Source organism: Centrocercus urophasianus, unplaced genomic scaffold (genome assembly GCF_019232065.1).
Source record: "Centrocercus urophasianus isolate 14NV4802_14NV808 unplaced genomic scaffold, USGS_Curo_1.0 seq_5, whole genome shotgun sequence".
NCBI classification, from domain to species: domain Eukaryota; kingdom Metazoa; phylum Chordata; class Aves; order Galliformes; family Phasianidae; genus Centrocercus; species Centrocercus urophasianus.
In genome coordinates, this window is record NW_024885088.1 from 7,595,858 (window position 1) to 7,740,036 (window position 144,179).

Consider the following 144,179-nt stretch of genomic DNA (forward strand, 5'->3'; position numbering starts at 1 on the left):
GGTTACAGTTGTATCAGATAAAAAGGTCTGCTTCATATTCATGGTAGATTTTTATTAATAATGAACTTTCCAGAACTGAATTAAAGTCAACAGCATAATTGTATCTGGAAAAAATATACAGTGCATCTTCCTTCTATTTTTAATTTAATTAATTTGTAATGCGGACAAAACCTCAAGTGTGAATAATCCTCCTTCCTTCATTTTGCATGACTAACAGACAAAGTGTCACTCTACAAAAGTAGCAAGAAAACAAATCACTTTGCTTGTATTCAACTGTGAGAGTGCTGTATAGACATCTACATCTTTACAGTGGTGATGTGACTTTCCTGTCCTGTGTGATAACTGGAAAAAAAGCACTAGACTTAAGACGAGATAAGGTAACAATGTAGAAGCCAGGACATTTTAAATCACTTTTTTATCACGTTGCAAATACAGGAAGAGATATGTGAAAACAAATCAGTCAAAGAAACAAGTGTACTGATAAGTAACTCTCAGATCTTCATCGTGCGTTACATTTAAAGAGTATTTTGCAGTTCAAGTGGAAAGTATTCCACACTGTGAAAACACCTGTGATCATTATGCTTTAAAAGTGATTTACTTGTTCACAGAACAGTTCTCTCCTTAAACTTTTGCAAGGAAACATATTTTCAGAGTTGGAGCTGCACAGAAATGTATTATATGCACTCATGGGTCAACTATCTAAAAGCCAGACATTATTCTTCACAACAGAAAAAGCCTAGATTTTAAAATCCATATTCATAAATAAAATGCTCATCGTTGTCTGCTTGTAGAAGCTGTTTTCTTTCTTGAAAGGCTGAGCAGGCTGTAGTTAAAACTGTCATTTTAAAAGCTCTGATCTTCTACGTTTAGCAACCTTGACAGAAAAATAGAAAGCTAACTTTAGGTAACCACCTTGAAAAATGTTGATGGCCTGTAGATATGATTACATGGCAGACAGTGCAATTAAAGTTCCAAGGAAATAATTGGTATGTCATACATAGATCTAACTATCTTGCTATGCACTCACACCCATACATCCCTGACTACTCCCTGTAACCATGAAATTAGCACAAGGACCATGAAATACATCTGCCTTCACTTAACTATGGCCCATTCTTTCAGAATGAAGTTAGATACCTAAGCATACTTCTTGCCTTGAAATTGGAAAATGAATGATATGTGATGCTATTTATCCCATCCCTAGTTACCTCATTGAGAAGCTCCCCATATATCTTGGCACCATCTTTTCAAGACAGGAAGCACAAAATTGGACCACATAGGGTAAAGGTGGTGCCCCAACAAAGCCACAAGGAATCTAAATTTAAGTCTGCCGTAAAAGCTTTGAAAATGATGACACACAAAGGAGAAACTATGGGGAATGAAATACCTTAATTTTGAAAAACCACAATGATCCACCCAGCACTTTAAAAGCTTTGAGCTCTGAGGCATGAATTAACCACAGCCAGAGTTTAGCCTACCAAACACAAGCACTCATTCTTTGCAGCTGCCTAAAATGGGGTGAATATGTCTTACAAATATAAAGCAGACTCTCAACATGTCTATGTCTGTTAAAAAAAAAAAACAACACACTCACAGTCCAATAGGCTGGGCACCTGCTTCAACATATGCCTGGGATTCCCAAAGGTGAATAGGTGAATCTCAATCTCAAATGCAAAATTCAGGATAGCTGACTTAGCCCAGAGCACCCTTATTCTGCAAAAGATTGCTCTGCATTACTTCATCTTCTGCTTAGATCCTCCAAAAAATGGCATCTGAAATAAGCAGCAAGTGTAAAAATTTTGGCCTGGAGTTTGTGATTTCAAAACTTTTGTGGGTTGGTTTTGTTCCATAAAAAGGTGCTGACATTGTATTTAACTGCAACAGTAATTAAATCAATTTATTGCATCATATGTTATTCATTTGTATTCATTAGTCAATTATTGTTATTAATTAAGTGTTCTTTGGTCTTTCGCTTGAATAATACTCTTTAAAGGACAAGCAAATGTTATTGTGTGCTTTCTGAAACATTATGCTGTCCAGAGCCAGCAGTGAGTAGAAAACTGTTATTTACATTAAGCTAAGTTCTTCCTTAACTTGCAGAAATGCTGACTTGTGTTTTCTCTGAAGGTATGTTTCTCGGGAAACACTGTATACCAGTGTATGTGAATATCAAATGAAATTGAAAATAAATCCATGCTCTCTGGATTCTACTTCCCCTCCGTCAGTCACAGTTTAATTGCTGCTTTCCATAGGAGCAACACCGTTTTTCAGGTTTGGAGTTTTTTTGTATTTGTTTTTCCTTCTTCTTCTTTTTTTTTTTTTTAATAATTCTTTTTTGTTTTTTAAAGTGTTCGAAAGGGTGAAGTTGTAGGAGATGAAATCCAGGGACAGAGGAAGTTCAAATAGAAATAAAAGACGTGGTATAACCAATGGACAGTCTACAGCCATTTGCAGGTTACTATACTTGCTTTTACAGTCAGAATTTTCCAAGGAGACTGGGGTATTTTTTTGTGAAAAACACTGCCAGGTGCTGTAAGAAGTAGAGAATATAGTCTGCAGCTTATTTGCTGCATCTGGTGAACTTCACCTTCTGTTGGGCGTATCTGAGCTCCTACAGCTTCACACTAGCTCCTCACTTGGGCCTTCCTTTCCCTACACTGGCCCTGGCCCCAGCTTGGAGGTATACCAGCGCCCATCCTGCAGCAGAGGCCCCTAGCTTGACATGTGAGTGTGGTTCTGCCGAATGAGAACAGACTGTAGCGCTGTGTGGCACGGGTACAAGTTGTAGTTCTGTGGCTTTGTGCAACCATATGCATGAAGCAGGAGCCAGGCATGCAAATGTGGCCTTGCTTGCTATCAAACATGACTGGCTAGGCAGAAGAGAAATTCTTCTACATACTAAGCAAGTGCACCAAGTGCCTTAAAACAAAATTACAATTATTGAAAGTTATTATTATTTTTTTTTCCAGCGGCAATCAGTTTTATTTCTCTTGGGATGGCCAACTGTTATCGACACTATATGCTTCATAGAGACACTGTATCAACTAGCAGACTGAAAACCCTAACCTTAGAGCAGACAAAACTAATCGAAGTTTGAAGATTTCACTCCAACTCTCTATATCTACTCACAACATTTTTCTGTAAGAGTTGTCACCTTTGTACTAAAACAAGCAGCAAAAACTCTAGTCCAAATGTCCGAATGAGATTTTTGTGTGCTTGCTTGTATATGTGCGTCTGCAACCAAACAATTTAAAACTAATGACTTCCAGAAACTAGGTTTATTATGTTACTCCATCTGTCACACTGACAACAGAAGCAGATATTCTAATACACTGCAATCAGAAGACATCACCAACTCACTCAAACTACTTAAAAATGTACTGTAAAAGACTATTCTCCATAGAACTGAAAGCGGGGGGGCGCCGGGGCTCGCGGGCAGGGAGTACCTTTCAGTAGTCAAGAATATGAAAAGAGTCTTGTGGTTGCAATCACTCCACTACGTTTGTGGGACTTGTCAAACTGTGCAAGAAAAATGGTGCCAAACTCTACAGGAGCCAGAGATGAGCTTTTGGGGAAACGAAATGGAGCACGGGATCCCGTTGCGAAGACATAGGTAATAGAGATGACGGTGGCTTATTTTGTGCACAGTCTAAAAGGCAGTTCTTTCTCTTGGTTCTTGAAGTCATTTTGGTTCCCCAGGGCAGGCTTGTGACAGGCGCAGGTTTGCACCTCACAGGGGATGTCACAGAGTAGTGGTATGCTTCCCTTGGCCCTGCAGGCCTTCCAAGGGACTGACTGCTTATTATGCCTTGAAGCCTGACTTCACAGGATAAAGCAAGAAGGAGGTGCAGGTGTCAGAGGGCAGATTGCCCAGCTTTAAAAGGAGATTTTGCAGTGCAGAAATGTTGTTCAGAGCCTAACTTTATTGGTTGCTAAACAAAGAGGAATTTCCAAACAGGCAGTCATGCTCACACAGATGTTCTTTAGGAAACCTTTACATAACCCTCTTCTTCTAAAAACGTGTTTCCACTCTTTATCTTCCAGTTACAGAAAAGTTCTCATTCTGTGACCTCAATAGAGAATTATATTCTGAGACCAAGATGCTGACCCCTATGCAGTGGCCAGGGGGTAGCTTAGCTTACATCATTCTTGAGATAGTCTGTTTTTACTCTGTGACATCTCTAAAGGCAGTGTATACTACTAAGAGGCACGTCTGCAGGCATAAGGGCAATAATCTGCCTGGAGCCAGTCAGTCCATGACCTTAAGTGCACCATTTCAAAACCACACCTCAAGCCTTGCCCTCATTCTTACTCCACCCTCTGCAGAACAAATCACACCACTCCTGTTTCATAACTCTGGGAGGCTACTGTCCCGCCTTGGCTATGGTGCTGTCAGCAGCTTTCTGGAGAATGGAGTTAACCACTGTGGGATAGCTTTAAGGCAAAAATCCTTCTTCTGTTCTTTTTTGTTCAACATTACCTCGACTGACTGTCCTTGCTGTTTACATTTCCATTTCACAGTTTGATGGTATGTCTGACAGAGTTTGGATGAAGTTTATTAAGAACAACATTGTGTTTAACATATTTTCATGTGTCACAGAACAACTTTTATCAATACAGTTAATTAGTTCATTTCTCTGGTACTTTTTTTTACATGAAATATTCCATATTCTTATTGATTGGAATTCGTTATGTACAGACGAAAAATGATGTACCTCAAAGAGATACATCTTGAAATCCACACATCACTGGCACTTATTTGTTCACTAAAACATTCCGAATTATCATCTCTGAGGGATAAAAGAGGCAGAGAGAGAAAACTGGAAGAAGATGATGAGGCAGAACAACACTATGCCCAATATCTGGGACTGGTACCTCACTCTACAGATGCATCCGTCTGAATTCTTGGTTACGTTACTGGCATCTTAGACTAACTCTTGTCAATTTCTGGTAGTGCTGATAAGCTACAGGCTGTCTGCTGACACATGTTCACCTGCCAAACAAATCCCTGTCAGCCCTTAAAGTGCTGGGCAAGTGCTGGAACTGCACTGTGCCACCTATCAGCCCCTCCAGGCTGCTGGCAGTGGTTGAAGAGCCACAGCCACACTGTGCATCAGAAGCTGGGACCTAGAATGTCACAAGTCAGGTCAGCTACATCTCTGTTCTCCCTGGTAAATATTTATTAAGTCTATTCTTAAAGATCTCTACAGCCTTCCAGGTAATCTAGTGCAAACCTTCATTTTCTCTGTTGTTAGAAAGTGAACTCTATTTAAGCTGCACATTACTTAGTCCATTTTATCTTAACTAGCATGTATATAGAAAACAGGAATCCTTTTGAGTATCTTTTATCACAGAATCTCAGAATCATAAGAATTGAAAGAGACTCTGGAGATTATCTAATCCAATCCTCCTGCTAAAGCAGGTTCCCTAGAGTAGTTTACACCAGACAGCATCCAGGTGAGTTTTTAATATCTCCAGAGAAGGTGAGTCCTCTCTGGCAGCTTGTTCCAGTACTCTGAAACCCTCAAAGATTTTTTTTCTCAGGTTCAGATGGAACTTCCTATATTCTAATTTGTGCCCATTGCCCCTGGACTTGTCACTGGGCACAACTAAAAAGAGCCTGGCTCCATCCACTCAGCTCTTGCCTGTTAGATATTTATAAGCGCTCATAAGATCCCCTTTCAGTCTTCTCTAGGCTGAACAGTCCCAGATCTCTCAGCCATTTCTCATACAGGACATGCTTCAGGCCCCTAGTAGTCTCTGTGGTCCTCTGCTGGACTCTCTCCAGTAGTTATCTGTCTTTCTTGAACTAAGGACCCCAGTACTCTAGATGAGGTTCCACAAGCACAGAGTAGGGAGGGAGGAGAACTTCACTCAACCTGCTGGCCATGCCCCTTTTAAGGCACCCCAAGATACCACTGGCCTTGGACACAAAGACACACTGTTGGCTCATGGTCAACCTGTGGTCCATAGGACACTCAGGTCCTTCTCTGCAGAACTGACATAATTGTGTAATCATGCTCCTCTCTCAGTCTTTTTTTTTATTTGATGGGGGAAGAGGATGTACTTCTGAGTGACAGGGAAGAAACAGGGAACACCATCACTTTAGGAAGCAGCAGGGGAAAAACTCAGATTGGTCCCAGAAGATTCTGGGACCTGTCCTCCAAAAAGAAGAAGTCTAATAGTCCAGCCGAGGTTCCTTTATATGAATGCATACAGCATGGGAAACAAGTAGGAGGAGATGGAAATTATGGTGTAATTAGGAAACTATGACTAAATTACTGTCACAGAAATGTGGTGGGACAACTCATAAAACTATAATACTATGGTTGAGGGCTATGAAGTTTTTAGAAGGGATAGGCAAGGTAGGAGAGGTGGGGGAATTGCCCTCTATGTTAAAAAGGAGAGAGACTTCCTGTGAGAAACAGACACGAACAAGTTGAAAACTTGTGGGTTAAAATCACAGACTAGACTGAATAAAGAACATCTGGTGGCTGGGGACTACTACAGGCTGCCTGATGTAGGGGAACCTATTGACGAAGCCTTTCTTCATCAATAACAGGTCTGATGAACACAGACTCTCGTCATGATGGGGGATTTTGATCAACTGGATATCTGCTGGGAAAACAGCATGAGAGCTGCAAGTGATTCAGGAGACTCCTGGAGTAGATTGATGATAACTTCTTGGTCCAGATATTGGACAGATTAGGGACAAAGAAGCAGAATAGAGCTGAAAGCAATTTAAGGATGCCTTTCTGAGAGCAGGAGAGCTCTCCATTCCTCTGCAGAAGAATTCAAGCAGAGGAGGCAGGAAACCCGAATGGCTGAGCAAGAACCTGCTGTTCAAACTGAGGAAAAGGAAGGAAAAGGGAAGAGTATAAGCAGTGGAAGCAGGGTGGGGTGTTCTTGGAAGAATACAGAGATGTTGCCCGTACATGCAGAGATAGGATCCAGAAAGCTATTGGCAGAGATGGAACTAAACTTGATGAGGGATGTGAAAAATAACTGGAAGGGATTCTTTAGATACACTGATCATAAGAGGGAGAGCAGAGGAAGGTGTACCCCCTCTGATAAATGACAAAGGACAGCTGGCTTCCTTAGACATGGAGAATACTGAAGTACTTATGGAGTTTTTGTCTTGGTCTTTTCTGGCAGCCAGGCTTCCCATGCCTTTTATGTCCTTGAACTTCTAGTCAGGAGTTAGGGGAACAAAATCCCTCTTGGGGATGAAAAAAATACAAGATCACCTCATGAGGCTGAATGCGTGCAAGCTTATGGGACCAGGTGACATACATCCCAGGGTTGTGAAGAAAACTGGATGGTGTGGTGGCCAAACCAACCTTCATCGTATTTGTAAAGTTGTGGCTGACAGGCAAGGTCTCTGGTGATTGAAAAAAAGGAAACATCACTCCCATATTCAAGAAAAAGAGAAAGGAAGACCCAGGGAGCTACAGATCAGTGAGCCTCACCTCTATGTTGAGAAGATCATGGAGCAGATCATCCTGGATGAGATGTTAAACCACATGAGAGACGAGCAGGTGATTTGAGACACATCTTTACCAGGGCAGTTTGTACCTGATCAGTCTTGTGGCCTTCTTCAATGGAGTGACGGTTTTGGTGGATAAAGGAAGGGCAAACGATGTCATCTATCTGGACTTCTGACAGGCCTTTCATGTGGTCCTACACCACATCCTTACTTCTAAGTTGGAGAGATATGGATTTTGAAAGCTGGACTATTAGGTGGATAAAGAACTGTGGGATGATTATACCAGAGGATTATGGTCAACATCTCTATGTCCAGGTTGGAGGCCAGTGATGAGTAGTATCCCTCAGGGGTCCATCTTGGGACCAGTGCTCTTTGACATCTTTGTCAATGGTATAGGCTATGGAACTGAGTGCATCCTCAGCAAGACTGTAGATGATATTAGGCTGAATGGTACAGCTGACACAGTAGAAAAGAGGGATGCCATCTAAAGAGACTTGGACAGGCTTGAAAAGTGGGCTCATGTGAACCTAATGAGGTTCAACAAGGCCAAGTGTAAGGTGTTGCACTTGTCCTGCAGCAATTCCAGATATGTCTAAAGACTGGAAGAAGAACTCATTGAGAGCAGCCCTATGGAGAGACTCAGGAATCTTGGTAGATGAAAAGCTGGACATAAGCCAGTAATATGAGCTTGCAGCCTGGAAGGTCAACTGTATCCTGGGCTGCATCAAAAGAGGGGTGGCCAGCAGAGCAAGGAGGTGATTCTTCCTCTACTCTGCCCTCATTGAGGCCTCCTCTGGAGTACTCTGTCCAGGCCTGGGGCCCCAAGTAAAAGAAAGAGGTGGAGCTGTTGGATTGGGTGCAGAGGAGTGCTATGGATATGATCAAAGGGCTGGAGCACCTCTACTATGAGGGAGTTGGCCTTGTATGAATAAAGGTTGAGCAAGTTGGCCTAGGTTAGGTTCTTCACTCAGAGGTTTATGAAGCACTGGGACAGGTAGCCCAGAGAAGTTGTGGATGCCCCGTCCCTAAAGGCATTCAAAGCCAGGTTGGATGGAGCGCTGGGCAGCCTGGTCAGTGATCTTTCAAGCCCTTCCAACTTAAGCCATTCTATGAATCTATGATTCTTTTCAGACAAAATTATTCTGGATTAGTCCATCTTCTTTTGTAGGCCATTTATCTAAGACCCTTGATTATCTCCATTCCTCTTTTCTGCTTTCTCCAATCCTTCAAACTACAATATTATAACAACAATCAAATTGTGACCTAAGGATTTAGAAAGCTACAAGAAATAGAGTGGAAGTGAAAACCACAATATTGATGAGTTTTTTCAGCCTGAATCCAGTATGCCCCTTGCAACAATTTCTGTGCAAATTTTTCTTTTTAATGCATCCCCATTTCTCATGTCTGTAGCTGATTGCTGTTTTCTAAATGTAGTTACTAGTATTTGTTGTTGAAAATCATGCTATTTTTCCAGGTCATTTTTCTAATTTATCAAGATCAATTTGAATTTCATTCCTGTCCTTTGGAACATGTGCAGTCCCTTCGAGTCATTTAGAAATTCACTAAGAACACTGATGTAAATATTGCATGGTACAAGACATCTTTGGAGCTCCACAAATCAAATGATTTTCCCCTTACACCTTAGATATCTCCAGGTCACATTTCCTTGTCCAAATTAACGAGAACAAACTGCAAGACAGAGGCAAAAGACTTTCTTATCTCCTATGTATTTTTCAGGCACTCAGTGTTGCAGCTGGTATCAGGATGGATGACTTAAGGCACAGGAATGAAAAACACTGCTGCTGCTATCATTCCCTTTGGATGCTGCTCTTTGAGGAGCTCAGCCAAAACAGAAGAGCAGAGCCTTTGTATTCCAGCACATTGCAGAGCAAAAGTAAGAAGGAACATATGAAACCAAAGCAGTTTCTTCCTTTATGCTGGTTTTGGATTGCAAGAAAGAGGCCAAAATTCAGCCCTCAGTGGACAGTGGTGTGCATTCCCCACTGTTACTGGTGGAGGAAACATGCAAGTATTTCAGGGATAGTACTGGGGCATTTTCCTTAGGCACATGCTTTCTTTCTCCTGATCTTTATGATGCATATCTTTATAGATATTATCCTGAAAATCTCATTATCCAGCACCTGAGTCCGTTGAGCTCTCTTTGCCGTGGAACAACAGTGCTTCTTGTGGTTGTCTTATATGGTCCTCATTTATTAAAGCTGCAATTTGAAATTGTGTTACAAAAATGAAAAAAATATACCGTTCTGAAAATGCTTTCTGCATTTTAAATACTATAGGTGTTCTACTAGTCCCAGATTTTACTTTTCAGTACAGCCAAGACTTCCACTGATTTTAAAAGATGTCTTGACAGGGGAAGGATTGATGATGTGTTATTGATGCTTGCAAATTAAACCCTATTATTTTGCTTTGCCTCTGGTTTGCCATTATCTCAGTGGAATTCTCACCTGCTTCTTCCAGATGCTGCCAACACAGATTCACAGGAGCTCTACTTACTTCTAAAGTCTCAGTTAACATCATTCTATGAAGCTGCTTGTTTTCATCTTACTGCCATCAGTTGAAGAGAAACAACAACAACAACAGAAAACAGCACTCCTCTTTTCAACAGCTCATTAAATCTTATTAAAATACATGCGTGCAAAATAGGTAAATTAACTCCACAAATCCTCTGTGACAGCGTCCAGCTTGACAGACTTTCTTTTTTCTATTTTCTTTACTTTTAGTAGCAAGCTACCAGACTGGTGAGAAAGGATACTTAAGTGCCTCTTTCTTTTCTGCCAGCTTCGTTTAATTTGAGACTTTACTAATTCATGCAAAAGGATTCAATTCTTTACTCTGTAAATCAGTGACTCCACAAATGTTTTCCCTTACAATAGCTAAAAGAAAGCAAAATCAAAGCCCTGAACTTGCCTGGTTTTAGGAAAAGTATTTCTGTTAAACTCAACAAATACATTTTAAGTGTTTCTAGGTAATTTTTTTCCCCCAGTTTTCCTACATATAGATTAGTATTCTATATGTGTCAGCTACCAGAACCTTCACAAAAGAGCAGCTTGTGTTTCTCTAGTTTACAAAGAACAAATAAGAATGACTGATTCCCAAAGCAGCAGTTCTGATAAGAGTAGCTGTTTAAGTGAAATATAGATGGAATAAAAGACTGCCATCTGCCTTCCTGTTTTAATTTTTGTGTTCAATTCTGAGGGCCTGTGTCTATCATTTATGCATATACACACATATGAATCATAGCTGCAGGGAAAATGGGGTGTACAGGAGCATTATCAATTTAATAAAACACAGTAAAGCATGAGAAGAAAAATAACTGCTGTTATTTTTAAAGGGACTTTTATCTTTTGTTTGAACTTCAAACAGAGCTATTGCTAAGAAACCCAGACTTAATTTACTTAATTGCAATTCCTTCACAAAATCACCCACAATCAGCACTCCCTGCAGGATCTCTGACACAATCAGCTGAGATTTTTTGTTGCTGTTTGCTACTTGGGCATGTGTTATAAAGTTATTCATTCTTTGCCATCCACCTCCTTTCCTCATTATCTCTGAAGAGGAAATCAAGATGAGAAACATAATTGCTGCAAATTGGTTAATTTATAGCTGTCATTTTCTTCTGTGACTCCTTTGAGCAAAAGAGCACAATTCATCACCGCATTGCTCAGAACATTCACAGCTTCTCAGTATTATTACTTCCTAGCGCTTACTCAGTTAATATTTGGGCTTACCAGAGCTGAAAAGAAAAACTTGAAAGCCTTTGGAATTAGTCCTGGCATAAATGCCAACATCATGGCACAAAATCTTCCAGAACATGTGATTTGGTTGTGCTGCTGTCCAGCATCGCTTAACACTGACACTGCATCCAGCTCCTCCACCACCTCCTGCCTGGACTCAGGGGAGATACTTTATAGCTATAGACAAGGGGTTGCCTGGTTGTGAAACATGTCATTTTCATTCTGAACACAGTAGCACAGAATACCATGAAGAATATTGGACACAATATTTCACTTATGGAGTCTAGATTTTATTTTTTTTTATGCCTGGAGCATTAGGTCACTAGAACATTTTAGCGAGAACCCAACATTTGTCTTCAGTTATGAGTATATGTACACATACTTATCAACGAACAAACAAACAAACAACAAAAAACAACAAAAAGACCAATAATAACAACAACAACAAAACATCAGAAAAACACGTTTTTCTGTCTTTTTTTTTTTTTTTTTTTCCCCTGTAATTTAAGATCTAAGAAGAAATTTGGCAAAACTAATGAGTCCTTGTCAGTTTTGCCAATTCCCTGACTTAGAGGAGAAAAAGGCTACAAGTAGTAACTGTGAATGACTAATAAATCTGAAGCTGGATAAAATAGCAAGCACTTGTTGGATAAGCCTTGAGCTCAGGTGAAGGGAATGAATATCTCTCTCACTACAAGAATGTAATAGTCCCTTACTGCTTTTCATCATTAGCAAGATCTTATAATCTTGAGCAAGATTATAGACCAGTCCTCACAATATTTCCTTAAATGGCAAATTGAACAACTAATGTTTCAAGCTATTCTCTAAACTGTGTCCAGTGCACAAAGACATTTCCTGGTAGCTGTTGTGGGTGGATGTAACTGTGAGCAGGATGAAAAAAAGAGGCTCAGGCTTGCCATGCTCTTTAAACTTCAAATTTAATTGTATCTTGCTGCTGAGATGCATGCAGCTTCTTAAAACTGTAAATAGAGACTTGCTGCTCAAACAGTAGCTGAAGCATGCTGATGATTTCATCTGGTGACAGCAGCTAGTATCAAAGATTAGTCACTGCTATTGAGAGTATTTGTTGAGAACCCCCTTTTTATACTTGCAGATTAGAAAGGTTTACCAGCTGTCAAACTAACCTAAACAAACCATCCAGTTGCAACAGTTTCCAAAAATGTTCTAGACCCAGTTTATCACAAGCTTCTTTCAGGTGCAACAAGATGTAGAAAGGCAAACAACTCCTTTAAGACTGTTTTTATCAAAGCAAACTAAGCTGATGAGGAACCGTGAACATTAGTAGCGATTTCTGTTCAATTCTAACTAGGCTGCATTAAAATGTCTCCAAATGTATTTACATTATATGCAGTATCATAATGTTCAAGGCTTAAAATTTTAACTTACGGGTTTGGGTGTCTGACAATTTTCATGTTTAATGAATCTGTCCAACTTGGCAATTTCCCATTGATGATCACAGAGTTTGTGCATGCCCTTAGGTATTTATATCCATAAAATTGATAGTGTGTGAAATGCCTTATATTTGACAAAGCATGTCTGTTTTATTTTCTTCTGAAATGACATGATTATTCCTGCAGGATCCATGATCAGTTGAAGATTTCAGATTCTTCATGTTGAGGAATCCTATATGTTATTTCTGACAACCAGTGTTTTATTTTTCTGGAGGATTTGGAGTCTGGTGGCAGTATTTTCTTTAAGTCTCGCACTGGAAACCACCTGAAACAGGGATTATTTTTGTGTTGTGTCACAATTGAAACAATAACTTAGAAAAATTGCTGCAAAAATGGGATTTTCCTTTAATTGTACACAATGTAGTGGTTTGCTAAAAATGCATAGAGAAATTAAAGCAAAAACTAGTAAGAGTAAACATGACAGAAAATTGTTTGCTATGTCCAAAAAGAAAGGAACAAGAGACAACAAAATTAAAAAGTTAATTAAAAAAAAAAAGGGGGGGGAGGGGGGGATACTTTTGTTGTTCAAGCACATCTTTTAAAATATCATTCTTTTTAAAAATTCTCTTTTGTTTCAAATACCATTAACAATGTATTTAAGTAAAATTGTCATTCATTCATTTGTCAATAACTACTTAAAAACCTGAGTGCTAAAAAGACAGGAGAGCAAAATATGGAAGGCATGCATATGTGAAAGTAAAACCAATTCAAATTATTTTGGATATAATCTGAGGGTTCACTGATGGGACAAAAAATCTTGTGAAGGCCTCTCAGTCCAGCCACAGTTAGGAAGAACAATGGTATTGTCAACCTCTCTGAACTGCTCTGTCATTTATGAAATGGGCTACAGTAAAAATTCAATGCATCTACACTATCTGTATCTGCTCAAATTCACCAAGCTGTTGAAGGAAAATTGCTTGTGTCCTTTCTAAGATGACTTTATTGTCAAACGTAGCAAACCCAGGAGTTTTTCTCAGGCTTCCTTTTAAACAGTTCCCCTCAGCATTTAAAAATAAACTGTATTCAACTTTGGGGCTTCAGCATAAGAAGTGCTTGGACCTCTTGGAACAAGTCCAGAGAAACCCATGAGTATGCTCAGAGAGCTTGAGCTCCTCTTCTATGAGGAAAAGCTGAGGTAGCTGGACTCGTTTAGTCTGAAGAAGAGATGGCTCTCAGGAGACCTCATTGTAGCATTTCAGTACTGATGGCCTGCAAAAAAGATGAGGAGGGGCACGCAGTGAAAAGACAGGGGTAATGGCATTCACCTAGAAGAGGATAATAGGTAGATGGTTGTGAGCAGATGGTAGTGAGGCACTGGCACGGGCTGCCTAGAGAAGCTGTGAATGCCCCGTCCCTGAAGGTATCCAAGGATCGATTGGGCTGGGACACTGGGTAACCTGGTCTAATGGGTGGCAACCCTGCCCAAGATATGGATTTGGAATCAGGTGTTCTTCAATGTCCCTTCTATCTTAAAATGTTCCAGGATTCTATTAAAACAACGTTTTTTTAAAGTGGATGCCATTTTGAGATGGCAACTACCAAGCCGTCTTATTGCATTGTGGTTTCTAACACAGAGGATTAGTCTGGACTTGCTTGTGAATACTTTTTTAGCAGGTGAAAGGGATAATTTGTTCTCCTGTTAATGTGCAGCAATAGTTACACTACAGCAGGTACTAGTTCTCAATATTTTTCTGCTGTTTCTTACTATCTTTTCTGCCCATTATTTTTTTCTGCTGTGTCAAAACTCTCTAAAACAGAATGGAAATAGCAAGTACTGCTCATCGCTTGTCTTTGGAGTATAAGAAAAAATCCTAATCTCAAAGGTTCAGAGTTGCTTTTTGTAGCAAATCTGTTAGCCTTTTTCTCTAATACTCTGTTCCCCAATTGTGTTAGAGACTTGTATATTTTAAACATTTTTTCTCCTGCATATTGTCCTGCTATCATTCTCTAGGGATCGGCCATCTTTTTGGCTGAAGGATGCTCAATAGCCTAGCAGTCCTTTTAGAGGCAGACTGAGGGAGGACTACTGCCCAATGTAAAGTTCTGGCTACGTGGATTATGCTTATCGCAAAGGTCTTAGGACAAGTGCTGGAGGCACCTGGACCAAGCATCAGCAGTGTAAGAAATAAGATGTAGATTGTTCACTGTCCTTTGTTTCAGTGATTGTTACTGCTGCCTGTGTGCTCCAGAATGCACTTTTGCCTCCTTTCAGCCAAATTGGTCTTTTTTTTTTTGAAAATTCTAGCCTGAAGAAAAATAAAACAAGCAACAACAGCAAAGAATATTACAGAGTTCTACATAGACAAAAAAATATGATACCTTTCACACTGACTGGTTTGGAATTCCTTCACAAAACATTTCGAATTACCTGAAATCTCAAGCAACATTTGTCAGATGTTGCTGATGACTCATTTTCCAATGGAAAGGGTTTTTTATAGAAGAAGTTTCATTTGACAAGACGTAGATAGTTTGCAGGGGCATTGTGGCTTCAGATACACTTTTTAAAAGCCTACATAGGATTTTTTAATCAGTTTGCTTACCTACTGTCTTGACATCCTGTCTGGGGCACCTCTCTACTGCTACCCTCATCCTGGCTAAATCTTTTGCATCATTCTTTGCCTTTCTTATTGGATGTTGTTTCTAAAATTCTATTCAAGAAAAAAAATGACATTTTAAAAATTTTTGTTATGACATACAGTAAATTTTCCTCCCCAAAAGGTGTTTTCTTTTTCCATTACAGAAACCGATAGCATCTTCATCACTGCTTTTAACCTTGTTTGAAAGTTTCTTTGTACCACTTTTAATGTGCTTGTGGTCCCACATCTCTGTTCATCCTTGGAGCTTTCCAGCTTCACTTTTGTCCCAAAGTTCTCTGTCCTCAGGATACTTCATTCTTAAATCAGCTTTAATATTTAGAAAAGATGAAGATTCTCCCTGAATCTAAGGTCCAGAAAAACTGAAATTACGTGTGTAAATTTGACAACGTAGAATCATAGAATCATAGAATTGCTTAAGTTGGAAAAGACCTTCAAAATCATCAAGTCCAACCACAACCTGATCATACTACCCTAACTCTAACAACCCTCCGCTAAATCATGTTCCTGAGCACAACATTCAAAAGGTTTTTAAACACATCCAGGGATGGTGACTCAACAATCTCCCTGGAGAACCTATTCTAGTGCTTAATGACCTTTTTTCTGTAAATAAGTTTCTCCTGATAACCAATTTAAACCTCTCCTGGAGCATCATCATCATTGCTTTCCACTGAGGTCACTATTCACAGAAGTGATGGTGATCATTTTGTCTAGCAGGTATCAGATATTTATTCAGCCCACTGTCTCAGTTTGGGTATCTTAGTGACACATTTTGACAAGTGGGAACAGTCTGTGGAAGTTGTTATATAACATTTCCAGACTCAGAGACAGTTTGGCTGTTAAAGCGGGGCTCAGAGTTATTGATAACAGACAAAGTGAAAATAGCTAGTGATTATAGACTGCTTAGGAAAAAAAGAATTAAAAATATCAAGGCTTTTTGTCTGACCGAATTTTCACCTAAGTTACATAATAATGTGCAGGATGAACATAGGCAAAAGAACATATCATGCATGCTTGAAATCAGGACTTAAAGGATATGCTTGCACATGCTTCCTCAGGCTCCAAGTCACACATGTTTTCATAGATTTTATAGATGAAAATTTTACAAAATCAAATGAGAATACAATGAAAGTATTCCAGGTTGGTTTGTTGTTATTGTTGTTGGTTTTTTTTCTTTTCTTTTTTTCTTCATATATTGTTTTCCCAAGGAGACATTCAGTTTCTGATCAACATACTTTCTATCCCAAGTACCTATGGAGTGGTGAAGTGACAAAAACAGTAATAGAGAGAAGGCAGAGAAGATGCTGGTACTAACTTTTTTACTTCAAAACTGAGTGATAATAGAATTCTGATGTTCATACATATTTCTGTACAAATTAGCCTAAAATGAAAAAAGTAAACGACACTGCATTCAGGATTACTTGTTAAATTCTATTGTAAAGAGTGGCTGCATGTTTGTTTATCTCATAAACTTCTCTGACATAAAACTAGTGTTCCTGGAAGATTTCAGTTTAGAAAAGAGGCTTCACTGCTGAGAGCAGCTTTTTTTTCTTCCCTCCTTTTATTTTATTTTTTCTCTTCCCTCCCCCCTCTTTTCTTTTCAGTCTAAGGATAGGATAAATCCTCAGTGATTAGCTTCATTGCCAGCAACAAGCCTGATTCTTTAATGTAGCTGCTCTGCTCTTTAGCTTTGTTTTCATTATTATTTGCATTGTGCAGCAGATGACTAAGAGATAGTCAAAAGATCAAAGGTTTCCTTTGATGGTTTATATCACGGATCCCTGCTGTATTAAAAAGGATCTCAGGTCAGGACATTCTTGTTCACAAGCAAATCTGAACAAGGGGCTGCACAGGGTGATCAAACTGGATGAAGGCTAAACACATCCATCAAAGGGTTGACCATGCTGGCCCAAACATAAGAGGAGGTTCTACCTCCATAGCCATGACATTAACTAGGGACAGATGTCTCCCTGTGGCTTCTGCTTTGATGTGTCAGGAATAAGAGAACAGAGAACGTGGAGGGTTTACACATTCCACATTACTCTAGAAGTGTTTTATAAATATACTGTATTTGCAACAAGTAATTTCTAAAATAAAGAAGTCTAGAAGAACACTGATTTGCCAATCTTGCATAACCAAGCCAGGCCAAGTCAAGATAACTATCTCTTACAGAGTGCATTTAATGCTGTAAACACATAGTAAACAGTAATGAACTAGTTGTCAAAGAACGTCTGTGAATAATATACTGGAGAGATATTGGAGCAGGAAGTAAGGCCTGGCATACTGATGACAGGCAGATTTAGCTTGTCCACTTCCATTTTTTAATCTCCTGGCAGTAAGCTAAAACAATTTTGTATGCTCCTTTGTGCTTGTGAGACAAAGCAATGACATTTTCATACCAGCTCAAGTCTATCAGCCAGGTTGTTTCTGCAGCAGGCCTGACAAAGCCCCTGCACCAAGCATGACACTTGCTGAGCGGCGCTCATGCTGTGGAACACGCATGTGGAAGGCCCCTCTTCTCCCTGACTCATTTGCCAGGCATAGCAACCTGCCCCAGCCACAAACCGCTGTGCAGCTGCAATTTTGTTGCAGTTTCATGAAGAAGGGAACTAAGACAGCCTAAGCAGTCTGGAAGAGATGGAAGAAATCCTGTGCAGAACGGATAAATACCCAGTGCTAGCAATAGTCATTTCTCTGCCCTGCAGCCTGGACCAACGTGCTTTCCAGTACATGATCAGCATGCTGCTGAGTTTCCTATGCCATCAGTGAAGATGCCACTTTCTCTTGCACTGCAGACATACTTATCTGGAGGGGCTGCCTGAACAACCAGCACATACTGATTAAAAGATAAAAAGCAACAAACCTATCCCCTACTTTGAATGCCAGTAATTTTCATTTATGGTAGGGTTTCTGCCAGGTTAAATGCCAACAGAAATAGTCACATGCATCTAAAGAACTTTAATCTGTCATTGAAAGCTTGTCCTAAATTTTACAGACCATTTCCAACTGATATTACTTGCAACAGCAGTGTGACTGATAAACATCTCAGGTAAGATTAAAGTGAATGGTAAAGCCACCTCATTCATGTCATTAAGTCCAAAGCAGTGGGGATTAATAGCTCTCCCAAAGAGCATTTCGTTTTGCCTAGTCTTACATCTGTGTTGTAATGCTATAGAAGAAGCTCCATGGACAAATTTAGCTTGGAGATTTAGAAACCAAAAGTTAAGCAAGCTGAATCCAACCGTAATGTGCTATGACTTTCCACTGTACTGTTGACGTCAGAGCTGGGATTTTAGAATTAACCTTGGCTTGCAGTTTTGTTTTCCATCAGCCATTCTCATCAGATCATCCTAAACTGGTCTCCTTGATCAAAATTCACTAGGTTGATTTCATGTTTCTGGTACTTCGTTTCTGACAGTATCTTTGAGATGACTTTTTCAACCATGTCTCATTCATTTCTGTGACTTTAAAAAACCAATAGCTCTCCTCATGGCTGCAGCAGTCAGCAAATTCAAAACTAGAAGGTTCTGAGAACCGGAGAGGAAGTTTAAATGAAAACTTGCTGCTGAGTAGCTTTGTAGGAATATAAAGGCATACATTCTTAAAAATCTGTAACAGAACCATCTTTATCTAATGTCTGATCCAGCTTCTCATGTTCAACAACCAAGTAGCAGATACTTAATCTGAGTGTGCTTATAAAGTAATGGGAAAATTTCAACTCAGTCTACAGAACACTTAAGTTAGCCCTTGCACTTGTATTAATATCACCTACATTAGTTGCATAGTTATTTAACTTAAATTACAAAATCTTGAAAGGCTTACAGATCAGATTTTAGCTGTTCATCTCTTCCCTCCTGGAGAAATTATCTGGCATCATATTTCTTTTTCCCACTTTTTTGAACATCAGATATCCAGTTCAAGTAATTGAGTTGTTTCTTTGTTGGCTCCAATTTGTGACTGCTGGGAAAAGGAAAGAGGAATCCGTTTTGTTAGCAGTGGACTTCTGTATGTAGAGCCTTACTTTCCACAGTGATCACTTTTAAATGCCAATTCGGAATAATGTCTGCATGATTCACAGTACTGAACATTCATGTAGCAGTTTTGGTGAATTTAGTGTGGCTATTTGTAGAAAAGAATCATGATTTATCCTTGAAGATCTATTGCTTTTAAAGAACTGTTATGTGCTTCCTATTCTATTTCTCATCTAAAACAGAAGCATGCATTTGACTGCTGAATCTGCTAGAACTTTTCAGATGAATATTCTGTATTTCCTGACTACATATCTTGAGAAATAATAAGACTTGTAAACAATATTGTAGTGCACAGTATTCTGGTGAGCTTATTTTTTTGTTGGACATAGGCACCAGAATTACACTGCTGCTTACATAGAGAATTCTTGGCAAAAACGTGAGGGCAAAAAGCACATTTGTGTATGCACAGGATATATCCCAGCCTGTCAACAACTTGAAACAACATGCAAATAGGTGTCAGTACATCTATCATTCTGTTTATTGCCTTTACTCACTTTCAGTTTGACTTCTCATACAATTCTGCCTCTAACCAGTTGATAAACACCACTGGACTACTGGATTTTGTTTCCCACCATCACATCTTTATCTTTTGGAAAGGTTGATGAAATACAAACAGTATTAAAAAAATGTTACTGGCAAAGGCCTCTGTGTCTTTCTACACCACAGCTATGTACTAAGGTTGCTTTGTATCTACTGCATAAAGTTTGTTTGAGTGACAGTCTGACAAATGGTCTTTTTAGCATTGAAACTTAAACAAGGAGTTGATTGAGTAAATTCACAATCTGGACTGACTCAAAATGACATAACAGGACCATTTTTCAATGGTCAGTTTCCTGATGGTTGAATTAACTGCAGTTTTATCTTGCTCTGTATTAGCTGTTTTACCTCACTTTCACCAAATTGCTTTCTTATCGTCATAAACACTACTGAATTACTGTAAACTGCCAAAGTAGCAGAACTCTGCTATCCAGCTCAGGGACTCCATCACTGGATTTTCCTCATTCAGTTATCCATTATATCTGAAATCTCTTTAAGAGAGATAAGTCGTGAGAGACAATAGCTGTCTTATGTGGAATCACACAAATTTTACATGATATATCAACTTCATTTTAATATGCCTGGGCATGAATTTAATGGACAAATATATGACAGAAAATAGATTTTCTCAGAATGTGGAAAGGTTTAGGTGAATTATAAAATCAAATACATTTCTGTGTGGGCTTCTCTTTTCATTGTGTAATTGCCAAGATGACATTTGGAGGAGACTGAAGTTCACATTTTGACATGGACTGGTTGGAGGGTGCTGCATCTCACTGATGCAAGATAAGAGAAGACATGATTGTTGAGGATAAACTTCATGGCTTAATCGTGTTCTATTTCAAATGAGGTACAAGGCTTCTAGTCAAGAAACACCAGATTATTTCACTGGTCAGCAACATGTGGTGGAGAAAAAGCCCTGAAGAACAGAGTGAGAAATATAAAGTCAGTCCCATAGCTTCTAAGAAATATAAAATAATATCTGATTTTTGAAAGGCCTGACACTGATTTTCATCCTTAACTTCACAGGAAAAAGCAGAGCTCTTCTGCTCAGGAAACTGAAATCTAATATCTAAAATGAATCCTTATCATTGAAATATATCATATACTAAGAAATAGCTGTTCGTATTCCAAACTTCAATTCATATCACTTGTCTGTAACTAAAACACTTCTGTCTTTTGCTGCAGAAATTCAGAGGTAAGAGAAAAGCATGTGTCCACATGAAAAGATAGATTTTGCTTTAGCAACTAATGAGAGCTTGCATGAATAAATAAACAGGTGTGTGTGGATCTGACTTATAAGCAGCTTACAAGAAGATATCAATATGTAACAATAGCACATAGCACATTCTGGACAAAATGAAACAACTAGATCAGCAAAGGATGCAGGATTTATAGGCTAGTAAATGTTTTGAAGTAGGTGAACTGTGCTTTTCACATTTGCTCTCCAACAATCTCATGTTTGTACTGGCAGATTGGTCATATGGTCCCCACATTATTCTTGGATTTGAAAATACAAAGTCAAAATAAAAGCTCAAGTAGGTTATGGGACAGGATGTTCTACACCCACCATTTGATAGTTATCAGTGATCACTTGGGCCAGAAAGGAAGTGGTTACTGGAAATAGGGCTGCCCAGCTGATGGTCTCCACTTGAGTTACAGCAAAAGTGATGGGCAAAGTCTTTTTCAACAGGTTTGTGAGTTATCAGCAAACAAAAGAATTAGAATAAAGTCTGGTTCTTCAGAAGGAGAGATAGGAAAAACTCAACATTGATTCTTCTTGTGCTTTTTTAAACAATACCTATTTTGTGCAACAGAAACTAAAATCCAGCTGGTATGGGACAATGGTGTGTTAGTAAACTATGACCTCAATAGACATTAAGACACGTTCTTAGTAAAAGTTTTAAGTTTGTCTCCTTAGACTGGTAAAAGTTGACACTGTGCTTAAAAATGAGTCAAGGAAACTATCTAGAAGTACTCTGTTTATCTGCTCTGGTTCAAATAAGAAAAGTTTTGTATAATTTGTGTTGACTCTTTTATTTCTAAATATGAGGCTTTCTTAACTGTCCCTTACGTACTTTTGAAATAAAGCAAAAAATTAGCATTTTCTCATTATACTTATTTTAGAAAGAAGGCACTTCACAGAACTTCCTTGCTTTAGATGCATTTCTTTCAACACCTTATACTCTGCAATTCCTTCCATTGCCTCTTCCTTATTCCCTGGCCACGGTGAATAACTAATAATCCAATAAAATCATCATAGTTTTGTGTCTACTTCTTTCCATGCAAACCTGCTGCGTTGGAGAAGCTTGTGCATCTCTTTGGTGAGGCTTGCCTTAGCACCTAGGACAATACTATTTTCTAAGATGACTTCAAATGAAAAATTAATTATCACACTTTGAGAGTTAAAAAAAAAGAAAAAAGAAGAAGAAAAGAAAGCATGACTAGTCCACCCAACCGTCAATTATGCCAGCAAAGTGGGGACAATATCCTCAGAAAACTTCTGACATACTCAACGAGAATTGACCATATGGTGGGAGTCAAACCACTGTAGACTCACCTGAATCTATTCTCATATTTAACAAGACAGAATTTGGACATGGTGCAGAACAAGTGAAAGTGCTTGGTCCTTGGTTTAGGTCATTTCTGAATTTGTAATATGCTATACACATTTCTCATAGTAAGATGAAGTAACTTGATAAATTACATGGGAAGGAAAATTATGGAAACAGTGGATTTTTTTCATTCTTCTCTTATTCTTTCCCATTCTAGAAATTTGCATGCCTGAGTGGTTTGCATAGGGAAGAACACTAAATACAATGAATACACCAGTTAATCTGCCCGATGGAAAGACCCTGTGGCTGAAGCCAAACATCTGGGCCTGTGCTAGACAGTTGGGATTTGTGTCAGCTGTCTGGTTTAAAGTTGCAGCAGGACCACAAACAATTGTCTGCAGTGCAGATTTTACACACTGAAAGCTCCTCGCACTAATACAGACAGAGCTGCAGGGGTTGCAAACAGTGGCTCAAGGCAGACTTGAAACTGAGACAGAACATGAAACATCTGAAACATGAAAATCTGCGTAAACTGTTGCAGAGAATAACATAGCTGGAAGGCTCTTAAGGATTTACATGATTTTTGTGGATGAGCAAATATTTTATAGCCCAAGAAAAGGCAGGAAAGAAAACCAAATCACATCTAATATGGGAATATCCATCTTAGGTTTCAGTAGGATTCTTCTCAGAGTAAGGAGGCATTGTAACACATCCACTGCAGCAAGTGCATTGCCCTCTGTCAGCAGAATCTCTAGAACTTCTTTGAAGAATCCATGGTTCTTGGGTGAATTTCCTTTAAAAAAGGCTTCTGTTGAAGAAAAGGGAGCATGTCCTTTAGAATCGAAAAGGAAAGCTATCTTTTTGCCAGAAGTTGTAAGTATCAGAAAAGTATATTTTCTCATTTATGCCTGTGTAGTGACCTCCAGCTTAACCATATCTTTGGCAGCCCTAACTAACCTACAAGACCATACACACCCCTTGAATATGATAGCTAGGATGATCAGATAAGGCTATAGTGGTAATTCAACTGTTTGACATCTGTAATAAATGTCTTTATGCACTATTAGATGAATTATCAGCCCACTCAATCATTTCTTCATTGCTCTGGCAGTTGGAAGTTACTTTTCTTCTCCTTTAGTACCCGAACATCCAAAATCTGGAAAACTTAATATGTCTCCTACATTCTCTTGTGCTCTCTGTACACTCCCACTTTGCTTCAAACGTTGAAGGCAAGCTCTCCTCTAATCTAAAAGTAACAAACTCTGAAAGCGTATTGTAACTTACGAGGTATGTAACAAAGGAACAAAGCCCAGCCTAGATCTTCAAATGCATCTTGTGTCCTGCTGAACAGATTGTATATCTGATGTACATCTGAAAATGAACGCTGTAGGATAGACGTAGAATGGCTGCATCAATAGAAGACAGTATCTAGAGGTTAGTTGTCATTAAAGCTTATCTAGGTCCCCAGCACAATGTCGTGTGACTGATAGGGTTCTGTACTCCCAGAGTTCTGAGAGAGATAGCTCATGTGGTTGCTGAGCCACCCTCCATCATATTTGAAAAATCATGGCTGCTGGATGAAATCACAGGTGACTAGAGAAAGGGAAACATTACTCCCATTACTAAGAAAGGGAGAAAGGGGAACTACGGGCCAGTGAGCCTCACCTCTGTGCCTGGGAAGACCATAGAGAAGGTCCTCCTTCTTATCATGTTAAGGCAAGTAAAAATTGAAGAGGTAATCTGAGACATCCAGCATGGCTTCACCAAGGGCACATCTTGCCTGACCAATCTGGTGGCCTTCTGTGATGAAGCGACAGCATTGGTGGGCAGGGGGGTGACAGGTGTCATCTACCTGAACTTCTGCAATGCCTTTGACACAGTCCCTCAGCACATCTTTGTAAATTGGAGAGGCATGTATTTGAAGGATGGACTGTTTGATGGATTAAGAACTGGTTGGCTGGTCGCAGCCAAAGGGTTGTGATCACTGGCTCTATGTCTGGGTGAAGGGCATTCACAAGTGGTGTTCCCTAACAGTAGGTCTTGGGACCAGTGGTCTTTGACATCTTTGTCAATGAATTGGATGATAGATTTGAATACACCCTAAGCAAGTCTGCAGATGATAGCAATCTGGGCTGTGCCATTGGTACATTAAAGGGAAGGGAAGGCATCCAGAGGGACCTGGACAGCGTGGAGAGGTAGGCCAATGTGAATCTAATGAGATTCAGCAAGACCAAGTGCAAGGTGTTGCAATTGGACCAGGGAAATCCCTGGGTTGTTTATACTGGCTGGGGGAAGAACTCCTTGAGAGCAGGACACTTGGGAGTCCTGGTGGATGAGAAGCTGGACATGAACCAGCCAACAATATCCCGGTCTGCATTAAAAAAGGGGTGGCCAGCAGGGAGAGGGAGGTGATTGTGCCTCTCTACTCAGCTCTTTTGAAGTCCCCATGTGGAGTACTCCCTCTAGGCTTGGGGACCCCAGCACAAATAGGGTGCAGAGGAGTGCCACTAAGATGTTCAGAGGGCTGGAGCACCTCTCCTATGAAGAAAGTTTGAGGGAACTGGGTTTGTTTAGCTTGGAAAAGAGAAGTCTCTGGGGAGACCTCATTGCGGCTTTCCAGTGCTTGAAGGGAGCATATAAACAGGAGGGGGAATGACTGTTTACATGGGTAGGTAGTGATAGGACAAGAGAGAATGGTTTTCAACTGAGGCAAGGGAGGTTCAGGTTAGATATTAGGAAATTTTTCATTCAGAGGATGGTATTGCACTGGAACAGATTGCTCAGAGAGGGCCCTGCCCCTGGAGGCATTCAAGACAAAGCTTGATGTGGCTCTGGGCAGCCTGGTCTAGTGGTTGGCAATGCTACCCACAGCAGGGGTTTGAAACTAGATGATCTTTAAGGTCCCTTTCAACCCAGGCTATTCTGTGATTCTATATGATTCTATTATAACAGTGTTTGCTGAGTTCTGCTTTATTTCAATAATATTTTGGTGTTTTTTCTTTCATATATGTTTCAAAATCACTGCCTTGAAAATTCCTAACTTCTGTAGTTTCAAAATATACATTTTTGAAGATAGTTCTTCAGAATGAGAGCTATTATTTTCCCCTCATCTCATGAGTGCAACTATCCCTGATTTATCTGTGCTTTCAGGAAGAGGCAGGGAATAAATTTGCAGAAACAAATTAAAAAATGATACAGCAATAGTATTACTTCTTTTAATCCAACTAGAACATCTGGAGAGGATGACAGTAGGTCTTGGGATGCCCATTAATTCAGAGCACTGTACTATTGACTTTCTCAGTGCAAATGTATGTACGAATACAGGAAAAAAAAAGAAAAAAAAGAGAAAAAGATGAGTGAATCACTTATTTATCTATCTTAAATGTTTGCAAGCTTTTGTGCACCATTTCATCTGCTTGTGAGAATCCAGTGAGAAACAAAAAATGTACCCAGAGGGAGATAGCTGGTAAGCTCAGACACAGCTGCATAGCGTGGTGTATTTTGAGCATATATGGTTCAGAAATAAACAAGGAAAAAAGACTGGGACTCCTTATCCTTACTGTAGACTGTAAACTGAATTCAACACAAAATGAATGTGAGGGTTTCAGAAGATTCTGCTCAGAGCATTTTAAAACACTGTGAATAATTTCAGAATTGTACGGGTTTGTGGGCAATGGCCTGGTGACTTTCTGGTTCAACAAATTATGCCATATAACTAATTCAATTTAAAATTAAAACCTAATGCCACATGATCAACTTAATTTAAAAGTTCATTTGTAATTACTCTGTAATCAAATGAATCAAATACTTGTTTGTTTAAATTAAGAAATTGATTGAAATTTGATTACCGATTTATAAACATTTATCTCTAAGTCAACATATTTTTATTTGATTTTCCTGAATTTACTCTAGAGGTCAATTAATTCTGATGAAATTAAAATCAGTGTAATTTTGAGCGACAACATCTATATGGGATAAAGCAGGTAATCTTTATTGCATTTTAATCCACTTTCATATTTCTTATTAATGTGCATTATTTTTCCTCAGGGTCCATGCAGTAAAATTCTAAATACAATTCCAAAGGCATTAGTGCAGGTTTTAAGATTTATCTCAGTTTTCCCTAAGGGAGAGGGGTGACATGGCATCAGAACTCATGCTCTCAAGCCAGAGAAAGGGAGACAAGCGAGATCTCCGTGTCTGGTTTTGGCACAGAAGTGGAGTCTTTTATTTGCAGCTAGCATTTTTTTTCTCTTTGCTGCTGAAGCTCCCAACAAAAGGGAAAGAATGAAGTGAGACAAAAAAGCATCTGCTCTGCATGGAATTAGGCCAGTCCAGTCAAGTTTAAAGACTCTGAATCATCAGAGGGGTATGAGACTGGCAATTTACTAATGACTACAACTTATTAAAAAAGCATGACAAGCTTCCTAATTACATATTTGGATGCTAAGTAGCCATTCTCTGTTCCACAGGCAGCATGACTTTCTGTTCTAGTCTTGTTCCTGACCACACATTTAAAGAGAACAGGCAGTATAAAAGGTCAGATGTTTTTAGACACTAGGAACTATAGTACTGTAAAAGAGTTAACCAAACTCTTACTTACGGCTTTAAGCTACACTCTGGTTTAGTCTCTCTGAAGATTAAAAAATTTTGGTCATCTTACAACGTATCCATTTAAGAATATGTAGAAAATTGACCTGAAAATACCATGTATCCCAAATCTTTCAAAAGTAATACAGAACATTAATCCCAGTCATCTTTTCTACCTATAAGGCTAAGATCACCGGACCATCAGTATTAAACACTTATTACACTAAAAGCTCAAACCAGCCCTGAAAATCTTAAGGACACAAAGCCAAGCATCCAAACACTCAGAAGTGCCAGAACTATTACTGGCCATGGCCTTAGTTCAGATTTTTTATGGGCATTAATTATGATAGAGTCATTAATTACATGATCACACACTCTTTTTTTCCACAGGAATCCTGCCTTATTTAGTGCAAAGTTCACTGGATTCAGTGCAGAGATATCTATTTACAACTCCTGTTATACCAGCTACTCTGTCTTTATTGTATATCATCTAAAGCCAGCACTAAATAAAAAATTACTCATTTCTTTATAATGTGTTTTTCTTATATAATGCATTGACCTGGTATTCAACTGCTCCACTAACATTCTTGAATTTTTCTGCAAAACCCATCCCTGACAGATGACATTAGTGCTATAATAGGTTTCAGTTTTCCAGGACTTATTCCTTTTATCCCCTCTATTTGTAAAGTACAGCCAATATGCTCTGGAAGGGATGAATTGATTGTGCATGAGCCATGACGCTAAACTGCACACAATTATACACTCTGCAAAGACCACTGTGACTTATACATGTTGTGTTTTCTGTTTGTTAGCAAACCATCTGCCTAATACACAGGCACAAACAAGCTTTTTTCAGCCACTTTCAGTCTTCGGCAGAACAAGAGCCTTCCATGTACTACTCTTTTTTTCACTGTTCTGCAGGAAAGGAAATGATATTCAGATAGTAATACTGCTGTCAGAAAGAGTATCTACTCAGTGCATTGCTGCTGGTTACAAAATTTAAAATCCAAAAAGTCACCATCAAGCAAGTGAATGATGAGAATCATTGGAGTCTTGTGTAGCAAGTATTTAAGTACAAAGTAAGTTTAAAATTTAGTCAGAAAGCACCCTGATACTGTATGTTGATAACAGCAATTCTACATGTACGTGGGTACTATACACTTATGTCTTTTGCTAAAGCAACAGTCAGATAACAGTAAATCATTATTAAAACCACTAAACCTGTGTGTAAAGTTCTCATAATTATGTTTTTGTTCTTTGGATGGTTACGTGAAGAAAGTCAGTGCACTTTAAAGAAAAAGGGAGAGGCAAGATTTGCCACTAAATAGAAGCTTTCTTGTGCCAGTCACTTATATGAGAAGCACCCACAGCAAAAATAATGTTTCACCACAGTTGAAAACAGTATGCTTGGGACCCATCTCCTGTAGCCTCCGTCATCCAGAAGCTAAATATTTACTTGAATTTATCTTTCTGGATTCTCTTCATGATCATTGGAAATGGTAGCTTACAAGGAATGCTTCATCACACCAATTCTAGCAACAGCCAGCCAACTATGTGAAGCATTTTTTATGCAAGTTGACCAGTTACCCAAATTAAGACATCATAATTCTGAAACGTATTTGTTGGCTCTTTTTTTAACTGCGAACTAGTGAATGTCCAAATTTCTTATAATCCAGAATAGCTCACTTCTCCTGTCGTTGCAATTCCTTTCACAAAGAAGATGGTCAAAAGTTGACCCACCCAGGCTATTTGCTGCAACATTACTTACCTTTAAAGTCTCCTATCAGATGGAATGAGACACTCTTAAATACTGATAAAGGTTGCAAGTGCAGTTTGAAGTGCAGTGTCTGTGCTACTACCTTATTTCATTTAAAGGATCTGACAAGGGCTGTCTTTCTAGTATTGAAGTGCTAGGAAGGTTAAACAAAGGACTGGCAAGGGCTTTCTGATTTACTGAAAGCTCCTGGCTTGACACAGGAGTGGCCACATTCTGTAAACTCAGCAAATCTAACACAATATTGAGAATGAATTACTCTACACAGGAATAAAATCCCGTAATACCATAATCCTCTCCTCCAATGCTTATGCCTTTAAGGATTCATACAAGATTTTTCTTTTTCCACAGAGATGACCTAGGAGCTGGGAAAGGAAGAGTAAATGAGTAACTTGTAGGCAGTGATCCTAAATTTATCAGTAAAACTATAACTGAAGTTTAGGGGTTTTTTGCACACCATCTTCAGACATTTTCATTTCCCCCTAAAATTCTAAGCTTTGCCAGTCACAGAGTCATATAACACGGAGGTAGAACAATGAGATGCGGCTGAGTTCCAACTTTCAGTGCCTCCATGTAAAAGGACTCACAAAAGTCTGAAGTTACTCACGCACGGTCAGGTACAATCTGAAGACCACACTCATTTTCTGAAGAATGCTCCAATAAACTTGAACCAAAGCCATACACTATTAAACATCAAGTTCTGCTTCAGCTGATAGAAGAACAATGAAGAAATAATAGTACAACTCACAAGTGTTGTAGGGGAAAAGAATGAAGATTATAAAGGTATTTTTATTCTTGGCTGACACTTATATCAACCTAAGCCAAAAATCACAAGGAAAAGAATAGCTGCTTTCCTTTATCCACATAAAAGGATTCTTTGCTGAGCAGCACTTAAGAAAAATGATCAGATTGTGATTATATAACCCTAGCATGAACTTGGTGACCAGTATTGTCATGTCAAATTAGGATGCATTATTCAAGCAGGAGGGAAGGATGAAAGTGTTTACTACCAGATTAAAAAAACTCTGCATTTCCCATTCTTCTAACCTGTTCTTGTCTTTTTTCCTTTGCTGGCTATGTTGGTGGGCTGGCTCACTTACTGTATCAACTCTCCTTCAAAAACAGAGTACTTATCAGTAACAGATGGTGATAGTAACTGAAAAAAAAGAAGACAGGCATCCAGTCATTATTTCATCTATCTGCCTTTGGCTGAAGCTACCACCTTCCCCTCCTGGCAGGAAGCTGGTCTATGTCTTGCTCCTCTCATCCACTGACCTCTGTGCTTTTTCTGCCATACCAGGGTTCCCTGTCCTAATTTTTTTTACATTCACATGGCACCAATCTCACTGTCTTAACCATCTTTCTTTTTTTTCGCTTCTTTCACTAAACCCATTGTGCTTATCAACGGTCTAGTGGGAGGTATCCCTGCCTATAGCAAGAGGGTTGGAGCTAGATGATCTTAAAGGTCCCTTCCAACCCAAACGATTCTATGACTCTATGCTTCTATGATTCTATGATCACTGTGTTACTAGTGATTTAAAGCCGTAGACCTGTTAAGAGTATTGCAACATGATCATAGCTTCCCACTGCACTATTTCATGCAGTCACTCTAACAGTCTGGTTTCTTCATATGTAGTCATATGGGAAAGAAACTGGTTTATCCAGGGAACAATTTAGAGCATTCAGTTTATGTTTCCAATTAAAATGTCTCTGTAAGGGCACCCTTCTTTCTCCTTGAAGTCTTGCAAGGGGCTTGGTTCCTAAGGCCTTCACCCTCTGTATACACAACATCCTTTTTTCAAGAACAGCTGTGATGCACACTATTAAGAACGTGAAGCGCACAGTCCATCTCACATCTTTTTGAAAAACAGCAGATACGTGGATGTAAACTCATTACCTCTCAACATTGAATATGAAATTGTTTCTTTGAGGAAACCTACCTACCTCTGTGTCAATAGAAATATGGCCATCAGGTTGAGGGAGGTGATCCTGCCACTTTACTCTGTGCTGATGAGAACTCACCTGGAGTACTGCTTCCAGATGTGGAGTTCTAGTACACAAAAGACGTGGACCTGTTAGAGTGTGTCAAGAGGAGGGACACAGAAATGATGCAAGGGATGGAATGCCTCCCAATGAGGGCAGGTTGAGAGAATTGGAGCTGTTCAGTTTGGAGAAGTGTCTGGGGAGACCAGATAGCAGTCTTCCAATATCTAAAGAGAGATTATCTAAAGAATATCTAAAGAAGACTCTTTCACAGGGTCTGTTGAGATAGGACAAGGGAAAATAGTTTCAAACTAAAAGAAGAGAGATTTAGACTCAATTTAAAGAAAAGATTTTTACAATAATTGTTCTGAAGCACTGGAACTGGTTGCCCAGAGAAGCAGTGGAAGTCCCATCTCTTGATACATTCAAGGTTATGATGAACAAGGCTCTGAGCAACCTGATCTAGCTGTAGATGTCCGTTCATTACAGGCGAGATAGACTGGATGGCTTTTAAGGGCCCTTTCCAACTAAACGATTCTATGATTCTCAATTACTCAGAAGACTTTCCTTAATATTACGTGGCAACCTCAATCTTTTCAGGACCTACTTCTCTTTATAACAACAGTGGAAACTCTCAATTATTTCTTAATGTAGAAGTCAGTAATCTCTTTGGAAAGCATTTATCTTTTATGCATATTTTTGTTTTATTTATTATTTATACTAATAACTCTTTCTGCTATCAGCATCACATAGTTCATATCCCATCAGTGACAAAAGGCAGCACAATGTAATTCCAAAGAAAAAACTCAAGCATTTCTAGCTAGAGAGGTAGTCCCATACTGGTCAGTTCTAAAGAAACTCTGATCCACCATCTCACCTTTCTCCCTCCCACCTCTTTTTATTTTGTACTTGCAATGTTTTTCTTGGCACCTCCTGACATTCCAACAGACTGACAGCTGAGCAGTACCTCACTAATGTATTACCTGATTATATTAAGTACTTTCACATGTGAAATTTTCACATGTCCAGTATTCAGTTGTTTCAGACACTAAAAAATAGAGTATTAATTAGTAACACAGTGATTAAGGACTTAGCATTCTGACATCTGTAATAAACGTTCCAAAGACAATGCCCTCGCCACTAGGGCAAAATGAGAGCAAAATAAGTTCTGTTCTTTCTCAGTTCCTTGCCATTTGCTGAGTACTAATGAGGTTAACAAAGCGGAGCTAAAGCATTTGAATCAATCTTTACTTTTTCAGAAGACTTAATGAATTACAAGCAGACCATTCATATCAAGTGTTTTACAGCAAGCAATAGGGGGAAGTTGGTTGAATAGTTTATTTACTGCACTGTATATGAAAGTCATCATATATAAGAGGAAATCCAATCACTTATATAATAAATGTTTTTATTTCCTCCCAACATCCAATTTGATTATCTCATTATAGTTCACCAAAATTAAAAAAATTTACTTCTAGATCATTTAATTCTTTCTTTTTTTTCCCACTATTAAAAATAGCAATAAGTCAGACAGAACTATCTGGTCTGTTTCTTCAACAGACCATCAGTTCAGACAAGAAGTTGATTAAAATGTTGTACTTGTAATAAGAAAGTTGGCATTCAGTCAAAATCTGACAAATCTGTTATGGCTTGTCTAATCCTCATTCAACTATAAAACATGATTTACCATATACATTCACCTCAAAAAGGATATTAGATTTCTTACTGAATTCCCTCTGTCTGATACTCTTATAATATGCAAACATATATGGATTTCATTTTTTCATTTCCTTTATGATAGAATATATGGAAGGTTTTCAGATTTAACAATTGAACTTGGAACAAGCAATAGATTTGCTAAGGAAGTTGACTACAGTTTAAAGTAACTCCTTCTCCAAATGGCTCTTTGATGGCAGATGTTGGTGAACGGAAAATTCTTAGATGGAAAATAACCAAGCAGGAAGCTGTGAGTGAGGGACAAAAAGGGGCAAGAAGCACAAGGGTCTTCTTCAAGAAGGGCAGGGAGTCTTGGATTATGTGAGGTATCTGCCAAAGTTAAGCTTAGCCAGAACATATCTGCGGTTGAGAAGTCAAGAGAGCACTGCAGAATAAAGATCATTGGCAACCTTTATCCAAATAATGCTGTCAAGCAGTGAGAAAAATGAAGTGAGCATCCTCTATAGTTTTTTTTTTTTATGCCACAGTGAGAGAACAATGATATTTATGACTCCTGGGCATAGCCTGTCTGCTCATCATCATCTAGGGCCAGTGAGGTTTCCTTGAAGAAGAATATTAGCCAGAGCATCTCTGCACCTGCACTTCTGGAAAAGGACTTCCTAAAGATTTTGGACATACAAAGAGTCTAGATTAGTCTGGGAATCTAGAACAATTTGTTGTTGGCTGCAAGTGCCCATTTTCAGGAAACAATAGTATAGAGAAGATGCATTGTCAGAAAAAGGTTCTGAAAAAATAATAATAATATGCTTCGTAGGAATCAATGGCGCAGTTCTGTTCTTGCAACCACTGAGACAAGGATTTTGAGTTGTAAGAAGCAAGGCCAAGGAGCTATGAACTGTGACACCTAAGGAGTTGGATTTGGGTGAAGCAGCAGTTCTCATCTTATTGCTTTTGATGCCAGCTGACCTGACATTCTCTTACCTATCAGAAGGGCAAGAATTGGCTTTGTAGTACCAGATAATTTGTTCCCTGAGAGGCATCAGCCGCCTGCAGGTCTTGCTGAGTTCTTGCCTACAGAAACAATCTCTAGTCTATGATTGAAAAACACAGGCTAACATAGCTATATTTTACAGGTCAGTCCCTCCAGTTAGGATATGCAGGCTTGAGACCCAGCAGCTTGGTGAGGGGACAAGAACGGAATTTCTGTCAGCTCTGCATTATTTTTCTTACTCTTACGCAAAAATACAACTGCCACTGCCTTCCCTTCTCTTAAGCCACACGTTCAAAATGATTTCCTTCCTGTATCTTTTCTCCTCTTTAACAGCAATGCTAATATGTTCTTCAGTGCTTCTGCTCCATTTGATTCTTCCTTTTTTGTATTCTCAAGTGCTTTCCTTTTATGTTACTATCCACCATTCAGTCTCCCAGTTGCTGATCACTTGTTGCATTCTGCTGTTCCTGATTCAACTTGTCTCTTGTTGCTGCTGGCTCTGTGGATCTCTTATCTCTTTGTCAGAAAACATCCAAAATACACACATTCATCTTTTAAATGTTATGTTCTATTTCCATCATCCTTTCTATTTAAATTTATTTCTGATATTTATCTATTTTTCTTATTTTTTCTTGCTAGGTGTTATGTCTAATCAATGGAAAATGACTGCAATGTTAAAAAAAAACTTCCTCATCTCATGATAAAAATTAAATAAGGAAGAAAACAGTTTGAGAGCCCAGGAATCAAGGCCAAGAGCTTCAGCTGAGACCTCCTTTTTATGCTGTGTGCTCTTTGTTCCTCCTTAAACTCCACGGGGCAGGATTTCTGAGTTCGATGAAGCCAAACATCCCATGAATGTCAGCTCAGGACATAGTCTCCAAGACTGCATCACAGCTACAGAAGTGAACCTCTGTCAAGCCATCTCGGGAAGAAGCCCAACTAATGTCTTAGATTAGGTCAGTGACTTCCAGCTGTAGGTCATGGCCTCATATGGACTGGGATCAAGATGGTGTTCACAGAGGGTCATAGTGTATTAAAAAAAGCTATATTTAAAATAAATATTTAATCTAAAGGATTTCTACTCAATTTTCTCCCATTTGGTGAGAGGGAAGGGAAGGACTGGAGCTACATACAAACAGATGATTCAAGTAGGCTGATTGTTTCAGAAATTGTGACTTGGAAAATTGGGAATTCCACACTTGAGAGAAAATAAATGGTTCTGTGGATTGAGTAGAGGGGACCACTTTGTCTATACTTTTTTTTTTTTTCTTTTCTTTTTTTAAAGTATTAGTTTGAAACTAGCCAGAAGTCTGGAAAGGTTTCAGTAACCTTAGAAAGGAGACTATTAAACAAATGCAAGAGACATCAGCATGAGCATCCTTGCAATTGTACCTGGGTTTTATCAGGATATTCTGAAAGGACTCTTAGCAGTGAAAGCAAATGTTTTCCTTCCTTCCACTAATATAAGGAGGTTTTTGTTAGTCACATTTTACTGAGGAGAACCTGGCTTGATGACTCGCTTAATGTCATGCAAAAGTTCTGTGGCAAGAGTTCTGTGGCAAAGTGGAAAGCAGAATCCAAAACAGAGTCCTTAATTAAATTAATGCCCACACATCAGGTTTATTCTGTGTTCAAAGGGTCCTGAAAAAAAACCAGCACATTTTCAATCATACAGATATCACCAGCACCTATGTAATTAGAATTGTGCAATTGCAGGAGCATTGCAACAGACCTCGGGGTCATGGAAGGTGTGAGAAGGATTAATCCAATGACTGAATTTTTTTGATCTTACACAAATAGTAGAGATACAGCCATAGACAGAGATTTGCCAATATGATTTCATCTATAAGAGAATACTTGTAAAATCTTGCCTGCACATGTTTAAAAAGATCAAATTCTGTGGCTTTTTTTCTTTTTTTTTTTTTTTGTCCTTAAGGAGTACAACAGTACAACAGCAGTCAGTAAAAGAATATCACCTTGGACATTGTGTTTACTGCTTAATAGTGAATTATCAAGTAGTAATTGTATGTGAATTATCAAAGGTCTTCCTTACGTAGAACACCCTGCAGGCTGTTAACTGATTCCTATAGCTTTTGCTATCATGAGATAGATTGAAATGTGGAAAATGAAGTGATGTGGGACAACAGGCCATGCTTAGAGAGCCATGTTATAGCATGCAAGCCAAGAGCATTTTGTAAAGAGCATTTTGTAAGCAGTTTCACCATAGCTTTTGTCTGTGCTTAACCAAGAACATGATACGAAGCATGGAATTTGTCTAAGAGGACCGCCAAGAATGTCCTGGGAGTTCCAAACCTGATTAATCTGCAGCAGCAGCAAGATCTAACAGCTCACCTTGATCAAAACTCCTGGAAAAGGGACTAAATAGCACCAGAATGAGCTTGCATTGATTATATTTTAGAAACAAAGATACTTTAAATTAGCTGATATCTGGCACAATTTCATCAACCCAGCTGCTGGCACAATTGTGTTTTCTTTTGTAGATAAGAACTTGGACTCACCCATTCCAGTCTTATTTGTAAGCTGGGAAAAGATCACTTATTGTTTTCACATTGTTAATTTAGCTATATTGGCTAAATATATACTGGCTATAAACAGGCAACACAGTTTAATAACAATTTTCTATCTTCCATATTTTCTTGATATCTTCATTCTATATACTTCCCTATTTCCTTTTAATATTTCCTTATTTTGTTTTAAGAAGAAACAACTCATAGCAATTTTCTTCAGTGATGTAATGGACCCTGCAAACACCTATGAGTGTAAGAATGAGCCTGTCACAAACAGCCCATTTTCCCCTTGAGTTTGGGAATTTTATCTGTTTACAATCATCACCTCTGTTCTGTCACAGGAAGATTGGGAAGCCTGGGACTTTGAAAAACAAAAAACTGTACATGTGCTGAATGTGGTGGAGTAGGAATAGGTAAAGACTGGGAACATTTTTATTCCAGTGCTCTTAGAAAACTGTTAATAGGATGATGAAAGCCTGATCTCACAGATCTGTTACACTCTACTATGCTTTTTTGTAAGGTTTCTTTCTGCATGACAATTACTAAGGAATGTGAAAATAACTGAAAAATTTTCACCTCACAGAAGAAAAATCAACTTTCTCTGCCTCACAAATTACCTTTCTAGAGATTAAAATACCTTAAAAATACCTTTGTAGAGACATACTCCATCATTGCCTGAGATCTCTTATCTTGGTAGACATGACAGATATCAAATCTATGATTATTACTCTTCTGGAATAGAAGCTAGAGACCAGATTAGACATCTTAAATGGTACTACAAACCTTTGTTTCCTTGCTGAATCCCACATATATATTTTTCTTACTTTATAATTTTTTTAATAGCAGAATGAAAAATATTATGGCACTTCATTTTGTTTTGTAGGTACTTGTGCATGTGTACATTTATAAACAACATTAGGGCACTGCACATCTGGAGCAGCTTAAATAATAATGATGACTTGCCCAGGAATAATAAACTCACTGGTCCTCTTACCTATTCATTTTAAAATATCTGGATTTTTTTAAACCTGAAAGTTTGTTTAGAATGTGTAATATCAAGAGCTTGGTGTTTTAAAAAGACTTAATGGTAACTTGGAGCTAACTGTTCGTTCAAGAAAGCACTAGTAATATGTATATGTATATAACTATATAATTTGATATATTTATATATATACATTACATATATTTAAATATGGCAGCTTTTCATCAGGCTCAGCTGAGTTGAATTCAGGGAGAACAGTAAACACAAGCTCAAAGCTTCTGTTAAATATCATGCTCCTGTAGTCAAGACAGGGAAAAACACAGTGCAGAAATACAGAGATGGAAGGGATGAAAAGTAAAGCTTTCAGCTCACACAACTCTCTCCTCTGCAACTATATGTCAATTCTCCTACACTATTCAGCTACACACTACTGTGTTTCATAAGTTTATAGACAGAGCAAAAGGAGACTCCAAAGGTGCATATCATTACCTTCTGAGATACAGAAGCAACTCAAAGATCCCTCTTAATGATATATCACAACAACAACCATGTGGTTGTATGGAGCAGTGAACTGGATAAAATATCTAAGACCTCAATATTTCTGCACTGAGTAATGAGTGCAATTACTTCAAGTTTCTAAATAAAATCATACTTGAGGAGAAGTCTTGAATTGGCACCTCTTTATTTTCCTGAATCTGAAAGGAAAGCACAGCTCAGTTGTCTTTGCTGGAAACTTACCAGGATATAAAGTGCCATGTTTTGCAGATGAGCTAGTGTTCTATATCTACCCAATACATTCATAGAAACTGGGACTATAGAAAAAGTAAGGTCCCAATGAAATCCTGGCCCCAGTGAAATCAAGGCAGAATTTATTACAAGGTAAATATATCAGCAATAATCTCAAATTCTTCAAACAATGAAAGGATCTCCAATTTCAGGAAGGTTGTGAAGTCTGTAAATCAAAGAAATATAGAAAAGGTGCCCTGACTTGACAGAAGATGAGGGTTTTTTGTACAATCTACCAGACTCCTTTCTACAGAGAGCAGAGCTAGCACAAATGTAAATGTGGAAAAATAAGGTCTCTCAAACTGTACTGGCCAAAGCCACAGTTTTAAAATGCACTGCAGTGGGTATAATATTCATACAGCAATTAATTGGAGCCAGGTGATAAATATACAACAATAATTAAAATCATGGAAAAAATAGAAAAATTATATCTGGAACTGATTAATACTCAAAACTTAGATAAAAGATAAACAGAATGAGATCATCTTCTAGTACTCTGAGAAGATAAGCTATGGTGCATTCCTTAGGCATAGTTGAAAACAGTGACAAACCTAAATCACACACTTTTTTTTTTTTTTTTTTAAGGGAAAATGAAACTGATATTGTATAAATATCTAATTCCAAAGAGTTCAATACCAGGCATGGCTGTCTTCTTGCACCACCAGAATTCTCATAAACATAAGCATGCCCAATATGTTGACTGTTTGATTTCATATAAAAACTTGATTATCTTTGTTCTCCAACTCTCTAAACAACAGTTACGCAAATGGTGCAATTTCATGCAATGGTTTATCTGAAGCAGCTGGCAGTTGTGAACTTACATCAGCAACTTTATGACTTTTCAAATACCAAATTTACTTTTCAGAAAACACAAGAATTTGAAACCTGGAATTCTCTTTGTCTTCTCAACCATGTCCTTGAATTGATCTCAAAAAGTGCTTGTACGTTGTGTACTGTACAGCATACTAGAAGGCATAATCCCAAAAGCATAACTATCAAAAGGGATTAGCCAGCTCAGGTAGCACTTGTTGACAGTGAATCTCCCTGTCTCAGCAATGAACATGGCTCTACTGAGACATGTTCTATTGACACCTAGCCTCTATTTATCTGTAGAACAGGTAAAGAGATAGAGGTAACATTCATCTACAGTCTAATCTGTACCATCTCTGAAAATGACAATGTCCAGTGCCCACCAAAGTCTTGGGAAAGTCTGCCCCTGAATTCAGTGAATCTTGGTTTTGTCTGAAGACACTCAGTTGAATCCCACTGCTGGAAATGACAACAGGAAGACCAGTTATGAAGGTGGTTTTCATATTGTCTGGCAGATGCTAGTTCAACAGGATCTAGAGTGAGGTGGTGACTACTTTACTTCAGACAGGCAACTCTAGAACATTAATTTTTCAAAAGCTTAATGTAAAAATTGAAAAGCATAGGTGGTTTTTCCATTCATTGTCAAATACTCTAAGTATGTATTTCTTTATTCCCCTTGTTCTTCTTATTACCCATGGTTACAGTTCATTTCTCAGCTTAGACAAGCCTAAATACTGCAGATTGCTGTAATGTTAAAACTGGCTCCAATGTGAATGCTTGAGTAACTAATAAAAATTTATAAGTCAAGTAATAAAATGTTGTGGAGCTTTTGGAGAGGGTCCAGAGAAGGGCCATGAAGATGATCCAAGGGCTGGAGCACCTCTCCTATGAAGAGAGGCTGGAGAAACTGGGTTTGTTCAGCCTAGAAAAGAGAAGGTTGCGGGGAGACCTCATTGTGGCCTTCCAATATTTTAAATGAATTTTATAAACATGAGGGAAATCGACTTTTAGAACGGTAGAGAGTGATAGGACAAGAGGGAATGGGAAACTAAAGGAGGGGGAATATAGATTCGATGCCAGAGGAAATTTTTTACTGAGAGAGCAGTGAGGTACTGGAACAGGCAGGCTGGAGAGGTTGTAGATACCCTGTCCCTGGAGGTGTTTAAAGCCAAGTTGGATGGGGACCTGGTAACCTGGTCTAGTACTTGATCTAGGGGTTTGTAGCCCTGCCTTGAGGCATGGGGGTTGAAACTTGGTGATCCTTGAGGTCCCTTCCAAACCAAGCCATTCTATGATTCTCCAATTCTATCATTCTATGATTCTATGTTTTTTAATTTGTGTAACCTAAAACTAAGCTCAAAACACAGAGAAGGGAGATTCTCTCCTCCACAATACTCTTCCACTGTTGCACTATCAAGACAAATAAGGGGAACATATTTCATTCCTTATGTCCCTACTCCAGCAAGTCTTTTTTTTCTTTATGGAGAAAGTGCAACTACATCTTTAATACCAGACAAGTTCAGCCATGAGACAGCACAAGAAACTGCTTCACACTGCTGTCTCAGCAGGATTTTTATCTGTTTAAGAAAACATTCAGTAATGTTTGTGGTTGGACAAGCTTTTTTTTTTTTTTTTTTTTTTTTTAATATGAAAATAAGAAAAAAAGATCCGCTTTTAATTAAAAAATTTGAACACATTTCCCACCAGTCAGCTTCCCAGCTGTCAGATTCATTGGTGACAAAGCCAGAAGTATGGTTTTCCACAAAATTCTGACAAACATCAGCAACAGACAATGCAAAAATCTCTTGTTATATAGAAAAGGTAATGAAACATGGAAGAGCCTGTTGTTTCTAAAATTATTTTAAAAGCTGTTTTTTTGATCTTTTTTTTGTGTCCTGTTTCCATGTCTGAGAGAACTTATAGAGGACTAAGGAATAAAGCACTTTATAGTTTCAGAGAATTAAGGCACAGAAGCAAGAGTGACAGCCGTGTGATGACTGCAGATATAGCACCTGGTCTGCCATGGCTTTTCCAAGACAGAACAACAGTTAACAGAAGAGGAAACTGGAGCATCACTAGAGTAAGTCACTACAGAACATGAGAGTTTCCCTGAATTTCATTATTTTTTCTTGTATGGCTAAACACCTATCTGGTGCAAGTCATCTCCCAGGGGAAGAACAACATCACAGTATACTTTAACCTCACGAGTCAAGCTCTTGTAGCACAGCACAGCCAAATTTGTATAAAGCTAGTTTTACAACTCACAGATTCCCGGTTTTCTAAGTAAACTGATTTTTCTTTAGCTAGGTTTTCTTCTGATATATCCAAAGCAAAGCTTTAGCTCAGAGAGGTATCATCAGGAAAAGCGTATCTGTAAAATTTCTGATGCAATCTTGTTCGGGACAAAAGATGAGGGTTAGATTTTTGCAAATCATCAGTAGGAAGGCTGACAAGAAATGGGCCTTGCAGGAGATTTTCTTCCTCAGGCAGAACTGCCAATTGCACAGCACAGTTTTTACTTGATTGTCTTTCTTTGGGGCTTCACATTTCACATCGCATTTCTAGTCCTGGCTCTCTTCCATAGAAGAAATAGGTGACTGTGCATACTTTGCAAAAGTACATTGTGGTTTAGTCTTCCTGTCTATGACGGACGGTGTTTGGAAAGTGAAAAGATCTGTAGGAGAGGATCTCTGGATTGTGTGAATGTGCACAAATGCCCTGAAAACAGAAGAGACTTCAGAAAATATCAGCTCCTGGGAGTAACTTCTGGAAAGATTTCTTGGACTTGGAATCTGTCATGATTAAAACCAGTTGTTCTCTTCCTTATCTTCTGTCAAAATTGAAAAGTGTAATGACAGCTCTTAAAGATCGCACTCTCCAAGGATTTGGAATGTTCAGAGTGGCACGTGAGCCAAAGAGAGTGTGGGAGATAAAAAAAAAAAAGCAGGGGTGAAAGTTCTCTTCTGTGTAACACAGAAATGTGGGCCTGCTTTTCTTTGTTTTCCAACTAATGATATAAAAATCTTCAAATGTGTTTGGCTTCAGAGTGAAAATCTAGAAGACATTTATTCATATTAATTTCACATACATTGCACTGTGCTACAAAATGAACTATTTTGGCTCATACTGTGAAATGTCATCTGAGAAAATAAGAGCACTCTGTTGTGGTAGCCTTTGATTGTCATATGTGTATATGCATCACACACACACATAAATCTGTTTAGCGACAACCTCTAGAACAGGGTCTTTGGCAAGGTTACCACCCTACCATATGTAGGAAGTTGATTTATAGTTATATTTTTCACAGCATGACACACATTGTTGGTGAACTGAGGCTGTGATAAAATTGTAGAGGTGTAAAGTTTCACTGGCTGGATGGTAAAGAGCCAAGTCAGAGAGAGTGTAATGCGAGTCAAGAGCTGCACTCCAAATGAATGAACTTGTATTGTGGATCTGGTTACAGCCGGCACACTGCCCTAATCCATCAACAGCAAGTTCACTTACAAACCAGCCTTTGTTTTTAATCCATGAGCCTTTTGGGATTCACTCTAACCAAATGACCAATCAGAGGAAAACATAAGAGGAAAAAAATTGCTACAGTCAAGTTTACTTTCAGCCACAAACTCTCCCTCTAGCCCCCTTAGGTAGCGCAGATAACAGTATAATGCACAGCATTAAGATTGCAGTCATTAAAAATTTCAAGAGTTTAAAGTTAATGCATGGAAAACCAGATCCTCTTTCTTTCTGGGAGTGCTTCTCCCAGTGCTTGAGAAATCTTTGCTTTCAAACCACGTGTGTTTATGGCACAGACATAGATTAGCAATGGAAGAGAGCCATGGGGATTATGGTGGCTACAGTGCACTTGGAATTTTCTCTTGTTTAGAAGGAATGAAAAGAACATAAAGGATTTTGCAGTTAAAATGTATCAAGCTGAAATAACATATGTTCCTTGGCAAGGAAATGATATTAATCCTTGGGGTGTGTCTGTATGTACATAAACAATTTTATTTAAAAATGTATATGGTCTGTGTTATATGCTTTTTCAGTTTGTTATGAAGTACAAGAAAATACTAACAGTTTGACTACTTTTCTTTCAGAAGACAGGGCCAAATATCTGTGACTGCCCAACAGCCTGCCTACATTAGGATGACAGAAATATCCATAAAGACAGAGTTGGGGCAGATTGCAGTTCCCTTGTTAGTATGATAATCCTACATTTTCTACTCTTATATCCTACTTTGGGCTACCAGAGACACCCTATCTGGCTACTGTCTCCTGCAGTCCCTCAAGATGAGCCCAAAAGAGGAAGACGTGGATGGAGCAGAGCTTACTCACCACCATCTGTCTAAGCAACTTAACGTGTTGTGTGTGGGGGAGCTGGGAGAAGGTGGCAAGACGTGCACACCCTGCCATTAAAGGAGTGACAGATGGTGATGAAAGTGCCATAAAACCATAAGCACTGACAGCTCACTGCCACAACCAAAGCAGCTGCTGAGGTATCATGTTGTGAATAGTCCCTGCGCTGGGTCACCCCCCTGGCAGAGTCTATCACAGAAACTGTCATCTCTAATGAATGCTTCCCTGTCCTGCCACAAACTCACCTCATTGGCCACTTCCTTTGGCCACAGGCTTTCCTGGTGAAAGGTGGGTGAAGGAGAAGGACTGTAAGTGTCTCATTGTAGGAGAGGAAGAAACTCATTTATACATTGGTCCAGACAACCTTAGGCATGAAAACAGGGAGACTGCCACAAAAGTCCCTATCAGGACAGGTAGGACATTGGTGCAACCAGTCAGTCACTACACACATTTCTTTAATTTTTCCACGTTGTACAGTTTGACTCAATGCATAGGTCTTCTATCTGCATGCAAAGCCAGGCAGTTCTTCTGAAGAGCTCCTTTACAGTGAAAGCCTCAACCTCTGGATTCAAACCTGCTGTGCTAGCTGATGTGCATCCAACCTTAAAGAGATTTCTATTAGATCCACTACAGAAACTCTCTTCACATTTACCTCTTACCATGCTGAAGAGAGCAAAATAGCATACGCTGAATATCAAGATCACCAGAATGTTGTAAACAAGCTCTCTGCACTTAAGAAGATCTTCTTTTTAGCCCTTAAGGAGACTGTGATACAACAATCTTCTCTCCGGAACAGAAGTATTGGATGTCAATGTTCCTGTTAGCTGACCTCAAATACCTACACTATAGTTGAAGTTTCTGAGTCCTGCTCCACTCACTCACTCACTCACTCACTCAGCTTTGGTGGAAATGGTGAGCACTGATATGCACAGGGATTTAGGCAGTGAGCAGATTGGTTAGGCCTCATGTTTGATCTTTTGATACTGCTGATAGGGCAGCCCTCAGGGTAGGGAACTGGAAGAGCCCTCTAAAAGCATTTCTAATCACTTAGAGCAGTCCCAGAGAATGATGGAGGTGTGTTCAAAGAATCATTTCATATCACTGTGAGCTTCCCACATGAGAAGCTGTTTGGGGTGGGTGTTAATTTAAGGACTTTGAGCATATCCCAGTGCTGATTAATACAGTGTGGGATAAAACAATTAGGTACCTAGCTTGTCTTCTTGTTAGTGAGAAGAGAAAGCAGAATGACATCTATTCTATGCAGCCTGAACTGCTTTCAGCATATGTCTCTTACTAATTCAGATTTAGCTCTGCTGAAGATCCATATTGAATGCACCAGGAAAGGACCAGGAGCTTTTTCACTGGGGAAATACTGTGGAAATAAGCTCTACTGGAAAAATTTAGCTGGGCCAGTTGTCGTACAAAAAATGCTATTCTCACTCAAATAAAACTTAAAATTTGCTGAGTTCAAAAGAAATGGTAAGATATTATATACACTTTTTTTTTTTTTTTTTTTTAAGTCAGGAAGTGATTTTTATATAGCTGGCATTGATTCTTCATACTTTTTACTTTCTCATGAAATAGAAATAAAGTGCTAATAGTACGTCATTAAAATAGTTCAACAAGTTTATTTTAAGGTGTTTTTTTTTCTTGTTAATTTTAGTGCTATATATTATATATTATAATGCTGCAGGAAACAATTTGTCTCCTTTTCTTGATTCATTTGATGTTATAAACAGCAATTTTGAAATTAATGTTCATTCACAACAAAAGAGGTTTAGCCATAGCAGAACCTGCCGAAGGCATAGTCCTTTTTAGCAGCACCAGTGAGCCCATGCGTATCAAAATGTTACAATTCCTGAGAAAGCATCTCATATTTGGACTTGCTCATTTAAAACCACCTGCACAGTATGTCAACCTGCCAAGAGACATATCCATGTTCTCTTCATCACTGAGTCTATACAATCTGCCTCTTTTCTATCACTAAAGTCTTTTCCTGGGTAAGGATTTTCAAACTTTGCCAGCATATGGACAACTACTTAGTATTTCATTTATTTATTTATTTATTTTATATGGGTGTGGACTTCCAAGTGAAGGAGTTAAGCTTCCTGACTACATACTTACAATTCACTACTAGTTTCTGTGGCCACCCTGGAAGTAATCTATGAAGCCTTAGATCATAGCTGAAAAACACTGTCTTGTGGTACTTAGATACTTCTGTTAATACTTAGTTAGAAAATGGTACTTATCTACAAACATGCACATAATCAGGCTTCAATGTCATAAATACTGGAGATTTTTGGAATCACTGCACCTGAACTATGTTGTCAGTATATGAATTTTGTTTTCTCCAAAATAAGCATAAAGAAAGCTCTCGTGAGTGCTTTGAAGTTTCCAGTGTGAACTATGTGGACAGAAGATTTCATAGAAAGCAGAGTAACTGCTCTTCCTTTACCTTCCCCAATCTGGCCTCCATTAAGTGTAATCATTCTTTGAATCTCATGTTTTTGAAATGGTTGGACTTCACAACCTGAAATAACAAAGGAGAAAGGAGGAAAATGCTCCAGTGTCACCATCAGGATATAGCAAATTATCTGTCATCTTCCGGAAAAGGGACAGGAACCACATGGTGGCAAATGAAAAAACTCAGTACTGGTGATAATGCAGACAGACATCAAATCTTCAAGAGCCTTCTGTCATGAATCCACATGTATGTGGCAGAAAACCTGTGCAGACTGAACCTTAAGGAACATACGAACATGTTACTAGAGACTTGGACTAAGAAACAGGTTTCTAAACTCCATCTGCAGTTGCGTTGGTGTGTTGGCTTTTTTTTTTTTTTTGCTGAATTAGTTTCTTATTTCTTTAGTTGTACCATATTGTACTGTATACTCATTCACTAACTAACACAGATATGCTGCTAGATTAAGAAAAAGCACAGTATGGTTAAGTATAGCCGTCAACCCTAATGGACAGCTAGAAAATAGACAGACTTTTGTTTCCATGTGTACAGTAACTGGCCCCTAGTTTGGCAAAGAACTGACATTTTATGAAGGTAAGAAAGCTGAAATTGGATAATGTTATTTTATTACCTCTATTATTGATAAACTTGGACTGCTAGAATGTTTAACGGTGATCCTGGACAGCAATCCTTTTCACACACAGACTCCGTGTGTAAGCTTAGGCCCTTAAATGGTTGAACTATTCTTAGTCTTATGTGGTGAATACCCAGGAATGTTCATGGGTAGAATATTAAGGACAGAAGATGACCCTAGCAGTACTTGGCAAATGCAAATTGGAATTAACAGAAAATTTGCTTTGATACTGTTGACTTCTAATAACTGCCTTCTGATGCTGTCCCAACATACAAAATTAGCTTTAAATTTGCATTCCAGATGAATGACAGGGACTGAAAAGCAAATGGGATCTGAGTTAAAACCTATAGAATGAGATTTATGCACATGATCCTGCCTGGCTGGATTGCTTCATCTGGGAATTCCTTGATTTCGAGACACTCTCTGGCCACTTGCTAAGCAATATCCTGCCTCTGTAACTGCTTTATAGAAGGCCTATCTATTCCAAGTGCTATTTGTGGCTAGCACAATTACCACAAAGTGCCACAAAGATGATTTCAAAGTGCAGCCTTGCTACACAGACATCTGATTTTGAGGATTCTCCTTTAAAACATGCTCAGTGAATACAGAACTTCTCTACAAATCTTTCCTTAAAGTTGTGCTTGCTTGTTATCCTTGAGGTAGAGAGATTACCCAAGCAAAATGAATATGCTATTTAAGGAAACAGAAAGAAAAAGGAAAAAAAAAAATTCAACAGTTATCCTACAAAATGAATCCACTGTTACACTATAGTGTAAAGTGAAGCCATGTGCAACTAATTATTAAAACCAGTTATTAATTCATGTTTAATTGTTCAAAAATGAAGAGAAGTGACAGAATTCCAATTGCAGTTGATCATATTTTGTTAAAGGATGGCTATCTGTGCACTGTTGCAGAAACCTTGAGGCTACCACGCTGTATAATTATAAGATAATATTTTTTATTTCACAGACAGAATAAGCTTTGTTGTTCTTGTTGTAATTATCACAGCACTGGGTTATACAATGCCTTTTGCAAGCTAGAGATGAAGAATTGTTCAGTCTTTGTACTAGGGAGACACTTGACCTCTCATTTTGCAGCATTTCTGCATTGGAACAGAGCAGCTACTAAAACAGCACCACATAAATACGTGAGCAAATACTTATTTGAGGGCAGAATATCGGGACTCCCCTCCAAAACAAAGCCAACCAACCAAGCACAAACACCTCATCCATTTAAACATAGAGGGAAGGTAGGTTGTGTTTTTGTCTTGTGATCGGAATGTAGGAGACTGTGCTTTTCACTGCTGGGAGAAGCAGTGAATGGTTTTCAACAATCGCAAACATCAGGCTCTGCTTTCGAAGTCCTGAGCCCCAGAAGACCACATAAGTGAGTTGATTTAGGATGGACACAGAGGGAATAGTGCCACCTACTGAAGTAATTATTTTTAGCACTCTAATACTTCTACCTAGGTCCTTTACAACTTAGGTTTAATAATACTGCGGCATCAATATTGTATTTGTCATATGAAACAGTTAATCTTCCTCTCTAATTTATTCAGGAACTGAAAATAACGTTACAAGAAAAAAAAAAAAAAGCCAAAAAGTTAGCAAACTACATTGTTACAGAGCTACTACTTCTAGAAATGAAATTATGGTATAAGGGTGTCTCCAAGTAGCTGGAGACTTAGAGCTATGCTGACTCTATTTACACAAATTAAAAAATGCAAAATAATTTTGATGGGGGTAAATTCAGTTTTTTGTGATTTTTTTTTTCAGACAAATTTATTTACTGCAAGACTTAGAGGCTTGAGCTACAAATTTGAAATTGTTTAATATTGGGAATGCACATGGGGAGAGGGCTTTAAAAATCGTAACGTGAGAATTGGTTGTTAATTTTTAAACCTATTTTAAAATTTATTTATTTTTTAGTTAGATGAGCAGAGCTTTTTCTAAAGCATGATGGTAAAAAAATTCCCTGCCCTGAATGTGTATAATATCTCCAGAGCAAAGAACAGCACATTTGATTTTCAGCAGTTGGATGAAAAACACTGATGTCCTATCTTCAGATATTGATTAGTGCTGCTATGTGCTGCCAAACAGCTGTGTAGAGTCACTTCACTGACTGCCAAATACCAGCATTGTATGAACTGGTTCCTTCAGCTTCCATTGACTACTAGAAAGACTTACATAGGTAATGCCTGTGAGCCTTGTTAAAATGCTATAGGAACACAGTGACATAAAAGCCACGCCATACACTCCAAACTAAATTTATCAGAAAATTATAAATTAACAGCCATAAAAAACAGTCATAAATAACAGATACAATTGCAATTCAAATGCTGTCTTAAGTATCACAGAGGATTCAACCGTATCTGGATGCAGTTTCTGTTGACCCAACAGTAATTTTATTGCTGCAAAGGCAGTGCAGAATGTCATAACCATGGCAGATTTGGGCTTTTCTGATATCCAGCTGCTTACTGTTATTGCTGGCTGTCACTGAAGCACTGGAAATAATACAGGTGTTCTGTGCCTGACTGTGCTGAAGAGAAATCTGGAAAAGGCTAGAGTGAGGATACGTCTGCTTTGGGGGGATGAGAGCAAAGAGTTGGATGATGCAGACAAAATTGTCAGATAGGATTCTCTTTAGTCCACTTCCAAATTAATGGAGGACTTTCCTACCAGATTCCTGGTTATGTAGAGAGTATGATCTACAAATACAGATCTCTTATAGCCAGGCTGATTCCTTCCTATCTTATTTTTGCAGACAGGCTGAATATCTCAAACATACTCAGTTTGGTTACAGATGCCAAAATTATCAGTATGTATTTAGTTACATGTTTTTATAAATTTAAATCTAGCACCTACATCTGGCTGGTATCTAAAAGTCATCTTCATGAACAGGCTAACTGACATGTCGATCAATTGCCCATTGCTTCATCTTTGGATAAAGCAATTTGTCCAAGGCTAAATAAGTCTGAGAAAGAGGCTTAGTCAGTACACAAGTGCTTCTCAATCTTAGAACAACTTTTAAATAGGGAGAACAGACAGGATAGCTCACACTGAACACAAACACAGGTGAGTGGTATCTCTTTCCAGTATCAAGGAAGCAATTGAAAGCTAATCCTATGCCTCTGTTTTTACAAAAAATACTTGACAAATATAATGAGTAAATAAACAGCTGCCTCTGAGTTATTTACAGTGCTGTTAACTGGTATTTAGGCTTCAAAATTATCACCAGAGTCAACAAAGAGTTGAGCAAACATATCCCTGGCTGAGTATTTGTATTTAAGATTAAGTCCACATATATGACTTTGTACATATGTTCAGTCAAGCTATACAGGCTAGTTTTGAAGAGATATTAGACAGTGTGAATAATATAGCAATGTGGTAAAAAATCAAAAAGTTATTAATGCCACCAATGATAATTGCCTTCATTTGTCTTCATTTCCTTGCTTCTAAGCTAAACACTTACTTGTAACTCCTGTCAATAATTTATGTCGAGCTTTGATAAACAGCTTTTTTTTTTTTTGCCCCTTTTAAACTGTTACTGATGATACTTTGTCTAAAGCTTTGGTATCATTTGACAGAAGTAGTTCAGTGTCAAAGGCTTCCTCTTCACGCATGTTCTCCCACAGGAAAACAAGGAAATAGACAATACACATCCTTGATGGAACATCACTTGAGCTTAGAAGAGTCACATCAGGAAAAAAATAAATTGGTGAGAGCTTTTTCTATTTCAGTCTTCCCGTTTTCATACTGCAAATAAATTTAACAACACAACTACTTCAAGGGCTGGGTTTGCTCCTCTGAAATACTGTGCAATTGAGCAAGTACTCACATGGGTGGAGACTGCAACTTTTCACTAGAGTCTTGAATAAACAACAGAACCAGAAATAACCCAGCTGTAAATTCAAATAAAAGCAAACAGCTTGGCCTCTGCACTCATGCTTACCTTTTTAAACTTTTTTTTAACCTTTTTTTAAAAATCTTCAGGGAGCCATAGCAACCTGATGTCTATCAGATCTTTTCACAAAAAATCCACCATCTGGAAACTGAAATATCAGTAGAAAATTAATTCTTGGAGCATTTAGCTTTGCAAACTACTTGCATTAGAAATTTTAAAAGCACTGCATAAATAAATCAGTCTAAATGGGAGAGAATTTGTGCATCTCTTAGCATATAAAGATCTTACATAAATCACTATCTTGGTTGGAAAAAAATGCGTTCTACACATTCAGAGAACTTGGACCCACATTAGACTAGAAAATGTTTTTGTGGCTTTCCATCTGTCCTCAGAAATAGAGATGACTCAGATCAAGTAGCGGTTAGCAGGGCTGACACTCAGCTAGGATGATCTAGGTTTCCATACTCCAGTGACTTTGCAGTAAAGGCAGACATAGAATGAAAGAGAAATATCTGTATGTGCTCTCATCTCTTCTGTGGTATCCTGATATCATTTTGGGTTGAGTCTTTGTTGTTAACAACCAATGTTTACTTTGTTCTGTAAGTAGACCACCTTTTTAGATGGCCAACTTGAAAACTTCCATTATGCACTCTGACTCTGGACTTAGCATCAAAACTTTCTTCGTACTACTAATTATGGCTTTGGACTATGGTGAAAGCTGCTTAAGAGAAGATGACTCTCCCTTGCCACAGGCCATCAAGGTAGTGGGTACAGGTTCAGTCCTATTGACACTTCCTACTCTACAGCCATCTCCATCACCACTGGCACTAATACAATACACATGATGATGCTTCACCGCTGAGGGTGGGTGCTTGGTCACCTCCTGTCCAGCCTGCCCAGAGAGAAGAGCACATTGGGAAGCTCACAGTGTTGCTGCCTCTGTCAGTGTTATTTCTGGAAACAAAAAAGTTCTTATTATCTGGGGCTGCTAGTCTAGTACTTCGTCAGCACTAAACTTTCACAGGATGAAAAAAGAGATTAAAAAAATAATTCTTCCATTCCATTTAAGAGATTTTGGGTGCAAGAGTTTGTGTCCTGAATAACAAGTTACTTGACTAGGGACTATTTTTAACAATGCCATGTTCTTACATTCAAAAAAGCCCCTTAACTGCATGCACTGTAGCTGCACACCCTGTTTCACTCCGGATCTATTTTAACAGAGTTTTAAAGCTATTTCACCTGAGTGCCTGCTGGTTAGCATGCTGAGTTTTTTAAACCAATCCATTGAATTCACTTCCTATCTGCGTCTCTAGTGCCCATTCACCTATAGAAATATATAGACAAACAAGGCCACAGGTGCAGAAAATTGGGCCTTTCCTGCTGTTTATTACAATGTCGACCTCAGGGATTTATTAGGAGGAGGGGAGAAGTAAAGAAAAAGAAGATATACATACATGTTTTCAATAGGATTCTGCTAAAATACTACTTAACTTTTCTTTCCTTTTTTTTTTTTTTTTTTTTTTTTTTTTCCCTGAAGTTAAAAAACAAAACGAAAGACTCCTAACTGCCAAGAAACACAGACACTGAATTATTACGGGACAGAGTGGGAGCAGGGCTGTTTCTTTTGCATCTACGAAGGGATTTGGGATGAATTGCTTCTGCTCAGAAAGCCCACTCTTTCCTCAGCACTCCCCATCCACCTCACCCCCTTTTCCTCCCATTTTTGCCTTCTGGTTATTCAAGTGCACATGAAGTGTCTATGCCTCGTAGCCATGGGACCTGCTGGCTACTTTCACTCAAATCACCACAAGAAAAGCAGCCACCTGCGTGCCTTAAAGGCAAAGTCCCCTCTCAAAACAGGACTACCCAGTGCCAGGGACTGGCCTAGAACATAACCAAAAAGCTCATAATCTATATAAAACTTGCTCTTCCCTAAAACAAAGTGTTTGTCTTACAAGCTCACATAGGTTTAGAGTGGGAGTCTCAGGTCGATTTTAAGACACTTAGCCCTTGGAAACTGGTGTTCATTGGATCTAGCTGACCCAGATGAAAAGGCTATTAATCAAGTTAGAGGAGATGTGCTCTGTCATTTTCTGTACATGAAGCTGACCTCCAGTGCCTGGTCTGAAATTCAACTGTCTTGCCTTCCCAGGAACTTTAGAATTCGGATGCAGGAGCATTCTCCTGCAGAAGTGGCAACTCATGGCTTGAACAGGTACATTCTTTGCTGGGCAAAGAGCTGGCAGGAGGGCTGGACTCAGAAAGCAGTGGCAAATGGAGCTAAATCCATCTGGCGACAGGCCATGATTTGTGTTCCTCAGGAATTGGTACTGGGGCCTGTCCTGTTTGATATCTTTATTGGTGATGTGGATGAGGGGCTCTGAGTATGTCCAGAATAATGAGTATCCTTTCTTTCATTTTTTTTCCTGCATTCAGAGAATACATTACTTCTTGAAGCTTATTATTCTGTTTTGCCATAAATCACAAATAAATAGGAAAAATTCTGGTTGTCTAAAATGTATTTGAGTAAATAAGCTACGAAAGGAAAGTTAATAGAGCATATTTTCACTTATTACATGGGAGGTGAAGGAAAGAAATGCTTCTCAGCAACATTTAAGCTTTGTTGATAGGTGTGTATACACAGAATATAGGTAACGGAGAAATCTACTCTGCCATCAGGTATACACTGAATATGATATACAGTGTTGTGTATTATTTGTAATGCTAACATTTCAGAACTAGGAAAAGTACAAAACAGAAAATGGTTGAAACAGTCTGAAGTAGGAAGCGGGGAAATGAGTTATCAAGAAAGATTAGCCAGAATTAGGCAGCTTCGATAATAGGTGGATCTCATGAGATACATTGAAGACAACAGTGGCAGAAACAAAGGGAATGAACCATGCTGATCTCTTTGAGAAAGCCTCCAATTTGAAGAGTCTGTTATCTAGGATAGTAAGGGTGACTCAGAAATGGTAAGCGTTTCTGACACATTTATTTGGTGCTGTTGAAAGACTGAACAAATAACTGAAGTCAAGAGTGACAAGTCAGGGGTTTAAAAGGAGATAGATTGCTTTCTTTTTTTTAAAAGGTGTTTTTTTTTTTTCTTGTGATTACAACATCAGCTACATATTTGACATTAAAATGATAAGTGCTTTTATTTATTGGAGTTACAAGAGCAGGCCTCGGTGAACCATGATATTTTTACAGAACTGTTTTCATAAAAAAAATTGCAAGAACTTGCGTTAACTTTTCACAGATTGACAGCCAAACAGATGGTCTAAATAGACATGTTTGTTTACAGAGCAGTGAAAGAGGAGTTGATAAGGGAAGAGGATCAATGAGTGTTTTCTAATCAGATGTTTATCTACAGGTTTGAAGTTTCCATTTCCATTCTCATAAGAACTGGCTGGAAAAAGAGGCAGTAGGAGTAAAAAAAATAAAAATAAAAAAAAAAATACAAGGATCAAGATGAGAGAATAATGAATGTGAAACAACTTAGATACTCACAAAAACCAAACCAAAATATAGTAAAACCAAGGAAAGAAATTAAAAGAAGAAAGTTAAGAGAAAAAATTGTAACACTCGAGTAGTTTGCATAGCAGAGAAACAAGTTTGCTCATTCTCTCACCTGAATAGGCAAAGTCATGTTTTCGGTGAAAGATTCTTCCCAAGCTGTAAAACTCCTCCTTTTTCCTGGGCACTGTAACTCAAATAGAAGTATTTCCAATTTAGTTCTTTGGAGAGACATAAAGATACACAGTTTGCCTTTAAAGAAAAAAATTTTAAAAACTGGGTACCATGATAAAATCAGATTGAGTGACTTTATGTCAACAAATGGCAACTTAATTTTGATTTACTGGAAGCATTACATTTCTGTTGTTACAATACAACATTCTGGGCCTGAGAACCCCTATTAGAAGTTGGAAGTTTACAATAGGGGAAAAAGATTATTTTTTATCTTCTTTTACACTTTCTCCTATTAATCAAGGCAACAGACAAGGTAGTGCGTTATGTGGAGCATGTGTTTGGCCCACAGTGGCCAGTTTCATGATGCATAGTTTTCTGAAGTACTGAATACTAGGGTGGAAGTTCCAATGTGTTTATCTGTAATAACTGTTGTGTGTGCTGTTATTTTAATAATTCATTTGCAATTACAGTAATGATTCTAATTTGGAAAATTTAACAAATCAAAAAGAAATAGATTTGGTTTTACATGAAAAAGGACTGAATTTCAGGCTGGGAGTTAACAGTATGTCCTGCTTACAGTACAGAAAGTATTTGCTTAGTTGCAATGACCTGATGTTTGTTAAAATTTGACTAAACTGATAATCCATATGAAGAAAGCTTCGGTTTTTGATTATCATCAAGGCGGAGGAAGCAGAAAAACTTAAACACATCACTTAAAAAGTGAGCATTCCCAAACCAGGGGAGTAATTATTAATACTAGAGATTGCATATGGATATTTGTGACTGCAAAAATCATTAGTCTTAAACTTCAGGATCTGCATTCTAAGATGTAATTGAGAAAAATAAACAAAAATAAAAGGAAATACCTTGCAGATTTTTGCCTATAACTGTAGAGTACCTTGAAAGGGGTCTTCTAGACCTATACCTGCAATGCCTCCAAGAGTTCCAGGTGTCCTAGTCCTAGCCCTAACTATCACCAGAGGGAAGCATTTTCCAACAAATTAAGGACAACCTGAATAGAAAACACCCATAAACCTTATCTGTCTTTTTGATAGGCCTCAGCAGGACTGAGGGCACCCAATGCCAGCTCATTGACCTCCTAGCTTCACTATACCACAGAGCTTATGCTATGGCTGAGCTTCATCACCAGCTTGTGCCCTCAGTTAAAGCTGGAGTCCAGTATAGGTAGAGCTCTGTCCTTGATAAATGATATTCATGTCAGTCTTCACAGGCAGTATGGCAGGAGTCTCTGTACTTTGAATGGGAGATTACTTCCCTCATCCATCCATCATGAGTATTGTTTAAGAAGGGTGCCTCCGCATTATGGAATTATATAAGCGAGTGTATGCTTTTTGAAATCTTCTCTCATGCCAGCTGTCCTTGACTGATAGTGCATTCACCAAGCATGTTACCTAGAGATTTCAGTTGCAGTTATTGAAGTCAAAAGTTTCTGCTGAATGAATATACTGTATGCTGCAGGCAAGATAGTAAGCATTATGCACAAGGCCCTGTGACTAATTCAGCTGCAGAAATATAGTGCTTAAAGAGGAAAGAAGTAATAAAAATACAGGGTCATGGCTCTGAATATTTTGCAATTGTTACCCATAAATTGTAATATCAGTAGCAGCCAGCAAGAATGCTCTGTTTAAGTCTCAGAAGCTGAGGTCTCTGTAGTCATGATATAGTCATCTCTTCTCACCAAATACCAGCTTTATGCAAGGCTTGCAAAAGTTGCTGTATCCACCTTTTTGTCAGATTTTGCAATGTGCTTCACAATATTTTGAATTAGGACCTCCAGTCAAGGATTTGAGAGAATTTTTGGCATCAACTTATCATCAAAATAAATGAGCCCAATTGATATTCCTAAATAGGCACATAAAACATTTATCTGTTATCACAGACCTATCACCATTGTTGGAAAAGACCTCCAAGATCATCTAGTCCAATCACTCGCCTACCACAACCATGTCCCACTAAACCATATAATTTAGAACAACATTTAAATGATTCTTGAACACCTCCAGGGATGATGACTCAACCAGCTCTGTGGGCAGCCTGTTCCAGTGCTGCACCACTCTATCAAAGAATAAATTTTTCCTAATATCCAAACTGAACCTCCCCTGATGAAACTTGAGGCCATTCCCTCTAGTCCTATCTCTACTTTTGCAGGAGAAGACGCTGACCCCCTTACCTCACCACAACCTCCTTTCAGGAAGTTATGGAGAGCAATAAGGTATCTCCTGAGTCTCCTCTTCTCCAGACTAAACAATCCCAACTCACTCAGATGTTTCTCGTAAGATTTGTGTTTCAGTCCACTCCCAAGCTTTGTTGCCCTTCTCTGGACACTCCCCAGGGCATCAGTGCCCTCTATGTGGTAAGGGGCCCAAAACTGAACACAGTACTCGAGCTGCAGCCTCACCAGAGCAGGCAGGGAGAAGATCACCTCCCTACTCCTGCTGGCAACACTATCTCTGATACAAGCCAGGATGCCAGTGCCTTTCTTGGCCACCTGGGCACACTGCTGACCAAGCACTGACTGTCCAGGCATACAATGACCAACATCCCCAGGGCCATTTCTTCCACAGTCTTCCAACCATTCTGCCCCAAGCCTTTCATGTTGCCTAGGGTCATTGTGGCCAATGTTCAGGACCCAGAACTTGATATTGTTGAACTTCATCCCATCAGCCTCAGCCCAGCAATCCAGTCTGACCAGGTCCTTATGAAGGGCCTACCTACCTCCAAGCAGTTCAACACTTCCTCCCAACTCAAAATCATCTGCAAGCTTACAGAGGATGCACTCAAGCCCCTCATCCACATTATCAATAAAGATATTAAACAGGACAGGTCTCAATACCAATCCCTGAGGAACAGAACTCATGACTGATCACCAGCTGAATTTAGCTCCATTCACCACTGCTCTCTGGACCCAGCCCTCCTGCCAGTTCTTTACCCAGCAAAGAACGTACCTGTCCAAGCCACGGGCTGCCAGCTTCTGCAGGAGAATACTGAGGGAGATAGTATCAAAGGCTTTGCTGAAATCTATGGAGACTACATCAATATCCTTTCCCTCATCCACCAGGCGGATCACCCAGTCATAGATCAAGTTGGTTCAGCAGGACCTGCCTTTCATGAACTCACACTGGCTGGGCCTAATCCCTCATTGGTCCTGCACATGCCATGTGATCTCAAGACAATTTGTTCTGTGGATGCTCCTATTCTCACTCAGCTAGGAAATGAAAATTGTGCCATGTGATTCAACTAATGAAAACAAAACATAACCTATTTGGCATCAACTCACATGTCAAACAGTTTTGAAAGAGAATTGTAATTTAAATCAATACAAATACATCACTGTTTACGCAGAGATACTGCACAAACACAGAAAGATCAGAGAAATTCGTTGTTGTGCTATAAAAGATCTAAAGCCTTTCCCTCATCCACCAGGTGGATCAGCCATCCACAGATCAGGTTGGTTTAAGCAGGATCTGCCTTTCACAAACTCACACTGCAAGATGCAATCTTCAGAGGGTTTTGGGAAAAATCCCATGATAGACCTAATGTCACACAATTGCCTCTGTACTTTTTAACTTAGTAGACATTACTTATGCAAAAGTTACACCCACACCGTTATTCAGTGCAAAAAACGTCGGTGCTGATAATTGCCTAAGTGCTGAGGGAAGGGTTGCTTAATACTACTTTCATCTCTGTTCTTGGAGCTGTCCTGAGTAGAGCTCCTTAAGTATGATGCAGCCCAGACTCCTAACCTTACTGAGTTAAATAAATTGTCCACTTGTTCCACTAAATGCTTTGTATTTTTCCCTAAGAAGAATTAAAATTACAGCAATTTTGCCTGAGAGGCTAAGAATTTTGCAGTATTTTGAAGAACAATCAAATTGCTCTTAGTTTACCTACACAGTGTTTTAATTGTCTTTACAGGTTCATTGAAAGTCAACTCAGTACACTGAGAAATGTAGTAAGTTACACTGATACCTGCAGTCAGTTCTTTCATTAAGAATGACTATAAGGGAAAACTAAGGTACAGTGAATAAATTTATCAGTAAGAGAAATTTATGATAATAAATAGAACTAAATTATAAAAAGGAATGACAAGTCAAGAACAATTAAAAACAGCACAAAAGAAAAACAAAACATCCCTCACACCCTTTTGTACGCCTTCATACAGAAAAAGATTTTTAAGGTGACATATCATCACATATTCAATACAATAAATAAGAACAATAAATGTGCAGACTTTCTGCAAAGTAGCTGCAGACATCTCTAATTATCAAAACCTGATATGTGCCCAATTACATCCCTGGAAGTTTCTCAAGTAGTAGTTTAAGAAACAATCCCTGCATTTGCCTCACTTTTCAATTCAAGAATAGCTGCCTAGGTGTAAAGATGTTCTGGGCAGAGGAAAAAATAAGTAAATATAAGAAAATAATTTGTACAGAGAACAAAATAGTAATGTGCTTCTTAAGCATATAACTTGTAAAAGCATGAAAGAAATTTTCTCAGTTCATACTCAAATTTCTGTACATTTAATTTCTATTCTAGTGCAAAAGATAAAGATCTTAACCATACATCTACTCAAATATCTGTTTTAAGAAATAGAAAATATAAGCAACTCATATTTACCAATAGCATCTCTGAGACAAAGTTGATAATATCTTTTTAGAAACATTACAGGCTGCTTCCTCTACTAGTTCCTCTTACCATATTGCCCCTACAACCAGAAAGTAAATATACTTTGAAAAGTTTTCTGGAGCACAAGAGCATGAGCAAGTTTACTCCTTAGTTAAAAAGTACTGCAAAACTTCAGTCAGTACTGAGGTGCCTTGTGTTATTTAGTGTAGCTCTTGGCCTATTCTTTTCACTATAAGCATTTATTTGCTTGCATCCTTATTTGCACTAGTTCTGTTGAATTAGAAACAGTTTCCCTGAAACTAGTGCTATAAAGCAGCGTGCCTATATCTGGCAACAAATACACTAGAGACCCTACTATTTGAAAGTTTATTTTAATATTACAGTCTGCAGTAGATCACAGAATCAGATGCAGCATAAAATTACTGTTAAGTATTTAATGAAAAGCACATCTAGAAAACATCAAATTGTTAATTCGGGGGAAAAAAAAAATGCTTTGTTAAATCAAATCCCCCTGTAACAGGTACAAGAATCCTGTTAGAATCAGTTTAAGGATATTCATAACACTGAGCAAGACCCTAAATATTTTCATACCTGTGTGCATTTGCATTTCCAACGTATTCTTGGTTCTCTGCAGACTACTCCCCAGATATTTTTTTTTTTTTTTTTCCTGAGAACTGAATTGGTAAGTAATCATGAATTTAAGAGCAGAGTTTTTCCCTTATATTTCTGGAAATTGTAATTTTAGTGCTTATAATCAATGAACATACAAACGTTATAATAAAGAAATACACAAGAAAGCTAGGCTAAGCAGGTTATCACACTAAACAAGAATGGATTGAAAGCTTACCCTTGTCCCAGGCTCACTAAGAAGGCTCCAAGAAGAGCAAACTCCAAAAGAAATCCTTCCCTAGTGGTAGTCAGCTCTTAAATGGGCCTAGGAGAGGTGGAGCAAGGCTCACCCCTTCTGGTAGCACAGGTGAATTGCCTTCACCTGTGCTCCCAGGGCTGGCTCATTGCTCACCTCAGGTGGTCAATCAGAGGTTCAGGCTGTGATTCAGCAGTTCCCATACAAGCGTCCATCTATATGTGGGCTCATATGTATGTGAGCCAGAACTGAGCCTGTGAATTAGCTAGAGAAAGTGTAATTTGGTCTGCCAGAGAAAGTACAATACACCAGCACAGCTTGGACAGAAAACTGTCACAGAGTGAATACAAAGATTTTTATGCTGAATGTCTTAAGAAACTATGATTAAGTATTATTTTGTTCTGTAAGCTTACTGAGTTTTGCGTGTTTTTAAAAACTGAATCTTCATTTAAATCACTTATTTGTTAAAAGAAAATTCCCTATTACGTGGTTGTAATGTGAGTATACAAAGAGAAGGTTTCTACCCCAACCCAGTTTCTCTTTATAACTTTTCTTGGTTAACATCTCCCAGTCTCCGATTTCCTCTATGTCACTCTCTGAAAAACTCCTCTGCCTCTTTCTCACACTTCACATAAGCAATGGCTAATCTACCATACTGTGATGATTTTCATAGCTGATTACCTACGTAACTTCATCCTTTGCTTATCACATCTGAGAGTGCTGAGTCTGTAGAGAGTGCTTACCAGGGATGAAATCAGGAGGTAATTTCTGAGGAAGTTACCCCAGTATGCACTTTAAGCAGGAAAGACAAATTCTGACCCCACAATCCTTCCTGTGTCAAATGCCCCCAAAAGCATGTGAGAACAGGACATGTAAATAGATTGCAGGGCTGCGCTCACCTTCAGGGTTTGAGTTAATAGAATTTATAGACCATCCTGGAGTGCTTAGCAGGCATGATGTCAAGCAGCTCTATTTTGAGGCACTTATTGAAACATCTCAAACATTCTTATCATAGAATCATAGAATGGCCTGTGTTGAGAAGGACCTCAAAAATCATCTAGTTTCAACCCCCCTGCTATGTGCAGGATCACCAACCACTTGACCAGGCTGTCCAGAGCCACATCCGGCCTGGCCTTGAATGCCTCCAGGGATGGGGCATCCACAATCTCCTTGGGCAACCTGTTCCAGTGTGTCACCACCCTTTGTGTAAAAAACTTCCTCATAATATCTAACCTAAAAACTCCCCTGTCCTAGTTTAAAACCACTCCCCCTTTTCCTATCACTATCAACCCATAATAAAAAGTCCTTCCCTCTCCTGTTTAAATACTCCCTTCAAGTACTGGAAGGCCACAATGAGGTCTCCCTGTATGTTTGTGTCCATGTTTACAGGCTGGTGGAAGTATATCTGTTCATATCAGCATGCTACTGAAGAAAACTTCCTTAGCACTTCTCACATCTCTCATCACTCTCTCTGCTCCTGGGCATCGCTTGCTTGTTATTAACAGACTAGGTCTGTGGCTAAGAGTGCCAGCTGTGTTCCTCTCCTGCTGGGTGCCCTATTTCTAATCTCTAAATCAAGAGTTTATTGTTCAATATTTGCAAATTCCTGGATATAAATATGTATACTATAAATTTGTATAAATATGAATACTATAAATACTATAAATATTCCCTTGAATATTTATAATACAATGCCACAGTAAAGTTACAGCTGAATCTGTGACATTACAACATATCGAGATAGGATAGAAGAGTGCCACAGTATTCTCTCATTCCCAGATGAGAGAATTACATAGAATAGAATCCTTACAAATGATATTGCAATTCTTGGCTTGTCAACAAAAAAGTAAAAATGAAAAGATGATTAAGTTTTACTAACCAGGACTGAGCTTCAGGTAAAATGCCTTCCTTCTCTGCTATCTGGAAGGAGAATGTTATTCAGAGGTAAGATAGAGAATTGATAATCTGCTGATTGTATGTGATCCATGGGAACCACTACTTTAACAAAGAAAAAGCCCACAGATGAATAACATTCCCCCGACTAATGATTCCATATACTGTAATTATTTGTTGGTTTTCTTTTTCTTTTTCTTTTTCTTTTTCTTTTTCTTTTTCTTTTTCTTTTTCTTTTTCTTTTTCTTTTTCTTTTTCTTTTTCTTTTTCTTTTTCTTTTCACAATTCCCTTCTTTGCTCCTTGTGCTGTGCTGTAAATGCCACCAGTAATGAGATAATATCAATGTGTTTGAGAGCAGACTGACCCTGTTGTTTTTAAGCAGTTTCAACTTCTCGACAGTCAGGAGCCTGTCTAATGTTTTGTGGCTGCCTCTGGTCATTGACATGGTACAAACTCCCTTATCTTCCTGTGGGAGGAAGGTCACTGCCAAACCCATTGCTACTTGACTGGAGAATGAGGCAGTTTGTAGCTATCCAAACACACAGCTTGAGCCAAGCAAAGGGTATATAAATAATTGCCTAAAATAGTTCCCATCTGAATGTGTTTCAATTTTTCTCTTGTGTCAACAGATGACATGCACTGTCATGGTAATATATATGATTCAAGGCTCACTTAAGTATTTTACAACAACAACAAAAAACATTGTTTAGGATTTCTACAACGTGGACACTTTCTCAAATATCTTCCTTTATTTTTTTACAGAGACTTTTCAGTGAATCTTTGTGTCAGTGAAAAGCTTACCTCACAAAACTATTATTCTATTTTTGTTTCCAGTATTACATGTCCTACAAAAGAGCTTGCAGGATGATGCCATGCATTTTGCCACCAACTTCTTGCAAATTCTCCATGTGCTCCCTCATTGGGCCTAAGAATAGCAGGAAAGTGTGAGAGTAACAGGAGTTAAAGCATTCTTAGTCCTCTGCCCTCTCACATAAGAATTACTTGTATAGACCATTTATCTGGGAGATCAGATACTCACTTGAAAGGAGTAGTGACTGTGCAGCTGAGCATCTGGGAAGTCATAAAAATGGCTCCAGAAAAATTTGTGACTTATGGGTATAGGGAGCAGTAAGCCTAAAACATATGTGAACTTGAGCTGCTCTGAGTTGCACAAGCTGTCAAGGTTCAGTTCGCTTTGAGTACCTCCAGCTCTCTCTACACACAACCAGGTTCATCCATTTGTGACTTCCCAACCTCACAACTCACCATACATAATTCTAGTGTCGAATTTCTTTCCAGGATCTCCCACTTACAGGAGTTTCTAGAGCACAGGGAAAGTCTCAGATTCATCTTCATCATCCCCTCACCCAGAGGCATCTAATGCTCCTCAGCTTCACAAGATGAGGTCAGTGCCCTAGAAAAAAGGTGTAGGAGAGCACAGGCCCATGACCTTGCTTCCCTGCCATACCCGTTATCCTGTGAGCCAGACACCTAGGCCAGTAGAAAGCAGGGCTGACAGGAATCCAGTACTTCACTAACTCTCATGAAAGTACTTAGAGCTAAAGATTGCACGTATGCAATCAGATCACAGTCTTGGCTATCTCTGGTGGTGTTTCCTGGCACACCCATTCCTGAGGACAAGGCACATTATTGCATGGCAGGGCACCTACAAGGTGGAACTTTGGGTGGAAGCCCAGGGCTGAGTGTTTTCTGCTGGGAAAGAACAGCAAAACTGCTTTGTTTGAAGGAAGCTGTCATTATTCTCTCTTTGAGGCACCAGTAGTTCTTCTGCTCACTGCACTCATGGTCTTCCTGGAGGAACACTACAGGCAACCTCAATCCATCATGGCACAGAGACACTTGCTGCTCTCCACAGTGAGAGAGCTCCACGCTCCTTATGACATTTTTTATCAAGCTGAGCACAGCTTGTTTCTTTGGCTAAGGAGTGCTTTGCACTTCTCTTTGATGTTCTTGAATCTCAAAATCTTGGGCCAGAGTTAGCATAGGTAACTGCTTGTCTGTAACAGTGTTAAAATCTAAGCCACGAAAAAATGCCGAGTCAGGAGGCTTCCATGCTGAAATTTATTGAGCTCCTCCTTGCCTCTTGTTCTACAGCAGATAATCAGTCATTAAACTGTCATTAACGAAGAAAAAAAACCAGTATGTTTTACCCATATTTTTCAGGTTTTCAGCTGACAAGTACTTCTCAGCATGAAAGGAAGATACATGATAGGCATAGTATCCCCAAGACAAGTGTATTGCTTTTTTTGGATCCCTAGTAGAAGAATGCACAAGTAAGTACAAATACATTTAGATTGCAGTGGCCGGAAGTCTTGCTATCTAATAGCTCTTTCAGTCACTCAGAACATCTCCAATGGATCCTGCTATCTGACCTGGTCTAACCACTGCACAGAGTTTTGGAACACGTCCTGTGCCTACCTTCTCTTGAGATGCAAATACATTTTCATGTTGGCTGTGGAAATACAGTGGGCTGTTAACAAAACATAATTATTATTGTTCAAATATTCTCCATTCAGAATCCTGTGTAGAAAGCCTGCTGAAGGTACACTGATTTCTAAGAAGTCAAAAATTAATTTTCAAGGTCTTTTTTTTTTTTGCATCATCTTTATACAAAACGTAACTGGTTTCTCTATACAAAAGTTAGCAGAGAATGCCACAAGGAGTGATAAAGTAAGATAACCTGTTCAGTATGGCTGGCAAAGAGTAATCTTTGCTAATTTTCAAAGGCACAGTAGTATCAACTGTTGACTTCAGACTATAGGAAAACAACAGCAATGCCACACCTGGAGTACCACGTTCAGTTTTGGGCCCTTCATTACATGAAAGGCATTGAGGCCCTGGAGTATGTCCAGAGAAGGGCAATGAGGCTGATGAGTGCTCTGGAGCACAAGTCTTTAGAGGAGCATCTGAGGGAACTGGGATTATTTAGTCTGGAGAATAGGCTCAGGGGTGTTTTTATCACTCCCTACAACTACCAGAAAGGAAGTTGTAGGGAGTTGGTTTCTTTTCCAACATAACAGTGACTGGGTGAGAGGTAATGGCCTTGAGTTTTGTCTGGGGAGGTTCAGTTTGGATATTAGGAAAAATTTATTCTCTGAAAGAGTGGTGAGGCACTGGAACAGGCTGCCCAGGGAACTGGTTAAGTCACTGTCTCTGGAGGTGCTTAGGAATCATTTAGATGTTGTTGTAAAAGGACACAGTTTAGCCGAGAAATGTTGGTGGTAGGTGGATGGTTGGACTAGATGATCTTGAAGGTTTTTTCCAACATTGGTCATTCCATGATTATAGATTCTATTACTCTATAATTAAAGACTCATTGCCATTAAAAAGAAACTGCCCTCCCCCCACCACTTCAGAAAAAACAGTGTTTAACTTGCATTGCTTTACATCAGCAAACATTCCTAAGTCAAATGTAAGGAGATATATTTGGAAACGTATTATTCTCAGGAAACTGAGTAGGCTTTGGTGAAACCAAAACAGTCCTAGGCCTTAGTCTGTCACCTCTGAGACAACTGAACTCAAGGGGAGATCCAGTCTCCCTGATGAGCAAAAAGTTAGACCAAGGAAGTGCAATGTCTCTGACTCATGCAATGGACGTAAATCCTTCCTTATAGGCTGCACATACAGGAGAACATAAAAAACCATGTGAATCTAAACACACTGTTTAAAAAGGAACAGCATTATTGAAAAAAAATGTTGTAAAAGCAGTGGTAAACCTCAGCGGTCTGGGTTTCAGACTACAGAAAATCCCTTTGAAAAGTAGTAAACACTCTAAAAATAGGACTTGGTTTATTTTAAATCATCTTAAAATAATTCTCTTTGCTTTTTGTATCCTGTTTTGCAGCTCCACATTAGAAATTGCCAGCAATCTTCTACAGTAGTAAAAAGGCCATCTTAATATTTCACAGACTGCTGTAGAGTTTAGAGCCAATACAGAAGAACATACTAAGCGAGGAACATGTATTCAGGACAAAATTCGAGCTTGTAAGGAATGTATACTTCTCAGTGTGAGATACTGATGCACAAAATACATCTGGTAATTGAGCAATGCTAACCTTAGTGTACTGAGCAATCGAAAGACAAGACAGAAAGGATATAATCTAACTGGAGAGCAACTTTATTTAATTCATCTCAGCAATAATTCATCCAGAATAGTATTGTGACCATATCTGGAATGATTTCAATCTGAATAAAGAGTATCATTCCCCATGCACCCCTTCCCATCAGGACTCAGCTGCAACTATGAAGCCTCTGCCCTCTGCTAACAAGAAAAAGAAAGTGCATCTCTTACTGCAGCAGGCAGGAACAGGGCTAACTTCACGGCCTTTACATGTGAGCTCAACATCTACACTATTTTTGCAGTCAGTGGGGAGAAGCAAGTACCCCCAGAGAATTCGTCTGACTCTTTAGGATTAATTAGGTAATGAGCTTTTTTCCTACGCCGATAAATAGAGATGGAAGGAATGGCACAGTTTAGTTAGATAAATTCTAACATAGGATGGCCAACTTTCTGCCTTGCTTCAATAACTGACATCATTTGCAAAATCACTGTAGTCTGGATTTATTATGTGTCCAGAGCACCTAACACTACTTCTGTCTTGAGACAGCTAAATATTCACAATAGCTCTCAAATCTGATTTCTTGTCAGGTATAATAGAAAAGCTGGGTGGAAGAGACATTGTTCCTATATCTACCCTCTGGTACCAGAGGCTTAAATGAGTGCTATGCAGTCTTTAAAATATTCCTTTCTCTGCATCCTGTTACCCCGATTTCAATCCACCATGGTAATAGCTCAGAAGACTGAAAAGTTTTTGTTTTTTTTTTCTTTCTTCTTCTTCTTCTTCTTTTTTTTTTTTTTTCCTAACCCATCTGTGTATCTGCAGGAGTTTTTGAGACTCAGAGAATTACAATCCAAGTACAGGTTAATGTATACTTTCAAAAAATTCTACTGCTTTGGAACATACGTTAGTAAGTGCATTTAGTAAAAAATCCCACATGTTTCAAATATTTTCCATTAGTTTTTCTCATTTTCCTCTCACTCTGAAGTTGTTTTCTTGCTTTCTTTCTGCCCTTCTCTCCATTTATTTATTTATTTATCTCCCTATCTATCTCTCTATTTATTTGTTTATTTATTTTAAGTCTGCAATTTTGACAAAAGTTTCCTTTTCATTCTGACTCAATAAGCATTCCCACCCAAGATGGAACTCTATGATCTTCTATTTTAGTTGCTGTGTATCTGCAAAGTATACTCGTTCTTCATTGCTGCATCTCCAGTACAGCCACAGTTAAGCTTAGTTATTCCCATGCCTGCTGCCTTTTGTGCTCTTTAATTTTCAGTTCAGTAAGGTTCTCTTCAGCTTTCACAGACACATTTCCACAGTTATAGAAGTAGTAGCCGGGGAATGCAAAGCCTTTGAACATTTGACACCACAGCTTTTTGTTTTGTTTTGTTTTGTTTTTAATATTCTCCTTCTGCTTGAATATAAAAGAAAAATATATTTTTTTAGAAGCCTTCAACGTAGAAAGTAGGCAAGTGCTTGCTTAAGTATAGCTCCTCAGTCAAATGTAACTCAGATTACAAAACAAGGATGGGATTGCACTAACATACTTACTGTGCATTGTACAACATTTGAGTAAGCAGTAGAGTTACCATAGAAGCCAAGATTAGGTGCCTTTATAGGATGCCAGGTGATGTGGTCCGTAACTTAGACTTTTTCTGAATGATGAAAATGCTTTGTAAATAACACTGCACACTGTAATCATAAAATACAAAATGACCATTTTTATTAAAATTCACCCCAAAACAGAAAACCTGAAGAAATCTTATTAGAAACAGTTCCCCTTAGCCAAGGCTGCTCAGTTCTAATGAAATTCTTGCCCTGCCAAATCTTCACCAAATTTTCATGTACATTTTACATACACAGGCTTGTTTCCCATGACACTAAACGTAGCACAGAAATGTAAGAATTGAAGAGGAATACATCATGGAAACAGTTGCAATGGACTTTAGATTTCTGATAGAAAAATTTAGAATGAATACTAGATATGCTCTTTAGGAGGGTGTCTGATATTTTACTAAATAGTACTTTATTAATTAACCAGATGTCACAATGTATCTGCTAGAAATGTGCTTTGTAATGCATTTTTATTAGCATGGAAAGAAAAAGTGATACAGAGAGCTGACCTCTGTCTCAGACCTTTTTCCACTACAAAACCAGAGTGTCAGTCCTTCTCACTTTGCCTCTATGGAGCCCACTGCTCATGCATCCCTCCATACTTTCTGAGATACTAGGATGTCACAGAGCTTCATGTTTTTGCTCCTAGATCAGAATCTAGGAGTCTCCCAGAGTACTCCCATGAGTACTCTGGAACTTGAAATTACCTACAAAAAATCCGAGCTGCTCCCCCAACTTGAAAGAAAATGGCCCTGGCTTTACCTCATTTTGTTTGGCATTGTTGCTGCATGAGAGATATCCACCAGGGACCTAACCAGTATTTATCACATCAGGGCTTGAGGGGTGGGGAACCCAAAAACATTTTAAGCAATGAAATGATGCCTAGACGTTCAGCTTGGCCTAAGCAGTGCTGCTGCCAACCATATGCACTAGAAGAATTTAGAACATTTGAATAAATTTTCATTATCCAAGATAAGTATGCTTGACAATGAAATATTTTGTCTGCCTTACTGGGCTAACTGCTTACCTCTGCAGAACTCATGGTCTGTATGAGTTAAATTCACTGTTTAGCCTAGACCGTTGTAATTTTTCAGATGAGAGTGTTGAATGATTTGCCCACAGATGAGAAATGAGGAATAAAAGCAGTGGAAGGAATCACCAACTCCTGCTGCCAGCTTTTTGAATGACTAATGGTGAATCACTTTTGTCATGTAATCTCCTTTATAAGGAAATAAGGAAGGGCCCATGCTGAGACATTTTAATATGTATCTTTTCGTAGAGCAAGGTATTAGCCCTGAACTTATTTTAACATTCTTATTTCAACATTCCTCCTCAACTAGCTGTTACTAAAACACAAACATGTACTCATGGGAAATGCTATAATTAACCATAAATCTCTGCTTTAAACTGAAAAGGCACTGAGACTATTTTTGTGTAACTGGAAGACTGGAACAACTATTAGAGAACTTCCCTTTGAATCACTTTCTCAGTGTGCTTTTTTTGGTTGAAACCACAGGTTTGTACCTGTATGGTTTCTCCAGAAATGAATATTATTTACCAACATCAGCATTAAAACGCAAGGATCTGGCAGTGTTCCACCTTGGAAGTAAAGAGCAGATATTGTATGTTTCCTTCAAGAAAATGAAAACTATGTCTGAAAATACTGTCCCTTGTATAAGACCACATGGAGCAAATAGAAATTTCTTCAAGTTCTTTAGTCTTTTGTTCATGAAATTGTTTTGGACTCATAGGAATTTAAAGTATATGTTTTCTCAAACACAAGGATCGACTTTGCAAGGCATGTTGCACCTCTGTTCCAACTGAGGTATCTAGTGAAGCTATTTTAAAGCCCTCCTTCACCACAGTATATAAACAATTTAATATTTTGAAGCAAAGCTAACAGAACCCTTTTTGCTTCGTGTTTGAACACAGGCTGACTGCAGAAGAAACACTGAGTGTAGCAGAGCTCAGGATTTTCTATGATTAAAGGTGGAAAGTTCTGAAATGTGGACTGAAACTGGTCCAACTTTTAAGTCTTTAAAAAACCTCAAGATTTACATAGCTTACAATGCTTTTTGCTGGCATCATGGGCAAGGAATGCCCATATGAGAATGCTTAGTAGAAGACTGCTGGGACTGGGGACTGTCTATGTGAGCACCCAGGGATGCTAAGAGAAATTTCGCACTGTGTGTACATCAGGCAAGAAAGCTGATGGCAAGAAAAGTGCAAGTCTGGCTAAAATATTTTCTCTAAATTGTATCAAAATACTCCTCTGACCTTGTTTAAAACACAGGAATTTTACTGATTAAGAAAAACAAAACAAAACAAAACAGAAAGAAAGCAGATTCAAGCTTGCCTGCTAACAGCCCATGCAGTTCTGGAGCACCAGGCTCATGTCAGCAACTTCCAGGGGCTGTGACAGCCTCTATTTGTATATGTCAGGACTCCTCAATTTCTGTTTTATTTGTTGTTGTTTTGTCTGTTTGTTTAATAATTTTTTTTTCCATTTCTGTTTTGAATTCTGTTGATGAAGACATTTTTGACAAGCATGAGGAATCACTGTTCAATTTTAACACTGTTAACAAGCATAATTTTTTTTTGTCATCAAGCATGAGGAATCACTGTTCAATTTTAGCACAGCTAACAAGCGTAATTTTTTTTTTTGTCATTTAATTAGCATAAAGAGAATTTACTTTAACTTCATCAGAAAGTGCTGGAGAGGAGTTTCAGAGGGGAAACGATGCTAATCTAAGTGAAATTCTCTCTGATCAAAGTGCTGTAGAATATTAGAGATTGAACAGTGTGGACAAAAAAGCCTATATCCAGGAGAGTTTGAGGTGTGTGAGCGTAGTTAAGTTTCTATGCCTATCATCTGTCCCTCTTGAGGAAGAAAAATGTGTAGAGACAAACTGAACACTGGATCTATTTTATACATAGAGACTTTTGATACTCACCATGAACTCAGGACAGCTGTGCATTTTCTGAGCAGTGTATTATATTTAGTTTATATTACAGTGCATTATATTTTCCTTTTTCCCATAAGTTGCACATGATAAAATAATCTCATTCAATCAGAGGTTAAATATGTACTGCTACCTGGTTAATGAATTTATTAAAATGGCTTAAAGTGAGTTATCTTTTTGGTTAAGGATTGCCATCTCAAGCAAGACGACAAAGCCAGTAGCAGCTTTTTTTAAAGAGAATCTCTTTTTTCATATTATTATTTCAGACAGTCTTCTGAATTACAAGAAACACAAAAGGTTGTTTTGATTATGCTGGTCTGGTTTTACTTTTCAGTGTTCTTCTAGCTGCTGGGTTACATACGGGTTTGACTGGAGTTCCCCCACATTTTTTTTTTTTGTTCATTGTTTTTTTGTTTTTTTGTTCATTGTTGTGTTTTCCAGGGATGCTTACAGTTATAGTTATTGAAGTTTGGGTACTTTGACAGTTTATCGTGAACTTTAGAGAGCTCTTAGAGTCTTTATAGAGTACTTGTCTCATGGGGTAATTTTTTTCAAAGGAAAACAGGGTCTAGCATCTGGGTCTGATAAAGAGAAGATGTCTCACAATGTGGTTACTGCATTATTAGCTGATTGCTGTGGGCAATTTTTCTAAATCAATCACGCAGGGGCTAGGCTGATACTCTGAAGCATGAAGAGGCATGAAATATGTGTCTCATTGAGAAAATGCTAAATAATGTGCACTCTCTACCCCACAAAGTACAAAATCCTGCAAAACTCTCACATTTGGCAGTCTATTTGGCACTGACTTCCACAGATATGAATATGCTTATCTGAAAAAAAATGAATATCCCTAACCTGCCTTTAACTTTCTTTCTTATTTCGTTGCATTGCGTGGTTCCTTAGATCTAGAAAAGTATACAATTAACTACCTAAATGATGTCTAACTTATTTTATCTATTTTAAAGAATATTTAATTATAGACTTTGACTTATTACAAAAAATGTATACTTTATGTCTGTATGTACACACATAGAACATACATTTGGCAAACTTGTGTCTTACCAGAAGAAACTGCTGACAGTTATCTCAACTTGAGATGATTAAAAACTCAGAGGGAGAAAAAGAAAGCACTGTTCTGATGTAGTTTAGAAATGTTCTGTTCATTACTACATTTGCCACACTGTCCTTGAGGTTAGATCTTGGGATAATAAATATTTGGTGTTGGTTTACTATCATGAAAAACGCTACATTTCTCTGGGTGAATCAGGGCATTTGTTACTTCTATTAGCAACCTGTATTGAAAAAATAGATAGAGCAGGGCAGAGCAGGACAAGGCAGGGAGGGCAGAGAGGTCTGCGAAGGGCAGGGAAGGACAGGGAGGGAAGGGGAAGGAAAAAGGGGATTTAGAAGTGAAATTAGAATATCACAAAATATTCCTTTACGCTAGCAATAAATGAAAGAAACAAAACTAAAATACTCCAGCTATACTGAGCACTTATAGAGTTTTATGTTCTCTCCTGCATGCCTAGAAGATAGAAATCAACAGCTGGGAGGCATGCTTCCTTCCCACAAGGCTCTCCATCTTACAGAAGAACAGAAAGGAAGGGGACTAAAGTGGTGGTGTGGCAAAGCCCATATACAGCCTGTAAAATGTTGCTGGAAAGTATTTCTGATTTTTGCGCTGTTTATGGTCCCTGTCTCCTCCAACCTTGGAGAGTAAAAACATTCAGCAGCAAAACCATCCTAAAAGTTATATTATTTAAGGTATTGAAATATTTCTACTTTGGAGACACTTCCTTATCCTATACACTTACTGACACTATTGGACCCAAAGGCCATCCTTTGCCATCTGTATGTGTGCAGTTGAAAATAAACTCATGTTCCTTCTTCTACGGCCTTTTAAATCAGACATTTACTTTGACTGACCAGTGTAACCTCCTCTTTTGCCTTTTGATGTCATCGTCATTTCTCATTGGGCATCAAGTCTGATGTTCAGGGTCTGTCTATCTGTGGACATAGCCTAAACCAACCAGGAACCTCAGGACAAATGGCTCTGGGAAGGAAATGAAAGAAACCATCACTCAAAGGATCAAATAATGTTTTCTAGAAGACAAAAAATAAAATAGCTCATGCTATTTTAGGGTAAAGACTATGAGTGGAAGGGAAGTCCATCTACTAGCATAAACACTATAACCAAGAAATCCAAGTCAGATGAGTTATCCGCATCTCCCAATCTCTTTAAATGATAGAATCACGTGCAAGTCAATTTCTGCAGGAGAGTATATCTGTGTTGTCATAAAATTTTTAGTAAGTGGAGAGAATTTCCTGCTTTGCTCATAGAAATCCTGTCGTTTGTCATCTAAAGAGCAAATGGGACAGTAGTTTTCCTTCCCTCTATTCTTATGTGGGATTTGGTTGATGTATGAACAAAATTTTCCAGGCTCACTACAACAGAAGTCTCTGACCAAACTCCAGCTGTCTCCCTTTCTTTAAAATGCTTCCACTCCCGTATCTGCTTGGAATTTGTTGAGGTTTTTCTCTACCTTTTCCCACAGTACCTGAGAGAGCCTGGTCATGGTTTGTCATCTGGCGGAGATTGTTATTGGGTTCTTTTTGGTTAAAGAGGTATCAGTCACCTTTAGAACTCCTGAGCCTGTCATTTTTAAACAGGATTATTTTTCAAAATCACTGAAAATTTTGACTGGACCTCTTTTTTTTCCTTCTTTTTTCTTTTTTTTTTCCCGTTTCTTTTTCTCCCTTTTAATCATTTATTTATTTATTTTCCTGCCTGGATTATTGCAATATGGTATCTTCCCACACATGCTCAAAAGAAATCATTATTCACATCTTACACAAGAATATTGCGGCACTAAAAACCAAATTGGCACTTTTGCTGTGCTGTCAAACAAATGCATACAAACAAACTGAACAATAGCAACAAATCAAACAAGCAAGAAAGCATTGTCTTTTGTCCAAATGCAAACAATTGTCTATTGTACTCATTGTTCATGAGCTGTGTTTTTACAAAAGATATGTACAGTGTCTGTTCAGCATTTGCCACAAATACTGAATACGATTAAAAGGATCCTAGAAAATCCTTTATCCATTCTGATCTCTATCTCCTTATCAACTGTTGAAAATCCAATTGAATCTCAACATTTTTAAACAGACAGTAAGAAAAATAATAATGATAAATCTAAAAAACTACAAATATGTAAATAAAAATGAAGAAATGAATTAACATTATCACAGCTAGAAGATACAGATTAGTATTGAAATTAGAGGCAACCTGCTCAGACACTATTTCACTGTATGCAGCTATAAAAGAGAAAAGAAGAGGGAATCATATGCTAACTGAGATGTTAAATAAAACACATTAAACAAACACTGTAACTAGCATCACACATAAACATGCAACTGGCAAGAGGACCCACTTAAGCAAGAAAATGTAGAAAAAATATCGAAAGACCTGCTGCATACTTTTTCCAGTTTATTTTCTTCTTTTTACCATTCTGTACTAACAGTATTCTAGAGGCTGAAGATACTCAAAATGATGTCACCATTCTTACAAGCTTAAATAAACTACATGTTAAAGGTAGACAGGAAGACTACCTGTTAAAAGTACTCAGGAAAAAAATCATTTACTCTGGCAATAATATTTATAAATGGTAAAGAAGTATTGTGACGTTGTATTAGTAGCATTGCAGTTTTCCTGTGAGGTTTTCTTCCAACCAACAAGTGCACTTCAGGGGGGAATTTTTTTTGTGTGTGGCCAGCTAGAAGTCCACAGGCAACACTCAGAAGACGGAAAGGCCCTAAGCAAAATCTTCTATTTGACCCTGCCAGTAAATGAATCCAAATGCAATAAATAAATAAATCATTCAGCTCACAAAAAAAAAAAAAAAAAAAAAAAAAAAAAAAAAAGCTTTTAATGGTTCCTATGAAACTCTGCTGTTCGTAGCTGAGAGGTCTAAATACATACTGCCTGCTTCAGCCAGTCTATGGAGTAACTCAGCCACAGTACCATGAGGGCTGCAGGACAAATAATTGCAGAACATAGGTTCCTATTAAATGTGGAGGCACACTTGCCTTGCATTTGTTTTGTTGTTTTTGTTTTTTTTTTAACCAACATACCATGGCAGTAATGACAGCAGAAAACCAGCAATTAGGTATTCCATGCACAACTGCTATTTTAAGAGAAGCAAACTTCATTAATGGTTTGGGGAATGAGGAGGGCTTAGAAATAAAGAGCATGTGTAAACACTTAAAACTAGTATTATTTAAATGATAATAGACCACACTTGAATACTTCTAAATAATGTAGAAGCCAAAAATCTATTTTGTTGTAATCTATTAATCTGTTTTATAAGATGGCCCACATTGGCTTCTAGGTGTTTGTCCTCCACTACTGGACAGTTAAAAACTTAGTAAAAGGTAGAAAACAATAAATTTGATTTATTCTAAAACTAGACACTACTTTTTCTGTTCCTGATGGCAGTTTTCATCATGGGAATAAATAAGAAATAGGTTAAAAGAGAAAACTGTGGCACAAGCAGTTTGGATTTAAGCACAAAAATGGTCATTTATAAGATCTAGAGATGTCACGTAGAATGTATATTTCCATATACCATCTCACAGAAACTACAAATACAAGTTTGCTTAGTTAATGCTTGAATTGACATATGTATAATTTCTTAGCTCATTTCCTGCACTGTGCTATTCCATATTACACTATTATCCTACAAAATCTGCATTACTGTGTATAACTGCTGTTTCACAGAGCTAGCTTAGTAATTATGGTGAATTTTTCTGCATTCCTCCTCAGTTTTCATAGTAGGTATCTCATGCACTAATGCTGTACAGATTGAAAATCTGAATTTTTAGATCAGTAGTAACTTTTGAAGTTACTTTCAATGAAATTATAGTTAGAATTAAGAGAGTAAAACAGGTGAATGAGAAAACAAAAGAAAACATCTTGAATGGCATTTGAATGAAGTGTAAAAGCCAGATTTGCTATGTGTACAATCCCTAATAACATACACCTAAAAGACTTTAAAGTATTTAAAGAAAATTGGATGAGAAGGAAAGTATTCATGAAATGGGCTCTTAATTCTTTCTATTTTGCAACATATTTTCTTTAGTCTTTCTATTTTGCTTTACCATATTGAATAATAGTGTAAAGACGTAAAGATGGACTTCAAATATCACATTTTTAAGTTTTTATTATGCTTCATTTTTGATGTGGATATTACTGACCCCTAGTTATTACTGCATAAGATTTTAAAATAATAGAAATCTCTGCTGTGATGTGGTTAGGAGCAGGTCCCAGCAATGCACAAATCATGGGGTGTGTTGCGATTTTCATCTTGACAAGTACATCAAGCCTTGGTTCCTCAAGGTTGTGGCCCTGGGCGTGAACCTCTACAGACTTGGCCCGGGTTTCCTGTTTATAACAGAATAAGGTGTCTTTCATCTCAGTTGCAAAACAAGCACAGAACTACTTGGTGTTGAGGTTTAATATGTTCTTAGTCCTGCTTCTCACATGGTACAGCTATCTGCACTGTTGCATTTATGTCTCATCCCCATGTCAATGTAATGATGTGTGTACAGAAAAATTCTTCTAATTTCCTCACCAGAAATAACAGCCAGTGAGTATGCATTAATTCAACATTCTTAGAGTATAAGACCACAATGGCAAGGGCAGCAAAACAGACATTCAGAATCATGGGATTGCCTAAATATTTTCACTGGAATTCTTTTCACTTTACTTTGTAAGACCTTGTGTTAAACCCTTGTGAGCACATGCTATTTTCTCCACGTTCTCTGGTCAAAATACTGTCACACAACCACAAATCAACCTACCAGAGAATCCTATAAGTTGGGTTTGCAGGAAAGTCACAGATTAGGAAGAGATGTGGAATGAACCAGTAAGCTGTTATGTGGCATATACCTGAAGATACAGGGTGGAAGGCTCTGCAGCAAAGTTACTATCTGAGGTAGGGAGAACATGCTGCCTGATAGGGCCTCATTCAGCAGCACACCCACAGCTGCACTGCCGGACTGTGGCCTTCCACTGCTGCTTGATAATTTGGAAACCAGACTAACAGCTAAAGCCAGCACTGCGAGTTTTGTGGGAGATTCAGCCCAGTCCCATAAATTAAAAAAGTTCAGTCCAGGCTAGATGGGAGTGTGAATCCACGTTTGAAGAGTCTAGCTCTGCCAGTGCAGAGACATCTCTCCGTGCCCACGTGAAAGGGACAATCAACAGAGGAACATGTTTTCCTATTTCTTACTTCCTATTTTAGGCTTTTGCCTGAATATACTTCAGTAGATCAATAGCAATCCTCTCTTGGCTTTATATTTGAGAGAGAAACTTGTATTCCTCAGATTATTTTCTTTTTCTACATTTCTCCTCCCCTTGTTAATCATATCTTGCTTCCAAACATCTTTCTTCAAGTCTTTATATGCAGATAGGATGTGCCTGTTTGTATGCCACTAAGATGAAGAAATGAAAAGATTCATAAATGCAAACTAATATATTAAAATGTGCAAGACTATATATTTCGATCATAGCTGAATACTCCCTGGTCTATTCTGCCTGCTTATTCTAGTAAAATGTGCACGCCAACATATAAAAAGTTATTTCAGACTGCAGAATTTCTTTACCCAAGCCAAGCCAAACGAACACAGGAATAGTAGAAGTACACAAGCCAAGGAAAATGAACTTTTTTCCCTCCTTCTGTGACAGTTTTGGAGGCAGCCAATTATACATTAAAAAAAAATCATGAATGAGCAGAGTAATTTTGGAACTATAACTTAAAGTGAAGTATTCCTCTAAATGTTAAATTATTATAATCATGACATCTTAACAGTTTTTTGTGGTTCTGCATTCTTCTACAAGGACTAATTCTAAGTAAACCTATATACTTTATAAAAAGACCATAATCTTTTACTACTAGTAAGACTGCTACTCTTATGAGTGTTACATATAAAGGAGTTTTTACATACAAAAACAGAATGTGGTCATTTGTGGGATCTATAGGTTACATTGGGGGCATATTAAGGGAGTGATGCATGTGCCAAATCTATTAGCATATTTTACAGTGTCTAGATTTCTCTATTTTGTGCTATTTTACACTTTTTCTACTTTGACATAAATGACCTCATTAAAAAGAAATTGTAATAATTATACATAGTTTTTTCAGTGTTTCAAAATAGGAACATTTCTGGCTACAGCTTAGTTCTGTTTTTTGACCTCCATCTGTATGTGTCTCCTTAAAAAAGAAGAAAAAATTAAATCAAATAAATGAAAATTCTGCTCACACAAGGGAGTTAGTTCTCTGCTGAATGACATAACCATTACTACAGTCAGTCTGAGCTATAGTCATCCTGCCCAACCATTCAGTGAAACTAAAAGAGGAAAAGGATATTCTGAGAACTGAAAATTACCTTTCCAATTCGAGCAAATTATTTTTGCTTTCCAAGCCAGTGGAGGAAATCACTCAGCATCATATTGAGTACTTTCTTCCCTACATATTTATGCTGTGCTAGATTTGTAGCAGTTGCTGTCACCATTCAATATCTTACATAAAAAATTACGTTTTTGTTACAAGAGTGAAAGTCTATTTTTGCAATCACAACTTGTGACTTTGGGATCTAGTACATTGCAGTGAACCTTACAGTGATCATTACTCTGTAGCTGGGGCTAGAAATATTGTTTTCAACATCTGGAAAATGAGTGGTTTTTCCTCTGTGGATAGTGAGTTGAGAATGTGCTACTGGGAGCTGAGCATATTTACCAAAAAACTCCAGTCAAAAATTATAACAATACTGAGTATTCATAGAGCTCTGAAAATACTCTAAAAAACAAAGGCATAATATGTAAAAGATATCCAGAAAAAAAACATGTAAATGCAAGAATGTAAAAGTTAAACCAAAACTGTACCACTGCACTCAATTTACATACAGTGATCACACACACAAATAAGGGCTGAATAAGTCAAGCAAGGCTACAGGACCAGGCTCAAACTAAATATGGCTTGAAGCATAATTTGGAAGTCAGGCTATGAAATTTTTCAAGAAAATCTGATTTGCAGTTTCTACAATCAGCAAGAGTCCATATTTCACCTCCATCCTCCTCCCCAATGCTCTTGTGCAGATCATATCCTCCAGCCTTCCCTGAGACGGCACACATGATGTCATCACAGGGCAGCTCCCCACTATACTGATTCAATGATGAGAGTGAATGGACAGGTCAGACTTAAAGGGGTCCTAGAATTACATTTCCTTAGGGCATTACTATGTTATTGACTATCAAGGTATACGTTTCTTAAGTCAGGTATTCCAGTTCTAAGGTAATCAAAAATTCATAGTGAATATACTCTTCGAATACAAACTTTCTGCCCTTCAAAACTGCTTTCTAAGTGACTTGTCCAGATTAATTTCAGAAGTATATTGGCACTGGCATGTATCAGTTTCACCAAGGACCATCATCCTCCTTCAGTTTTTTTATAAGTTTTTGAAAGGGAGACCCAGTTACATGGAGACAACAGCTATTTCGCCTAATTGATTACAAACACTGAGGCAAACTGAGCACTCTTTGTGTGGGAATCTGTTAGTCTCGCTATAGAATATAAATTTAGTCCTTCACAGGTTACTAGTTTGTCCACTGGCAAGCAAGGTAACTTGCTGATTGCAGCTTTATAATCTCTCTAGATACATATGCTGACAAGTTCCAGAAAGCATGTAAAAGCTGCAGCCACTAAAGACCTCAAACATCAATAACAAAACAAACATTAATGCAGTGCACAGAAAAGCAGAATAGGAAATTCACACGTACATGCGTTTTGAGTTTCTAACAGAGAACACATGCTTCTTCTCCCTCTTAGGATATGTCCTTACATCAGTGCCTGCTTTCTGGGAGATTTCTGAACCCACACTGAACTTCATAATTGCAAAGAAGCTGTCACTGCACTTACAGTTGTGAAAAGTGCTTTAACTTTGAGCATTTACTAGGCTTTTTAGATGACTTTTCTGTGCCCCCTGCGCAGTCTGCAGTAATACTTATCGGTATCTGGTAGCTGTCATTAAAACCTTAGATTTTAATAAACCCTACATATTTGGCATTTGTCCTATTGCTGTTTTGATTTTTGAAACTGCAGGTTTCTTGATTTTGTATGTACCTACACAGTGAAAATTGGCAATTTTAAGAACATGCACGTAATTACGTGCCTCAGATACCAGCTTGAAAAAACACAGAGCAGAAGGAGACTTGAGATACCACTACAGATCCAGAAGTCTACAGTTTTCAACACTGAGAAGACATGGAAGCTGTACAAGACAGATCTTAAATTCAGATGGAAACCTAAGGAGACATCTAACTTGACCTGTGTATAATCGATGAATGTACAGATGTTATAATTATGAAATATACCAGAGAGCTTGGCTAAGCAGGTTATTACACAAAAGAAAATAGATAGAATACTTACCTATATCCTGGGCTTGCTGTAGAACTCCAAAGGAGGGATCTCCAGAAGAGATTCTTTCCCACTGGCAGTCAGCTCTTAAAATGGGTCTAGGAGAGGTTGAGCCAGGCTCCACCCCTTCCGGCAGCACTGTATAAATCTACCCTATTCCAGTTTAAAGCCATTACCCTTTGTCCTGTCTCTGCATGTCCTTTTAAAAATTCCTGTAGGCCATCTTTCCTGTAGGCCCCCTTCAGGAGCTGGAAGGCCGATGTAAGGTTCCCCCTATTCCTTTATTCAGCATCTTCATCAATGAGGTGAATGGAGGGATACAGTGCACCCTCAGTAAGTTTGCTGATAATATAAAGTTGAGAGGGGTGGCTGACACACCAGAATGGTGCTACCATTCAGGAAGACCTGGACAGGCTGACGAGTTGGGCAGAGAGGAACCTGATGAGATTCCCCAAGGGAAATTATAGAGTTCTACACCTGGTAAGGAATAACTGTACATACAAATACAGGTTAGGGGGTGACATGGTGGAAAGGAGCTAAGAGGACTTAAGTGTTCTGGTGGACAGCAGGTTGACCACAAGCCAGCAGTATATTTGTGGCCAAGAAGGTCAATAAAAAGAGTGTGGCCAGCAGATAGCAGGAGGTGATTTTCCTGCTCTTTTCTGCTGTGTTGAGGCCCCATCTGGAGTATTGTGTCTACTTTTGGGCTCCCCAGTTCAAGAAAATTGACTACTGGAAAGATTCCAGTGGAAGGTCACAAAGATGATTAAGGACCTGGAGCATCTGCCTGATGAGGAAGGGCTGAGTGACCTGGCACTTCTCAATTTGGAGAAGACTGAGAGGGAATTATATCAACACATACAAATATCTAAAGGACAGATGTCAACTGGATAGAGTTAGGCTCTCTTCAGTGGTTCCCAGTGCTGAAAAGGGGTAATAGGTGAAAACTAGAACACAGAAAGTTGTACTTGAACATTAAAAAAATAATGATAATAAAAATAAAAAAAATCACAGTGAATTCAGATTCAGCAGTGGAACATACTTCCCAGAGCAGTTGTGGAGTCTCCTTCTCTGGGTGTGTTCAAGAACCACATTGACACATTCCTGTGCATCCTACTGTAGGGAACCTGCTTTAGCAGGAGATCATTTCCAGAGGTTTCTTCCATCTCCTATGATTCTGTGATTCTGTGGCTATAAGCAGCACAGGCAGTCAGGTTTCCTGCAGGTTACAAAGGCCAGGCACATCAACATAGATTAGAGTTCCAGTGTCATACTAACCTTTGAAAGACTCTATTCCCCAGGGGCTTCATTATGTACCAACAACACCAAATCACTTTTATGTTTCTATCTTCCTCGGTCATTCACAGAGAAACTGCAGGCTCTCTTTGTATAGGGTCTATCTTATGTGAGAAATTTTCCTTGTTTCTTTTTAAATGTAAGGTAGCTGCAAACTGGCTTTGGTCTTCTATGCAGCATATGGCCTGAGCCCCTTCTCCACTCCACTAAAGCATATTCCAAAGTGTCCTGGGCAGAGTATGCAGTTTTGGTTCCATCAAAGTAATTCCAGCAAAGAGAGCAAAAAAGCAACAAGTCAGTACCAATTGCCTAATCACAGCAATCCTTGAGACTGCTGTAAATGGGATCAAACTATTCAAGCTAGATCCTAATCAACAGTCAGTGCAATCAATGGGGAGCAGACACTGTCATCTACACACTCATTTTTGGGGTTTGTAATATTTAACATTTGATTTATGATGGTGAATTTTGTCCTGGAAAACACTCACTATGTGATACTCTTCATTCCGTCACCCGTTAAAAATCAAAACCTTACCCATGTGAAAGCCTCCTGCTGAGTTCACTATTTTGGATCAGGACTCTGGATCTAAAGTCTGGAAGATAATATTCCATTTCTGTCCAATTTTGTTGCTCAGATTTTGAAGAGGCTCAAATGTTTTTCATCAAAACTTTTATGTTTAATTCTGAGAGAATCTTCACAGTGCATCAGGTTACTGTGAGATATGACCCACATTCATATGTAAATTTTCCAAAAAATCTCAGGCTGAAGCAGACCTCTGCCTCAGCAAATTTCAGCCCAGATGGCTAAAGTTTGGCAAAGATGCGAGCAGCTAAAATAGTTTTACAAAGGAAAGCGTGTATGACTTCAATAATAGGAGAGCATTACCATGTACCATGTATGATAAGATTTTACAACACAAACCATAAGGGGAGAATTCAGGCAGGATTAATTCATCCATGCTTTGGAATATATGATCTATCTCTGTTCTTCTCTTTTTTCAAAAGTTGTTTCAGAATTCAGTCTTATTTTTTTATGATCCCTCAGACATTGCCGTTGCAACTAGGCAGCTCAAAACTGGCCTTTCTCTCCCCTACTTTATTAAATAAAGGTTATCTCAGAAGTGTAAAACCATGCCAAGTGGATAAAAGAGGCCCAAACTGCCATAGTTACTCTCATTAAGAAGTCATATAGCAAAGGAGAAAAGCTGTGCAGATGAACTCTAAGCTGTTCAACAAGCATTGCTTCATTTTCAAAATAAAAGCCTGACTTGAGGTGTCAATACAAGAACATGTGCACAGCTTCAGATCTATGGTTCCTTAAATCCCCCATATGTCACAAAGACCCTCTTAGACATAACACATATGATTTAATACAGATTAATTGTAAGTTTTTGAGTTACATTTCTGCCTTCATCTCATCTCTGTCAATTCACTCCTATTGAGCAGGTTGTGAGGACATGAGCTGGAATTTTGTTTAGGGCCATGTAAGAAGTTTGCTGTAATCTACACCTGTGTAAATTCCAAGTACCTTCATTAGCATCAATGAAAGCACAGTTTGGCTTGAAACACCAACTGCAACAAGATTAGAAGATGTTTTGTTTTTTTTTATAATTAGGTGATAGCTTCATAATAAAATGACTTCATAGGCAAAGTGCAGATCTGACGGATTTGTGCTACTCTGCTATAGAATAAGTGAGATTGGGCTTTGTGTTTACTGGAATCCCATCCCAGGTATATATTCACAACATCTCTCATTGTGAACCTCTTGTTCTTCTCCTTGAAAAGAGCATGTTCCAAGAATAAGTACAATGCTTCTTCACAAGAGATCTGCAAATAACTGCAAATCATATTAGCTTTGATAAGTATTGACCCTCCCACATCGGTGCTGAGAAGATACACTACACAAATCAGCACTACTCAGGCATATTACCAAATAATAAAGGACCAGGGTGAAACATGTTTCCTATATACAAGGAGCAGCGCTGCCTCTCAGAGAATTTCAAGAACTATCACCCTGCTTTAATATTTAAAAATACTACAAAATTTCCACTTGCAAAATGCCTTCTGAAAAGTACTATATTACAGAATGATTCAACCTTTAAGTAACTGGGGGCAAGTAACCCCCAAACACCTTGATTCCAAAGTGTTTTTATTAGTGAACGCATTATGTTAGGTTTATATCATACATATCCTTGAAACCCAAAAAATGTAGGAAGCTCATTTTGTGACTGACTCGTTATGCACTGATTTTCAGTCCTTTCCCTTTTTTTTTCTTTCAGTCTGTCCAACTATGTCCATCACCCCACCCATAAATCAGGGTTTTATGATGGAAATTCTAAATGGGCCTTTGCTACAGTGGTGCTTGCAGGCATTGTCATAATAAATAATTTCCTATTTCATGAATCCTGATGCAATCACAGTAGAATCGGATTCACTAGCATCCCTCTCTCTGTTTTATACAGGAGGAAGAAGGTAACAGGGAAATATCCCTCTTCTCTGAGCTCATCCTTTTAGCTCCCAACCTTAAAACAAGTTTTTAAATTAGCTAAGAGAGAATTTACCACCACAATCCAAACTCTATATTTGTTTTTGTTGGATGGCACCTTGTTCTGATTCATGTTATTCAGATGGATAAAGCTCAGAAGGGTTCTGCTTTACTGCCCTGTTTTTTCTTAATGTTTCTGCATTTTTAAATGCTACCAAATGGTTGCTTTTGGCTCTCAAAATTATCACATGTTGTCTGTAAGTATGGAAATAGTTATGGTAATACAGACATAAATCATAACTGCAAATACCGCATAAATAAGACTGACATATAATTATAAAAATACCTAATAGATTTCAAAGACAACACAGCTGTCCCTTCTAACCTTTCATTTGTAGATTCTTTTCTCTTCTGTTTTTGTTTATAGATTGCTGTGCAGTTGGACACAGAACAACAAGATTTTTTTTTCTAATTTTGAAAAGACAAGGAAAGAAAGAATACTCATTTCATCATAGAGAAACATTAGTATACAATTTTTAAGAGAAACTCACACCAACTCTAGAACATAATCTTGGAATCAATCTTCCACTTAACACGTTTTAAAAGAATCTGTCAATGGCTACATACCACAGTTTAAAATATAATCCTGCCATCAGTCTAAAGAAAGGGTCGGCCAAATGGCACATGTTGGGAAAGAAGCCTCATTCTTTCTCGAAACATCTCAACGTTTTTATGAAAAGAACCACAATAGATTATGATGATACTGTCCACAACCAAATAAGTTTTTTATGCCCTATTCAAGGAAAAACAGGTTGAAAAGTGTTTCAGGTAAATTTACTGTGCCTTGTTAATGAGATGAGTAGAACCTTGCCCAGAACTGACATTGCCAAAAAGGGTTTAACATATTGCCTGACAACTCCCACCTTGCACTTTATCCCTGTCAGGTCAGCTTTGGAGCACTTTAGAGTGAAGTAATTCAAGTGTATTCCAACTCTGTGAGCTTGCATGCTGCTTCATCCTACACAATCATGTGCCTACCTCTCCACTGTTACCTTAAACTCATACATAGAGTCCCAACAATCACAAAAGAGAGGCTACAGACAACATTGCTCAAGCAAAAATTAAGGGAAGGCTGTTATCACTGAAACTTTTGGACATTTTTTGCATAAATAGGCAACCACTTCCTTCAGAAACCTGTACCTACGCCTCCTGCATAACAAATTCAACCCAAACCCAGTTTAACCCAAATTGTGGCAAACATCTAAAAGGAGCGAAATTCATCCTAACAATCAAAAAATTCACAATTCTCTCTCCCCCCCTCTCAAAACTTGCCAAAACATAAATATAGCTTTAAATAGGGCTATGTACAGCTATGATTGTGTGAAATACTTTTCCGAGCCTTTCCAAAGAAACAGCTAAATGAGATGGAAAATACTGGAAAGAAAAAAGCAGTTTGAGCTAGACTTGTCCTAATAGCTTATTGATACAAATTATTAAGCAGATGCAACGTTCAAATCTGCACTGCCTTTTCATCAAATTACACCAGCTGGCCTTTGTCCATAAGTGTGTCATGCTCTCAGATATGTCACTTGGCTAGGGGGCTGCCATGGCTGTGCTGGGTGACTGAATGCTAAAATAATTTCTCCAGGGGGATGAGGCTAATCTCAAAGGTTTTCCAGTTCCAAGGGGAAAATAATTTTTCACCACTAGTTGGAGCCTGATGTCAAACATGCACATACTTCATGTATTCTCCTCAGAAGTTCAAACCCAGCTTGCCCTTCCTGACTCCAATATTGTCCCACATTTGGGCACAAAGCAGCTACTATGCACTGAACAGTTAAAGCAGGAGAGCCCAGTAGACATGGGAAAATAGTTTAGGGGAAACAGTTTGACAGCAGGATGCAGTTGTTTCTATTGTTCTATTACAATAGAGATATCTGGGAAGCTTAACTTTGTTTTCACTATGTAAACACATGTATCTTAGCATTAAGATATAGAGCCAAAAAGTTACAAACACTTAAAACAAAACAAAAGCACAAAAATCAATCAAAACCTAAAAAAAAAAAAAAAAAAAAAAAGAAGTTTGCCCTTTTTGAGCTCTGCATCTACTTATTTGGCAAAAAAGTAGAAGTTCAGTACACCTACCAGAAGGCTAATTTGTACTGAAAGAAACAAATGCCCTGGATTCTATCACACTGTCATTTTTCTTTTTACATTTGTGTCTTGGTTTGAGAATTAAAAAGAAGCTGCAATGATTGAATACTTTTTGTAGCATCATCTTATGAAAACATCTTGACATATTTTTATTGCCTTCTACTTGCTTTCTATAGACATTAAGATCATATTAAATAGACATTTAATATGTTTAAGATAAACGGTATTTCTTCATCATCTCTCTAAGCATTTACAATCAATACAGTATTGATGAGGATAGTAGTCTTTGGAATGAGCTAGAATTTGTTCTATGGGTTTAATCTGTAAAGGCAGAGCATAGGAAGATACCTGCTATGGAGATCCTTCACTGCAGTGCTTACTGTGTGTGCAGACATTTCCTGTAACATTCCTCTTCTTACAAGAAGATATCTGTGCAGTACTAAAATTAAGACTTTGAAATCGAAAGTTATCAAATCCACAGCATATTATGTGAAAGCTGAACCACTGTCAAACACTTTCATAACATTCTGACCTCTTTTCTTCATAAATACAGAACAGTCAGGAGACCATGAACATCTTCTTCCACAAGTATTTACAATGTTAGCAATGTTTGTCACGCAAAACAATTTAACTTTTATAACAAACAATTTTATTGCTAAATTTTTAAATACATATTGTGGATGTTTCTACAAGCATATTCAAGAAATCTGAATGAACTTGCTTCTCATTTCTTTCTCTCTTGAAAACAGGAAAAGAAAATTTGCATGACAAATTTGAGTATTAAAAGGACACAAATAAGCTGTGCATGTGCTAAATTTAACTGGGCTTTTGACTGAAACATTGCACCATATTATACACAAAAGCTACTGTGCCACTGCTGTTCATGGGAAGCATACTGTTTTAGAATCACCACTGTTTTAGGGATAGGCATACTGATTATTAGAAAAATAGACTCCTTCTCTAAGCAAACTCATACTTTTGTTATCATTCAACAATGAAAAACTTTTGAGGATATTTGGAACCAGGAGAAAAAATACGGTCTCACTGGGCTTTGGACTTTAGGCATACTTCTGTGCAATTAATAGCACAGCTGAACATGTTCTTAAAGAGAAGACAAGGGAGGGGCAGAAATGATGCAAAGATAACTGCAGAGGAGCAGAGGAGAAAATAAAATAAACATTACAAATCATCAAGACTGTAACTGAGATATCAATTTCTATTTTCAAAGGCTCTTAATACTGGCTTGTCTGTTTAACTCACAATTTTTGGTAAGACAAACACCTTCTCTGGTCACAGTTCCTGTCTACAAGATGTGTGATTTGGTATCAACATGACAGTGATCACTTTTAAAATCAAGAACTAAATCTGAATGGCAGGTAAAGTGCTGAATGACATGCGCAAGATTCTTCATCAACTCTCTTTCAAAAATTAGGATACTATTCTTTACTATGGCGCTCTGTAATTCTAAAGTAAATAATCCTAAGATACTATTTTGCATGTCTGCAGATAAGGTATGATTACTTAGAAAAAAAGAAAGCTTTCATACACATATCATCTACCAGAATTAATGTCTCCTGTAATATAATGTCCTTTGTCTACCCTTTTTTCTGAATAAAAATGGGACATCCATTAGACAGAGAATAAACTCAGACAAATTAGCTATTGGTTTTGGTACTGGTATTTCTATCAAAAGAGAGATTGGTAAAAGAGAGGGTAGTATAAACAACAGCAACATAAGAGAGAATTTCATAGTGTACAGAGGTGCAAGAAGATAGTGGAAAAGATAGGAGGAGTTAATTTGTCTAACTGACTGGGTTACGTTAGTTCTAAAGGGCAACCTAGACCTTGGTGAAATCTGTGAACATGAAGGTCTACAGAGAGAGTTCCAAGTTGATCTGATTCCTTCTTTAATTATCTCAATCAGCTGCACATAATTAGATGGAATAGGTATGATCCATAAGTGTAAACTCTTTTTTGAGTATAACTGAGTTGTGCAATGTACATTAGTTTTATTTAAAGGAATATAGGAATATAGATAGGTTTAAATTTATTTTGTTGGTGGAAGAGACAGGCCCCTTGGACTTGGGACTGGGAGTTGAAGAGATCTACCCTACTGCGAAGGAGTGGTGCTAGGAAAAGACTTCACATATTCATCCACATTTTCCTTTCTGGCTTTAATGATTCCTGCTTATCTAAAACCAGTCATTCAATTTGCTTCACTTGTATGCTGCAAATAGTGGGATGGGGAGTCAAGAATGAAAGCAGTGTAGAGTAGAGGATATTCTTTGTATTTACATGGCTGATAGCAAAGGAATGTCATACTTTGGGGGTGTTATTCCATGGGGAATGAGGCATAAGAATGCATATATTTTGAGCTGGGAAAAAAACATTCACAAGAAAACAAAACAAACAAGCAAAAAAAATACCCCTCAGAACATAAAACAACACCAAAAATTTTAAAGTAACCTAGAATCCCTTATCAAAGGAAGTTGGATACATTTTTAATCTAAACTTTTTCCAATACACAGCTTTAGTAATTTTTCCTCATTTCTTCCATAAATTATCAAATTTATGACTGTTTGAGTCTTGCACTTTTAGGGCAATTTCAGCTCATTCTGCCTAGGGCATGAACACAATGTAAAGGGCTTTTGGGCAGGCAGGGTGAGGTGTAAATTTACAGTGCATCATCCTACAACCTCACTGCCTTATGAGTGCTCATCCTGCAGGAAACTTACATGCTTGCATTCCTCAGTGATTAGTCATGCCTTCCTACTAGCAGAGTATACATTTGCCAATGTGATATGTTCAGTTATACATTAGTAACTAAAGTTCATCTCCAGATAACTTGTATTCACACAGGACTTTGGGTGAAGACTTCTTTGGAAAGCAAATCTGCCTAGTTTCTTTCTCCTCTTCTAGAACATTAAAAATGTAGTCTCTTGACAGCTTTGACCAGGCTATTGCAAAATGTTGCATCAGAAAATTTGAGGTGTTATTGAGAGAAAATTCAAAGAGTATTCAAGGACAGTACTAGGGCAGAGAAAATAAGTATTGCAACTTGGCCAATACATATGTTCTCTTCATCATTCATCAGTCCACAATCGCAGACTCCTCTTAAAAGATAAGGAAATGAAGCTCAAATTTATCTATATATTCATTTCTGTCTAACATGAAACAATTGATTCTGCGGTCTAGTTACCTTAGTAACTGTCACAGTAACTGTCACAGACAGTTACATCTTTCAAAGAACGTATGTGAGTAAACATGCGTAGTTTTTTGATCAAATCTTTTTTTGTTAAGGATAATTTCCTCACCAGCTCTAAATAGGTCCTTCTTCTAATTACTAGGACATGAACAGACAAGTAAACTAAGTTAATAACTTTTCTTATTTTATCTATTCTTGAATGTGGTGTGGAACAGAAAACAAGAAAATAGGAATCAGATAAGCAGTAAGAAATTATTTTGTGGCATGTAGCATACCTGTCAGCTGAAGAGAAAAGCATGATATACCCACACCTAGCTATGTCCTCTCCATCCTTTTATTGACATTCGTACTGTGTAAGTCAAAGAAGACCGCACTCTTTCCCATTTCTTATAAGCCTCTATTTAAATCAGCATTCAGCTCTAATTTGCAACCATTTCACTCTAATAAAGACCATCTTTATCTAAATGAGGTGTTTATGCAGTGTGCAGAACAATGAGGCAAGAAGGGCGGACAGAAGTTCAGATATCATTGCACATATACATTTAATTTTTTTCTCACGTTTATGTTTTCTCTTTTGTATCTTTCTAATGAATATGACTTTAGACTTTCTATGTTGGATTGATTGCCTTTATGTAATTTAAAATATAACTGCAAAACTGAAATATTTTAGTTTTTACATTATTTTCTTTGTAGTCTTTCTTTCACTATTGAGTTTTATTTGATCAGCAATAAAGGATACAGATAATCTAACACATTCTACTAACAATGCATTTATATGTTAAAAGCAGAGATGGAAAGGAAACATGCATGATCATTAAGAAAGGAGACAAACATGTATCACATAGCAGATATGATATAAAACCATTGTTTAGCATATTTAGACTTCCATCATGTAATACGGTACTATAATCAATAGATACTATACACTCCCCTGAAGAAAAGTGAATAGTTGCTGGGTCATCTACATAATACATCACCTTTGCTAATATATATACACACTGTGCAGCTTTCAAAACATCATGGCTATTCATTTACTTCCTAAATTTTCACAATAGTGCCATATCCATTTTTCTAGTGATCAACATAAGATGCCTCTTGTAAAAAACAAAGAAAAAAAAAACAAAAAACCTAAAAAACTTAAAACGTTAAAATATTCCCCACGGTAGCTGAGAAAACAAGCAAGACTAACCTCAAATCTTTCTCCAAGTGGTAGAACATGGTACAAACGATACTTTGCTGTTTATTAATTTTTTTTTTTACTTTTACAAAAAAAAAAAAACCAAAACAAACAAACAAACAAAAAAAAACCAAAAAAAAACAAAAAACACCCACACAATTCCATTTGAAATGAAGAAAAGAGCAAACCAAATGATGGAGAGTACCATGATCTTAATTGTTTACTCAACTATTTTATTTCATCTCATTAGAATATATCAAATGTTTAAGAAAACAAGTTTGTATTTTGGTTAGAAAAAATATTTACAGAGAGCATTAGGACAGAAATTAAATTGCAACAGGATGGTCTGAAAATGATAAAAGCTGGAAATGACCACTCTACTTCTAAAAATTAGCTGGTCTTCCTCCATTTTCACTTCTACATTGAATACCAATGTAAGTGAGCTAACTCAAAAAATTTTTCTCTGAAATTCATTCTTTTTTCAAACAGAAAAGTAAGGATTTGAAGCTGTGCTACACCTATGTTATTCCAAATTGCTAAAGACATATCAAAACCTCAGGAAATTATATCAAAATTAAACACCAGGACTACAGAAAGTGAGGAATAAAGCAGTGGAACTGCCAATATTTGCAATATAGCCTTTTTCTGCAGGGTTTCTCATCTCTTCTTGTGGACACAAAAGGTTTGGAAGAAGTACAGATAAATGTTAGTACTTTACCTAATTTTATGAACCCAGACATTGGGTCTTTGTTTTACTTTGACATTTTTCTTGACTTTTGCCCCTGAAATGCTACTGTAAGTCTCAAAAATTGCATTCAAAACCAATTAGCTTCATCATGTACAGTGAAGATTAAGCATTACACTCTTATTTACATTGTTAAGTTTATGTCTTCTTTGTTAATTCAATGAAATTTATTGACGTATGCTTTGCCTCTATAGCAACACTTTGAAATTACTAGGAAGTTTGCCAATTATTACCGGAATCTTTGTTTCATCTTACAGAGTAATTTGTGTTATCTGGAACAGAGAGATGGACTTTCAGTAAAGTTAGAACTTTCTTCTGAGCAAATTCATAAAAATAGAATTTATTGGAATATGCATTTATTACCTTAATATTTTTAAATCTGTTCCTGATACTGGAAGTTTCAAAGAAAGCTGGAAGAAGTCAGGATCAAAACAAGCAGAAAGGGAGGAATCCTGACAATACGTGTAAGAAGTAAGTTAACTCCCGAACCTTTGGTCACGGGATATCACAGATGTTCATATTTTACATAGGGTTCAGGAGAAACCACACAAGCTCGTTCAGTGCAAACCAATTGGACTACAAAATAGACAGAAACAACATTGGGAAATCTCTGATCAGCAAATGGCTGGAAGCTTACAGGAAGGTTAGAGGCATTTGCATGCCCTTTTCTTATACATTTCCCAAAGGACTTTTTTTTTTGGCTCCATCACAGACAGGACCACCCTGACCCAGCTTGGCTGTTTTTCCATTATTTAATCTTTATCTTGTTCTAACACAGATTTTAATACTTTTTATCTTTGAGAAAATAACTTTAAACAACAGCAAAAATTTCTTCCAGTGAATTCAGATTCTAGATCTTTTATGACATCATTCACTTTTGAAAAAGGAGTAATACTATAGGCACACTAAAATTACTCCATGTAATATTATCAGTGTTGACAACAGGGTTTCAGTAACAGCCCAATCCAAAACCCACTGAGGTCACTGGAAAGACTCCCACTCATTTCAACAGGCTTAGAATCAGATCCTAAGATTCTTTGAATAGGAGTCAAATAAAAAGAGGAAAATAGAATAAGATTGATTGAAAATTACTCGCATGTTTTTCTTGTTGGCTTCATTTTCCTTCCATTGTAATTTCTCTTTTGCTTACCATCAATACAAAAATAACATATACTGGAGGAAACAGACTCCTTTACTGTTTTTAGATTATGTTTTTAGTAATTTCTTTGAATTGGAAAGATATATCAGACCGAAAATGTATTTTTGATGTATAATTGCCTATTCATTTTAAAAAAAACTCAAGCCGAGCTCTATTTTCCAGAGGAGGAAGATAGTGCAAAAGTGTGTTTCCGCTCAAACAAGACTAATACTATAACCATCCATCACCATTTGTCACATGATTATTGGTGAGTTGGATAATACTGAGACTAATAATAAATCAACCTTAGTTTTAGTTCTACAAACTATTTATCTTGAACTACTTATTTTTGGATTTGTGGAGGGTTTAGATAAAATAACTACTAGATCAGAAAACTTCAGGTTTTGGTATTGCGAAACCGTAACTGATCTTGCCCAGTTTCATAGCCCTAATGACTATTACTTCTCTCACTGAGTATTCATTCAGTTCTCTCACTAAATATTCATTCAGTCCATATGTCTATTCAAGAGGTATAACACTGTACAGTTGGCAGGTTGTGCAGGTAGACATCACAAAGTCACTTTGGTTCTCCACCTCAGAGAGGTGTATCAAAGCAGTTTATCAGCAGTATAATCGTGTTGTAAGAGAAGACTAAAAAGGGAAAATAACTGAAAGACAGAGATGTCACAATCTTCTCCAGAGCACAGATTATGGTTTACCCACATTTCTATGAAGTCGTGTAGGGCTCTCTCCAGTAAGACATATTTATGTCTTTAAATATGATATCTTTAAATATGATATTTATAATATCATATTAAAAAAATAATTAGAGACAAACCTATAAAAATTTATCTAGCCTCAGTAGAAACTGGCGATATTTTTTTCCAAATATGAAGTAAAAGCAATAATTTTTTTAATTAAAAAAAAAAGATAACAAAAGATAAAAACCCTGTAGCAGACTTGTCTCAAAGTCAATCAGCTGGTAATTTCTAATCAGCTGGTATTATATTTGAAGGATCTTTCTGCAGGATGTGCTGGGAACAATAAGTTCTGCTGTATTACCTCAGGTCTACTTTTATTGTTCTACATGTTGGTTTTCCATATGACTTGTTTGGGACTGAACCAATGATAGTTCACAGACATAACCGCAAGGCTATTTCTCAGTAGTTCTGAACTCCCAGTCAAATCCAAAGAGCCATCTAAGATCTACCCTCCCCGTGGTTGCTGTGACCTTTTCAAACAATTTGGTGACTAAATTTGGCACTACTCAAACTACTCAGAAAGCTATTTCACAGTTAACTCATTTGCAGTCAATGCTTCTAATTATTCCGTACCACTGAAGCAAGACGCTGTTTCATAAAAAGGTCTTCATTTATTATTTTTTTAGTAGAAATTACAGTTCTTATTTTGTAATATTAAATCTGAAATAAAACAATGCATTTTTCATGCTTTGGAATGAATTTCCAAGCATAAGTATTCAAAGATGTACTCAAGCTGACTGATTATTTTCTTGTGGTCTTAAACCATATCATCTACACAAAAGAGGACTGCATTTCTGAGCCTTCTGCAATAATCAGATGTCAAAAATGTGTTGTGTTTTGAGAGGCACTCCTCATTCTGATATAACAAACAATTTTAACCTCTGGTAGTATGAAGGCATTTTTTAAAGGCTCTGAAATAACTTTGGCACTCCTTGATTCTCATTTACGTTTACATCCATGTGTGCTCAAAGTCACTTGAGAATATGGAACATGAGTTCCTAAGTACTTTTTGAGCTTATAGGGACAAAGAATGAGACAAGACTTCTGGAAATTTGAAGACAATTTCTTGTTATAACAAATAGTCACTTCTTTCAGTTCCTTAAATACTCAGATTTCTGATATCCACGGTTCCCACCAGAAGTCTCTAACAGAATGTCGCTGCTTTGCATGGCCAGAGAATTTCCTCCAGTTTTCAGCCTGAAAGTATTTATGATTAGTTTACAAACGTTTGTTCTTTTGCTCATACTGTCTTTTATCATATGTAATTCTTTTACCCCACTGGTAATTATTCCCCTTGCAAAATGACCAGGCTAATATCTCCAGTGCTTTGTCTTACTGGGTAAAAAATGCTAATAGAACAAGTTCTCATTTTGAACTGACCATCCTAACATTTCTTCTCTGTTTCTTGCTGTTAGCAAATCTTAAAAATATGGAATCAGAACTTCACACAGTACTCCATATAAGGTTTTACCTGGATCTTGTGCAATGATATACATACATTCTTGTATGTCTTGAAACTCTGTCTCTTCATCCTGGAGTCAGAATAATTTTTTCATAGCTACATAAGAACATTTTCTTACATTCAATGGGTATTTTCTCAAAATTAATTAGCATAAGAACTCTTACTCTCAAATATGCCAGACTGATCACTACTACTAGCAAGTAGGGTTGTTGGTTTTTTTTAATACTAGTTTCCTATGCCTGATCTTGCATTTTTCATGACTGAATTTCATAACATTTCTACCATTCTAGCTCTCAAGCTATCCCAGTTCTGCGAGAATTGTACCTTTGATCTACCTTTGAGCTTTCCAAAACTAAAATCTATAGGTTGTCTAGAAAGGAAGAAATCTTTTTAATCAACACATATTCTAGCTCATGCACAAAAGATCTAGAAAGAATAAATTTTGTGGAAAAATTTTCCAGGCAGACATTTCCAACTTGTCATGCACTGATACACATTTCTAACATTTATTCTTAATTTCCACAGTCTTTTCAGAGCCTAATAACAGGATTATATTAATTCATATTCAACTAGGTTATAAATCCATATTATTACAACCACAGGTATTTTCAAGAAATTATTAAGGTAAATACTTAAAATATAGTCAAGATACCTGGGAGAAAAAGGCCTAGCTTTCCCAAGGAATGGTCCAATCTGAAAAGCAAACAAAGAATTACTGGCAGTGGAATTACCAAGCAACTTAAACTTTGATGCTAAGAAAAGCATAAGAAAATAATTAACATGAGAATTTATAGTAGTTTTAAACTAAAACCACAATACTAACTTAATTTGCTGCACATAAATTCAATCAGCACTTCAGTTCCTTAGAGGGCTTTTGTACAGAATCAAACCATATCATTATTTGTATTTTTTGTGAGTATTAACATTTTGTATCTTAGGCTTTCATATTGTAAACAAATCATGGTATTCCTTCCTCAAATGTTATCTAACAAGAAAGATAACAAAGATAATAAAAACTACACAGTCAGAATGGCTTATTATTATTATTCCCAATGTTTCCTTGAATTTCATGTAGGTAGATTTTGTATCTGTGTATGTTGGCAAGGAAAACTCAATAGGGTTTTTTTCTGTGTGTGTGGGGGAGGAGGGGGGGGGAGGGGGGGGGGGGGGGGGAGAGTTGTTTGTTTGTTTTTTCATTCCATTTAAGAGCCAAAGGAGTTCAGTCTGATTATTTGTACAGAAAAGTACACTTTGTGCTGAAACTAAATGTAAGAGTTTTGTGGCAAAATGCTTCAGCTGCAACTCCAAAACTCAGACAAAGTCTATGTAAGAAGGAATATGGGCAGGAAAAAGCTCCAGAAAGAGAGAACAGTGAAAGTTATCAAAATTTCTCCCAACTATGGAGAAACAGAGAGAGACAGAAAGGTAAATCACTATTTGAAAACCTTTTCTCTTCTAAAAGAAGTGAGCAGAAAGGCTCACATGGTACTATAAACTTCACAGCATGTCTCCTAGCATTTTGAAATTTTCATTTGAAGGAAGGGGGAAGAATAAATGAGAATTGTACACTTGGTCATAGAAAGGGTTAAAAATAACTCTAAGTTAAATACTCTAGATATTGTGCTCCCTGTTGTGCTTGCAATTTCGGACATTTACAGTTCATTAAGAACACATCTCCCCTAAAGCCAGCTGGCACCAGAGAAATCAAATACTTCATGAGTAACAGGACATAAATTCTTTGAAGTTCCTTTATCCGAACAATCATATTGAGGTGTCCTTATAAGTACTGTTCAATCACATCATGTACATCATACGGTTTCTGAGCTTGCTGTGAAAGTCATGAGATTGAATGGTAAGCGTACTAATCTTGATTTTTATTTCAGACAGATCTCCATTCTATTCTTCTATCTTTCAGATGTTTTTGTCTTCCATTTTGCAAAGGCTGTTGCAGTGAATAAAAAACATGTAAGCATTGCAGAAATGTATGTTTACTGTGGAGATGGAGACAAATGATTCTGGTTAGTGTCATTTACAGTCATGTCATCATGTTAATTCTAACTGTGCAAAATAGTAGACCTTCATAGTGTATTTGAAAACACAAAACCAAAGTACATGAAGATCACTTTGAAAGTAAAGCTTCCTATTTATTTCCATGGAAACTACAACAAACACAAGGAGCACAATAATATGATTTGATTGAGCAAATTCTCAGCTACTAAAAACTATTTTTCAACATAGTCGTCACCTTTAGTTATGTATTGTCATCAGTGCAGAACAGGAGCCTGCATGCTGTCCTTGTAGAAATTTGCATTAATGGAAGATAACCTACTGTTATCTACTTACTAATGGAAGAAACCTACAGTTTCACAGGTGTAATGACTGGCATCGCTAAGAAAATGTTGCTCAGGTGGCCCAACTTTAACTGTCCTAACATCCATTGTTTGGTCTCCATAAACATTCAGCAAGCATTGATGAATGTTAATGGGTGCAATTTTTTCCACATGGAGGAATTCAATGACACACCTTTGCTTCATATGCACCTCCATGTCAGACATCATTTTGTCAGACTGCCCCTCCGCTGTCATCTGTTACATTGCAACAAAGCGGAATGGAATATCGGTTCAACCTGCCATACCATGAGCATCTGCCCCCGATGCTGTAGGAGAACTTGATAAAATAGGACACAATACTTTCAGAGCAGCCCTCGTATAACTTAACTAAAACTACCATGTGTTATCTCTCAGCTAATTCCAAAATCATACATTAATCATAATGACAGAGAACTGAACCACAGAGACAGGCTCAGTTCATAGCACTTGGATGCAGAATTAAATGCCTCTGAAGATTGAAGATGACTGGTGACAGAAATGTTATTTTTTAAATAACTGGGAGGACAGATTCATAAGTATGAGGACAGCTGCATGTAGACTTTTTGGTTCTTTGTCTCTAATGTTGCTTACTAGATCAGACAAAAAAGTTCAAACTAAAAAGAAAAAGGATGGACAAAAACTGCAAAAGAGCTTAAAAAATTTGCCATCTGACCAGTTTTATTCCCATTCTAATGGGTATCCAGTCGCTTCTGCCAAGCTGTGGTTTATTCTTGTAAATAAGAAGGCAGAATTTTGAAGGAAGTCTTGAGAACTTGAGTAAAGTGATGTGATTGTAATAAGTGTACAGGATAAAATTTCATCAAATAAAAATGCTGTGTGTAGGAAGTGGAATTAGTATAAATTATATTCCTTTTGGAAATCTATCTAACCCTTTTGGGAAATGTGAGGCAAGATGTCTCCTTTTTGGCTCTGATTCAAGAAGAGAATTAAAAAAGAAAGGTAAACTGCAAATCTGGTAATAGGAAATTACTGAAAACAGCTCATTAGTCATCTTGTTGTCTGTTTCCACTCTGTCACAGCTTCAGCCAGAGCCATTAGCATGCACCAGTGCACTCATGCATTGAACACCTACAGTATGTGCTGGAGTCATGTTTGGAAGGCAGCCACAGGATCCTAGAAATTTCAAATGAAAGCATGGAACTGGAATGGAAACAAATTCTGTGAAGTGAATGAAGAAACAAAAGCTCTTCATGACAAAATGCCTCTCTTGAGCTCAGCTACCAGCCTTTACCTTCATTACTACTTTCAGAAGATTTCATGGATTTGAAAGCACGCACATACATTTTTGTGCATTTCTCAGAAGAGATACTTTTGCAGGAGGAACACTTCAGCTTTCAGTTTATCACCTTTTTTGCTTTTTTTTTTCCTTTTCCCAGCTTCATTTCTTGCAGACGCTGACACATCACTATTTCTGGCCAGAAAAGCAGTCTATTGTCTTCTTCCAGAGAAACAGTGCCAGTATTACACTTTAGATTGACTAGTGGGGGTGCTCTGAAAGCATGTTGGCTAAATTTTCTGTCTTTTCCTTTGGACACTCTATTTAAACATGATGCATGGCGCAGTGCCTAGATGTGCTTGGGATTTTTCCTTACCTCCTCCCTTCTCCTCCATGGGCAACTATGTGCATAATTAATTCTACTCATTACCAATGAAATTTCCTTTCTTTCTCAGTAGAAGTCCTCTATCTGTTATCCCTTTCACTAAATCATTAACTCAGAATTTTTCAGTAGTGAAGTACTGAGCACTCTGCTTGAGCCCTCTAAAGCATAGTAAAATATCCTTCCAACTTTCACCATTTCTATTTCCTCCTTTTCCATAAAGCCTAGTTCTTTAGCATTTTATGTACTGCCAAAATTTGCAGGCATGAATCCCTTGTCATGTTTTTAATAAGATATACTAGGATATACAATGCAACTTAGGGAGGAGTGTAATGTGCTTTCATCATATTGGAAAAGTCATGTCAGCCTGCTGAAGTTCCCACTGACTGGAACATAGCACCCATTTTCAAGAAAGGAAAAAAGGAAGATCCAAGGAACTACGGGTCAGTCAGTCTCATCTCTGTGCCCGGCAAGATCAAAGAGCAGATCCTCTTGAAGACCTAATAAGGCACATGGAAAATAAAGACAAGGTGATTAGTGGGAGCCAATATGGCTTCACTAAGTGCAAATAGTTCTTGACAAACTTTGTAGTCACTCATTATGGTGTTACAACGTCAGTAGAAAAAGAAAGAGTAACTGACACCATATATCTGGATATGTGCAAAGCATCTGACACTGCATGACATTCTGGTCTCTAAATTGGAGAAAAATGGATTTGATGGAAGGACTACTTGCTGGATAAGGAATTGGCTGGATGGTCGCAATCAGAGAGTTGCAGTCTACAGCTCAGTGTCCAAGTGGAGATCAGTGATTAGTATAATTCCTCAGGAATAAGTGCTGGGACTAGTGTTATTTAACATTGTAGCAACATGGACACTGGGATCTCGTACACCCTCAGCAGGTTTGCAGATAATATCAAGATGAGTGGTGCAGTTCACACTCTAGTAGAAAGTGATGCTATCCAGAGGGACCTGGACAGGCTTGAGAGGTGGGCCCATGCCAACCTCATGAAGTTCAACAAGGCCAAGTGCAAGGTCCTGCACTTGGATCGGAGCAATCTCAGGTACAGATAGAAGTTGGATAGAGAATGACAGGAGAGCAGCCCCGAGGAGAAGAACTTGGGGGTTCTTGATGAAAGACTGAATGTGAGCTGACAGTGTGCGTTTGCAGCCCAGAAGGCTGACTGTATCCTGGGTTGCATCAGGAGAAGCATGATCAGCAGGTCAAGGATGGTGATTTTGCCCTCCACTCTTGTGAGACCTGACTTGAAATACTGTGCCCAATTCCTGGTCCTTCAGCACATGAATGACATCAAGTCATTGAAGTGGGTCCAGAGAAGGGCCAAGAAGTTAATCAAAGGGCTGGACCACCTCCTCTACAGGGGCAAGCTGAGAGAGCTGGGGCTCTTCAGCCTAGAAAAGAGAAGGCTCTGGCCAGAGCAATTTCTCTAATGTGTTTCCAGTACAGTTGTGTTAGCCTCTTGTTTGCTGAGTTGAACAAACCATCTTTTCCCAATCTTCTTTCATAAGATAAGGCCATCTGAAGATATATTTTTGCATGATCTTGGCAACTGTATGTGCTAGTCTGTCACCCCAAATAGAGGGCTCTGAGCAGTGCAAGTTTATCCAAGATTTCTACACCAGGAAACTAAGTGCTTAGCTCTAATCAAACTTGCTGGAAATTCAGACTTTTCCTTTATCTTTTTAAAATGTGTTCAAAAGGAGTATGAAAGCTGACTAACTCACTGTGGAGCCTCTTGGACAAAAAGTCCTGCACTTCGGCCACAACAACCCCAGGCGACGCTACAGGCTTGGGGCGGTGTGGCTGGAGGACTGCATAGAGGAAATGGACCTGGGGGTATTGATTGATGCTCGGCTGAATATGAGCCGACAGTGTGCCCAGGTGGCCAAGAAGGCCAATGGCATCCTGGCTTGCATCAGAAACAGCGTTGCAAGCAGGAGCAGAGAGGTGATTGTTCCCTTGTATTCAGCACTGGTGAGGCCGCACCTCGAGTGCTGTGTCCAGTTTTGGGCCCCTCACTGCAAGAAAGATATTGAGGCCCTGGAACGTGTTCAAAGGAGGGCAACAAAGCTGGTGAGGGGTCTGGAACACAGGCCATATGAGGAGAGGCTGAAGGAGCTGGGAATGTTCAGCCTGGAGAAGAGGAGGCTCAGGGGAGACCTCATTGCTCTCTATAACTTCCTGAAGGGAGGTTGTAGTGAGCTGGGGGTCGGCCTCTTCTCTCGTGTCATTAGCGATAGGACCAGAGGGAATGGCTTCAAGCTACGGCAGGGGAGATTCAGGCTGGACATGAGGAAGTATTACTTTTCAGAAAGGGTGGTCAGGCACTGGAATGGACTGCCCAGGGAGGTGGTGGAGTCACCGAGCCTGGGGGTGTTCAAGGAAAGGCTGGATGTTGTGTTGAGGGACATGGTTTAGTGGGAGCTATTGGGAATAGGTGAACGGTTGGACTGGGTGATCTTTTAGGTCTTTTCCAACCTTGGTGATTCTATGATTCTATGATTCTAAGTATGAATCTTCAGATGGAAGTAACGGGCTTTGAAAATCAGGCTAGAATTAAGTTACTTATTTCCATGGCAACACTGGTACATAGGTTATTAAAAGGATGACACCAGATTAAAGTTCCAAACAATTTCTATCATACCAGGCCTTTGAAAACAGGCAAAATATGCCAGATTTTATTTTTCCTGCAGCAACACATGTATTTTGATCACTCTGCAAACTCAATGTGAAATATAACAAGGCTACATAAAGACAAGAAATTTCCAGAAGATCCAGAATTTCATAAAATAAAGCCTCTCTATGATGTCTCATTCCAGGAAAGAGTTTTGGAAAGAAAATTTACACAGCGTAATATTCATATCCATTGATATCATTCATATCCATTGATACCATGTGTAGCATACAATTAGCTGAGCATCATCTAATCATCTGTTAGACGTTTCAAGTAGACTATAATGGCATTTGAGAGCACAACCTAACAGAGTTGTGTTTTCATTTCTACTAGTGGATGAGTAGCAGTTTATATGTTGGTCAGTATAGTAAAAAAACAAAGTTAAGCGAAGTGCTGTAAAAATGAGAATTGAAAGATAACTATGCAGACTCCACAAATTCAGGACCTTTGCATATCACACCTTACCTATAGATGGTAGTTTTGCACACATCATGAAAAGCATCTCATAGGGTAAATATGAGGCTGAGAACCTAAAGAGTATCTTTGACTTATTAAATCCATGCGCATAAAGACAAATAAACTCCAAGAGCATTTTCAATATCATGTAGTTAAGACTACAAAAAGTCCTATTATTCAGCAGTGCTGCTTACCTGAAACTTCTTCTACCTTCTTCTGACTACAAAATATTGCATTTTCCTGATGCCTTTTACAGCTGTGCATTGTGCTTCGGTTAACCTGCCAAGGAAAACAGACACAGACATGCACCAGTGGGAGGGGAAAGAAAAAAAAAAACATACAGAAGGAGAACTATATTAACGTTATCTTGATGATATCTTAAGATGTTGACTTTATGAACCAAATCTACAAATAAATTTTGAGATCATAATGCAGTATTGTAGCATAGAACACTGTGTGTGCATGTGCATTTTGTTCTGATTCTTTACTCTCTTGCATATTGTGGTTATAAGAATATAGACCTGGTATGTGAGACAATGAAAGTAGGTGTACAAAGATAATACGTGTGGAGGGGATTAGACAGGATTACTGTCAGTGCATACAACTGGCATCAGTCTGAAGAATGTGAAATGTTTATAGAACCATGACTGCATTCCTCATTTTGCTTTTATTGAGTGGTTGCCCATGAGATCTGCACAGAAAACAAGTCCTTTAATAAGTACTATTTAAATAGAATTTTAGAAAGAATTTTAAAAGAATTCTCTAGGAAGTAGAAAAGATAAAGTATAGTATCAGGAAAACAGAAAATTTACATGCCATTTGGACTTACGTGTGTGCATGTGGCTGTCTGTATTGGTACTCAAACACAGAACTTGTAACTTAGCCATAGGATTTCACCCGGAGGATATTGTATTTGTGCAACATCAGCTATGCCACGTTACTGGAGGTGAGTGTACCACCCAATTAACCATCTCACCCCCTTACCTATGGAAAATTCTGGCAGGGTATTGAGGAAGAACTAATTTGGCAATTAGAGGAAAAAGTATTTTATTTAATGACTGATTCCTTCTTCATGGGATTTTTCATTCATTTAAAGTGAGTGAAGTAAGAAAAACAAAATCTGACTTCCAAGGAAACAGCATTGATAAGAAGCCTGTGTTTTATGCAGACATCGTCTCTGACATGTGATGATAGCCCCAGAAAACTTGCCAGCAAGTTTCAGTCTCCTGAAAATACAGCCTGCTACCTCCTACCAGTGCACCTAACTGGGAAAAAAAGAAGCACTGACTCAGTCACATATTTGGATGTCAAATTTTGTAGACAAAGCCTTTAAAGTGTGGAAAAAGCACAGTGAATTATTTCAAAGTGACGTAATTAAGATATGAAGACGGCTTTTATTTAAGAATGAACTACTGTTTCATTTTTTATACTTTCTCTTCAATAAAATCAGCACTTCTGATTGGAGTGAGGTGCAACAATCACATAATGTGTGTTTGTCTAAATAAGCTTTAAGCAGCATTTTGTTGCTGTTTCTATTTGATGTCCCTGTTTAATATTACATACATGTGCAAATATGGCTGAAAATTAAGTGCTTGCATTACATAAATCCTTACATTTCACATACTTATGTATAATCAGACACATACTCATATATGTACACTCAGACACACAGGGTGAGCACGATTCAAAAACTTCTTGTATACCATCAACAGCATTGTTAAGTACCAATCTTTCCATTTGTGTAAGCCCATCAAAGGCATTTCAGAGTGTCACTGAAGGCTCACCAGTAGTTTAGCCTGCAGGACCTTTATTATGGAGAAAGAAAAGCTCTCAGCTTGACAACAAGGCCCCAGCAGAGCTCCTGGGGCTGGTGACTAGAAAGAATGGAGACAGCATTCTGCTTGTAAATGGTACGTATTTGATAGAGAAATCTTAGTCAGTCAACCCATATAAGGATATTTTATACATATTTAAAATCAAGAATTCATACATAAAAATACAAGTTTAAGGTTTAGCCTATTTGCTTTGCGTGCCAGTAAAAACAAAAACTTGAAACTATTCTTTAGATACAACTGATGTGAAATTTCACATATGTACTTAAAGGGTTTTCTTTGTTTCTTGTTTTTTCTTTGTTTAATTTTTCTTTTTAAATGTATTCTGCATAAATGGTTAATGGATTGTTTAAACAGCCTCAGATAGATAAGCTGATCGATGTCAGAGATGGAAATGAACCAAGGCAATCATTTGCTCCTAATTCCATCTTTCAGCAGAAACTGGGCTGCAGTACTTGGTCTCCAATGTTTCTTTAAGTTTGCCTTGCAAGCAGACACACAATTGAACAAACTTTTAAGACACAAATGCCAATTATTTGTGAAGTACAACAAAAAGAAAACTAGATCTAACTAAAGGAAAAAAAATCACAAAAAACCCCTACAGATTTTAATTCAAATTTTGTACTGATATATGTGGATGTGCTACCTTAATTGCAACTTTAAATCCATTAGAACCATGATGTCAGCTTGCAACTTGCAGACAAGTTACTTTCCTGCTCAGTGTAAAAGACAGGGCTATCCTCCTAACAGAGGTTTAGTGGCAGTGTGGCTGACTACAGCTCTAAATAATTTCAGATATTTTAGTTGATTTTTTGTTTCCTAGCTCTGATGACTAGAATGGATAAATGCATCTATTATTGTCCAGGTTACACTTGTCCAATAAATGTGGTCCAGTAGATTTATCCCAATATATTTATCCCAATATATTTATTCTGCTGATCTTTACATCTTAGCTCAGCACATTGTATAAAGCAAAATCCTTTGAAGATATCAGTCTATAATACGTTAGAACCGTGCAAAAGGCTAGAACAAGGGTCAGAGGTACTTTAGGTCATGTTTCCGTAATGCTCAAGAGAAGTATTACAATGCTTGCAGTGAATCTCCTGGATATTTTGGGATATGCAATTCCTGAAACAACAATCTAGGAGGACTGTGGTGAGCATCACAGTTGCTTATCCTTCTGCACGATATTTTGTTCTGACAGCCGATAGAAATGGCCAGATGCTTGCAGGTATTATGCCACAGATGTGAAGATTTAACTCCTTACATAGCTCTGGCTCTGAAATGAAATCAGTAGGACCTGACTCTAGCTCTAAACAGGAATAAAGATGAGTCACCACACCTCTGCCCTATGGGAGGAGCCATGCTCTCCTGCATCTTTGCAGCAGAGGGCACACACACACAAAGAAGCGTGTGTACATCAAACTGATTTTAATTGTTCAAAAGCTTTACCCACAAAATCAAGCATAAACTCTGCACCTCCTTACGGATGTTACTATTGGGTGGGGCAGTTTTGTGTATGCTTTTGTGTAGGTTCAGTTACAAAGAATACAATTAGAATTGTGTCAGCAGACAACAGCATGTTTTCCCATATATTAAGCTTAGCAATATGAAGGACCTTGTAAAAAAAATCCCCCAACTGACTGTAGAGGGAAACAAAATGAAAAATCAGCAAGTCAAGTGATCAGGACTTTTTAAAATTATTAGAAAAGAAAGAAAAAATAATGGTGGAAGCCTATAACCATCTGTAATACTGAAGCGGCACATCACGGAATCACAGAATTGTAGGGGTTGGAAGGGACCTCCAGAGATCATCGAGTCCAACCCCCCTGCCAAAGCAGGTTCCCTACAGTAGGTCGCAAAGGTAGGCATCCAGGCAGGTCTTGAACATCTCCAGAGAAGAAGACTCCACCACCTCCCTGGGCAGCCTGTTCCAGTGCTCCGTCACCTCACTGTAAAGAAGATCTTGCGCATGTTTGTGCAGAACTTCCTATGCTGCAGTTTCCGGCCATTTCCCCTTGTCCTGTCACCATTCACCACTGAAAACAGTCTGGCCTTGCCACTCTGCCCCCACACTTTAGATATTTATAGACCTGGATCAGGTCCCCTCTCAGTCTTCTTTTCTCAAGGCTGAACAGACCCAGTTCACTCAGCCTTTCTTCATAGAAGAGATGCTCCAGGCCCTTCACCATCTTTGTGGCCCTCTGCTGGACTTTTTCCAAGAGATCCTTGTCTTTTTTGTACTGGGGAGCCCAGAACTGGACACATATTTGGATTCATAAACAACACTGATATCATCTTAAACTACGTCTACTAAGAGGACCAAATCCTTGAGCCATTTTGCCAAAAGCATGTGTTCCTTGCCTTTCCGCTAATCAGTTGCTCAGCAGGCTATTCAATTTTAAGAACAGTCAAATCTGTTCTTAGCTACGATGAGTCTTTCCTGATTTGGCTTATGAATACCTGGCCTATCATATCACTGTGGTAAGGCTGGGAAAAGAAGATAGGGAGTGGGTGGAGGACCTGGAACCTATGTGCTATAAGCAATCCCCACCCTGCCTCAATGTTGAGTAACTATCCAGAAACCGTGCTAGTGGGTGAGGGGGAATGGGGCCCCTCTTGCTTGGCTGGCTCAGCTTTCAGTTCTGCAAATGCTGAGCATGACTTTGAGGTTGCAGAGCCTGGTGGGACTGCAGCATGCCAAGGAGGCTCTACAGCCCCAGGTCTGATTCTCTGCTTCTGTCTCACTATGAAAAGTCACTGCTTCTAGCTTAAAAACTTGGATGTGTTTAAGATTTTTCCCCTCAGTTGTAGCAAGGCAGTAGCCTAAGCCAAAGAAGTCATACATGTTCAGTTCAAAATAATTGAACCAGAGAAGGAAAGAGGAATGACTAAATGCAAACCGACTCTGGAAACTAATCTCAGGGATTTTTATTTCTTCTGTTTTTATATACCATTCTGTTTTTTGAAAGTTAGTGTTGGTTTCAAAGCTTGTATTTTTCTTCTTATTTTGTATGGAGTCTGATAACTTTCAGATTAACTTGCTTTGGAACAGACAGAGAATGTTTCAAGAGAAAAACAGATATGGATCTGAAGCAGTGGAAAGATTCCAGATCGCACTGAAGCACAGTGCAAGTCCCCTAACAAACCTGTTATCAACCTGATTCAGCTCTCAATGCAGAATCAGTTTTTAATTATTATAGTTCACTTAGCTATGGAGGCAAGGGGAACAGCTTTATTCAAATGTGACACAGAATGGCTGCAGACTGTGGGATGTGCATTCCAAGCTGCTTTTAGTGTCGTTTATTCAGATGTCATTAATTACAAGAGTTATTTAATGTAACATAACTGCTTTGATCATGAACTGTGGAAAATAAAGGCCACTTCAGCAAGATCAATTACAGCTCCCTGTTCTTATTGCAATACTAGTTTGAGGATACACATTTAAAGTAAAAGAGAAAGCATGTAAATTCACACTAACTGTATTTTAGTACCGGTCATTGGATAATGTTGTAACTCTTGCTCAAAGTAACATTCAGTATCATCTATTATGGAGCTGTTAAGTTGACACAGGTTGCAAAGCCAGCACAAACACCGACTGGGTCCGTGACGGCAACTGAAATATAAATAAGTTATTTGAAAAGCTCAGCCCACAATCTTCCTTTTTGTTTTCCCATTGCATTTAAAGAACTCACTTGTATCCTCCATTTCTGGGAAATAGCTTTGATTCTCAGTTATAGCTTTAGTTTTCCTCATGTATAATTATCTCAACTGAGTTTGTTAAAAAGATATAACAAAGCCTTATTTTCCTTGAAAGAATTGTTGCCATCAAATACCCATAAACATTTGGTATTCTCTCCAGGTACACATAACACAGGATTCTCTCTTTCATGGGGAGACTTCTCGTTAGGCTTCAACTTCCAACTGTTTCTAAAGAGTAATATGTAGTTGAGATGGATATATGGATGTATGGACAGAGTGTACCAATAAGTGAGTGAGGCAGGACATGAGTGAAAAAACAAAAAGCAGAAAATACATAAATTAGAGTGTTTATTACAGATGGGCACATCATTCAGTACACATGTAGTCACACGGTCTATCTGGACCTTCTATTGAGGGATAGAGGTGCTGGAGAGAGATGAAGAGAACTGAAAATTATCCTATTTGATGTATTTTAAATATTGAGAGAAATTACAATGCCCCAAAATAAAAAAATATTCTTCTTCCCAATAAAAGAAAATTAGATTAGTATTGCTTTCAGCTAAGCAGAGCCAGAAAAAATGTCTCAAAGTCTTTCAAACAGTTCAGGCTAAGAAATTGTTGCAGTTTGAATTTGGTATGCAAACATCTGGAAAGAGCAGACAATGATTCTGATTCCAGAGCCCATCCCAAGCCAGGACCAGTACAAAATAAATATTACAAGAGAGGTTTCCAGTCTTGTAACATTTCATCAAAGCCTTTTGAAGAACAGCTGAAAGTTTTGTGGCATTTATCATCTCCATCCATTACTGTTGTACACTGCTGCCCCTCTGAATTAAATCCAGAATGCTATTTGGGTTTCTATTTTCCTCTCTAACTTGGCCATCCCTGAAGTGAGAGAGAAAGTGGATTTCCTACAGCAGGGCTGTCACGGGTTCGGGTGGGGAAGATTGGTTGTGTAGGAACAGAAAAAGGAGAGCTCTGAGAAGAAATGTCACTAGAAGAGGAAGAAGTAAGACATCATTAATAGGGAGGAATTGGCAAGACAGTATTGGCAGAGGAAATGCCGGTAGGAGAAGTAGTGGAGTAGGGTATTTTCCTGAAGATGATCATCAATAGAATAAAACAACCTAGAAAGTTTCTGAAAATAATCGGAGGTAGATGTAACCTGTCTGCCAAATGTGATTTAATGAGAAAGAAATCTCCTAATACTTTGTGTTGTATTTCTAAGCTCTGGACAGCTGCAGTTTTCAGTTACAAGTTTGCTCTGTAATGTTACAAGGTGGGTTTATTGAGAAAGTGGAAGAAAAACTCTGTGCTAGTCTCCTTTTAATTAAATTGCGTGAGTAATTAAGCTTACTACGTAACATTCTCAGTCTGGGAGCCCAGCTGCCCTTGAACAATTCATTTGTGAAATTGTATCTGAGAATTAAAGTAACCTCTGAGTATTTTGGTTACATCTTTCCTCTATGTTTTGTTGGCAGCAAAATGGAAGTGTCTGGTCTCTTTTCTGCCATTTTATTTCTTCCATTCTTCCTGCCATGCCAGAACAAATCAGATGATGTGATAGGACTGTCCTTTCGGTGTGGAAATACAAATACAGAAAGATAGGTATGTGTATTTTCTGAGCAAATTGCTTCTAGAAATTTCCACAATAGCTTCCTGAATTTGCACTGTGCCATGACTACTTCTGGTACTAAGACAGCTGAAATGCCTTTGTCCCCATGCCAGTTCTCATTTGCTTAGAAAACAGAGAAATGCTGACAATGACATGGCTTTGTCCCACCTATTAAAACTGCCACTATTAGAAAAGAATATATTTTCATTTCTACCTCATTATGACTTGATCCTTCACTGAATCACTTTTTTTTTTTTTTTTTTAAATACAAGCAGAACTGATTATCTCACTGGTAAACTACATCAGAGAGACAACCTTCACCAAGCCCAGGCAGCCTCCCAGCAGAAAAGATGCCTTTCTGGAACCCAAACAGTGTTTGCAGAGACACAGACAAACAAAAGCAATGCTGCCTGGTTTATTCACTTCAAAAAATGCCACAATTTAAATTTATGAACATTAAGGCTCCATTTTCCTCATTACTATATTCAGCATTTATGGGAGCAACATGGTGTCATTAATATACAGCAATGACCGAGCACTGCATTTATGCCTCAGTTATTTTCTGTCTTGAGAATATAATGGGTGGCAAGGATTGATTTTCTGAAATACCAAATTGTTTGAGTCCATTAATCTTAATTCCTATCTTGCCTGAATAGCAACTGGATAATAGTCAAGTCAGGGGATAGTTCTGAGAATTAAAACTTCAATGGCCTTCAGTCTGCTTATTTTTTAGAAAATAATTTAGTTAATAATCTGCACCAACTACAAGAGAGGGACCCCATGGAATTGAGCAAAATGCTTCTTGTGGTTTTAAAAAACAAAAACTACTGGCTTTTGGGTATATCTTACTCTTGTAGCTCTTCTGATTTAGTAGTTAGAGCAGAGACTATGGAAACACAACCCTGGACTCTCAAATTGATTAACTTAACTGGCCTCTATCTCTCAGGGAGATCTTGTGCGAGTCCTTCAACCTGGCTATGCTCTCATTTCTCTCTATGAACTAAGCATAAAACTTAAGGCATGGAAGTGTCATGAAGCTTTAAATGAGGATTTTAAGATAGCTAGAGATCAAAAGCAAAGAGGTATTTTATTTATTGCATGGATTACAAAAAAAAATACCTCTAAAAAAAAAAAAAAAGTAGTAACGATATGCTTTTTTCTTAATGCCTTAATGAAGACAAAAAAAGAGACTGCTCTACAGGCTCGATGTAAACAGCCACTGCATTGCACCCCAGGTAGAGGTCATTTTCTAAAGCTTTCTTCTCTGTCCATTTGCTAAGCTCTTTCTTCTTCTCCTGAGTGCCTGAGCAACCTGTCTTGGAATTACTCTGTTTTCCCAGATACTCAGCACTGTAAGACATTACCAGCATCTCAAGTCAAACAAGACCATTAGGTCATGAAGATAACACTCAACAGTATAGGAGGTTGCATTTCAGTTGCCCTTTTCCTGAGCTGAAAACCTTACTTAGGACTAAAGTAACTTTCCAGAAAGGCATCTGGCCTTTATATAAAGACTTTTATATGCTGTATCAAAGTGTCTTATCTTACTTTAAGTTTGGCAGTAATCGGCTTTTAGCCTCCTCTCTCCATCCAGAGCAGAAACAATCATTTGCCTTTTCCAGGTCCTTTTCCTGCGGACCCTCAGCAGAGCCAAGTGCGCTGCCTCTGACCCAGCAGGGAGGCCAGGCTGTGGTGTAGGGAAGAGAGTGTATTGCTCCCTGGGGAAGCACAAGAAGAGTCTGAAAGCATAAAATGTTTTTACAATTTTTACTCTGCCTGTGGTAAGTCATGCACACAATAATTATAGAGAATCATAGTGGAAATGCTTAGATGGGCAGGAATGGAAAATAAATGGGAAGGTCTGTCAGAGAGGGAAAAACAGCAGAAAAAGCTCTAAGAGTATTGTGGGTGCTTGTAGGACGCTGTTCATCAATATCGTAGAACATTTATGTGTAGTTTCTTAGGACGCTAATTCAGAAACTAAGAGGACAACCTATAGTAAGGAATGCCTCCATCCAGAATGAAAAAACCACGCCAGTCACCAAAAGACAATGGAGAACATTAGAGAATAGGGCATGGTTCTTAAAACACTCTGATAAGGTAACAGAGGGCAGAGAATAAATTCTAATGATTCACAAAACTGGGATAGTACAAAGAGGTAAAATATCCTGATCACTGTCAGCTCCCAGAAGTATAAAAGGTTAACTGGCATCTGGTTGCCAGCCTGAAAAGATTCCAGGAGACACAATGAATGGTCGGTAGAGCATTGCATCATGTTACACATCAGTGCATGATATCCTGAGCAGCCCATGCAGACATGTGCAGATGATGGCATACATACGTGTTGAACGGACTGGGTACATGCATCTTCATGTTTATAAATACACATTTATAACTGTGAATCCCTGAAGCTAACTGTTCTATAATAAAATGAATTTGTCCTTCCCTAATGTCTTGCATTGAGTTCTAGTACACAAAAAACACTTTATGCCAGCAGAAATGTTTGTTGAAAGCTAACTTTAAAATTAGCTTACTATTAGTTCACTTTCAAACTCGCCCTTCAAAGGCCTTGTCAACAACACATATGTTCTCACAGTTGCCTAATGATCCCCTATCACCAAAGTCACAGCCCCTTTCGGAGCTCCAGCATCAGTTTTTAATACCCATTGTAACAAGAAAATCACAGACTCACAGAGTGGTTGAATCAATTCAACGTTATGGGAACTGACATTTCAACAACCCATAAATACAATGATCTTCTTTTTCTTAAATATTTCTGCACCCATAAACCATTTTACAGACAACAGTGATTGTACATAAAGAAGCCCACAGAACCCTTTAAACAGCCACAATTATTATTTTTTCAGGCTGTATTTCACATAAGATCGTGCATAAAAATCTTCTTTTTTTTATGACTCATTTGCCCATTTGTGTTGCTTATCAATAGTTAACCACAGAAATTCATTTCTTCCTAAAAGCTGCAAGCAAGACTTATGCAAAATTTTCAGTGAAAATGGTTTTTCTTAGCTATTAAGAGATTTCATTCATTTTGCTTATTGAGAATCTGCTTTTGTTAAAAAATTGTGAATTTTTACTTTACCTTCAGGGAAATGATGCCATTTATTTGCAATTTTTTCTTGCAGACCTTTAGGTTAGCCAGTGAACGTACAGAAGGAAAATGTTAATATACCAGCTAATGATGACTTACTATTAAAGAACAGGAAAAATTATGTGTTTAAAGTGGGTGCGAAAATCTGTGCTTTCATCCTCTGGGGAATTCTAATTTTCCTGTCTTTGTTCCTGTCCTAACTCACAAGGAAAATACTTTTAAAGTTCTTATGAAACAAAACATTCTGAAAGTATTGAAGTCTGAAACGGCAATGTTTGTCATTTTGTCCCACTTTAGCAGCCATCTTTCAAAGGGGAAACGTTTTCCTATCTTATAAAATTAATGCATTTTCTCTTCACAGTGACGGAGATTCTACCTGAAGATGTGCTCTACCCCGTGCTGCCTGAGACAGAATGATAACCACATGCCTTAGAGAAGATGCAGTCTCCTTTATAGGATACTATTATAAAGGATGATATATACAAGCTGTGAAACCTATGAAACAGCAGATTAGGCTGGGCAGATCCAGTTCAAATATCGGTATGGCCTTAACTACAACAATTGTCAGCTAATCAGTAATGTTCTGAACTATGCTTGCATCATTTTTTTTTTTTTAACAAATTCTGCTATAACATCAAATGAATTCAAAAAACGCCCCTCGAAGTTTTGTCATGGGCAAAGTCCATTCTGAAGACTTTTTTTTTTCCCACTTATGTTCACTAAAAGATATTAGCAATTGAAAATCTGACAGAAGAAATATATATTCATATGGAAGTAATTGCACATTCATATGAGGCTGCCTAATTAATAGGATAATTACAAGGGGAGGTTTAGATTGGATATCAGGAAAAATCTCTTTATAGAAAGGGTTGTTATGCACTGGAATAGGATCTCCAGGAAAGTGGTTGAGTCACTACCCTTGGATGTGTTTAAAAACCATTTGAATTTGGTGTTCAGGGACATGATATAGTGGTGGGGGTAGTATGGTTAGGTTGGGTTGGATTTGGTAATCTTGAAGGTCTTTTCCAACCTGAGCAATTCTTTGATTCTGTGATTCTAGGATCCATGCATCAAAGTCTGGAGCTTTTAGGTTTGGGTTTTGTTTTTCATTTTCAAAGTAGGCTTTGAGGATGCCAGTATTGCAATCAAGTGTTTCTAAATAATTATGCACTCATTTAGGTGGCTAACCACTTGAATTGCTGTAATAAGAAAGCTTATTACATGCAATTATTTTGGCAATCCCGGAGGCCATTTAGAAGATCTAGATTCAGAAATATGTCTGAACAAAAAAGAGAGGAAGAGGAGGTCTTTATTTCATTTTATGCATTTCCACTGATTGTTTCTCTGGCAACTTTCAAGCTTCTCTTGCAAGATTTATGTGAGTACAAAATAAAAAGAGAATGATGCTATCCAGACTAACTGGATATAGAATAACTGAAATGTTATTCCTTTCCTTTTTACCCATGGAACAGGCATATAGATGTTGCTGCAAATTATCTTCATCTTGTTTCTGAGCAATTGGCTTCATATTGGATCTGGAGGAACTTGCTGTAGAGATGAGGTGTCAGCTTGAGTATTCACAATGTGAAATGTGTAATTATCACCTGACCATTTGAAGACAAAATAAGAACACATTCTCTTCCAACAGACTTCAATGTATAGAACTTCCCTATGATCCTCCTAACCTCCAGCAAGTCACAATATTGAATATGTTTGATAATGAATGACACACTTAGTATTCTAAAGGTTCACAAATCTATAAGCTTCAAACTCATTCCAAATAAGTCTGAGACAATTTATCTTTCTCCCTGGAAATTATGCAAAATGAAATTATGCAAAATCTGAGGTTTAGCATGCATTGGAAAGAAAAACCACTTGAAACACTGTAACTCAAAGTGAGTTTTCTTTGATAATTTTGTTTTACCCAAACAAAAAGCAAACCTCAGGGCAGAAGTGTAAATCAGAACAGAGGAAATCATCAAAAGCTTATGCAACACTCCATGAATCAAAGGTACTTAAATTCACTGACAGAAGCACTTCTTGAACAGAATGTGCATAATCTGTATTGAACACAAAAATTTTATCTCTCATGTTACCAACCTGTGTTACCAAAAAAGCCCAATACTCTCAGCTACAAAATTCTCAGCTACAAAACACTTTTTTGATATAGTCATCACCTTTAGCTATGCATTTTCACCTTTGGTGAACAGAAGTCTGAATGTTGCACACATAAAAATCTGTATGGTCATCCAGAATATGGCTTGTCTTTCATAGAATCGTAGAATCATGGAATCATAAAATCGTAGAATGGCTTGGGTTGGAAGAAACCTCATGTATCATCAAGTTCCAACCTGCTTGCCACAGGCAACATTGTCAGCTGCTAAAACAAGTATTCTATCAGCCAGAACCCCATCCAAACTTTCCTTTAAGTGTTTAATAGATTGTCATCACTGCTAAAAAACCACCCAGAAATTCACTGTGTGGACATCCACAGTTTGGTCTCCATACACTTTTGGCAAGCACTGATGAATGACAATGGTTAGATTATGTTATGCATAGTGGCATTCAGCGACATAACTTTGCTTCATATTTGCTTCCATGACAGATGCCATCTTGTCTCACTGCCTCTCTGCTGCTGATCCATTACAGTGTAATAACATAGGAGACATTACCTTAAGAGCAGCCCTTGTATAAACTCAAAATAATCTCAACAGCGTCTTAGCTGTAGTTTTAATTGCATTTGAATGCTTAGTTTAAGGTCAAAAGTAATTTAGTTTAGACTGACTTGGTAATCTTTCATTCTCCAGGTCATGTAAACGCTGAGTAAATTATGAACCTTCAATTCTGTCCTGAGGTCAAGGGAATTCAGAATTGATTTCATATATTGGTCTCCTGTCATGCTTTTCCAAAGACTCAAAACTGTGTTTATGAGTTGCCTCCATTAATACCTAATAGAGTTTTAGGATATTAGCAGTGGAAAATTTAACCCATTCAAAAAAGAATATGCTGAAATTTCAGGATTTCAGAAAAAGGGATGTAAAAACTAAATTTATCTACGAACAGCTCATAAATGCAGGCTTTGCTCTGTCTTATAATGTTTGCCACTGAAAAACAGAGATAGCAAGTAAACTGAGATGTTTTGCATGCAAGATTAAAGAGGTCATTATGGCAACATTTCTAACTTTGAATCTCTTTATGTTTCCAAATGCAAATCATCACAAAACAAAGAAATACACAGTAAAGGACAGACACATGGTCTGGATTACTCTCTCATCACTAGGCAAATGTTAAAGTTAATGGTCCTCACACTGTTCAGGTTTATTTCTTTTGCCCAAAGTTGTCAGTGTCCTGAACTCATTACCAAGAGGTACATTCAGATTAGTCTATTCGGTTCTGATTTAGAATAAAGTCGAGAGTATTCATATAATCTGAAATCTTGGAATCATTAGGAATTATCTAGGGAATTACACTCAAGCAGTCCTGTGAAAAATTATAAGTAAGTTTCCCCAAACTCAAAGAATGTAAACTCCATGTGAGTACTAGATATTTGTCCTGGACAGTCCTTGGCTATTTCTTTCCGATGCCTTCAAATTCCAGACAAAAGCACTAACATTATAGCATGCTTTCACATTTACAGTAACTCTTCCATAGTTTCAAAATCCATGAGGTGGTTATATTAATGATCAATAAGCACACTAAGATTAAAAAAATATCAGCATTAGAATTAGAACAGTAACAGCTCCTACCAAAATGGAAGACAACATCTGACCTACTCCCACAGTAGAAACCAGTTTGCAAAAAATGAATCATAGTATGTACAAGGTAAATAACGTAACACAAAGCAGGTGCGTATCCAGAGACTACTGAATGCCACAGAATACATTAATGTAGCTTTTCTCTTGCAGCACTAAAGGGCATTTGTACAGACAGTGACAGCAGTGAGTAGCTGGAGAGAGAGACAGGGAGGAGGAAGAGTTGGTTTGCAGTAGTTTAACTGTCGTGAAACAAACAAGGCATGTACACACTGTCCTAGCAAACTGAGTTTCAACTGGAAGTTTGGTGACAAAGGTTTTCTATGTCCGGATATCTATTCATAGACAGTTATTAAACAAAAGGAATTTGAATCCACAGCAAAAACCTCCCAAGTAAGTAGCCCTAACCAGCCTCACTTTACAAAGGTTGCCGAAGGGTCAGGCTCTGGGGACATTCAGAGGCCTTAGTGACCCTAACATGACTCATTTTGCCCTTTCCACACCATGCCCGTAGGCCCAGGAGCCCCGTTTAAACTCAGGCCGGGCACCCAGACCCTGCCAGAGGGATGCTGTAGTGCAGACATGTCCAACCCATGGCCTGTGCTCTGCATGAGGGTCAGTCCAGCCTGCTCTGCAGCTGCCCGCTGCCCCACGCCATCACGGCAGTGATTCTGTCATGCTGAGTGGCCTGATCTGGCCTCGGTGCACATCTATCACTCAACAACAACCAAACTCTAGTGTGTGATTGGCACTGTCTGTCCTGAAACAAAGGCATAGAGAAGGCATAGTGCAGAGCAGACCCAAATTATGAGGAAAAATATATGCATTTTATTACATTAAATGAACTCAGTCCTGAGAACAGTGAAAAAAGTGCAGCTTTTGTTAAAGGAATCTGAGAAGAAGTTTCAATGTTGGTAAAAAAAATCATCATTTTGGGGGGTATATTTGTGACTCTATTTTCTGTTGACATAAATACATTACTTGTGAATTTTCAAACTGAATGTATAAGAGCTGCAATCAGATATTCAACTGAAAAATTTGATCATGTCTCTTTACCAGGCTTTTATAAGACTTATCTTACCAGAGAAAAACATCCCTCACTTCACAATCATTCCTTATTCATGTCATTGCTTTTTGGCAGTATGTACATTTGTGATGAACAGCTTGAGAACTCAGTAAGAATTTCAGCCACTTCTATCAAACCAGTATGATATATTAGTTTAACAAAAACATGGTCAAACATTCCACTAGTTTTATGAGTTTCTTTGCTCTTTTTTTAGAGTTTTAGTAAAAAATATAAAAATATAAAATAAATTTTATTACTTATATACATTAACAATATTAGATACATTTTACAAGCGGCTGTAGACCATTCCTCTTCACTCACTGTGGCTCAGAATATCCAAAAGGTTGGACACTCATGCTGTAGTGTATTTGTCTCTGTGCCTGTCTCCAGAATGAACCTAGTACATACACTGACACACACTGTGGCCTTGTCTTTCCTTATGCTTCTTCCTTCATCTCCTGACCAAGCCTTGGACCTGGCTCTTGCCTTGACTATGGTTATTTGTGGAATATAAACAGCCCTCAGTTCTGCCTTGCTTGGATTCATGCTGATGGTCTGCACCTCATCACTGGGGTACTGCAAAGCTAGAGTCACCCATGCATCTCAGCTTGCCCACCTTTTTTGGGAGCAGCCAGATCTTGCATCTCTATGATACACTGTACTAATTGCACTGCCTAAGTGGGGCAGAAATTTTTTATGCTTATCTTTGTTAACTCATTTTTCTTACTGTTCTTTTCATATAACAGTGTCCTGCTCATTCTCACTTGTCTACTAGCTCTTATGTTAAAACTCAAGCAAAACTTCCTACTCCTCCCTGTCCCCTCCTACTCCTTCCTTTAAGAAAGGCATGCACCACAGGTCACCTCAAGCTCTTTGACTACTTTGGGGCCATATGGGTGCTAAAATCAAAGTAAATAACACAGAAGGAACTGTGGGTTAATTTTGGATAAGATGAATTGATGATAATACAGCTGGAGAAAGTAGATGAAGTGTGGGGCAAAGAACTTCACTGAGTCAGAAGCAGAATTAATATTTAAGTTAAACAGTGGTAAAAAACAACTTCTTGGAAGGCAACTTTAAAATTTTCAGCTTAATCAAACTGTCATTTAATTACTAATATAGAAAGGAACAGTACATTTTCAGTTTGTTTCCCCTTCCCACCATCCTTGACCATTAGTTGCAGCTCACCTCGTCAGGCTCACTGATCTGGCAGAAGGAGTATATGAGTTTTGTCAGACTGCTCTTGGGCTGACAGTTATCTGTGATGTGAACTGGCTCAGAACAGTATTGCACTACTGTGGATAGAGGAGAGAGGAAAGCAGTATGCAGCTGAAGTAGGTCCTGCCCCTGCTGGCAGGGGTGATCTGTCATATTGGGTTGGACCCAGACTGAGCTCATTGTTTCAACTGGGTGTGCTAGAACAAGCCTGAGACAGCTCGTGAAAAAAATAGGTGAAGCTTGGCAAATCTGAGTGCCAAGTATTGTCTTGTAACTTCATACAGCAGGGAAGGAGGAGAAGTTAGTAATGAAAACAGGCTATTCTAATTTGAACTGGCTGTACTTATTTATATAAGTACATATATGTTAAGTATAAATGTAAGGTAGGGCTCATCTTCTTGTACTGAGCACAGGGCTGCTGGCAATTTCCTGGATGAGGGTCAGAGATGCTTGAACTCAGGTTTAATTTTTAATGATGTGAACAGTAGATGGGACAATGCTTGAATAAAAGATTCAGAGATGAGATGAACCTACACTGCAAACCTCCTCTCAAACACCTAAGGAGTAGCAACCTGTGCCTGTTTACTGTGGAAAGCAATAGTGTAGAACTACTGGGGGTACAGAAAATTTAGTCAGTAAAGGCAAAGGCTGTATTCTGTAACACACAGATTTCCTACAGTTGCGTTCTTTGTGACGTTATCTCACCTCCATCAACAGCATCTCCTTAGTGATATGATTCTCTAAATCTTTACCAAAAGGCCTACCATGAATAACTACCAGCTCAAACTCAGTTTTACCACATGCTCAGCACACCTACAGACAGCTCTTCAGCAAACGTCTCCCCTAACTAGTACATTTTGTTCTGCTTAGCCACATTCTATCTTCCTCAAGAGCGTGTACTTCACCACACTTCTGTAGCTCTCTCTCTTAGCCTGTTCTCATTCACTGACCTCTTCTACCTTCAAATGCCAGCTACCAAAGCTTGGTCCCTAGTCCCCCCACTGCAAGTCTGCTCTGCAGAAATCCCTCATGTCTGGTTGCTAATTTTCCTTTGAAAGTGTCAGCGGTGCAGATGGTAAGTAGCTGGAGAGCTGCAAATGGGTGTTTTAGATAATGGGTACAGGGGAACAGCGCAGAGAAAATTGTGGTCTGTGGGCATTATACCAGCAATTTAATAATCCTCAAGAATTGTTTAGATGTACCCAAAGAAAGGGTACATTATTTGCCCCCTCAAATAAGGGGTAAAAATTCCTTGAAGCATGTTTACCAGCAGATGGAAATACTTCTTCTTTCTCCCGTTGATACAAGTGACTGGGAAGATCTCAATGCATACTGGGCTCTCGTCATTTTCATATCCTTTTTTTTTTTTTTTTTTGGAAGAGGAAGAGGAGGGGCATATTTTTGTTCTTCTTTTCAGAATTATTAACTGTTTTCTTGTAGTCTATAAATCACTTCTAACCACAGAAATCTAAGCATCACCTCAGCATTTGCTCAAAAAGAAAATCACAATCATACTAGTAGTCACAGTTATATTGCCCACTTTTATCACAGATCTCTAAATGGCAGTTAGGTTCTCTATTTCTCAATACAATGGAGGTTGGCAAGTTGGGAAAGAGAAAATTCCATAATGTTCAATTCCATAATGTTCAATAATGTTTATCCACTTCTTATTTGGGCAACATAAAGTCTAGCTAATTCCTGTGCACACACATAAACAATCCCTGAAGGTGGTGGGAAAATTGACTACTTGGACTGAACTAACAAACATGGGAGACTGAAACACTTGCAGACACACTAGTCATATAGTTCAGCTATGAGGGCTGCTGTGGAAGTAGTGCCTTCTATCTTATTATGCTGCGAGGAACTACAGATGATATACTTTCCCACTATATATGCATATAAAAATGCAATGAAAAAGAAATATAATATGAAAAATCTCTACTAATGCAACTTTATTGTAGACGTTTCAGATATGTGGAAATCAGATAGGTCAACCCAGAGTTCCCAGAGAAACTTAACTTCAGCCCTTTTTTAGATACATATCCTCATAGTTTGTGAAATTAAACTGCAGTGCTAAATGGAGGTGGAATTTTGTCAGACATTTAAAATCCAAACTTCTAACTTTCTCAAACATTAAGGGTCAGATCCACCACAGCAATTTGGGATAGAAGGTAGACACAAAAGCTAACAGTGTCGTGAAAAATCCAAGACAGTCAAGTTTAGAGTTGCTGTGGAAACCCTATGCTGAAACTTCTGACTTTTGTGCCTTTGACTTCTTGATCATAAGGTTTCACTAAAGGACTGTTTGCATTGAATTGTATTTTCTTTTTCCTCTTTTGGAGACGGATTTATATGAGAATGGTTTCTTTGTTTCCTGGGATTCCATCTGCTCTCACTGCTTTTTTGCCCACCTGAAGCCATAATTCTCTTTGTGAAGCTGAACAAATGGCTACAGTGGACATGGTTAAGACCTTCAGGTGGGAAATGTTTACCAGAGTAAGATGAACTCTTCAGATAAAGAAGGTTTCCTTTCCCTTCAAACTTTCTGGGTAAAAAAGAATAAGAGAGGAAAAAGAAAAAGAAAAGCAAAAACAAGGCAGTGGTTGAAGTGATTTTAAAGAAAATGCTTTTCTGAAGTTTTCATCCAAAAACTTCCTGCTTACATGGGAGGCTGCCAAACCAGCAACATCAAATAAGTAGGACACTGAAGACTACTGCAATTAGTAGACAGCATGTACTGATTCCGGTGTCAGCCTTATAAATCTGATACATATGTATAGCACCTCTGCAAGAGAAATATAACATGTTTTTAAGTCTCTAAATCTACCAGAACATGGAAATGCGAGCAACACCAGTACTTCCTCAGTGCCAAAAGAACAAAAAGTAGTGGATCTACTCTGCAGGTGAAGCCTAAGGATGCACTTTGAGATACAGACAAAAAGGGCAAAGTGAAAATGTGGGCTTAGCTGCTTCCATATGCTGTGTTGAAAGAACTGGTAACATAAAACTCTTTCAGAATTAGATGATGTCCTGCCCAAGCTATAAAAGAAGTGTGAGAACAAAGTGGTTCTGTCACCTCTAAAAAAGAGAATCATATAGTCATATAGGCTGGAATATTAGTACAGGGCTTGTATAAACTTAAGGTCAGGTTTCTCAAAAATTTTGAAAATGCAGAATCTATGGCTAGCTGTAAAAGTAACACCATAGGCCCATAAGGCTGGCAAACTGTATTCCAGTATTGGTTAAAAAAACCTGACAGTCACAGTTAAACTGATACATTCAAAATCACACTCTGTGCTGTATTATAATGACATACTGGATGATCCTGGTTATACTTTCCTTCAATCCTCACCAGAATTCTTCCAGAGAACCGAAAAAAAGTGCCATAGAAATCATATCTGTAAACAAAATAATCTTACTGAGCATACTAAGGAATACTGAAGTTGGTTCAAAAAGAGATAAAAATATGTGACTACAGTTATCACTGTATGTTAGATATATTCAGGTCTATCACAGTTCAGATAATTCTTAAACAATCAGCTCCTTTTCCTGACCATAAAAACACCGCTGGCCATACCTGTACAAATGGAGTTTATAGCAAAGATTACAAGAAGGAAGAGTTCATTAATCAGCACTGGAAACTGTTCAACAGATACCAACAGTGGTAAAATTTTATTATTTGTAAGAAATGTTATTTTCAGAAGAACAGCTTTCCTTTTGATGAAGCTGGACTTTTATGCCAAAACTAATGTCAGTTTTAAAGGTTTTAACATAAGTATATGAACAGGAGTAGCGATCAGCTCTATGACAAGCAAATCTTCAACATACTACTTAAAAATCTAAGAAGGGCTGCATCACAACTGTAAACGTTAAAGAAAATTTCAATCAACACTCAAGAAGTATAGTTTAAGAGGTTTGGGAATAGCAGCAGAAAGACCAGCTTCATCCCCCTCAAACTACTAATGAACTGCTGTGTGACCTTAGGTGAAATCACTTCAGTGCTTCATACTTCTGCATTCTTTCCTGCTGTGTCTATGAAGACTAGGAGTGCTTTAGGGAGAGGGACTGTCTCATATTCTCTATTTATACAGTGTCTAGTACCACAAGCCCCTGGTCTTGCGTGAGATCTATACATGCTATTGCATTATAAAGTAAAACAGTAGTAACAATGAAGATGTAACCAAATTAGGCAAATATAATAGGGATTAGATTTACACGTGAGAAGCTTTACTGACTCTTTTATTAAAAAGTCCTGTCGATTTTAATGCACAGATATTGCAGCAGGACAAAACAACATTGAGAATGTATGCCAGCGAACAGCTATACAAACTGAATACTGAAGATCAATTCTGGGTCTGTTCAAGGCGTCTGTTACAGCAGATTGTTGTTACGTGTGATTTATGAGTTTTGTGTTTTGTTCCAAGACGTTTAAGAGGTTTGAAAGCATAAAATGCATAAAACACTTTCCAGTGTTTATCAATCTGTGGAATTTCACCCTGCTGCCTTTCATAATGACACCAACCATTTATTTTTTTTTTATTAAAACTTGTCTTCGGGAGTATCCTCTTTATTTGTCAAGCTTTAGTGAAATATTTTAACGACTATTTATCATTATCTTGGATGTCTTTTCAAAAAGGATTCCAGCTTCAAACATGTATGAATGTATCTGCTTAAGTCCATGAGAATTTTATTGTTGACTACAGCAAAATTTTTAGCTTCTTTCCAAGGATGCTTCTAAAAGAAGGAATAATCTACTGACATATCAGGAACCCCTCATTCACACTTTCCTGTCAAGGAAAAAAACAGTTTCAAAAAGAGGTATCAAATAGGAGTAATCAAATAGATTAAGTGTCCTTGCTGGAAATATTTGTACTTTCTTCCTAAAATACATTATAGGATAATATGATATAGCATACAAACTACTATGACTCAAAATAAGAGTTAAGGATGTTATCTTTGATATTTATGGGAATGTTTTTGGAGACACTTTACACCTGGGGAATTCTACTCCATTTCAAAGGCAAGTATTTGTTCTTGAGAAGTAAACTCTGCTAATGGATGGAAACTGACTTTGATCTCCCTTCCAAAGTGTTTTTGACATTTATCCTTTGCCAGGGAATGAGCTTCTACTTTGGGAAGTTCAGAACTCTTCCATTGATTATACAACTTGATCAGTAAAGCTAAATCTTAAGATTTTAGACTTACAACTTGATTTTTTTGTTGATACAACGCTGAGATATACCTTTAAAACCTAAATATTCCAAAGATTTTTAGGTCCTTCTCTATTCTACTTTAATTCATAGAATTATGAGCAGAAGTACTTTTGCAAATAACCGTATTCACTTCTATCTCAATGCACATGACATAAAGTAGACAGCAACAAAATGGGATGGAATGTTGCTAGGAAGGTTCAACCTCTACTGCCATACTGTCAACATCCAACTCTGACATCATGGGCCTATGTAACAAAATAGGAGTCATTACTTTCAGAGCAGATCTTGCAGTTCAGACTCTGAATAAAAAGTTTGATGAGGAAGTTTATGTTCTTTGCCACATGGAATTCTAAAATCTTAGGAAAACAAACTCAAACACACCCCAATATTTGGAATTTGTTTGCTTTGTATTTTTTCATTAGAGCCAATTATTTTTCTTGTGCTGCTTTTTATCCATAATTACATAAGCTATAATTGGCAAGCATTTCATGACCTATTTATCTTAGTAAGATCCCTTGGTATAAATAATTTTCCCACGTATATAATGTGGCATTCAGAATTTCTAAGGTTTTAATAAAAGAACAAAAGAAATGCAAATTTCAAAGGTAATTGACAGCACATGAAATTACTATAACTTGCACTAAAACAATTGTTTGGCATCCACTGAAAAAATTATGGTGCATGGCTGTCACTATAATATGAACTCTTGAATCTGGTCTCCTAGGCTTATATCATTTAAAAGGTCAAACTGAGCCCAAAAGGCAAGTGCGCAAACCCAAGCATTATACTAGCAGTTAATAAAAGGTGAATTGCTAACTAGCAGTTGGTAAAAGTGGGAAATCAGTTATGTATTATCTTTGGTTTTGTTGTTTTTTTTTTTTAGTCTTACAGGTATTGTTATTAGCTTGCAACCTATTTATAAAAAAAATGCTCACCCAAGAGAAATATTCAAAGTAATGAATACATGATTATACAATAATAAGATTAATCAAATCGATAAACAACAATAACTACCCAACACACTGTAGAACAATGAATTAAAAAGAATGCAAAGTAAATGACTTAGTTATTTTAAACATCAACAAGTATATGACCAAGTCATGCAATATGCATCGAGGTTAAGATCTGGCTTTCCCTATTCTTGATTATGGTTCTGGCAATAGCATTATGCATATCCAAAGTTTTCCTGCACATATGAGTTTTGCTGGAAATGGTAGATACAAATTTCTGATTCAAGTCCATTACGAAATGCCATGCAGCCTGAGCCTTCAGTCCTTGATCAGTTATTTGGACTAAATTTAAAATACATGTTATCCTTTGTCCTAGAATGATGAAATCATGTCTATTAAATCTGGACTGAGTGTAATGAGCAGCTTTTCCCCAAGATGTAATGTAACCCAAGCACTATCCAGTAAATCTACTGTTAGAAGCAAATCAGTCTGTGACTTAATTTTGAACTGTCTTGCTTATACCTTTGAGTTAAATGTTGTATGTACCAATCCTGCTGAACAGAAATGTAGATTCTAAGACACTTTCATATGAATAATAAGGCACTAATTAATATGAATGTTATGAAATTTGCATTGGAAAAAAAGACGAAGTGACTTTTCAGTGTGAGAACTGTTAAAGAGAGTGATCACGAGTAAAATACAATTGAAAACAATGTTGTGTTTCTTATTATTTTGGATGAAAAGAAGTAGAAAAAAAAATATTCAATTCTTACACTTCTGAGTGAACAAAGATGTTTTTTCAGGAGGTAGCAGAAGATCTCCATCAAAATAACCACAGTCAGGAAAAGAAAGAAAGAAACCTCACAGCTTCTTCTTATTAATGTTGCATAAAAAGACATTGCTACCAAAATTTCTCCCTGCCTCTAGTAGGCAGGAGGTAGGAATACTACTGTATTTGCAAATTCCTGATGTGGATACCACCAGTTCCTAAAGTATGCAAGTGAAACTTGTTTGTTCTAATCAGAGAAAGGAGCACTGGTCTCCAGAGCTGCATGTAGTCATCTAGCACCAGCACATGCTGACTTCAGCTACAGAATATCCTCCTACTTCACTGCAGAGACACTTTACTTCCTAGTGGGGAAGAGCAGCTTTCTTTCCTAACAATGAGCTAACTGGTTTTCATAATGGCGATAAATGCTCCCTGGTGTGAACTGTAATAGAAAACCATGTCAAACAGCCAATGATAAAAGAAAAAGCGCAGCCAAAAGACTGGCTTTTCCTGTTTTTGTGTATAGCACAGAGGAGGAACATGCACTTCACTTGACTCACTGCAAGTCAAAACATCACTTCTTTTAAATGAGAAGATGAAAACTGCAACTTGTTTCACACTCTGAAATACACACATGAAAACTGAACCCACTAGCACTTATTTGCACAAGTTTATTACGAAATCTCTCAATGTGAAAATCATAAGCTTTGTTAAAAAAAAAAAACAAACAAACAAACAAAAAAAGAGATTATTCATTTAAGATTTTGCCAGAATGTCATGATTATGAGTAGTAAGGACATCCAGCTCCATTCTGATGATCCCATGAAGTTCATTAACTCTAACATTCGCAGGTTTGCTAACAAAAGTTGGCTGAAATCCTCACCCCCTGCTTCATCTCATTTTTGGCTCACTTTGATAAGACCTGCATGATTCTTGGCTCCCTTTTATCATCTGTTACTTTTATTTTGATGCTTCTGATTACTTGGTTTTATTAAATGTTGTTGTAAGTCTTCAATGCAAACCACTGTTCCTTCAGCATCACAGCAGTTCTTTAACAGCTTTGTTCTTTCTCAAGAAGACATCTTCTGTTCTTTTTTTTTTCTGTTTCTCTTGTTATCTGCACCCAAATTCCTAAAAGGAAATATTGATGCATGTGCTACACTATCTAGGCATACTGAGTTTCATATACAGCAAACCTGCAAGATTTAACTAATAAATATTGCAAGGAACACTAGTGCCTAGACATAGCACAAGAAATGTGATGCCTCCAGTTCTCAAAAGATTTTTTTGAACATACCTTTACTAACTGCACAAGACATGTGTTTGCATGCATCTAAATCTCTGCACCTATAATCTGAGTGTTTGCTTAAGATCTGAGGAACTTCTAAGCCACAGATGCTGAGAACATGAGCAAGTATGAAGAATCACAGAAAGTATGGCTCTGTGCCTGTTCTATTACTTATCCCAAAGTGTCCACATCACTGCTAGAGACAGGCAATTAGGCTCTATCGACTTCTGATTCATGTGCCCTGGGGTTTCAGCAGTCTTGTTTTTCTGTACTACGAAGATGAGAGATGGTGAGAGAAAGACTAAATCCTCTCAGATCCTTCTGAAGCCCAGGATTTCTGTGTGGTATAAAAACATATTTTTTAGCTGTAGTTCTACTACAATAAATCTGATTGATTTTAAAACAAGCGTTTCAAACAAGTAAAAATAGCAGCTTAATCCAACATTGCCATTTGCATACTACATTTTAAGTCTACTGCTCCTTTGCTCCAGATATGAAGCCATCACCTCACACCTGGATGTCATTGTTATATTAATCATGAGCCCTAAATCTCATAGAACATAGGAGGATTCCTCATTCATCCTTGTGGTGGATGACTGTGCATTGGGAACAGATAGTGCTGGATTCAGTCTATGTTTACAAAAGTGGTATTTTGGCAAGTACAAATTGTGAGGTTGGAAACAGTAGAGAAGGGAATGCAAGATGTTTGTCACCATAAGAAAGGATGACTTTGCTGTGGCTAAGTTGTGAGTGGAATGAAAGAGTTCAGGTAGAAGCAGAGGAGGAGTCAGAATGAGAGGCCTCAAACACGTGTTTATCAGGAAGGCTGCTTACACCATGCTCTAGTTTCTGTTAATAAGACTGCGTCTTGGAATCCATCTAAAGACTGCAAAACAAGTGCATTAAGGTGCATTAGCTGCTATGGCTATTAGGAATCTTAGTCATGACACTATCTGATACACAAGACGAAGAACAGACTCTCGGATCAGCCAGCAAAAGCAATTAATTAATTATGAGTATAGCTTGCCTGCAATTTGTTTTTCCCAGACCTGAGACTGATACCAAAGGCATGAATTAGATTTTAAGATGCTTCAAAAAAAGGAAGATGCTGAAACTCACTTTCATTTGCTATTGGATGAGGAATTATAGAAAAGAAACATATCTACTGTATGTGCAGGGTATGGAAAGAATAGAAATAATACACTTGTAAATGCAATGATAATTAGGATCTCTGGGGCACTGCAGAAGATCCTGGAAAAGGAAGAAATGGTGGAGGATCTCTTGAGCTAGCAAAGAGCTTGGGTTGGGGTGCAAATTTTGGAGAAAAAGGGTAAAGAATGAAGCATGATTTACAGATATTTGAAATTCTGAATCTTCACAGAACTTTTGAAAAAATTTTCCATGGAGAATCTTAGAACTGTATTATTTAAGTTAAAAATTTTGCATCAGTAGATCAAATGTTAAAGACTGGTAATATCCTGAGCAGGCCTAACTGCTCATGCAGATATACTGATCAACATTAAATACCTTCTTTGAGCACATACCAGATTTCTGGCATTTAGAATGAGAAAGAAACAGACTCATTCTAAAGGTACATTTAGTAGCAGAGAGACAGTGAATAATACACTCTAATGACTGGACAGTTTTCTCTTGTCATTTATGAACAGAGTGAAGAGTTCTGTTCCTCATAGGAAAAGGAGACTTTTTTTTCTAGTGATTTTCAGTCATGAACATGTTTTTAGTGAATTGGGACCAACCATGAGCTGTAAGAAATAATATGTATATACACATATTAATTCAGTGAATGGATGTTAATTAATATTCTTCTGTAAAAATATGGAACTAACATGCTGGTTATGCTATGCAAAACTTGAAAACTGAAAGGGAAATTCAAGAAGAATAAGGAAAAGAGAAGTGGCAATTTGGTCTGTCAATTTTTGAATGCCAACAGAGTTTGAAGTATTTGAGATTTTTAAATATATCAGACCTTTAACAGTCAAATCCAAGAATCTACTTAGGACTTCATCATTATTAAGAAATCTTAAAGCTGAATGTGGTAAACATGTTTACTAATACATATTGCTGAAGAGTCCCTTTCTACATCTCTGCCAGAATTTGTCAGCAACACGTATATCAGAGCAGAAATTAAGCACAGTATGGTCTGCACAGATGGGTCCTTTCCACAGACACCATGAAAGAGAAAAGTAGAAAGAGCTGTCAACTGACTCTAAAGCAGACCCCAGCTTCATGCTTTTCAGAGCTAGCTCATGCAAGTCTAATATTTTGCTAGTGCTAATCACCTACATACATCTTAGTAGTGATTAAGCTCCTATTTCTGTTTGTAGACTTTTCTTTCCATGTTTGAACTGCTTTACTGAACTGTTACAAAGTGTAAAAATGTACCTACAAAGGAAAAAGTGAAACGGATGGCTTCTAGAGACAAATGTATCGTACTGAGTCACTTTCTCAGGCCCAGACCTGCTCGCTCGCTATTTAATGCTCATGAATTACATTATTGCTTCCAATAGACGTCCTTGAAGACTTAGATTAATGTTTTATGGATAAAGAACTAAGCCTTGTAACTACAGACTTCTTACTCACATGAGTGAAAGTCTTCCAAGTGAAAATAAATAAACAAATAAATAAAATAAAAATATTCCTGCGCATTCATAAACATTTTTTAATTTTTAAAAGCATACTTTTTGATATGAATTTCTTAACTGTGGAATGACTCTCATTTACCAAGAAGCATCATTTCAGTGGTGTAGTCTTCTTATAAAACTTGCTTGTCAAATGTGGAAAACATTCTGAAATATTTACAAAATGTTACCAGTTGCAATTAAAGGTTTGAAAACTCCTACACAATCCCATACAAGGTATGGCCTCATTTTACTGCATAGCAGCAACACACAGTTGCCATGTTTTTGTTTTTTTTTTGTTTTGTTTTGTTTTGTTTTTTTGTTTTGTTTTGTTTTTTTTAATGTTTTGTGAGTTATCTCCACTCTGTACAATTTCCTGTTATATATATTTGCATCCTACTGTTTTAATTTCAAATCTGCTAAAAAAAGTGCAAGAATCAGTTGATATCTGTGCTGCAGAGACCAGCTATAGCCCAGATTTCTAGTCCCTAGTTCAGTGAAGCATTTAAGGTCAAGAATAATGCTTAGTTAAGTATGCACTTGAGTGTTAATGCTGAAAATGGATGGAGTTACTGCTTCTGAAACTGTGTTTAATTGTTTTTCTTGCCTTAGAAATCAGGGATTAAAGGATAGTACTCTAGCTTTAACTATAGGGGTGGGCATAACAGAATGATGAGCACAATGAACTGCATTGTGATGATGGACACAAACAATTAAAGGAAAATATGTTTGTAATCAGTACGCCATTATATGTATTCAAATGCAGAGAGATTTGTTGTACCATCTGAGTTCATAAACTGTTCTTTTACATCATTTGTAGTGAATCTGGTGATTAGAAATGCATATTTATTTTATTTAATCTCTTATAATAGTCTCTTATTAACAACATATATTAAAAAAAACCCACAATGATCTGTTCATTGTACCCTACTAAAAATGTGAACTCATGAGAACTATACCAATGCTTCAGTATTGTGAATATTTATTTCCATCACAGACTTCCCTCCTTTTGCTCTTCTGAATGTAGGCCCTCCTTTGAAATAAAGAGAACAATGTAGGGAATTAAAAGCTATTCTCAGTGTTGCAGCTGGTTTTTCTCTCCTGTTTCAATCCAGATGTGTCAGTCTTGTAGGTGTGAGAGTAGTTTCCAGTACTACCATTCACCAGCATTTGGACCCTTCTGGGAGATTCTATACTGGTGACTGCAACCCAGTCCTATCAGCTGCATATAGTCTGAAACTAGGCCTGTTTCAAAGAAAGTCAAGCAGTACCCACTGTGAGTACGGGCAGTGGCAAAAGAAAGATTCCCACATCCTTGTAAAAATAGAGCTCAGCTACCTGCATTTGGTCTGCAGGATGACCAGTATGGTTTGTGTCTCTTTAGAATTGATTCAGTAATGGGCAAAATATATGATATTGTACACTGACGCCTTCACGTGTTCTCTGCAGATTTTGTTTTTACATAAATCCAAACCTCCCAAGATCCTTTGAAAACTCACTTTTGCTTTGCTTTTTAGATCAGTTAATAACTTAAATCAGTTAGTAACATAAAAATCTGATCATTGTCATCATTTCTCACATACAAAATGACATTTAAAGACAATAGAGGAATAGAATTTAGAAAGATTTTTTTTCCTATCAAGGATGAATATATCTTAAAGAGCAGGACTAACAGCATTTTAGCCAAAGTAAGGCAGGCTCTTCTGCTCAGTTGTCTCCCATGCATCTCTGACAAAGCCAATGCTTAGTTTCATATCCTGTTATTGCAGTCTATGGATTCTGTGCAGCTCTGCCAAAACTTCTCTATCCTGATCTCTGACACACTTTGGAATTCCAGTTCTGGAGCTCCTCAAAGGTTTTGCCAAGACCTCCTTTTCCATCTGTGCTAAGTTTTCCCAGCTTTCTCTCCTCAGGCTGCCTTGCAGCTCTTTGCTAGTGCCAGTCTGATGCACGTTAGTACCTACTTCCATTTTTCAGACCCTGTGAAGCTCAGTAAGTCTCCACTCTGACCTGTAGCAAACCTTGTTGTCAGGATCTCAGGATTCATCCTGAGGACAACCTGTCACTCACTCACTTTTTTTTTTTTTTTTTTTTTTTTTTTTTCCAGGTGTTGGGGACGGAGAGAGAAAGAGATATTTTTAAAGAATCGATGAAAAATATAAAGAATACAGTTTAGCATGTTATGAATACAAAAAAGGCTTTGCTTTGGTTCACTTCAGCAAAAGCATATGAAATGACACTTTTCTACTTCAAGGGACAGAACGTGGACTGAAGTGGATAGGAAAGAACACATAGGAAAGGGTTAGTCAGAATAATCAAAGATGCAGATAGACAAAGGAAAAACATCAATTTCTTTTTGTGCAATTTAATGTGTAACCCTGCACATTTCAGCTCTGCTTCATTGTAGCATTCACTACAAAGATTTCTCATACTGTGTTTTTTCTTTCTCCTCATCTTTTTAGATCATCTCTCACGTGTTCAGTTTCAATGAGTTCAAGGGAATTGATTCACATTTTTAGCATTACTCATGAGTGAACAGCTCAGCAAATATTGAGGACTCAAACTGAAACCTGTGAGAGAGAAATTTGTAACTTTCGTGCATTAAACTTAAAATAATAATAACAAAAAATATCCATCAACAGTAATACTACCTTTAATCATATTCATGTAGAATAAATCAAACTTCAAATGCATAAACCCATTCAAAAACCTTTAATAATGAGGTAACTGTTGTTTCTCCATATTTTAAGATTCATATATGGCTTTGTTTTCCCTGTCTTTTGTGGATACGATCTAAAATACTAAACATTAGTGCTTTCCACTTGGATATTTTTCCTTCCAGTCAGTATCGGCATGTACAATATTTATTTTGTGGTCACCTTCTACAGCTGTAGTGTCCTTTTTAGTTGTTTCTCTTGTATCTCAGACTCTGAGTTCTTTCCACAACCTCACTCTTCCACTGACCAGAAGGAAAATTTATTTCCTATGATTGACTTTTTTTTTTTTTTTAATCTCTAAATGCTTACACTTGATAAGGGAGATGAATTTTTAATTTGTCTTGAGTTAATTCAGAAATCATGAAATGTTTGTACTTCCCAATCTCATATCAAGAGTGTAGGTCAAGATTACTGTGTCCGTTCTATTGTGTCTTGAAAAGACATGGAATTTTTCATTACATAAAGCTCTAAAAAAAAATAAAATAAAATGCAGAAGCAGGCACAATAAAAATGTGGTCATGTGTTGTCACAGAATCATAGAATCCTTTGAGTTGGAAGGGACAATTAAGGATCATATAGTGCAATTTCCCTGCAATGAACAGGGACATCTACAGGTAAATGAGGTTGCTCTGAGACCTGTTTGGCTTGACCTTGTGTGTCTCCAAGAATGGGGAATCTACCACCTGCCTCTCTGGGCAACTTGTGCAAGTGCCTTACCACTCTTGACTGTAAAAGGCATTTTTCTTATATCCAATCTAAATCTCTCCTCTTTTAGTTTGAAAACTTTTTCATTTGTCCTATTACAACAGATCCTGCTAAGGAGTTTAGGATCAAGGTTGAAAAAGACTTTCAAGATCATCTAGTTCTACCGTCCACCTATCACTAGTATTTTCCCACTATACCACATTCCTCAGTACTACACTGAAATGTTTCTTGAACACAAACAAGGATGATGACTCCACCACCTCCCTGGGCAGCCCATTTCAGTGCCTGACCATCCTTTCAGAGAATTTTTTCCTAATACTCAACCCAAATCTTCCCTGCTGCCAATGTGAGGCCATCCCCTCTAGTCCTTCTCCTAGTTATGTAGGAGAAGAGGCCAACCCACCTCACCACAACCTCCTTTCAGGTCACTGTACAGAACTGTAAGACTTCCCCTGATCCTCTTCTTTTTCCAAACTAAACAATTCCAGTTCCCTCAGCCACTCCTTGTAAGACTTGTGCTCCAGACTTGATAAAAGGCTGCTTTTTGAAAATGAAGTCATCAGGCAGTTAGTGGCTATGCCACAATCATTTTAATTTCATGATTTTGCCTCTAATGTTCTTAGAATAGTCAGGATTTGTTTGATTTTTCTTGTCCCCTTCTTTCTTATAGCTCCCCATTAGAATTCATTAGAAATGAATTCCATTAAAAAGGTGTAGTTAAAGCAAATATTCTAATCACTTCTGAAACAGTAATTAGACACAGAAAGATGGTATACCAAAACAGATCTCAGACTACATATCAGATAGGTATGGCACATATTCTGCAACACAATCCTTTCACTTCTGAGGTTAAGCTTTGCATTTTATAACCAGAGGCAGAACTAGGACAGGTAGAAGCTCTAGTAGATCCTGCTAATTTACATCCAGGAAGAAGGGGAGATTTGTGGCTATACTAACCTGTATGCTAATGTCCTGTATGTTGTTCTTCACAACACATACAGCAACTTTCCGAGACAGTCTCAGGGATTCAGCCCTTAGTTGTATAAATCTTTTCAGTGTGAGGCAAAAATGTATATTTTATGTTCCCTCCTCAATTCCTCCAGTACAGTTGCCACATGTTGCCCACCACAGAAAACAAATCAAACAGCTCTGCTCTTATTCAACAGTTTTCATGTGGGTTTTACATGTTGTAAAACTCCTGCTTTGTTCCCCAGTTCTCCTTCATAAGCACAATGACCCTCTTAAGATGGTCTCATAAACTTGATGCTGACTGTTCAGTGATTTTTCCTCATAGTCATAAATCCATACATCATAGCAGGTATTTGAAAGAGGCATTGCCTGCTGGTACACGTAGTTTCTGCAAGCTGCATAAGCACACTATCAAAATAAAAACCCAAAGTGTCCACCTACACTTTAGGCAATTGTGGTGCATCTTCACAGTCCTAGGAATTTGGTAAACAAAAGTCTTCAGTTGTGAAGAACATGAGAATCTCATGAAAATTATGTTTCACAACACAAACAAGGGATAAACAACAGAGATATACTGCTAACATAAGAGCATTTAAAGAAGAAATATGATTTGAAAGATGTTCATCACAGTATTAGCTTGCTCTTGTATCAGAGTTACATTACCTTCCAAAAGTTCACAGAGAGAATGTAGGTACAGAAACGTGCATGTTGTTTTTCAACAGGCCAGTACTGCTCTTACTTTCTACACTAGGGACTGCAAGGGCTGTTCTCAACAAAGCTTGTTGAGAACAATCAACATGGGAAGAGAGGCTGGGAGGAGAGAGGGGAAAATCAAACGTGCTAGGGATTATGTAACTAAAATAAGGTATTGAATTTCTAGTTTCATAATGAAACACTCCAGGACAAATGAGGTGCTAAAGCGGGATTAAAAATTCATTGAGCAATAGGATTTTGTACTGTTTAGTGGGATTAGGCTTGTTGAAGAAAGACCTATTTATTTCAGTCTGACAATGGATGAGAAAAGTGTATAGTACTCTATTGTTATTTTAAGCAATTTACAGGATTTCTTAGTAGTGGAGGATCTGTGCTCTCCCTATCTGTAACGTGTCATGGTAATTGTGATATTTGTATAATTGAAATTTTCTTCATGCAGTTTCAGAGGCACAGCAGTTAAGGGATCAAAGGTGTGAAGGCTGGTGAACAGGAGGAGGGGAGGAGAAGAAGGCTGTCAGAGGAGAAAAAGTAGAAACCAATTAAAACACACCCTTATTAGAACCATGACCTTAGCCCTCCAAGTCTTTGGGACAGCATACTCCATGACTCAATGTTTTGTTTCAGGGGTTATGTTCTGGGGTGACTGCACTTTCTCCCGTGATGTCTCCCATTGACATGACAAGGGACTGAAACCTCTGCTGTAAAATGACTGGGGGTAGGAAGAAGTTATTTTTCACTAGCATTCAGGGTGGGATTTCCTGTTAAAAGAAAAAAACAGCTGCACAACTTTTTTACATTTTATTTTCTTAATATTCTATGATTTTCATGCAGCTGCTTACTTCTGCTGGTAAATGCAGAAAAAAAAAAAAAAATCCTATAAGCATATTCAAAATGTTTTCAGATTAAAAAGAATGTGCAGTGAATCTGGGACCTTTCTCAGTAGTGTGCATGCTCTGAAACACATGTATGAAAAAGTAACTTGTGTTAGGAAAGTGCTCAGGTCAGGAAAGAGAACCTGAGACCTCTGATTATTCCTAGGAATCCAAAATGCAGCTTAATTAAATCAGTATTACAGTGTTATAACAAAGTTTTATTTATGGCCATTTTCTGTCTGAATCTAAAGCTGTTTAAAAATTTGAATAATTTCTCTCTGAAAGCTCAGATGGTCAAACTATGACCACTTAGCTTAAAGAATTCCTTTGGGAATCTACAGAGGCTGCATAATGAGCGGCTCTAGCTAGTTTTACCCAAAGAATAAGCCACAGTGGCATGTTCACTTTGCTCTCAAGACCCTAGGGTTTAGCTGTGATCAACAGACTAAACATTTTCCTCCTGGCAACTTCAGTATTAGTGAAGAAACTGAAAAACAAGGTGCCTAACTCAGGATGACTTCCCACTGAACAGTCCGAATGCTGAATTTAAAACATAAGGTGCAAAAAATGAAAATCTGCTTTTTATTGTAGTCCAAACACAGATCTATTCATAGGAGGAGAAAATGGGTAATGGAAAGTTGCAGCAGTGTCTACTCTGCCCGTTCTCCTGTATCCTCTGTGCTGCAAGAAGCAAGGAAATGAGAAGAAAATAAGTAGAAGATACTAGGGAAATATTTAGGATAAATTTTAGTCACTATCTCATCTACTGGATTGAGGTGTTCTGAATATTTAACTATTAATCTATGGTCTGCTTGCAGAATTGCCAGCTGCAGTAGATACCTACCTAATTTCCCTTTCTATCTAAATTACCAGGAAAAAATATTAAAAAGTCTTTCAAAAAATACAGCAAGTGTTATGTACACCACAGTTTTAAAATGTATCTGTAGAAAGTGATAACGTATTCAAGTTTTCCATGGAAAGTTCTATAATACCTTGAAGTCAAGAACTCATTGGACTTCTGGCAGCAATAACAAAAATCTGCAAGTTTAGTTCTTATCACACTTTTAAAACAGATATTAAATATTTGGCAAAGTTAGTCATCATGTGATAGAATTAATTAAACAATGATCTCTTGAAAATTGCTCATCAGTACAAGTAGAGACGAAAAAGAGGGGGGTCAATAATCTAACAAAATGGTAATTGGCAGCACATTAACACTTCGATTTGACTATATTCTTGCTAGGCTCAAAACCCATAAGTTAACCAGCAACAAATAATGAAAGTAATGTTATGAAATTATCTTCACACTACCTTGCAACAGACACACTCAAAATATGCAACAAATTATTTTGGACTACAATAGTTATGGTCAAGATTCTATTTTATACTCAGAAGGACTTTCACTGAGACGTGAGCTCTACTTCAAACCCTGCTTCAGATAATTCCTGGGAGGGAAACAAGCAAAATTTTTTAAAAGTAGATCAGATGCAATCCATGTTGGAGAGAAGCATATAAAATATTGCAGATAAAAATCTAATTTGGGTAATTTGGGCATTCAGTCTGAATACACTTGTTCATAAACATGCAATTAGATCTCCAAAGTGATAAATGAATATTTGCTTTTGTGACTTCATGGAGAATCTCATAATATTTCTTGCTTTGTGTGGGTTTTTTGTTTGTTAGTTTTTCTTTTTTCTTTCAGAATGCTATGGAACTGGAACTGAGGAATTATTTAAGAGTGCTTTCATTAAGGGAAACATCCAGTTCCCAGGACTCTACACAAACTTGTGAGTACAGGATCTGAGATTGAAAACTTTGAATTAAATGTGTAAGAATGTAAAATGAATACTAATAATGCTGTGTACTGTGATTTTTTAGGTTTCTGGCTTGCAGCTTTAGGATGTCTTGGAATGGTAATACGAGCTGAACTTCTGGCTAAGCTGTTCATTATATACAATGACATGAGTAAATTATGAGAGACAGAGTAGCTGCAATTATTTACGTATCTACAGTTCTTGTGCATCAATTTCAAATTCTGTTCAGAGTTCAAACTGAAGCACAGACCCATCATGTCATAGTTCATGAAAGAATACAGTGAAAATGTCAGTTTAGAACTTGAACTACAAGATTATATTGTTAGATAATAGATTTTTTATCTGTTTAAACAGACAGAAAATAATGATTATGTGATAATGTGCCTGATGTTTAGAAACATGGCACATTTTTTGTATATTGACATTCTGACCAACGAGTAGAAGTGATTGATGAGCAGAGGTCCAATTCCACTAAAATTATATTTAAAAATAACCCTAGACAGTTATTGATACTAGGCCCATTTGTGATGTCAGGTCTTTGTGCTCAAAAGTGGATGGAGAACCCACATTGGAAATGCATTTCAGACCCATCTACAAAATTGTGTACAAATGTTGTGAAGTGTCTTTTAAGGAGGGGAAAGGTGTTTTACAAAATTTATGTAGAAAATATCATCAGAAATGGGCTGATACGTATGTGCCAGGTGAGTGCACTGAACATCTATTCAGTCATGATATTTCTATTGTATTATATGTTACAACTGGAAATGTGCTCTAATGCACTTTAACTTGCATTGTACTGCAAAACTTTGGATAGTTGTTTTGTTTAAAAAATGGATTGGGATACGAACCCGTAAAGCTTTGTTGCTCCTACTGATGGGATCTGAAGGCAGACACAACTGTTAGAGAATTTTAAATTAACTAGTGTAGAATTCTTATTTGTGCTTTCTGCTCATAAAGGCCTGTCGAGTCAACATCACATGTCAGGATTTTTTTTCCTACATACTTGTTGCTTTAAATATATTTCAAAGGACAAAACAAATGAGCAAGCAAAATCAGAAACAACAGCAAAACAATAAGGCTACAATCTAGCCTATTTATCTCCACTATTCCTCATTTCTATCCGTGTATTCACTTAGTAGAGTGTCAAATAAACTCATCATAAAATTATGACACAATTATACATAACAGTGCAATGCAGTCTAATGTATGGAACTAAATTAAATCATTATTTTTCAGCCTGTGATATGCAAATATTGCACTGTCCCTGGGTTAACCTTAAAGGATCTGTAAAGGAAAGAAAACCTATTACTAGTAAACTTAAATTACTAGCAAATTTAAATTACTAGCTCTGCCTCTCCACTAAAACTAATAAATAAGCAAACAAAACTCTCTGCTGCCTGCAAAGACACTGGGAATGGGAATCACTGGGTCAGATTAGACTTGGATCTGAAATGAAAATAAATACATGGATTTATACCCTTCAACCTCTTCTAAAGAGTGTAAATCTAATCCATTAATACAAATACGTTCAATTTTTAATTTTTATTTTTTTATTTTTTATTTTTTTCTCTTGGCTGGGGAGAAGTGGAGGGTAGGATGGCAGTTAGAATTAGTTTTTCTATTTTAGAAGACTGGTATCTTTAGTTTCCCTCAGTCACAAGAGCAGATTCCATTATCTATATTAGAACACATCTGGTAAGTAAAGTTTACAGGATGGGGCCCGTTCTTCAATAGAAATGATGCTGCTATTCAACTTTCAGTAATAGAATGCTTGGTAAGATTTTTCGGTTTATCTTGGATTAAGTAAATTGTATACTACTGTTGAGTTCAGATAAGCTCAATATCAGATACTTTTTTTTTTTTTTTTAATGAAAAGAAAATGAAGTAGGGTGCAAACAGCAGAAGAACGATTGCAAGTACTGTGATTAGTTTTGTTTTGATAATGTAACACTCATATGCTTTGCCACCAGTCTCCATGGATTAGATCTGATAGATACCAGTTGCAGTTCTTGTTCAAAATATTTGCTGAAAAAACTAGTGTTTCAGATCTGTAAACTCAGAACACTTGTCTATTCAGTCCAAGCAAATTTCAAACTAAAGTCTCCTGCGAAGAGACAGCTGATTTAGGTAAGTGTCTGCTGTTTTAGGAAGTAAAGCAAGAGAGGATTTTGAGAAGAATATTGAACATGGATTAGGACAAAAGCAAAGTATACTTTCAACATGGGATATTGGGGAAATATTTGCTGCTAAATAGCTATTATCTTCCTTGCAAAAATGCAAAATATTAATTTCCTTTGCTGTTATAACTAATTTAAAGCCTGACAATCATCTAAAGGATGTACAAATGCTCTAACCCATTAGCAAAGAATAGAAATCAAAGTGGCACAGACATGGTAAAAGCAGAATTCTGTGCCTGCAACTTGCCATGGCCACATGGATGTGTGCCCTGCATACTCCATAGTGAAAATGAGAGTTCTGTGACAGGAGGGGTTCATTTATCCTAATCAAATACTTCAATGTAAACAAGTTGTTGGCAGGAAAAGAGTCAGTTCTGTGAGGCTCTAAGCACCTTTGTTCTGGTAGTCTTCACTGGCATAAATTTGATAGGTAATTAATGCAAGAGTGGGCAACTTTGGACTGTACTCACGAGTTAATTCCTGCAGTGTGAAACAGTTAATATTTAATCTCTTGTATAGTTTATCAGACTTAAACTCTGGTTTTCCATTTTGCTCAGCATAATGCCACCTTGATGTTCAGTAACCCGAATCATCATTCCTGAGTAAATGGCATGTGTTTACTTTTTTTTCTCTTTTACTTTTTCTTGTCGTTGTTGGTTGCACAACACAGTTTGTTTAGAACTGAACATACGAGTACCTATGCAAAGCTGAAGCAGCACTTTTCCCACAATGAAGCACCATGTGTTTGTACTTCCAATCTCCTGGAAACTTAAGTACAATATTTTTTTTAATGACAAATGACCTGCAGTGTCCAGACATCAGATTTCTTTGAGATGTCATGTTAGTTACCCAACATCATTAGTCATTTTTAAAAATGCTCTTTCCACAATGGCAGTGAATGTGGATGAGTCCATCCAGGAAGAAATCTGATTCCCATTTTAAATTAAATATGCTGTGTTTCTGCAGTAACGACATTGAATACTGAACTAACCTTTCCATGCGCACTTCTGCAAAATATGTTTAAACCTTTAGTAAAATGAATTGTTTTGAAATTCTTTCCCCACAAGAATCATAATTTCTTATTTGCTGACCAAGACACATTTCTGTTACTTAGCTTTTAAAGAAAAATATTTGAAGAAAAGCCTTCAAATTCTGATATTATTCTATATCACAGTCCCTGGAAAGCCGAGAATGGCATAGAGAAAATCACATGGTCCCTATTTTACAGATCTTACAGATGTAATAAGATAAACTATTTTATGACGACATTACTTGCAACAATGGAAAAGTAGTTTACATGATCTGAGTCAAGGTTCTTGTCTTTGCCAAGGAGATGAGTTGTATACTGCAAGGATTGCCCTCACTTGCAAAGAAAATAACGTTCTTGTTTTAAATGGTGAAATCACCATTACTATTCTCTCAGTCATTGATACCTAATGTTCTCTCCAATTTTGTGATATCAAACTATAGTCACAAGATTGACAGTTCATATGTAACTTCTGGTGACTGTTGTAAGTACTACCTCTCCATCCCTCAAAACTATCTTTATGCATATTATACAACACTTAATACACCTTCCTGATTTTGTGCTGCTTTTTGTTTCAAACTTTAAACACTAAAGATATTGTACTAAAATCAGTATACAGAGGTATGAACATGAATATTGTCAGGGCTAACATGCCAAGCTAACAAACAGCATGTGATAGATACACTGAATAGTGCAGATCTGGTGCTGAATGTGGTATGAGACCTTGTAAAGAATGAAAAATCTGATTTTACATTTTTGCAGTTGCACAACAGTCCAATTGAGGAAAGAGTTATCAGGAACAGAATGATGTGGAATGATATGTTATTTTCTTTCAACGCCTCTAAAGCCTTTCTCTTAGCTGACTGTCAGGAATGATTTTTTATTGTTATATTTATCAGAAGTGAGAATATGCATGTTGTATTCTTTTAATGCTGTTCACAGTGAACTCCTTTTTCATGTAGCAAAAATATTGTGGTTTTTGTTTGCTCGTTTGTTTGTTTTTGTTTGCTCGTTTGTTTGTTTTGGTGTGTCATGATTTTCTGTTTTTAAGTAAAGCGGTTTTGTATGTGAAGACTGAATCTTCTGCTTGCTCTGTACATTGTACAAAATGCAGCTGGAACTCAGACTGCTTTTCTTAGCTGAAGAACATCAAGACATTTGGGGGATTATCATTTCAGAAACTTACAGGAAGGATAAGCTGCCCATATGGTCCAAGTGTTGTTCCCCTTAGCTCCTTTTGGTATGAGGGCTAGGGTGGACGCAACAGTATGGTGAGGCATATAGTGGTTATATAATTCTGCTCTCCAAATCTGTCCAGCTTGGTCCTTATTTAAAAGGATGGGTTTTTTTTGTGGTTTTTTTTTTTTTTTTTTTTGTGTGTGTTTTTTTTTTTTTTTTTTAACTTGGTGAATTAACTCAAAACCAAGCTCAAAACTGGATGTAGCTGCCAGAGTTATTTTCTCACATACCCATCTTCTATTGACTTGGTTCAGCTAAACAAGAAGCCTTTTGGCAGCCTGCTGTGCACTTTAAATAGCACAGTCTCTGTTTCTGTAATCTCTTTTGCAGTCTGAAGATTAGATGCTGACAGACTTTGCAAGTTACAGTTTGCCCTATCTAGTGAGATGGTCTCATGCGTTTAGCCATGATATTCTGGACAGAGCCACATTTAATGTTTCTCAGAATGAATGTAGGAAAGTGCTTCTTCCTCTCCCAGTGTCATATAAAACTTGGTAGATACAAATCTTGTAGTCCTGAAATGGTCCTGAACCACTTTTTTAACCGTTGTTTACCTCTCTAAAACAAAGCCAGATGACCTATACTCCAAACCTGTCTTGTTACGTATAAGCACATTTTTTCAGATGAGGTAAATTACAGATCAAAGAGAAACACATTGCTTCAACTCTCTCCTTTCCCCCTTTATTTATCAGTGTCTGGAGACACAATTAATTTTGGAATTAAGACTGTCTGCATTCATAGAAACATGTCCTTCCTTGTCTATGTTTTTTTTTTTTTTCCCAAGCGATGTGACCAACTGTCTTCTGCATCTCTCTCAACTGTCAACAGACTGTCTGTGCACAAGATTGTTCCTTCTGTGTTTACAACAACAGGCTGTTTGTGACACAATGTAGCATAGCAAGATTGGGGGAGGAACAAAATTCTTCAGCATGGCTGCAGGGGCTGATATTACAGCGTAATTACAGATGTCACACAATCCAATAACACTGCTGAAACACAGGGCCTCCTAATGAGCATAATAAAACCTAAAGCGATTGTTTCAAGTCTTGAATGAGGCATAATTATAAAAACAAATGCCTACTTCTGAGCTAACTAAATCCCTAGCTAAAGGATATGTGTTCTGCAAGCTTCTAACAAGCCTTAGAAAAATGCCATCACTACTTTTTGCACAATCCTAGTGGAAGGCATATATTAGGGAACTTATGCAGTGGGAAAAAATGGTGTGTTGGAAAAGGTTGGGATTTCTGTTGCTGAAAAGTATGATGTTGCTAACTTTGGAGAATGGAATTCTCCCCATAAAATCTGTGCTCAGCCTTGAAGGACCCTCACCTAAGGCAGGTACTGAAAGAACAGGTTTATGGTTCACCCCAGTTCTTTTCTCCCCTGCAGTGCAGCCCCAAGGAAAACACCAAGTTCCTGCAGTCTGGCTCTGAGGACAAGATCTGAAAAACAGGACTTGGAACTAATTTGTCCAAGTAGACTGAAGATATGTTGTATATGGATATCATGAGACAGACCAGAAGCTATAGATGACAGTATAAGAATCCACTGCCACTAGTGAACCAACCCCTTTTCTCTTTTGTTTTAATATTAGAAATGTCACTGTAATATCCCACTTTTGCCTTTCTGGTTTACACCTTTACATCCTCTACCTTCAAATCAAGATGAAAGGAGGAACATTCTCAAAAGATAGACAGAAAACAAACATTGGCTACTTTGGCTGGGCACTCAAGCAATAAATATACATCTCCAAATGAAAAATTATCTGCTAGAAAATGGGCACTTGAGCAATCTGGGAATCCTGTAAAATGCCTGAGTCAGGTCTCCTGCCAGCACATGTTTTTATAAAAGTAAGAATATCATACCTTGGCTTCAGTTTGTGATGCAGTGATTACAGGATTTCTAGAAATACTGGCTCACTCAGTGCTGCTCATGATTTTAGGCTCTTATCCTCCACATCCTCTGTGTTGCTCTGCATTCGAATCAGTAGGTCATCTGCTTCATGAGACAGACAATCCTCCTGCAAGAGAGGCAGCACTGGCTGCCAGACTACAATGCCTTGAGCTTTGTTACTCTGACAGCCAGCCCAGCAGTATTGCCAGAATATGGCCAGAGCATTTTGGTGATACAAGCAAGAATGTAAATAAATAACTGGCATTTCAACTCTCATTTCATCCCACTAGCTGTAGAATTTCAGTAAGTTCTTCTTTTCTTAGGATTTATATTAGCTGTGGTCTGGATATTAGTGAAGAGAAGCAGCATTAAAAACAGTGAGGCCTTTATTAAGGTTCAACAAGAGTGTGTAGGGTGAGTTTGTGCGGCTGAGAACAAAATGAGGGTCACCTCAAGTTGGACTGAAGTGAGAAGAGAGGACCTCAATCACAAATAAGTCAGTTGGGCCTGGATGCTATAGTCCCATTATCTGTAAGGTATTAGAAACCGCAATGAAGAATGGTCCTTTACAACACAAGAAAAGGTGGTGATGATGATTAAACACTGAACCAAATTGTCCAGAGAGTCTGTGGAGTCTCTATCCTTAGAAATCTTCCCAACAAACCTAATGAAGGCCATGGCCAGCCTATCCTAACTCTATTTGGAATGGGCTCTGGACTACGTTATGTCCAGTGGTCTTTCCCAGCCACAGTAATACCGTTATATCAGATTGAATTATAGATATGAGGTATCTACTTAAATTGAAAGCTAATGAGATAGCTGAATTTAATATTTCCACTGGGAGCATCAGGAAATTTTCAGATACCTCTCCAGGTCAAGGATTCTATTCATAAGCTATTCAATCGAGGCATCTGATGCAGATTGTTTCACCAAGTACAACATCAAATGGAGTTGCATGACCAAAAAAGTACTCCAACTCATAAAGCCCCATTTTCCACAGCTCTGCTCTTCTCTCTGAAGCCAGTGTATCTAGGACCTAACCTAGTGAACATTACAGGATATAGTGACCTTTAAAGTAATTGCATCGACTCTGTGGGGTTTGTTATCATTCATCACTTACGAACCATAAGTACCAAAGCAACAAGGAATAACTCTTCAAAAAAGGAGCACATATAAATGTAAAATAAAAAAAAAAAAGATATAACAATAAACTAAATTATTCAGTCTTTCTGCTGTCTTACTGAATATAGTAATGAAAAATCAGTGACTTTATACAAGTTATTACTCCCAATTATTTTTCCTTTCTCAGGTAAGATAAGAATATTCAAGACATTCTATGTTGCTATTCACCAATATTTCTCTAATCTGCTGGACTCATTCTTCATCCCGTTCTTTACCTTGCAAAGCACACACCTGTCCAATCCACAGGCTGCCAGTTTCTCCAAGAGAATGCTGTGGGAGACAGAGTCAAAGACTTCACTAAAATCTAGGTAGACTACATCCACAGCTTTTCACTCAACCACAAGGCAAGTCACTTGGTGATAGAAGGAGACCAAGTTGGAAAAGCAGAACCTGTCTTTTATGAATCCATGCTGGATAGGCCTGATCTCCTGCACACATTTCTTGATTGCGCTCAAGACCATCTGCTCCACAGTCTTCCCTGATACTGAGGACAGGCTGACAGGCCTGTTGTTTCCTGAATCCTTCTTCCACTCCTTCTTGTACACGGGCATCATGTTAGGAAGTCTCTAGTCATCTGTGACCTTCCTGGTTGACCAGGACTGGTGATAAATGATGGGAATTGTCTTGTCACTCACTTCCACCAGCTCCCTCAGTGCCTTTGGGTGGATCCCATTGGCTCCTGTAGACTTGTGACACTCCATGAGGGAGAATGCACTTAGTCCTCTTACCGATCATTCCAACTAGAAAGTATTACTGCTTTGGATGGCAATTTGATTGCTTTTACAAGAACTTCTCATTATATCTGTAAACTATCGTAACTAAATAGAGTAACTCAATATCTTAGTAAAAACTGTGTGATGCCATGTTTAATCAAGTCTGTAATTAAGGCACCGAAATGTAAAACATTAGAAGAAAAATGCAAAAAATACATTCCACTAGGTCAGTAGTAAAAAAAAAAAAAAAAAAAAAAAAAAAAAAGAAAAAAAATATTATTTTAATTAATGAAAACAGTCATGCTTAACTGC

The 144,179-nt window shown here is 37.8% G+C and overlaps 1 long non-coding RNA gene across 1 annotated transcript; it reads right to left on the reverse strand.

Annotated features, from left to right (window-relative positions):
• Nucleotides 1-12,417: 12,417 nt before the first annotated feature.
• Nucleotides 12,418-79,182, reverse strand: LOC122169191. The gene is made up of 3 exons (XR_006171512.1): nucleotides 79,143-79,182; nucleotides 53,531-53,602; nucleotides 12,418-12,978 (listed from the first exon to the last, which is right to left on the reverse strand). It is a non-coding gene; the product is annotated as an uncharacterized LOC122169191 (long non-coding RNA).
• Between the last annotated feature and the right edge of the window lie 64,997 nt (nucleotides 79,183-144,179).